At 42.4% G+C, this 105,000-nt stretch overlaps 3 protein-coding genes across 13 annotated transcripts; 2 read left to right on the top strand and 1 right to left on the bottom strand.

Annotated features, from left to right (window-relative positions):
* The first annotated feature begins 33,639 nt into the window (after positions 1–33,639).
* carm1 (coactivator-associated arginine methyltransferase 1) lies at positions 33,640–71,011 on the top strand. 4 transcript variants are annotated; one of them, XM_034221459.1, is made up of 16 exons: positions 33,640–33,922; positions 45,061–45,183; positions 49,122–49,228; positions 50,986–51,090; positions 54,087–54,197; positions 54,309–54,486; positions 56,993–57,083; positions 57,682–57,763; positions 57,914–57,999; positions 58,076–58,165; positions 58,241–58,378; positions 62,552–62,641; positions 62,755–62,864; positions 67,385–67,462; positions 68,601–68,657; positions 69,181–71,011. In XM_034221459.1, exons 1-16 carry the CDS (start codon positions 33,781–33,783, stop codon positions 69,318–69,320), a joined length of 1,728 nt encoding a protein of 575 aa, XP_034077350.1. In that variant the 5' UTR covers positions 33,640–33,780; the 3' UTR covers positions 69,321–71,011. The 4 variants fall into 4 exon arrangements, with proteins under 4 accessions (XP_034077350.1, XP_034077341.1, XP_034077338.1 ...); XM_034221450.1 differs by having other exon boundaries at positions 68,601–68,669; XM_034221447.1 differs by having other exon boundaries at positions 67,385–67,501.
* Positions 71,012–81,928: 10,917 nt separating this feature from the next.
* yipf2 (Yip1 domain family, member 2) lies at positions 81,929–92,465 on the bottom strand. Of its 8 annotated transcripts, none has more exons than XM_034221365.1 (10): positions 92,217–92,465; positions 91,943–92,008; positions 90,242–90,326; positions 89,498–89,655; positions 89,333–89,413; positions 89,098–89,185; positions 85,480–85,596; positions 85,215–85,381; positions 83,852–84,034; positions 81,929–83,761 (listed from the first exon to the last, which is right to left on the bottom strand). In XM_034221365.1, exons 2-10 carry the CDS (start codon positions 91,958–91,960, stop codon positions 83,672–83,674), a joined length of 987 nt encoding a protein of 328 aa, XP_034077256.1. In that variant the 5' UTR covers positions 91,961–92,008; positions 92,217–92,465; the 3' UTR covers positions 81,929–83,671. The 8 variants fall into 8 exon arrangements, with proteins under 8 accessions (XP_034077256.1, XP_034077278.1, XP_034077266.1 ...); XM_034221387.1 differs by having other exon boundaries at positions 90,260–90,326; XM_034221375.1 differs by having other exon boundaries at positions 92,121–92,454.
* Positions 92,466–92,620: 155 nt separating this feature from the next.
* timm29 (translocase of inner mitochondrial membrane 29) lies at positions 92,621–96,853 on the top strand. Its single transcript, XM_034221430.1, has 2 exons — positions 92,621–92,902; positions 95,902–96,853. The coding sequence occupies exons 1-2, from the start codon at positions 92,797–92,799 to the stop codon at positions 96,573–96,575; spliced, it is 780 nt and encodes a 259-aa protein (XP_034077321.1). The 5' UTR covers positions 92,621–92,796; the 3' UTR covers positions 96,576–96,853.
* The last annotated feature ends 8,147 nt before the right edge of the window (positions 96,854–105,000 follow it).

Below are 105,000 nucleotides of genomic sequence, written 5' to 3'. Positions count from 1 at the left end.
ACACACACACACACTCTCTCTCTCTCTCTCTCACACACACACACACACACACACACACACACACACACACACACACACACACACACACACACACACACACACTCTCTCTCTCTCACACACACACAGACACACACACTCACTCTCCCTCACACACACAAACACTCTCTCTCTCAAACACAGACACACACACTCTCTCTTTCACAGACACACACACACTCTCTCTCTCTCTCTCTCTCTCTCTCACACACACACACACACACACACACACACACACACACTCTCTCTCTCTCTCTCTCACAAACAGACACTCTCTCTCTCTCTCACACACATGCTCTCTCTCTCTCTCACACACACACACACACACACACACACACACACACACACACACACAGACACTCTCTCTCTCTCTCTCACACACACACACACACACACACACACAGACACTCACTCACACACACACACACACACACACACACACACACACACACACACACACACACACACTCTCTCACACAGAGACACACACACACACTCTCTCTCTCTCTCACACAAAGACACACACACATTCTCTCACACAGACACACACACACTATCTCTATCAAACACTCTCTCTCACACACACACAGACACACACACTCTCTCTCTCACACAGACACACACACATCTCTCTCTCACACAGAGACACACACACGCTCTCTCTCACACAAAGACACACACACACTCTCTCTCTCACACAGACACACACCGATGATGATGAATGATCAAGAGAAGAGAGAGAGGGCGATCGAGAGAAGAGAGAGAGAAGAGAGAGGGCGATCGAGAGAAGAGAGAGAGTAATGTAACCTCCTAATGTAATGTATAACTCCTATGAACATTTTCAAAAAGTGCTCAAACTTCACATGTGTGCTAACAGTACAGCCATGAAGACATCTACAGGACAGTTTTGAGATTTCTTCAAATGTTGTTGCCATGGCAACACAATGCTCACCATGAAACACGGTTTTCTCATAACTTCAGTGAAAATACTCAAAATGGCCCAAAACTTCACAGGTTTGGTAACGATGCAGCCATCAACACATCTAAGAGTATTATGGGATGTCATCAAATGCCGTTGGCATGGCGACAGATCATTCACCATAAAGTTAGTTCAAAAGTTTGCAGTTCAAATATTTTTGCTGCTTTCCCAAGCCTTTTTACTTTCTTTTCTCATCTTAATACAAATTCATTCACTACTACTTACATCTGATATTTAACTCCTTCAGCCTATTTTCAGCTGCAGAACCCATTCAACTATTACATTATTCAGCTATTTCAGGACATCAAGGCTATATATGTTGTTGTTTATACCTTTTTTAAAACCTTTTCTTTTAAATATTAAGCTTTTTCTGCATTTTTTTTAGCTAAAATCAGCTACCATTCAGCTAATAACACATTCAGCTTTTTCTGCATTTTCAGCTAAATTCAGCCATAAATGTTCACAGTTTACAGCATTCGCACGCATTTTCTGCAGGAAATGCATTTTCTAGTTACCCTCTCTCGTCCAGGCGGTAGGAAAGAGCCCTCAGTCAGAGCAGCAGCAGCCAACAAGCTGACTGTTGCTATCTGTATACTATGCCGCCGAAACATAATTTCAGCCAATCAGCGTCGTCAGATCTGATGCTCAAAGGGCGCCGTGTCAGCGCCCTGGCCTGTGTGTCTGTGAGTTGTTTGGATTCGTATCCAAGGTGACGCTACAGTAGTTGTCTGCAGGTGAAGACTCCGGTGCTAGTGGATCGCCGGAGCTGTAGATTAACATTTACATGCTTATTGTAGTTGTAAGGGCAATGCCTGTAGCACCATGGAGCATATGTGTGGGCTGGACCTGTATTTTACAGGAAAGGAGTGAGCAGAGGGTGGAGTTGTCGATTCTTGTTCAGTTTTCATCTTCCTCACCCTCTCAAACTTTGAATTGCGCACGCTGCTAAAGAGACGCGCTACCATGGAAACCAAACAATGGTGTAGCTGTATTAAAGTCCGAGTGGAAACAGTTGTGAGTAAATCTGATTTTGTCAGAAATCGGAAGAAATATGACTCCGGGAGGAAACTGGGAGAAGGCAATGAAATTGGGAGTCTCCCGCGAAAATCGGGAGGGTTGGCAAGTATGACACACACACACACACACACACACACACACACACACACACACACACACACACACACACACACACACACACACACACACACACACACACACACACACACACACACACACCACACACCATGTTCGTATTTAGTCTCCTGATTTTAAATGGGAATTAAATCATTTGAGTGTTCCCAAAGCACCAGTGTTCTGCAGTTTGTGTGGGCCTACTGTACTGTTGCACAGTTTTGGAAGATTCATAGCTAACCACACTGAAGATTATGGATTATCCCATATTTTTAAGCCTCAATTTGTCCCCCCCCCCCCCCCCCCCCCCCTCTAACATCACCAGATAATTTAAGGGGTAATTTTTCAAAAATTTCTTCCGGGGGAGGATCCCCCCGGACCGCCTTAGTATGGTTTGGTCCCTATTTCCATAGCCCCACCAAAAATATTTTCCACCAGCCGCCACTGTGTATAGTGTTGGTCCACAGCGCAAACGTATTAGTTTAACAAAATCCGCATCTAAAATTGCGGCATAGATATGGGGGTTATTCCCTATCTTTATTCAAGAGCGTGGTATTTAAATTTGAGAGCATACTTTTGTATTTATTTCCCTCAAACCCTGTCCTCACACTCAAATAGTGCCTGCTTGCACTTAGATGTGCTCTGCTTGTGCTCAAACTGTACGCTTGCACTCAGATATATTGCTGCTTACATATTTTTTCTGCTCTCAGATTTATTCTGTGCGCGCTCGAAACTTTTGTGCAACAATCCTGTCAAAATCCCTCAACCAATAGGAGGCCAGGTGTCCTTGCGGGTGCGTTCGCTTTACTTATTACAGCGTCCCGTAAGGGCGGTTACTCTTTGGTTTATAAACTCCCGCCCTCCACGGCTTTATAACATAGCATGTACTTCACTTGTTTGATTTACAACTTTTTTTTGGGGGGGGGGAGCACAGTTAGTATATATATACCAGCACCTTACATAATAGCTACGTTCAGTGGCGGACTGGGACTAAAAATCAGCCCGGGAACCTCGACCGGCCCTCGTTATTTCTAGTAAATTGTCAACGGGGGGATGGGGGATTGCTAGTGAATTTTCCGACCGGCCCACTTCTTCCTCCAGACTGTTGTTCTGCTCCAGCACTGTTGTGCTACGGCTTGGTTCGGCCCGACGCGAAGCGGAGTGTCGACAACCCCATATTGTATAGATATTCGTATATCACGGCCTGAAGTGAGCTATTGCATTTATAAAACGGTTACCACGTGTGGCTGACAATGTGAAAGAAAAATACACACTCCAATTTCAATAGTTTTTATTATTAAATAATGATGTTCAAAATAAAATAGTCCCTCCGTTGCCTTCTGCACAGAACATAGTGCGAGGTGGTTGCTATGCAACAACAATAACAGCTAGAGAACATATTAGACGTCGTTTAATATTACCGATATCACTAGATCATTACTAAATCCATGGCGGTAGTGTGTATTTGTCATTTAATACAGGCAACAACCGGAAGACAGAGAAGAAGAATAGACTGCGTGATATAAAAATAATGGGCATACCTCCACCCCTCGATAGTTATCGCTGACTCAGCCATGTTTATGCAGCACTGCACGTGGAGATGTGGACGCGCAAGTCGCGCAGATTACGTACATAAACCTACAAACTACTGATATAGTAAATTAAAAAATAAATGATTATTTTTGTGTAGTTGTATATTGAAAAAATAATGTATGGTTGTCACAAAATCCCACGGCACACCCGGACTTGCCTCACAGCACACCAGTGTGCCGCGCACACCGTTTGGTAACGGTGGTAACTCAGATGCTTACATGGACTTGTATGTTTTTTCCTTCATATCTAACAGAAATAAGAGAGAAAGAGAGTAAAGAGGGATAGGAAGGAGGAGAGATATTTGCGAGTTGCATACTGACTCTGAGTTTTCTCGATTAATAGCTTATATAGACAATACCATGCTTAAATAGACTCCTAAGTTATTATTTCATATGTGACAATATGTAAGAAAAGGGAGGGAAGAGTCAAATTATATTGAGCAATTGAGCAATTGATTTCATATTGGAACATTCATTTCTCAAACCTATGTTTTATGGAAGAGGAAATGTACTTCTGATAAACTAATCCTTGATCAAACGGTAAATGGTGAATTAATATAACATTTATAATCATTGAGAAAGGGTTATTCCACAGGGACTAGCTCACATTTAACTTAAAATAACATTTATCTGCTTTGGACTGATGAGTATATGATTCTTGCATGTTAAATGACTAACACAAACCTTACATTTATAATGTGCATGTCTCAGGAAGGCTCCCAAATAATTCTGAGGGGGCCTATCCTATTTTTGTAATTGAATGATAATGTGCTAATCCATTACCTTGAGTTGTCTGCACTCAGGAAAACATCCCTATCAAGTGTTAAACAGCTCTGAAGGCGAAGGGTCAGAGAGAGAAGCACACTCTGCGGCTGCAGAGAGCAACTTATCCACGGGCAAGGAGGTCGTTCGAGATGAGAGGATTCTAATCTTCAACTTTCTGATGAGATGGGATGCTTCTTCATTTTCGCTCGCAGGACGAGCGATGGCTTCAGAGGCTTCATACAAGGTTTCCATGTTTCATTGGAGGAGCAGATGTTTTCATAACCTCTCCCATCACGGGGGGCGGGGCATCTGGATGTGCCACTTGGAATAGGCAGGTGCACTGCTCTCAAGCAGATAGCAGAAGGAATGCAGGCAGATGAGCCTCTGTTTCACTGGGAGATCATAAAGCGCTCACTGAATGAGCCACAAAAGCAGAGCAATTGGGGGGGATTGAGATATGGCGCTCTGATGAAGAAGAGTTTTGAGCCAATCAGCACCTCAGTGCTAATCTACAGATAATTGAGATATGGCGCTCTGATGAAGAAGAGTTTTGAGCCAATCAGCACCTCAGTGCTAATCTACAGTATCAGGATGCCTTTACACATCAGACATTCTGTGTCATAAAGAGAGGAGGAAAACATGTCTTCTAGCTCTCGTACAAAGATAACATTTGAATTGAATGACCAGATGATTACAGATGTACAATTAATGATTGTTTTTGTATTCCCAATGAACAGATATGTGTTAAATAGTGGTGATAAATATATTTTATCAGATTACACTTTCACACTAAACTAATTAATTAATTGATATTTTCAGATTTATAAGGTATTGAACAATAAGATATTTCTAATATTATAACAGACAATGTTACTATCCTTAATCATTACCAGGTAAAACAGATGTTTTGATGTTGATTACAGTTGATGCTCTGAATAAAGAACAGATGTTTTGATTTTTTCCTTTTCAGGTCGTTATACAATAAAATGTTTGATTCTTCAGATTGTTAAACATTTTGAGAATTGTTTAGTTTTCCCTTCAGATTTTGAGATGACATAATGATTGATAGTTGAAGTCTGATTTATACCTCAATTGGATTTATTATAAATCCTAAATTCTAATTGTGTTTTAATAAGTAATTGCCTTGAAGTAAATCTTTGAGATGTAAGCTGATTTAGAATTTGTGTTTGATGAAGGAGATTAACTGAGGGATAAATGATAAAATATCTTATTTTTGAAACATATATTTTGCTATAATATTGTTGTATTTCACGTGTTTATTATTGTGCTTTTTGACAAATGATGCCAAACACTGAAGAGAGATGATTTTATTATGATTGATTGTATCTTGTCATGGTGATTGAAGTGTTTTCAATCTTGTTCTACTTTTGATGTAATTAATGTGAGTGAGCCCACACAACTCTGAAGACGCTTATTGACTTAAGTATTGACTGAAATATTCTTTAGACTAATGTTAATTGATTATCATAAATTGATAAAAGGGTGGATCTGTAAAGGAATATTTTGGTCTTGTTAAAGTATATAGAGTTTAGTGAACTGTCCTCGGGAATCTGTTTAATATGGTTGAAGTGTATTCCTGCCTGTAATGTGATCCATAGCTTCTCAGGAAGACACAGGTCAAGAGGTCATCTGATGTCTTGTCGGGGAGAAGCTTGGCTCATGTGGGTTTACAATGCAACAAGTCTTTGTCTCGACATCTGGCATGCATTAAAGGAAAACCCGCGTGTTTTAGGGCCCTCCTCTTCTTGTCTGTATAGATGGGTTCTTGGCGCTTTTAGGCTTCAGAGTTTGCTGGTATCTTGCAGGGAACTGTGATATGCTGTGAACTCTCCGGCCGCTCAGGCTCTCAATAAATATCAGTGTATTGATTGGCGAATCCAGTTTCACTCATTTCATGATTGGCTCAACATTGCTGCAAATAAGTTTTAACTTCACAGTAAGGCCACCCGGAGGTCGAAGTTATCCTTAAATGTTTCCATCTTAAGCTTTGTTAGTTAGCCTAGTTAGTTAGTTTCATAACGGACGTAATGTAACAGTTGTAACGGTTCTCAGACGCGGAGGGATACTGATTTGTGAAAAGTAACTACAATTATACTCGGGATATACGCTCATTATATCACGGCTAAGAAACATCAGATTGCTTGATTTGACTTGTCCGTTTTATAAACATATACTAAGTGTGTTTACCCCCCCCCCCCCCCCCCCCCCCCACAAAAAAAAAGTTGTACAGCGAAGTGAAGTACATGTTATGTTATAAAGCCGTGGAGGGCGGGAGTTTATAAACCAAAGAGTAACCGCCCTTACGGGACGCTGTAATAAGTAAAGCGAACGCACCCGCAAGGACACCTGGCCTCCTATTGGTTGAGGGATTTTGACAGGATTGTTGCACAAAAGTTTCGAGCGCGCACAGAATAAATCTGAGAGCAGAAAAAATATGTAAGCAGCAATATATCTGAGTGCAAGCGTACAGTTTGAGCACAAGCAGAGCACATCTAAGTGCAAGCAGGCACTATTTGAGTGTGAGGACAGGGTTTGAGGGAAATAAATACAAAAGTATGCTCTCAAATTTAAATACCACGCTCTTGAATAAAGATAGGGAATAACCTCCATACATAGATAGCCTACGTTATTTTCCCCTGTGCAATTCTCCATTTACTCAACAATAACACATAATTATCCTTGTGTTTATTTATTTGTTTGATTAATAAACACAAGTTGGAGTCCGTCAGGACCGAGGGTCGGAGCAGCTCATTTGCTTTAGAGAATATTACACCGGGAAGTAAGTATTCTCTCCGCTTCACTTGACAAACCCCGTGATAGTCCTCAAGCTCTGTGTTTGGAGAGTGTGCTCCGAGGGTTACGCCGAGCGTCAAACAGCACTTGAAATGGGATGGAACCACGGCAGACTGTCCAAAACTGGATTTGAACGGGTCCACCGCGTCCCCCCCTCCCCCACCCCGTCTCCAGAACTACACTGTAAAAAAAAACGTTGTTTTTACGGTAAAAACCTGGCAGCTTTGTTGCCAGAATAATGATGTGAAAAATACGGTAAACTGTAAACAACTTTACAGAACAACGTGTATATTTTACAGTTTAAAACTGTTGTAATTTACATTTTAAATCTGTCATTTCAACAGCCCTTTTCTGCTGAATTAGCATTATCACGTTGCTATTAAACTGATTATTTCAGTAAGATTTACATGCAGTTGTTGTATATTGTACATTGAATCCCATTCAATTTTACAGAAACATACCAAACAAATAACACTGTTTAACTGTAAAAGCATCAGTGTAATGCGGTGTTTTACGTTGAAAGCAACATCTAAATACTGCAATTTAAATTTTCTGTAAAACGTATTTATTACAATTAAAATGCAGAAAAAACTGTTCTATGAATATCAATCTCAAATATATAGTATAAAACCGCCTGTAAGGATTATTGCTCAGTGGAAAAATGTTTTCCTATACATTAGTCAGATTGAAAGATTTAATTTAAAATACACTGCCTTCGTATATATATATATGTTTGACTATTACCAGAAATGTGAAGAATGTAATCCAGAGTACACAGATTAAGCACTTAAAATAAGAAATGCAAAACTAGATAAACCTCAAGAGCCACTGTATTAAAAGTTGAACAAATTCCAACAAGAACTTGCCTTTCCAAGAATTTATTATATATATATAAAATAGCAGTGATCAAAAACATCTGTCATTTCTCAACATACATATTGGTAAAACATACAAACTAAGGCTGCACAATAAACAAACAGCTCACATTGTCCAGGAAATTCAAGCTGAACAAAGTTAAGAGGTTACTTACATCACATCAAATGATTTATGGGAAATAATGTTTTTAAATATCAATCAATCAATCAATCAATGTTTATTTATATAGCCCAATATCACAAATGTTACATTTGTCTCAGTGGACTTTACAGTTTGTACAAAATATCAGTATGACAATACGACACCCTCTGTCCTTAGACCCTCACATCGTACAAGGAAAAACTTCCGAAGAAAACCCACAGTTTAAAGGAAAAAATGGGAGAAACCTCAGGGAGAGCAACAGAGGAGGGATCCCTCTCCCAGGACGGACAGACGTGCAATAGATGCCGTGTGTAAATTGAAAAGATAATACATTTGCAACATAGGTAGTCCAAATGTTTGGAAATGCATGTGTGTATAATAGGAAGATGAATCCACGAGGATATCCATCCAGGACCTATGATCCAGGACCACAGCCACGACTCAAGATCCAGGGCTCGCGATCCAGGACACAGGACCGCAGGATCATCCATGACTCCGGATCCCGGCGTATATAGAGACCAAAAAGAAAGACATTTGGGGAAGCTGGGTTAATCGGAACATGAGAGTACACAGGTATAGACAGAGAGAAGGAAGAAGTAAGATGTCCCCCGACAAACTAAGCCTATATCAGCAAAACTAGGGGCTGAATCTAATCAGCCCTAACTATAAGCTTTATCAAAAAGGAAGGTCTTAAGCGCACTCTTAAAAACGGATAGGGTGTCTGCCGCCCGAACACAAACTGGAAGCTGATTCCACAAATGTGGAGCTTGATAAGAAAAGGCTCTGGCTTTGTTAGTACTTTATATGTCTCATCTCTTATAGTGGGCACCTATATAATATAATACTTGACTGTCACAGCCACAGACTGAGCTGTAACTTAGCCAAAATAAGGGATTGTCTTAGTTGAATACATGTTCATTGCTACAGGAAGTGTGTACGTGATGAAGCTACAGTTGCAAAACACATGTGAGTGTGTGTCTAAGTGAGATAGGTGAAGAGGTAGGGTCAGCAGAGACCCTTCACTTCAGAAGCAAAAACCCAAGTGGAAAACAAAACACGTCAAAATGTTTACACTCAACAGTAATGTCCTGAGCTTTTACATCCACATAAGCCAAATGAAGATTGTTTAAGCAACTTCACTTTGTAACAGCAAACCGCAAGAGTGGCTACAATGACCTTAAAAGAATAGTTTGACATTTTGAGAGTTACATATTGCATTTTTTTAAATTAGTTAAAAGAACATAAAAAAAAAGGCACTTCAAATTTTAACTACGAATTAAACAATCAAACAAACTGTAACTTGGGCACATCGCCACATGCCATTGATCTTACTGTCCATATTCAGACATCACGCCACTCATGGTCCGAAAGTTCCTGTATCAAGGTGAGGACTCTCGGGTTCACCTGAAGACGGGATGCGCGTGTCTTCTCCACTTTGGTGCCCTTCTCTGGGTTGATGGAGAAAAAACACCTTAAAATAAAAATACAAACAAACAACAGAATTAATAATAAAATAGCTTGCCCAACAACAAAAAACTTCACATCAATCTTATTATTTTGAAGCCAAAATGACAATTATCTTAACCCCCAATTCACTGAAGCAGCTGCTTTAGATTTGTTGCAGTTTAATAAAAGAAATTGTTGGATAAAGCCAATCCCAAAAAACACATACCTCTGGACAAACTCCAGGGTGGATGCCAGCTCTGACGGGTAGGCGATGTTGAAGCAATAATAGCTCCCAAACATCACGGACAGGGCAGAAACCAAGGAGGGGATGTTGTCCTGTACTATGTTTCGATCCACACTCAGAAATGAATCGCCTTGAAGAATAGCATGATCGTCCTAAAAAAGAAGAAAAACACAATTCAAACTAAATTAAAACAAGACTTGTCTTCCTGAAACATTTCACAAAACAATTTTAGCACACATGTTATTACATTTTAAGGTCTGTTAAATTGCTCACCATCAATACAAAAATGTATGTATGTGTTTGCAGGTTAAGGGGAGATAAATGTAATGTCAATTTGCCTTGCTTTTAGGGGATAGTTCATATTGTTTGAAGGGGGGTTGTAGGAGCTACAGTTTGGAGAAACAGAGAGGAGAACCAGCACAGCTAAGCAATGCTGTGGACATACACTGAACAAAAATATAAATGCAACACTTTTGTTTTTGCTTCCATTTTTCATGAGATGAACTCCATCCATCCATCCATCCATCTTCTCCCGCTTATCCGTGGTCGGGTCGCGGGGGTAGCAGTTCCAGCAGAGAGCCCCAAACTTTCTTTTCCCTGGCGACATCAACCAGCTCTGACTGGAGGATCCCAAGGCGCTCCCAGGCCAGCGAAGAGATATAATCCCTCCACCTGGTCCTAGGTCTACCCCTTGGTCTCTTCCCAGCTGGACGTGCCTGGAACACCTCCCTAGGGAGGCGCCCAGGTGGCATCCTAACTAGGTGCCCGAACCACCTCAACTGGCTCCTTTCGACGCGAAGGAGGAGCGGCTCAACTCCGAGTCCCTCCCTGATGACCGAACTTCTCACCTTATCCCTAAGGAAGACACCAGCCACCCTGCGGAGAAAACCCATCTCGGCCGCTTGTATCCGCGATCTCGTTCTTTCGGTCATGACCCATCCTTCATGACCATAGGTGAGGGTAGGAACGAAAATGGCCCGGTAGACAGAGAGCTTTGCCTTCTGGCTCAGCTCCCTTTTCGTCACAACGGTGCGGTAAAGCGACTGCAGTACCGCTCCGATTCTCCGGCCCATCTCACGCTCCATTGTTCCCTCACTCGAGAACAAGACCCCGAGATACTTGAACTCCTTCACTTGGGGTAAGGACTCATTCCCTACTTGGAGTGGACAGTCCATCGGTTTCCTGCTGAGAACCATGGCCTCAGATTTGGAGGTGCTGATCCTCATCCCAGCCGCTTCACACTCGGTTGCGAACCGATCCAGTGAGTGCTGAAGGTCGTAGACCGATGAATCCATTAGAACCACATAATCTGCAAAAAGCAGTGGTGCAATCCTTAGTCCACCGAACTGCAGACCCCCTCCCCCATAACTACGCCTCGAAATCCGATCCATGTATATTACAAACAGGATTGGTGACAAAGCGCAGCCCTGGCGGAGGCCAACCCTCACCGGAAATGGGTCCGACTTACTGCCGAGGACCCGGACACAGCTCTCGCTTTGGGAGTACAGAGATTGGATGGCCCTGAGTAGAGACCCCCTCACCCCATACTCCCGCAGCACCTCCCACAGTAACTCCCTGGGAACTCGGTCATACGCCTTCTCCAAGTCTACAAAACACATGTAGACCGGATAAGATGAACTCAAAGATCTAAAACATTTTCTATATACACAAAATAACCATTTCTCTCAAATATTGTTCACAAATCTGAAAAAATCTGTGATAGTGAGCACTTCTCCTTTGCCGAGATAATCCATCCCACCTCACAGGTGTGGCATATCAAGATGCTGATTAGACAGCATGAATATTGCACAGGTGTGCCTTAGGCTGGCGTTGACGGCGTTGACGTTAACATGACTGCCCGTTAAGTTTGAACCCGCTCAGATGTAGCTTCAAACCCCCCGCTCAGTAGACGTTATAACTATGACTGCAAAATGCACTCAATCACAAACAGAAGCTAGTATTGTCCTGGCAACACACCGTTGTTTGCTTGCAGTTCGCGCCAACACATTTGAAAAACACTGGGGTTCCTATGCAATGCAGAACATAACCCCTCGTCTGTAGCGTTTTGCTGCAAAATGAACTCAATCACAAACAGAAGTTAGTATTGTCCTGACAACACACCGTGTTATAATTGAAGTTTGAAGAAAATAAACGGTTAACTTACCAGTGCTACATATGTGATCCTCCGCTCATGTGCACACAGCTCCGTGGTCCGTGGCAGGCAGACTTGAGACAGACTTGGCCGCGCACTGAGCCGTAACCGTTAACCTGCAAAAACAGCAGGTAATCATTTTTAGCACGCTAACACGACTGCCCGTTAAATTTGAACCTGCTCAGATGTAGCTTCAAACCCCCCGCTTCACAACAGTATGAATTAAAAGAAAATAAAGAGTTCAGCTTTTAGCATGATACTTCAATAACGTTACCAGTGTAGTGCCAGGAAAAGGGAGTCGGAGGCGGTGTATTAAGAACAGAGTTCCAATCTTTATTAGCCATTAATAACAGAGAGGTTATCACATCAACTGCTCTGCTTGACGAGCTAGCAGGAATGGAAGCTAACGCTACCGGTGTTCCCACTAAAGGCTCCGTGTGGCAACACAATACGAGAGGTGAATTATGTCCAATAACGTGTCACCACACAAGCCCCCCCCAGAATTCACGTGTAAACAAAATCCGTATGGCGGGGAGGAACAAGAGACCTGCGCACAGGAGTCGGTACAGCGACCTTTGCCCGTGCGGCCCCTGACAGAGGAGGGACCGGAACAACAGGTCCACACTCCCTGACAGGAATCAAAGCCGGGGGTCGGCCCCGTCTCGACGGCCGAGCCAGCACCACCGGCCGGTCCACGTCCAAGTGAGCAGCCTTCACCCGGTCAACCGAGACGTGCTCAGCCTTACCGCCCATGTCGACCACCAGGTGTTTTTCACCGTGTTCCAAAACCCGGAAAGGTCCATCGTAAGGGGGCTGCAGGGGGCCTCTGTGTGCGTCGTGACGAATGAAGACGTGCCCAGCCGAGCGTAGCTCCACGGGAACTTGAGACCCTGGCGCACCGTGCTGAGTAGTCGGGACTGGAGCGAAAGCCTCCGCCGCGTCACGCAGAAAAACTCACTGGGCCGTGGCAGACCAGGGAGCTGATGCATTTGGGAGGAAATCCCCCGGAACTCTCAGCGGCTGACCGTAGACCATCTCCGCTGTAGAACACTGTAGATCTTCCTTAGGTGCGGTCCTCAGGCCCAGCATCACCAGGGCAGCTTGTCGACCCAGTTACCGTCCGTAAGGCCGGCCTTGAGGGCCGCCGGCCTTGAGGGCTCCTTCATGGAGCGATGAAAGCGCTCGCAGAGGCCGTTAGCGGTAGTCCTGTGCAGCTTAACCCCCAAACCGCCTGCCACAGCGTTCCAGAGCTCGGACGTGAACTGAGAGCCCCTGTCTGAAGAAATGTCTGACGGGGTGCCAAAACGACACACCCACGTTGCAATGAAGGCCCGGGCAACGTCTGCGGCTGATGTCGAAACGAGCGGAACCGCCTCCGGCCAACGGGTCATTCTGTCCACCATGGTGAGGAGGTAGGAAAACCCCTGAGAGGAAGGCAACGGACCAACCAGGTCAATGTTGACGTGATCAAACCTCCTCTCAGGCACCAGGAAACGCTCCAACGGGGCCTTCGTGTGGCGGTGCACTTCGGGAGCGCGTTGACAAGCCACGCACTCCCTGGCCCAAGTCCTCACGTCCCTTTTCAGTCCTTGCCAAACGAACTTCGTCGCTACCAAACGTACTGAAGGTTTAACGCCGGGGTGTGACAGGCCGTGCACAGCCTCGAACACAGGACGCCTCCCGCTGGCAGGGACGACAGGCCGCGCCAGGCCCGTAGAGACGTCACACAGGAGAGTAATGCCCGTGTCGCCGAACACCACGTCCTCCAAGCGCAGCCCCGCGCTCTCCACCTTCAGAGCCTGGACGCCGGGATCTGTGACCTGGTCCGCCGCCATGCGAGTATAGTCCAGGCCCAACTGGACGGCACCGATGACGACCCTGGAGAGGCAATCAGCAACCAGGTTCGACTTGCTAGCCACGTGCTTAATGTCCGTAGTGAACTCCGATATGTAGGACAGCTGCCGCTGCTGACGTGCCGACCAAGGCTCCGCCACTTTTGACATGGCGAAGGTGAGCGGCTTGTGGTCGACAAACGCCGTAAATTCACGGCCTTCCAGCATGAAACGGAAGTGCCGCACGGCCAAATAAAGTCCGAGGAGCTCCCGGTCAATGGCGCTGTATTTGCGTTCTCTAAGCGTTAGCTGGCGGCTGAAAAAGGCGAGCGGCTGCCAAGCGCCCTCCACCCACTGCTCGTGCACTGCGCCGACCGCGTAGTCCGACGCGTCCGTGGTGATGGAGATGGGAGCCGTAGATGATGGGTGTGCCAGCAAAGCCGCCTGAGCCAATGCGGTCTTGACCTCAGCAAAAGCGCCGTCCGGCTCTGCTGTCCAGTCCATCTCCTGGACGGGGATCTTGCCTTTCAACGCTTCATACAGCGGCCGCATGATGTGTGCGGCCCGGGCGATGAAACGGTGGTAGAAAGTCACCATCCCCAGAAACTCACGGAGCAACCGGGCTGTGAGCGGGCGAGAAAAAGCCGCAACAGCCTCCACCTTTGCTGGCAGAGGTGTCGCACCGCCCTTGGTGACGCGGTGCCCCAGGAAATCGATGTCCGACACCCCGAACTGGCACTTTGCAGGATTGATGATTAATCCGTGTTCGTTGAGCCGCGTGAAAAGGGCTCGGAGGTGGGACAGGTGCTCCTGCACTGAAGCGCTGGCGACGAGTATGTCGTCGAGGTAGACAAACACAAACGGCAGGTCCCGCAGCACCGAATCCATCAGGCGCTGGAACGTCTGAGCAGCATTCTTGAGTCCAAAAGGCATCCGCAGGAACTCAAAAAGTCCAAAAGGCGTTATCACTGCTGTCTTGGGAATGTCCAGGGGGTGCATGGGTACCTGGTGGTATCCACGCACCAGGTCCACCTTGGAAAACACCCCCGTACCGGCCAGATGCGCCGAAAAGTCCTGAATGTGCGGCACCGGATAGCGGTCAGGCGTAGTGGCGTCGTTGAGTCGGCGGTAATCCCCGCACGGGCGGAACCCGCCGTTCGGTTTGGGAACGACGTGCAGGGGGGAAGCCCAAGGACTGTCGGAGCGGCGGACAATGCCCAGGCGCTCCATGGTTGCGCACTCCGCCCTCGCTACAGCCAGCTTAGAAGGGTTCAACCGCCGGGCCCTGGCATAGACAGGAGGCCCCCCGGTAGTGACGTGGTGTTCCACGCCATGCTTAGTGGTAAGCGCAGAGAAGGTGGGTAGCGACAGGTCTGGAAACTCGGCCAACAGTCTGAGAAACGTGTCTGCCCCTGACAGCGAGCCTGACGCTGCGCTGCCAAGTGTGCACACGAGGGAAGAAAACGTTAAGGCATCAACCAAACGCCTATTCTTAACGTCCACTAAGAATCCATGAGCACACAAAAAATCCGCTCCGAGGAGGGGAAAATAAATGTCCGCTGTCACGAAATCCCAGCTGAAACGCTGTCCTCCGATGCACAGACACATAGGCCTCACGCCGTACGTGCGAATGGGACCGCCGTTAGCCGTCGTCAATCGCGGTCCGTGCCCCCCACGGGCGACGTCTTCACTCGACGCTGGAACTACGCTCCGTTGAGCGCCCGTGTCACACAGAAACAGGCTCCCCGAAACGCTGTCGCTGACGAAGAGGAGCCTGCACGTGCCGCCGACGCTCAGAGCCACTACTGAGCGTCGGCCCCTCCGTTTCCCGGGGGTTTGTAGCTGCACGGAGTGATGCATCTCTTCGCCCTTGTCCCGAAACGTGCGTGGTAAACGCACTCTCCGGCATCTCCACGCCGGCTCGCCACAGCCGTGTCCGGCCTCCGCCACGCTTTCTTGACTGCAGGTGGGCCGCTGAGCGTCGCGGCTAACGTCTCTGCACCGGGCTGTTGTGTAGCCAGGAAAAAACGATCCGCTTCCTCAGCCAAAGCACGGGGCTCCGTGACAGGCGTGTTGGCCAGCGCCGTCTGTACCCGGGGAGGCAAGTGACGCAGGAAAATCTCCGTGAATAAAATCCGGGGATCTTCCCCCCCTAGCAGATTTAGCATTTTCTCCATTAGCTGGGATGGCTTGCTGTCTCCTAGGCCTTGAATGTCAAGTATCTGGCGGGCCCTCTCCTTAGCAGATAAGCTAAATGTCTTAAGGAGAAGGGCCTTAATCGCCTCATATTTGCCATGATATGGGGGAGCTGCGATGAATCCCACCAACCTGGACGACGCAGAGCTGCCCAGCGCTGCTACCACATGGTAGTATTTCAGGTCCTCGTCACGGACCTGTCGGCAGGCGAAGTGCGCCTTCACATGTGCGAACCATGCCTCCGCGGCGTGCTCCCAGAATTCCGGCAGCTTTATGAACACATCGCGTTCAGCCATGCTCGTTAATTTCCCGGAAACTTTCTCGGAAAAGTCAAGGTCACCAGTGTAGTGCCAGGAAAAGGGAGTCGGAGGCGGTGTATTAAGAACAGAGTTCCAATCTTTATTAGCCATTAATAACAGAGAGGTTATCACATCAACTGCTCTGCTTGAGGAGCTAGCAGGAATGGAAGCTAACGCTACCGGTGTTCCCACTAAAGGGTCCGTGTGGCAACACAATACGAGAGGTGAATTATGTCCAATAACGTGTCACCACACCAGACTATTTAAATTAACTCTCTGTCAGTAGACGTTATAACTATGACTGCAAAATGCAATACATCACAAACAGAAGCTAGTATTGTCCTGACAACACACCGTGTTATAATTGAAGTTTGAAGAAAATAAACGGTTAGCTTACCAGTGCTACAGATGTGATCCTCCGCTCATGTGCACACAGCTCCGTGGTCCGTGGCAGGCAGACTTGAGACAGACTTGGCCGCGCACCGAGCCGTTAACCTGCAAAAAGTGTCTGCTCCCGGGATAATTAAATAGTCCAATGAAATAACAGAAACAAACTCTACTGCTCAGTAGGCGTGTCTCAGTTCAGCGGCCGTTTACTTCGGAGGCTGCGTTCGTTGACCGCTTGCGTCACTTCCGCCGAGAGGCTGTCCCAATTAAAAAAAAATACAAGAACGTAACGGCCCGTCCACACGTAGTGGCGCGTTCGATTACTGTTTGGGCTGTCTGTCGTGGGCTGCATTCCACTCCAAATAGCCGGGCGGCCCCAGAATCCAAACGCCAGCTGTTGTATGGATTCTCATTTAATTTCCAAGAATATCTCAGTACTGGGTTATTTCCAATTTCAAAATAAACATATGTATTAAACAAATAGAAATAAGAAGTAAGTATATTATAGTATAATCAAGAATGAAAAAATATTTTAAAAAACATGATTTTAACACTGTCATGTTGTAATTTTAACTGTATTGTATTGTTTTATGTATGACACGAAGGACTCACAAAGACTCAGATGCTCGATTCCGTTTGCTTGGTAATGTTCTTTATTGTAAAGAAACCAAGCTATCCAATAATGACTACTAGGCTCTACTAGGATTCTACATCGAATCACTAGGTTCTACTAGGTTTTGTAACATGGTTCTCTGGTAAACAGGCATGGAGATAACGACAAGACAAGACGAACCGACAAAAGACAACAGGAGAACAGGGCTACATATACACAACAGTTAATGAGGCACAGGTGCAAACAATCCAGAACAGGAGATCACAATCAAGCTCACAGACTCTAACGCTGAAACCTTACAGTACCCCCCCTCTTACGGACGGCTCCAGACGTCCCTGAAGCCTGAGACTGTTCTCTATCGAAGTCAGATATAAGGGTCTTGTCCACAATGAATCTGCCTGGGATCCAACACCTCTCTTCTAATCCATACCCTACCCAGTCGACCAAGAACTGTCTACCTCTGCCCCTCTTCCTTTCAGACAGTATTTTGTCCACAGTGTACACTTGACCTCCGTCGACAATCCGGGGAGGTGGAGGGGGCGTGGATGCGGGGACCAGTCTGCTCTCTTTGACTGGTTTCAACTTGCTGACATGAAACGTGGGGTGGACCTTGATGGACTTTGGAAGACATAAACGGACAGCAACCGGGTTAATCACTTTGGCTATGGGAAAAGGACCAACGAACCGGGGAGCCAGCTTCCTGGAGGCGACATGGAGAGGAAGATCCTTTGTAGATAGCCACACTCGTTGTCCGGCCTGGTACTTGGGGGCTGGACGTCGTTTCCGGTCGGCCAATACCTTCATGCGATCGGCACTCCTCTGCAACATATGGCGAACTCCCGCCCAGACCCGACGTCAGCGGCGAACCAGAGCATGGGCTGATGGTACGGTGACCTCCTTCTCGAGCTCCGGAAACAATGGAGGTTGGTACCCATGGACACATTGAAATGGGGAGATACCAGTGGCTGATGTGGGTAAAGTGTTGTGCGCATACTCCACCCAAATCAGATTCTTACTCCAGGTGGTAGGTTTCTCGGACGCTAGACATCTCAAACAGGTCTCCAAATCCTGATTCATCCTCTCCGCTTGTCCATTCGACTGTGGGTGGTATCCGGAGGTCAGACTAACAGTGGCTTGGATTAGGCGACAAAACTCCTTCCAAAAACGTGACACGAACTGTGGGCCTCGGTCTGAAACGACATCACTGGGAAAACCATGGATCCTGAACACATGGGACAACATGGCCTCTGCTGTTTCTTTGGCATTAGGTAACTTGGGCATGGCGACAAAGTGTGCCATTTTAGAAAAACGATCAACCACAGTGAGTATGGTGGTATTACCTGCCGATGTTGGTAATCCTGTCACAAAATCCAACGCAATGTGAGACCATGCATGGTCTGTTGCGAATGGGCAGAGGTTGGAGAAGACCTGCCGCAGCTTGCCGAGAAGTTTTGTTCCTGGCGCACACAGGGCACGCTGCCACATATTCTGCAACATCCTTCCACATCCCCGGCCACCAGAATCTGTGTCTCACCATGAAAAGGGTCCTTTTGTTTCCAGGATGACAGGTAAGTACAGACGTATGGGCCCAATGAACAACTTGAGATCGAAGTTGTTCCGGCACAAACAAGCGATTCTGAGGACACCCTCTTGGGACAGGACTTCCAACGTTTGCCTGTTTGACCTTGGCTTCAATGGGCCAGGTCACACTCCCTATCACTCGGTCTGGCCGCAGAATGGGGTCTGGACTCTTGGGGACTGGCTCAGGATCAAACATCCTGGAGAGTGCATCAGGCTTTCCATTCTGCGAACCAGGTCGATATGACAGAGTGAACCTAAATCTATTAAAGAACAAAGCCCATCTGGCCTGCCTAGAGTTCAAACGTTTGAATCCTGCTCCGCTCCCTCCAACCAGTGCCGCCACTCCTCCAAAGCAATCTTCACAGCCAACAGTTCCCGATTTCCCACGTCGTAATTCCTCTCAGCAGAAGATAGCTTACGGGAGAGATATGCACACGGATGAAGCTTGTTGTCCCCCGCTGATCTCTGGGACAGTATAGCTCCAACGCCGTCGTTGGAGGCGTCCACTTCCACCACAAACTGTCGGTGGCGATCAGGTACAGTCAGGATGGGAGCTGTGGTGAACCTCCTCTTCAGTTCCAGGAAAGATTTCTCTGCCTGTGGATTCCACACAAACTGAACATGGGGAGAGGTAAGGACATGGAGAGGAGAGGCAATAGCACTGAAATTGCGTATGAACCGTCTGTAAAAGTTAGCAAACCCCAGGAATTGCTGAACTTTCTTTCTAGAGTCTGGCGTGGGCCACATAGCCACGTCACTGACCTTAGCTGGGTCCATTTCCACCTTGTTAGGGGAAATCACAAAGCCCAAAAATGCCACAGAGTTCACATGAAACTCGCATTTTTCGGCTTTTACAAACAAATGGTTAGCAAGGAGTCTCTGAAGAACAAGGTGAACATGGTTAACATGAGTTTTCTTATCTGGAGAAAAGATGAGAATATCATCGAGATACACAAAACAGAAAACATTCAGGAAATCTCTTAACACATAGTTAATGAGGGCTTGGAAAATAGCAGGTGCATTACAAAGTCCAAAAGGCATCACCAAATATTCGTAATGTCCCGTAGGTGTATTGAAACCTGTTTTCCACTCATCCCCCTCCCGGATGCGTACAAGATGATATGCATTCCTTAAGTCAAGCTTGGTAAATATCTTGGCTCCCTCTAACAGATCGAATGCCGTAGAGATGAGTGGAAGGGGATATCTGTTCTTAACTGTGATCTGATTAAGTGGACTGTAATCAATACAGGGCCTTAATGAACCGTCCTTTTTCCCTACAAAAAAGAAACCTGCTGCTGCTGGGGATGATGATGGCCGAATCAAGCCAGATTTGAGTGATGATCCGATATACTCTTCCATGGCCTCCCTTTCAGGACCAGAAAGAGAATACAACCGTCCTTTGGGGATAGTAGAGCCCGAGAGAAGGTCTATGGGGCAATCATACGGTCTATGGGGAGGCAAGGAAGTAGCTCGTGTTTTGTTAAACACCTCCTTAATGTCAAGGTAACACTCTGGCACTTTGGATAAGTCAGGAAAGTCAGAATGTTCAGAAGAAGTGACACTGTCCCTATCTGACGCCTGTTTAAAGTTTCCAGATCTGTGCGGTCCACTCGAAACTGTATGAGAGGCTAAACATGAACGAGAGCACTCACTCCCCACCCCTTAACCTTTCCTGTAAGCCAGTCCATGTGAAGGTTATGTTTAACAAGCCAAGGGTAACCCAAAATGAGAGGCTGTTGAGCTGAGTTAAATAAATGAAAGCTAATATGCTCACGGTGCTCCTGATCTATGACAATTTCTATGGGTTCTGTGCGATGAGTAACTGTACATAAAAGGCGGCCATCCAACGCGCTAGCCTCTAATGGCTGATCTAAAAGGACAATGTTTAAGTTCAACTCTTTAGCCAGCTCCAACTCTAACAAGCTCTCATCAGCCCCAGAATCAATTAATGCATCCTGAGTCAGTCTTATCATTCAGTTTCACTTGTACCTGAGTCAGTTTTCTCGAGGAAGGGTCGAAAGAAGTCACTCGGCTCACCAGCGTCCCTCTTCCCGCTGATGAGCCTGATCTTTTGCCGGACAGGCTGCCAGAACATGACCCTGCTGGCCGCAGTAGAAACACCGCCGCTCCCGTAGGCGGCACTGACACTCCTCCGGGGGGAGTTTGGCTCTTCCGAGCTGCATCTGTTTCCTCCGGGGGCGCTAGGGGGCGCTGGTCGCTCTGGAGATGAAGTCCGGGTATTACTCCGCCAACCGTAGTGTTCGCTCTGTAACTCCCGTCCGAACAGTGGAGTGGAAGCTGCGTTCTCTCCTCTCTCCCGACGTCTCTCTGCTAGACGTTGGTCCACCCGGATAGCCATGGCGATGAGCGAGTCCAATTCTACAGGCAACTCTAATGGAGCTAACTGATCCTTTATGGGATCCGCTAATCCATGCAGAAACGCATCAAAAAGAGCCGCTGAGTTCCATCCACTCTCCGCTGCCAGGGTCCGGAATTCGATCGCGTAATCTGCCACTCTCCTCTGCCGTTGTTTGATGTTCACCAGGGCTCTCGCTGACTCTCTCCCGGGTGCTGTCTGGTCAAAAATGTTTTCCATAGAATCAATGAATAACCTTAACGACTGACAAACAGGCGAGTCTCGGGCCCATTCTGCTGTTGCCCAGGCTCCCGCTCTTTCCGTCAAGTGAGATACTAGGAAAGCTACCTTAGCTTGATCTGTGGGAAATGCTGCGGGCTGATGTTTGAAATGGAGATCGCACTGTATCAGGAATGGACGACAGTTTCCAGAATCCCCGGAGAACTTCTCCGGTCAAGCAAGGCGGAGTGAAGACGATGGCATGGGTATTTGAACGGGGATCTCAGCAAACCCGTCCTCCGCTGGACCGGAAAACTCTGCCGCAGGAACCGCAGGACGTGCCTCGAGGTGCGTAAGTATGTCACGCATTTTCTCCGCCAGGTGATTTATTTCCGTTGTCACTGTTGACTGGAAGTGGTGCTGACGGGCATTTAAGTCCTGAACCCCCTGATTCATTGTTGTCAGCTGTTCCTCATGTTGATACAGGCGTGTTACTTGCGCCTGCAAAGCCGTCTTTAACACGTGGAATCGGCTGAGTCCATCTTGTTTGGTCGGTTCGTTCTGACACGAAGGACTCACAAAGACTCAGATGCTCGATTCCGTTTGCTTGGTAATGTTCTTTATTGTAAAGAAACCAAGCTATCCAATAATGACTACTAGGCTCTACTAGGATTCTACATCGAATCACTAGGTTCTACTAGGTTTTGTAACATGGTTCTCTGGTAAACAGGCATGGAGATAACGACAAGACAAGACGAACCGACAAAAGACAACAGGAGAACAGGGCTACATATACACAACAGTTAATGAGGCACAGGTGCAAACAATCCAGAACAGGAGATCACAATAAAGCTCACAGACTCTAACGCTGAAACCTTACAATGTATTACAGTTTTTCTGTGTTCAAACCACAGTAATCTGTAAATTATACAATGAAATATCATTATTTTAACATAATTCTTAATGTGAATTTAACAGTTTTGTTTGGTTCAGTACTTTACGAAATATTACTGTAAATTAAACACTGCTTCATTGTTTCTCTATTTACAGTTTTTTGATGTCGTGATTTTACAGGTTTTCCCTGTTAATTTCACAGACTTTTTTTACAGTGTACACATGCTGGCTATTGTGTTTCACAACATGTTCTCTATCTATGGCACGTCTCTACTGGGAGTTGTAGTTTTAAAAGACGTTTTCGCATAATAAGAAGTTGCCAGTATTAAACTGTGTACATCCCTGGAGGTTTAGGGGATAGGAAACACTCAAATTTAAAACATATAATTAATAAATGGGTGAAAATTGCTTGTGCCCATAATGGGCAGCATTAATACCCACATGCCAGCTAAGGTCCGAAGAGCTTTATTTAACAGCTGGTCTTGTGTTTGTGACCCCTCCTGTTGTTAATTGATAACATTAAATTACATTACATTACATTAATTGATAAGCCTGAAACATGCACTTGTCAAGGTTCAGAGGCAAATTTAGCAAATATGGCAGTAGCCATCGATCAGCTTAAGATATACTTTATTGATCCCAAGTTGGAAACATTTGCGTTACATCAGCATGTGTAACAGTTGTAAATATGCAGTGGTGTTTATTTGTAAATCATTTAGTATAATCACACAAATTCTGTGTTTTATATTTAACAATTCTGTGTTCTTTATTTATTGATTGTTCAATACCTGACAAGGCCGGAGATGAAATATCTACATACATCTTATAAGAGTATAATACATATGTACAATATCAGTTAAGATAAGTGCTTCAACATAGTTAACATTGCTGGAGGTATACACACACATATTGATAGATGTCTTGTAATGCACTATTGAGGAACCTGCGACCCAAGTTTTTCATTACACCGTTTGTGAATATGTTTGTGTATATGTCAATAAACCTTAGAAAATCTTGAAATCTTGAAAGGGATGTGCAAAATAGTCATTATATACAGTCTTTAATTAACTATTAGTAGAGAATAACGAGTAATGAATATACTTTATAGGGATCCTATTCATATCTAATAATAAAAATAATGAAATTCAATAACATGCTTTAACCACTAGGTGTCCCTTTATATCAGCTGTGCACCTTTATGGTGTAAATACAGCCTATCTACCAATTGGATCAAATATAAAAGTCCACCGAATTAGTGTTGATACTGCAAGGAGACGTATTGTGTGAAAAGAAATGTAAGATGTTGTTTAATTACTGATATATTTATGATCCACGTCACGTTTTCAGTGTTGGCGGCAGTTCCTCATGTTTGTCTGAAATCTTCTCATCAGGGCTCTATAAATAGAGAACTACGGCAGATATGTAATATTTAATGCAGCCGAACCGTGTATTACAATACCGTTATGTGATGACTTTCAAAGAGAAAAGCAAGCACACTCGGAATAAAGTATTATTATTTTTAAAAAAATATGTTTTCGGTCTGTTTCCGGTATTTGTTAATGACGATGTGCTGTGAGATGTGAGACTGGAATTGCACAGGGGGAAATAACGTAGGTTATCTTTAGATGCGGATTTTGTTAAACTAATACGTTTGGGCTGCGGACCAACACTATACATTGACGGGGAAGGGGGTAGCAATAGAGATAACACCATTAAACAGTTACACAACATAACAGAAATAATATCGATAGCAGCGTCCCTAGCAACCACCTTGGTAACAATGAAAACGTTATATGGACGCAATTTCCTGAAGTAATCTTCGTAATAACTAGCAAACTAAAGATCATGTACATCCACTGCACACATAATCTGAAATAACAACTCATATTTCTCGCATCAAATGACATCAAAACGCATTTTAATGGCCAAACTAACTTTAAAATAGGCATTTTCCACCGAGAATAAAACGAAGTTCGGCCATGTTTTTTTTTCTGCATGGAGAAATTTGAAGATCACGTGACATAGACGCCAGCCATTGGAATGAATGGTGAAAAAAACGGGGTTTGTCAAACAGAGCACATGGTGTAGTCTTAAACGATAGCTGGGGATTCTGGGTAGTGTAGTGTCTTCTGCCATCCTTTACTCCGAAAAAATATTTGTTTCTCCGAATCGAAGGGGAAAAATACAAAAGCATTGCACACAATTTAAACCAATCAATGTTGTGTAATTAACAAGGATAATCTGGTGTTTTTTAGTCGATGAGTAGAGCCGATATCACTGTAAAATCAATCGACAGTAAGGGGAATACTTACTTCCGGGTGTACAATTCTCCGTTATCCAATGGGAATGGACTCTCACATTGCCTTTAAGGGCAGCCGACACAAACGAATGCCGTGCTTCCATGAGCGTCAAATCCCGCCGCAGATGGGAATACATTGCAATCAGTTGAAAGCTATTTGCGTCCCTTTATGAAGCTGAAGGAGCCTAGGAGCGTCACAACTGCACGCCACGGGACCCTGACCAAACGTCGCTCCTGGACGATTATGGAGTGAGAGTGTGTTGCCTGAGGGCGGGACTAAGACACGAGGATAGGAGTCGAGGAGGGGCAATTAGGGAATTGAGAAGCCTTCATTGTCATTTTAATTTGTTTATTTAACCTTTATTTAACCAGGTGAAAACATTGAGACAAAATCTCATTTACAATGCTGACCTGGCCAAGAAGGCAGCAAAGTTCCACATTATTACACATGATACAGACATATAAAATACAGAAAACACAACTAAGTAAACAAAAAGACAAAAAGCAGTCACACATTTGGGACAGTATAAGGCAGGGGTTCCCAACCCCCGGTCCGCGTACCGGTACCGGGCACACAGGAGACAACCGTACCGAGCACACAGGAGACAACCGTTTCATCGCAGACTGTTATGTTTATGTGGGGAAATGGCAGTGCATACATTATTTGAGATATATTTCGAACAGGGATTTCATTTTAAGGACATTGCGGCCAGGGGTGTAGAGTAATTTTTTTAATTGTAAAACCTCCTTCACTTCATGAAATGGCTGCAGCATCAGGAGGCAGCCTCTGAGAAGTGCAGCACCAGCGCGTACACACCGCCTTCACTGTGTTCCCCACTGCAGGCTGCTACGTTTCAACCACACACACCTCTACACACACACACACACACACACACACACACACACACACACACACACACACACACACACACACACACACACACACACACATTGAACGGCCCCGATTATTCCCCCTATTACTCGTTGTATGAAGGAAATGTCCGGTCACAAAGGCGCATGATGTGTGTGTATGTGCTCTGCTCAGCTCCGCTCTGTGTGTTCGGTGTGTTTGTGTGTGTCCAACAACGGCATTTGTTTTCAAATGACCATGAACAGTAATTTACACACATCTGGCCAACTCCATAGGTACAGTATGTGGGTGTTCCCAAAAGAAGCGACTTTAATCTTAATCTCGATGTAGTGCTAAATGCTGTCGGAGTGCACCGGAACGAACGCCCCGGTATGACGTTATTATAGCTGGCAAACAAGCCCAGGGGTCTCACTGTCATTTCAGTTATATCAATATGTGTACAGTGGTCCTAATTTGTTTTGATTGTATCCTGGTTTTAAACTTTGTTAATATGTTTTGGATGCATATTGTTATTTCTTCAGGCTGTTAAATACAATTAGCCTCTGTTGCCACCTCTGTTGCCACCTGCTGGTGAGTGAATAATGTATCTGCCGGTCCTTGGCACAATAAAGGATGGGAACCCCTGGTATAAGGTACACTTATCACTGCAAGAGCAGCTGGTGGTAAGGACTTCGGACAACTTCAATTTAAAACATGCTATAGGGACAAGTGCCTTCAGTTTGAGGCTTTATTGGAGGTCATTCCAAGACCAAGGACCATAATAAAAAAGATTCCTTTTTCCAGCCTCAGTCCGCACAGCAGGTACCTGGAACCGTATCCAGGCTCTGGATCTGAGGTTGTAAGAGTCACAAACTGGAGCAAATCTGGCACAAATATAAAGTGGAAGCTTACCTAAAATGGTTTTATACATTAATAAAAACCAATGCTGCATCCTACGCATACTAAGTGAGGACCATCCAGTTAGGCTATTCAGTTTGCAATGATGAGTCCTATAGGGTGCATTTGATATATAACGCAGTGCAGCATGGTAGAGTGGGACAAGTTTGGCCAAAACAGTGGGACAGGCAAATCTATAAAGGGTATCACCGTAATCATAAGAATAAGGCCCGTTGAGACATCGTACACACGTAATCGTACACACGTAAGTACTAGCATCCCTCCTCACATGCCCTCACTAGTCTCTCTGCTGGAAAGGGCCGGTGCTGCACAGCGTTTGGAGGCAGGACCAAACCATTACATGTAAATAGAGGGGCGTGTTCGATGCTTTGGATAATTAACTTTTGGAAGAAAACAAGTTAAATGAATCATAAGTTTAGTGATTACATTATCAATATGACGTTATATTAATGTTAATTATTGATGATTGATGAAAGGTTACTTAAACATTTTTTCTTAATGTTCTAAAATGTTTTGGCCCCCTGTCAGTCACGGGCCCTTAGAATCATCCTAACTTTTCACCCCCTTACGGCGTCCCTGTGTGTACAGTCTTAAAACCTTTCCTTAGAATATGTTATGAATTGTAAGGTGTCCTTGGGTGCTTTGAAAGGCGCCCCTAAATAGAATGAATTGTCATTATTATTTATTATTATTATCTGAAATGATGTAATAACTTTTAAAACTTTTTCCAGTCACTTGCCCCATGCATTCAGCAGTAGCAGGCCATTCACTTTGATTTTATCCCGTTATAAATGTGATCATTTCGACAATAAAGAAATGCTACATAAACGCTATCTTGCATATTTTATCTAACCATCTCCGTTTCTAACTTTCAATATATTTTAAAAGAGATCTCTCTCTCATCTGCGTGCGGGGGCGGGGCCTCACAGACACGCTGCATCTCTCTCTCGCTCACAGATATGCTGCAGCGCCGTGCAGTGTAATAATAATAATAATAATTCATTTATTTTATATAGGCGCCTTTCAAGGCTCTCAAGGTCGCCGTACAAACACATAAAAAAACAAGATACACAATACCTAACACCAGCATAAGAAACATAAACAAGACAATGCAACAAATCAAATAAATAAAACAGAGGATGTGTGATGGATAATGATCAGGGTGGATATGCGAGTGTGAAGAGATATGTTTTGAGGCGTGATTTGAAAATGGGGAGAGAGTCAGTGTTGCGGATGTCAGGTGGGAGGGAGTTCCAGAGGCGGGGTGCAGAGCGGCTGAAGGCTCTAGACCCCATGGTGGTTAAACGGAAGGGGGGTGCAGTGAGGCTGAGGGAAGCAGAAGACCTGAGAGTGCGGATGGGTGTGTTGATGTGCAGGAGGTCGGAGAGGTACAGAGGAGTGAGGTTATGGATGGCCTTAAAGGCGAGGAGCAGAATCTTATAAACGATACGGGATTTGACGGGGAGCCAGTGAAGTTGCTGAAGAACAGGAGTGATGTGGTTAATGGAGGGGGTTCTGGTGATGATGCGGGCGGCAGAGTTCTGAACCAGTTGAAGTCTGTGGATGGATTTGAGAGGGAGACCAAAGAGAAGGGAGTTGCAGTAGTCAATGCGGGAAGTGACCAGGGTGTGAACAAGAATGGCGGTGGTCTTAGGGTTAAGGGACGGCCGGAGGCGGTTGATGTTGCGTAGATGGAAATAGGCAGACCGAGTGATATTACTGATGTGAGATTTGAATGAAAGTGTGCCGTCGAGGATGACACCCAGACTCTTAACCTGAGGGGAGGGGGAGACTGAAGAGTTGTCTATAGTAATTGAAAAACTGTCAGGTTTGGTTAGGGTGGATTTTGAGCCAATGAGGAGAACCTCGGTTTTACTGTCGTTACGTTTGAGAAAGTTAGAGGAAAACCAGGATTTGATGTCCTGTAAGCAGTCAGACAGGGAGGATGGAGGGAGGATGGTGGTTGGTTTGGAGGACAAGTAGAGCTGGGTGTCATCCGCGTAACAATGAAAGTGGATGTTGTGTTTACGGAAGATATTGCCAAGAGGAAGTAAATAGATGATAAAAAGAAGAGGCCCCAGAACAGAGCCCTGGGGAACACCGGTTGTGACTGGAAGTGGCTGTGATTTGAAGGTTTTGAGTTGGATGAACTGAGTGCGGCCAGAGAGATATGATTTAAACCAGAGGAGGGGTGTGTCAGTGATCCCGATGGAGGTCAGTCTGTCAATGAGGATGCTGTGGGAAATGGTGTCAAAAGCTGCACTAAGATCAAGGAGGATGAGGATAGTTAGTAGTCCGGAGTCAGCTGCCATGAGGAGGTCGTTAGTGATTTTCACCAGTGCTGTTTCTGTGCTGTGATGGGGGCGGAAACCAGATTGAAATTGTTCATACAGGTTATTGTCAGACAAGTGGGTATGGATTTGGGATGCAACAGTACAGTGTGCACACAGTTCTGCCGGTAATGAATATTACATTTTGTAAGGAAACTTTTCCACCAATAATTCCAATAAGTATTCCAAAATGTATTCACTTCAGGTTTACGAAAGTAACTGTAATCAGATTATTCGTTTTTCAAATGTAACGCCAGCTGAATACACTTGATTTTTGTATTCTGATTATGTAGGCCTAACGCCGTTACACATGTATTCCGTTACAACCCAACCCTGTGTATATCTCTCCGGACTGTCCACCAGCAGATGAAAAACACCCACCTCTCCGCCGTGGGGAACCGTGCGGCAGAGTTTCCGTTACATTTTTTTTTCTTCTGACAGCCCAGCAGCAGGAGAGGTGGGGAGAGGGAGACGTGGGGAGAGGGAGGCGGGGCTATTTCTTCGTTATCATGAAAATGATCGTATAGATCGCTGCTAGATGAGGGCAGTGGGGGCTCTTCTTGGAGTCTGGCTTTTAAAAAAACAAACAAAGTTCATTAGTGAACTTCGAGCCATCATTTATTTTGCAGGCAGCTCTGCCTCTCTCACGTTAATATGGCGCGCCGGAACCAACAATCAGTTTTTTTTTAGTTTTTTTTACCGTAAATGAGTTTGGTTCAGAGGACAAAACACATACAACATTAATTAAACTCGATATTTGTTCACTTGAATTTCCCTTTGAATTCTTGGATATTCTCCATGGGTGAATACATTTTTTTATAATAATAATAAAATGACACCGAAGCTTTCTCAGGGTGGGCCAATGAGTAAACTGGGTGGGCCTGGGCCCAATTTACCTCTGGTAGGTAAAAGTGTTGTGTAAAATGAAAGTGAGAGGATGACATGAGGCGTCTGACCGCCAGGCGGCGCTGTTGGAGCGAAGCCTGGCCCGCTGCCTCCAGCAGAGAGCAGTGCGCGGTTGGATCAGGGTGGGGTTCATTCCTATGAGAGTTGCTCATTGGCGCATGAAGACAAAATGGCCCAACTTTTGAGAGAGCGAAACGTCAAGAAAGTATTAATTTAATCATATAATCCGTTCTTATTGTGCATCCATGGGTAAAGGTAAAACCAAGCGGCAAACTGTGGGGTAGAGCCGGGAAGCCAATACGGAAGTGCCACACATTGCAGTTCATATATTGGCCGATAGGCGATGGCTGCAGAAAGGAGCAATTTCCATAGACCCCCATGTTAAAATGCCCAACTTTACAGCAGAAAAAAACATGTTTCTACCCCTGGCTCCATACATTTTATTAGCGATATAGTTAGATTCCACCTTCATAATTATGGATCTGTGAGTGAATTGTTTTCTAACGCGACCCTTTTATTTATATTAGGTCTTAAAGTTTGTGCATAAATTAGGGCGTGGTCACATTGAGTGACGGCTCTGTCAAGTGCCTGCCGCTGTTAGCTTTTTGTCTCTCTGCTAGCTGCTCCGTGAAGCTACAGGGACTCTGCCTGCTCAGCTCATCCAGGAAACACAACTTGTAGCCGGCCGTGGTTGTTTGTTCTTCATGCTTATATATCGGACTATTGTGACTCGCTCTGCGGTTAAAACAGACGGTGCATGAATGCGGTAAGTGAAATTCGAGTGCTTTATTTATGTGTTAATGATTTTAATCGACTACGTAATGAATGGTAAGGCTTGGGTTAGTTAATGGCTAGTGGTAGCTACATCGGTGCTAACGATTGTAATCGTAGCCTCCAAGTTAAAATCATAGAAATCATAAAATCATATAAAGGTTAAAACTAAATAGACAAGTGTTAAGTGGGATAATACTGTTGAACAAACGGCTTCTGTTTGAGGTTGATAAAATAAGGTTACATCCTTGTAACTTAGAGATATTTGATTATGTAGGTAGAACTGTATGCATCTAAGGTTAATTTAAATTGGCTATGCTCAAGTATGTAGACAAGCTAATGTCGAAGTAGTGTATGTGAAATCAACCTCACAATAAGATGTGTGTATATTACAATTATTAATGTCATATTTCAAGATGATTACTTAGATATTACAATACGGTTGGTTGAGCTGGAGTTCATTATCGAGCTTACACGTTAACGTCACAGTCATCTGAAGAACGAACCCAAACCTTGTTGTTTTTATTAATTGCATTACCAAATGGGTATCAAATAAACAGTAAGCATTGGTAACACAACTTCCAAAGTTACAGTAAAAATAAAAAGGACCCTGACTCGGACAATACACAATCCAACATGTTCAACAGAAGAGAATCAGTTATATTGTTTGTACACATGGTACTTTACATATATATCTGTTTGTTTAAGGTGTCCAGGTGATGCAGACAGGCTGGACCAGAGAGTGAGAGACAGAACTGGACTCCTCACAGCAGTGAACTTCAGCTCAGGTACAAAGACTCTTTTTTCATACTGTACAAAGAATCAAGAAAGATATTGGTTTAAATGAATGAAGTATTGACTTGAATACACTGATATACATTCCATTAAACAATACTACATACTAGATCACCTACACATCAGTGAAGTTGAGGGTTTTTTCCATGCAAAAAGTTACATTTAGATATTTAGCAATATGACTTTGTCAGCTTTCTAATGTAATGTATTGAAGGCAAATATATTTAACACATAGTGAGAACTGCTACTATTTATCTCTCAATATTGTCTGTAAAAAACGTGATAAAAGTTATTCTTTCAGTGAGACAACAGAGCAAGCTTCTACAGCTGCACTACGTTTTGATAACAGTTCCATATTATTTTGATAATAACATATATTTCAATGTTGATGAACTTCATACTGTTCATTCATAATCTGATTGTCTTTGTAGCTCATTGTTGAAATAAAAAAAAACATTACAATTACAAAATAATTATATCTACAGCCCCTAAACACACAAACACACCGCTTTCATAAATAACACACTTGTTCTGCAATAATATGTTTTATGTTTCCTGTCATTTTTGTTTGGAAAGGACATGCCTGAAAGACACGACATGTTCTCCTTCTCTGAGGGTCAAGAAGAACATCCAAGAGGAACATTAAAAGCTGATGTTATGAGATTTCAAGACCAGTACAGGACATTCACTAAGAAACTACTTTTATTGTAAAAACAGTCAGCTGATCGAATGCAGCTATTTCCACATCTACACTCCATCAGCTGATTATTTATATTTGCCTCACTTTATGAGCTTCACAACATGTACCTTGTTTTGCAACGTCACAAATAAATGGGGCCAATCTTCAGTCAGATGTGAATGTGTAATCTAACATTTTCAGTAAGAATAATGGACGAAAGGAGTGCAAATACAAATACAATTTATTGAAATGTGAACCAAAAGCACATATGGACAGAAGGTGTAAACCTATTAAATGTATAAGTAAACACATTTAGTCAAATAAAGTGACAGACTAGGCCTGTTGCAGTTGGTATCAGCTTTGCCCAGCATGGGCTCCTCCATCAGCCCTGGTCCTCCTCGCAGAGGAAAGACCCTCAGTCCTCCTCGCTGAGGAAAGACCCTCAGTCCTCTCCAAACCAACAGACAGGACGTCCATCACACGGAGGTTTCTCCCTGAAGTCTCTCCTGCTCTCTGGACACCATGCTGTCTCAATCCGTCCACACTGAATATGAGAGGGGGAAAATGAAAATAATAAATGCTTTAGACAATAAGAAACATAAAGTTGACTGTTGAGTTGCTCAGTTTTTTTAGATTGTCAATACTATTACTGTATAACTAATATCTCAGGTTAAGAGGCACATTCAAATAAAGATTGGTCTTTAAATACATTTTATCTTTTGAATTGTTTGTCTAAAGTCAATTATCTAGAACTGGTACTTAGTTTTAATGATATAGTCTGGTTATTATGCTGTTTGGAGGAGGCCTCACAGGTAAGAGCACTAACTAGCTACCATCACATGTACCTTAGCTTGACTTAAATGTATTAAACGTATAGTTAAGTGATATCAAAATATAAATAACTAATGTCATGCAAACATATTAATATTTGCTTGATTCCAGTGTTGAATTTAGCACAATTGCATACAAACGTTAAGGGGTTTTAAGATTCTGAAGTATTATGCTAAAAACTCAATAACTTAGATTATTATTTATAGTTTCATGTCCGCTTACCTTAGAAACGTAAATGTTAGCTTAGCTTGGTAGCTTCAGCTAGCTCTGGAACTTTCAGCTCGGTGGCAGCAGGTCCCGCCTCGGCTCCGCCTCTTTGCCCTTATTTGGAGCAGGCTAGAGAAGGCGGGAGTTGAACTCTAACGTCACTGTCGAGCCGTTAGTGGCCGACTCCGCCTACTAAGGGCTTCACGGCAACTCTGCAGAATCCTATGGGTGACGTCACGGACACTAGGTCCATTTATATATACAGTCTATGGGTAAAACTCATACTAAACACGTCACATGAACGTGCCGGGCGGCGCGGTCCCGTGGGTTAGATCCGCCGCGTTCATAATGCCGAGGAAAATAACTCTCAGAATAACGTTATTAGCACATTTTACAACTTGAGGACCGAATGTTTTTAATAAGGGCTATACAAATGTTCATATTGGGTAGTTTATTTAGTTCAAAAAAAAGTATCCAACGATTTATAGACGTCTCCTTCTCAAAAAGTCTTTCCGGGCCCAGCGACTGATACGGAAGTGTAGTACCGCCGTTTGGCCACCACGAATATTTCCCTCAGAGTCCGGCGCACTTCCTGGAGCTTGGGTGAGCGCCACCGACCTGTCTCCACTTCCAGATCGAAGATGGCGGTCTCGGTGTTCCCCGGCGTGCGGCTCCTCTCCATCGGAGACGCGAATGGAGACATACAGCGACATTCAGAGCAGCAGCCCCTGCGGCTGGAAGTGAAGAGCACACAGGATGCTGCTCTCATCAATCTCTCCAATGGTGAGTTGACCTTTAGTGGCTTCTCGGATGTTCGGCCTGTCTTAACTGCCATTGCTAATGCTATGCAGTGCTAATGCTTATAAAGCTAATCTGGTCATACGTAGTGTTAGCCGCCAATAAGCTAACCCGTTTTGGAGAACCACGTCGCCTCCCCATGTTCATCACGAGGGAGCCCCATAAACTCCACAATTGTCTTCGTTTGATGGCGTGTTAACGCTGTTAGAGCCCCAGCTCTCTACTCCCACACAGCCGCCCGCTCCCACACCAACACAGCTAGCACCTAACCTGGGACGTGAGCGGAGTTAGTCACTCCAGTGGCGTTAAGTTGTGTTTAGCTCCATGCTAACGTTAGCTAAACAATGCCACCAACCCGGTGATGCACCAACGGTCGTCTAACGTCTTGTTATGTCTGACTAACGTTTATTTTGTCACATTCATAATAATAATTTAACATGTTTCTGGGTTCCTCTTAGAGACGTGTTCTTTGCTGTTTTAGCTTGTGTGGACCATAGGACATCCTCCTGAGTCCTGCACAGCGCGGCGTTCAGCCAGGAGCCGTAAACACATACACTTGTGAAGATTTAACTTTTTGGATATAGTGGTATTTTGGGTAGCATAGCGAGGCCGGGCCCTCATTACTTATACATTCATCTTTGTTCTCATTGGGACAATAGCCGGGTCCCTCGCTCCTGTGTGGTGGGAGGGAGGGAGGGAGGCTTTTCTTAGTCAATGGGATGTCCCGCTGAAAAGAAGCAGCAGCTGCCGGCACAGACCTCCTCCGCTCAGACGCGGTACACCCCGCATCCACTTTGAAAAGAAAACCGCCCCCACACATCTCTGGCAGCACACATAAACATATTTTTATAAAGTTTAATTTATCCCTAAGGGAATTTAGGCCCTAGAAAAAAAATCAAGTAATAGAATTGTAAATGGAAAAAGACTGATGAGATAATTATGGGTATGGTAAACACACTGTTAATCAGCCACTAAATAACATATCTGCCATCCATAAAATATTTGATCAAACTTTGACCAGATCAATGAGTAGTTGAACTGCATTTGGGCAATGGCTGCAAAAATTGGAAAAAATTACTAATTGCGATTACTATTTTTGAAGAATAACTGTCATTATAGTTAGACAAATATATTCAATAATTATTGTTTTATGTTTTTAGGAGAACATACAATGTTTTGTTAAGTCTGTAGAATACGATTTGTAGGCCCAACCATCTCTGCATCTCAACATAACTTCATTTAAAAATGACATTTGAAAACACATTTAGCCTGTAACAAACCTGCTCTACCTTGCGATTTCAATTAATTATGCATTCCCAATTTGAACGAGTGTATGTGCAGGAATACGAAAAGCTTCTCTTCTAAATATATCTAATAGTATGTTACTGAAAATGAAATCACAATATTCAATGTAAAAATGAACACATTTCCCAGTGTACTAAATATAAGTAAATGTACATATGGCCATTACGTTTCTCATTTAGTTGCTTCAGCTGTTACATTGCCTGACATTTCCGTTATAATTAATTTTAAGAGACAAAATAAGAGAAGTCAATTCCAGATGTTCAACCTCCCAGATGGTGTGCCGAACGAACAATCCACTGGATTATAAAAAGTCTATTATTAGCATAGGTAACGCCCCCTATTAAGCTGTTGTGCTGTGTGCAGAGATGCACCTGAAAAAGTGTATGAGAATAAGTAAACATGTGATTTTCTGTTGCAGGAAAATCCAAAACAGAAGTATGTTTGCCATTTAGAATAATCAGGTTTTTCAATGCAAGGCAGTGCTGTGAACTCTTTTGAGTTGCTTTAAATGCTCAGAACTAATTGAACTTCCCTCTAATAAGTAAAGCCTACTGTAGTAATCAGGCATTTATTGTGAAAGGTTAGAACCAAGCGGCAAACTCTGGGTAACAGCCGGGACGCCAATATGGAAGTGCCACACACTGCAGTTCATGCATGGGCCGCTAGGGACTGGCTGCAGAAAGGAGCAATTTCCATAGACCCCCATGTTAAAATGCCCAACTTTACAGCAGAAAAAAACATGTTTCTACCCATGGATGCAATAAATATTATTATCGATATAGTTAGATTCCACCTTCATGATTATGAATCTGTGAGTGAATTGTTTTCTAACACGACCCTTTTATTTATATTAGGTCTTAAAGTTTTTGCATAATTTGGGCGTGGTCACTTTGATGGACACGTACATGCCTCACTGTCAGCTAACAGCAACTTGTCCACTCTGCTAGGCTACAACCATGGAGGCTACACCGTTAGTTAGTCATAGTACTGTACTTGACCCTTTAGCTTTAGCCGTGTTCGTGGTGATTGTGCCTTTTAGGGAATATTGTTATAAATACCAGACAATTCAAATGTCGTGCTGTGCGCTTGAATGTACTAACAGAACTTCCAAGAAGTCTAAAATAATAATGTTATACATGTTAACCCCGTTCGCAGGTGTTTGTGTGCTTGGTAGCTTAGCTTGTTACTTATTAGCCAGCTAAGGACGTAACCCTTTATGCATACATATACATTTTAGTTTATGATTCAGCCTTGGGTAAGACTTTTATAGTCTATGGCTATGACGCCCATAATGCTAAACGGGAGCAAATGTTAATAGGAGACCCAATTATCCCAGTGGTGGCCGCCGGAGCTAACGGAGCCGCAGGGGGCTAGCTCCAGCCGGCGTCCCGGAGCTAGCCCACTGCGGCTCCGTTAGGTCCGGGCGGTGGAGTCCGTCTTTTCTCAACGTGTGAATGACAAGCATTAAGAATAACAAAATATAGCTAATTCTCTTGCAGATTGTCTCATTTGATTATGAATGTAACGTTTATATAGGGGAACTACACTGTTAGCAGTAACTTGGTATGCACGTATTTCATGTTAGCTTAGCTTCTTAGCCTGAGCTAGCTCTGTTTACTTCCAGTTCTGAGGCAGCAGGTCCCGCCTCGGCTCCGCCTCTTTGCCCTTATTTGGAGCAGGCAGGATTAGACTCTGACGTCACTGTCGAGCCGTTAGTGGCCGACTCCGCCTACTAAGGGCTTCACGGCGACTCTGCAGAATCCTATGGGTGACGTCACGGACACTACGTCCATTTATATACACAGTCTATGGTTAGAACGTAAGGGGTGAAGTTATAATGGTTTGCTTCTGCCATTGACAATAAAGCATTGATCCTCCTGTTTGAGCTGACAGAGCATCAGTGTTGTTCATGTACTCCTTCCATAAGTATTGCTGTAACTTATGGCCTTACTTTAGTGCTGTATTTCTCTGGGAGTCTCTGCTTTCTCGAGGAGCCGTGGACGGTTGGCAAGTAACAGAACTTTATTGGCTTTGATGAGCGACCAGTGGGATCTTATCATTACTATCCCTGCACTTTTTTACAACCCAGTTTAGATCTAACCAAGCTCACTTCCGCATTAACGTGGCTCAGCGTGACTGATCATGTATGTATTAAGGAAACGTGCCATCCCTAATGTTAACCATGCAGAAGTAATATCATGTCTACTCTAGCTTGAGAAAATACGTTATGGGCTGTTTATCAGTCGGCGCAAATGAAAAACGTTACAGCCATCTGCAGCAAGAGGAATATTTTGAATATTTGTTATCCTCTGACAGTGTTGGAAAGTAACAAGGTACATGTACTCAAATACTGTCCTCATGTACAAAATGTGACAAACTAAATGAGCTAGTTGTCTACTTATTGCTTTCTAGTTCATTATTTTTAAATCCAACGTGAATTAATATTACAAAAATAATAAACATTTACTTAGGCTCTGCATAATTATGCTCTTCTTTCATATTAAAAAAGGGCTATTTTCATCAATTGAATTTGATAAAGATCCTCTAGGAAGCGATTGTAGCTTATATAGCTTCATTCAAGTTCATATTTGGTGGGGTGAAAACACAAACGCTGACGCTGTGTTGATGCTTTTGGAAGTGGCCGTGCTTAAATCTAAAGATAGACGGGGTAACATCAAATAGTATAATAATATCAGTGCATGACATTAAGGATTTTGGGAGATGGCCCTGTGGGCCATCCAAGCTAATTTACAGATGGCCCTGAGCCCAATAGAGATTGCCCTGAAAAATGCGCGCGGACGACATGACGCACGCAGGGTTTAGAACATTTAGATTTGTGCAGGTCTTAGATGCTGTCTGGTGCTTTCTCTAGACTGAATTATAAGATGAACCACCACAATATTATATTGTACAATTTCAATTTTATTCTTCATTTCACTTGTTTGTTTGTTCTTGTTTGTTTGCTCGCTTGCATAGCCGGCGCGTGAGGCTCAGGTTTGGGAAGGCTGAATAACTTGTTTTACCTGACGCTGCCCGCCTCCGGCGTCTATAGAAAAGAGATCAACTCAGTGAAAGCACCGCCTGCTGACCAATCAGAGCTCAGTGTGCGGAGTTTAAATCTATCAAGTCATATTACAGGAAAAAGGAAATGCAGTTTAAACTGCCGTATGCAGAGAAGACGCCGACGTGTCGCACTTATCATTCATATCACACTGACATCACATCATCAATCAGATCATCGATCATATAATATCATAATATAGCCTATCATATATTTCCTTATCTGAGTCAGCTTCTCGAGCCGCATCTGGCCGTGCAACACTCACATTGTCACATAGCCTACTGTATGCAGAAGTATTATTTTTAAGCAACACATTAAGTTGACGAAACACTCAACTCAAATGTAATAAAGTCAGATCCCCTCGTGTTTTAGATGGGGCAGTATCATAAAACTGTTGTACGCTTTCAAACACTCGATAGTTATTTTATAACCAGTTGTTATATATTCACCTTGCAGCAGGTGCAACTATGTGGCTTGTATCCTGGATTATATGTTTAAGTCATGGATGTTTAAAGTTCATATTTGTCTAATATTAGTTTACTTTTAATTAATGACGTATGACGCTGCGCTGTCGGTACACTTGTCCCTGTTTGTGATTGGTCAAATGTTGCTAACGCCGCCCCTTTCACGTGAACGCCCTCTCAGCTGGAGAGAGAAACCCTGGCTTGATTTACCAGCGTCGTAGGACCGCTTAGCGAGATCTCGTTTGTTAGGGTTAGTTAAGATAACTTAAACATATCCAGGGTATGTTGAACTGGCTTCGTGGTACAGTGCACAGGTGGCTGCATAGCAGCGCTAGCCTTCCCTAGCCTACAGTAGCCTACCCGCTGCCCCTGCTCGCTTGCATGCCCTGCACAGCTATAAGAAATACTTAATTTGTTGGTCAAGACAGGTAGTCCTATCATTAGCTAGAACTAGCTAGATCTGATCGATATGGACATAAACGCAAGTGAAGTCTAATCTGACGGGAGAGAGAGATCAGCTGCTGCTGACGAGTCGACACGCAGCTCTGCATGATCACATGCAGCGGTGAGCGGACAAAACACACACTTCAGGTTAGAATATCACACGTAGCTATTTTAATTACCTCTCAAACTACCTAAACTAGTTATAGATATGTTTAGTTTTACTGTCGGGTCTCTCATTATTGGATCCGCGATCTGCATGATACTGGCATAATAGATTGCCCGATCGGGCAACCAGCAGGTGAGGCTTCATTGCCCGAGCTAAATACTAGATGGCCATCGGGCAGTCGTTAATGTCGAGCCCTGAATATTGCGTTACTCAAGTGTATCAACATATCTTCTTACATCACTAGCAGTGTTGTGTATAATTAACCAGACTGGCTGACTGGAGGAGTTTAAAGAAGCAAATATAGTTTTCCTGTCAGCTCCATGGGATGGAGAAAGTTCCCTGCCTTTTCCAGTGAGTTAGGGGATCCTGTAGTGAAACCGACTGGGATCCTTATCAATCAATGCAGATACAGTTAATACATTCAAAAGAACACATTTACAGCAGGATACTTGTATGATTTGAACCGTAAACAAACACTGTTCTTGTCTTCATCACACTACATTTGAGTACAAATTATTATTAAAAAAAACACTTGTAACTGAAAATGTAGTTCCAATTTAAAAAGTACCAGGACGAAAGTAAGAGGGCGCAGCGCCAAAACCTTATTTACTTATATCAAATTGCCAATAATTAAATGTAAATGTTTAACAAAAATGCAGATGTACAGGTTCATCTCTGTATACCTGTACTTCTCTCACTTTATAATCAAGTAGTCAACCGTGACAAAGAAAAGTGTTCCTACATTTTGCCACCTTATGTGGGCGACTATGTCTCAGGGGTAACTGTGTGTACCAATCAGAGGGTCAGGGGTTTGATCCCTAACCCCTGCAGTCGACATGTCCTCGGGAAACATTCAGTGTCTTGTCTCTTGTTCACCGGTGTTAGTGGTCGGCTTGTGGAAGGAGAGCCGTGCTGCGTGGCTGCTGGCTTCTCTCCCAGAGGATGCATCTCTCTTAATCTGCAGGGCTGCTCTTAATCCTTCCGGAGGTTTCAGATGATCTCAGGCTGCTAACTGAGTCTGTGAGCCTGCTGCACCACCTGGAGGCTTCTCCCGCTACACAAGTGTTTGACGGGGCAGAACAGTAGCTAGATGTAGTCACTTTCCAGCTTTATATCTCATCCTCAGAGGTGGGAAAAGTACTCAGATGTTGAACTTATAAAAGTGCCAGAGTGTAAGAATACTCTGTTACAAGTAAATGTCCTGCATTCAAAATGGTACTCAAGTAAAATTCTAAATGATTAGCATTAAATATATTTAAAGAACTCATGTCCACTTCAAAACAATATATACGATATGTTTTATAATTATTGATTATTACGATACGATAATGCTTTATTGGTCAGATCAAGTCTGAAATTGGACTTGCATCACAGCAGCTCTTCGTAAAAGTCTTATACAATCATATCATCTATTGTCATGTAAATGTGTGGTTATCACAGGCACAGTTAGAGACGGACCATTGCCCATGTGTTATAAATTCCCCTTGTATGCCAGGGGAACCAAAAATCTTTGTTATAAACAATTATGAACTACCTTTCAGGTCTTCATCACACTACATTTGAATGACTCCATATTCCTAAAATCATCAACTTAAAAACGGAACATTTAACAGTCAATGTTGACTTACTAATTGTCCCTCCATGTTTGTATGATAATAAAACATGGTACATCTATTACCGTGTCTTCTTTATTAAGCAGGTCACCGTTTAAATAAATAGTAAGTTATTTATCTTAAAAAAACAAGTGGGTATATGATGAAATGTTTCAAACTTTAAACAGGCAGACCTTTAACTAAATGCTTAGTTGGGGAGTTTCACTCAAAAATAATATCCCATAAGAATTCCATAGTAATACCAGTTATGAATGTATGATGAAGACGAGCCACAGCGTACACACACAGTGGTGGTGATAATGCTTCCCTCACACGTCTCTCTCCTAAAGTGGAAAGATAGCTTTGGCTCGGTTCACCCATTACCATAAACACACACTCTGGTTTATTTATACAACACACACCCTCTTGCAGCCACAAATACTCACAAGAGCACTTCATGTGAATGAGTCCGCCGCTGAAAATAGTCCCGACACACGCACTTCTGTTAGTTTGATAAACAGTACAGTGACCAGCTGCAAGTAACTCATGAAACTATATATTTGTGTTTTTAAATCTGCAGTAGGAACCCTCACACTCAGGGACAGGAGACGGACTCACACACAGTTGGTTGATAATTGTCAGGTTTTTTGGCAATAAAACATATCAGGGCTGGGCGGAATGAAGAAATAGTATACCAAAACTAAATGTCAATATTCATGTGGTGACAATATTATAGGGTTGACCATTGGTTCTTTAACAATATATTTACACAATACGTTAATACAAAATAAATAAAAAAACACAATTTATGTGGATTAGTTCAGTCACTACAGCAAAAAAAAGAGAGCAGTAAAAAAAGTATTTTTGCAAATTAAATCAAATCCCTGCAATGCAGCTTTTTAAAAATAGGAAGAAAATACAGTTATGATATTACTATGTCGAACATCGAGATCGATATTGATATATTGTATTTACAGGGTTCTTACTAGGGCTGTACCCGAATATTCGTTCGTTGGAGTACTATTCGGGTTTCAATTTCATTATTCGGATATTCGTTTAGTTTGTTTCTCCGTTTTTTTTTCCATATTGAAATCTCCAATATCAACGTAAGAGCTTGTGCCTCTTCGGGGGGTGCTAACACTTAACCATAAACGTTACCGTTTACTTTCTCCGTCTTTATATGTAGATATTACTTTTCTCTCCGTTAATCTCCGTCACGTTGTTTCCATAGCAACAACAACTTCCTGTCAATAGCACTAACTCTCCTTCAAAATAAAAGCATGTCCATAAATAGGAAGCCAAGCCAAATTACACTTAAGACATACAACTGCAACGAAAGTAACACACACAATGCGATATCCTTTTCAATTTCAAAGAACACAAATTGGGTTACATTAATAAATAACTATAAAACAACAATACTGTAGAATAACAAAAATGAATGCCGTGAATACACCGAAATACACGTGTTGAAGCGGTTCGCTGCGGGCCGAATATTCGCTGTTGATTACTACCGAATATCCGGAGCCCGAAAAATGGTATTCGGGACAGCCCTAGTTCTTACGGTCATTAAAAACCTGGAAAAGTCATGGAAATTCAAAATGCTAATTCCAGGCCCTGGAAAAGGTAGGGAAGACAATATTTCCCCAAAGTTTGGGAAAAGTCATGGAAATGTAACCAAAGTTGCATCAAATATAATTTATATTTTATCTAATCGCCAAAATAGTAATACTATAATGATAATAAATACTGTATTGTATAGTAATGAAACGTAAAATGGCATTTAACTGACGAGGTGTTTTGCTGGTGAGAGATTTTAGTTGCTTTAGCGTGTAGAAGCTAGTAAGCCTACTATTTGATTTGTTTTAGATAGGCACAACATGTTTCATATGCAGACCTTATTTTCCTGTTCCATGTTAAAATAAACCATTTTCAGTGGTACCGTTGAGAAAGAATAATTTCTTTGGTCATGGAAAATTAGGTAAAGGTCATGGAGAAGTCACTGAAAATCATTGGTGAAAAAGTGTATGAACCCTGTATTTACTTTTGTCTATAACGTCTTGCGTAGACATTGAGTTGGATCTTCATGTAACAATGAACACTGATATCATCAGTACGTCTGGGATAGATTTTTATTTCACAGGACATACTATAAAAAATACTACCAAAGTCTATTAGGTAAAAATGTATCTCTGTTACTTTTCAAGATCTAAAAAAAAAAGGTAAACATATTTTTGAGCATTTGTGGATAATGGTCCACAGTGTGAGCAGGCAGGGGAAGAAGAGGCTCTCCCACACAGGAGCAGCTTGTGTGCGATCTGAAATTGAAATGTCAGGCCGAACATGTGCCTGCAGCAAGAAGAAACACTCTGTGGCTGTCGTAATCAGTGCTCGTTATTATGACCAAATGTCACCTCCAGACCCCGGATTTTAAAAGTGCAGCTTTTAGCAAACCAATGTTTTATTGCAATTTCTGCAGCTTTATCGTTTTATTAAATCCTTCATAGGTAGGTAGTCACATTAAGGCGAGACACCCCAGATGAATAGGGTAATTTTTTTAACTTAAAGATATCAGCTAGAAATTTCTCCAGTTAATGACTTACAATAAGGCAATTGTTCTTTGTATTACAAGTTTTCTGAAATAGCATGTTTAAATGGGCAAATGAGCAATTATCTCATTAAATATGCGCATATTTTAACACATTTCAGGAACCGAAATCTGAACTTTGGATAAAGCCATGTTCAAAATTCTTGTTTCATTTTGTAGTCATTTTAGTATCTAAGGCTTTTACAGAAGGGATTTTGGATATCTCTTTGTATCATTCCATAAATCAGAAAATATTGTCAACAGCCCTAAAATATCCATTTTCACCATGTTTTTAGGTATACAATGTTATATAATTCAGGCTATGAATGATTTATGAACAAACCCTTCTGTAAAAGCCTTCATAATATTGATAGGAATATAACTGGAAGGTTTGGTGTATGTAAGTGCTACTGAAGTGGACATTTCAAACTCAGTAGGAGAAAAAACTCATTTTGAGAAAACGACCTTTAAAGATTGCAGTGAGGCGCTAGCTAAACCCTCCTGTTCTTTGGATGACAGCTTGCGCATCGACGCACTCCGTGAAGGTATTTCATGTTCGGGCTCATTTGTTTTTTGTATAACCTTGCTTCGTGCAAGTGACAATTGTTCTCGTCTTCTCTGTGAACGTTTTTTTCGCCGTTCTTTTGCCATTCCGAGATATAGATTTCTAGCGGAAAGCTAACCATGAAGTGTTTTAGCACACCACGTGACGCATCTGAACGAATCACGGTGTCAGAAATTGACACCAGCCAATGAGATTTTGTTTCTTGGTTTAAGACCCCTTTGTGCTTTCACGATTGGTTGCTGATACAAAGGAAATGACCATATTTGGATCCGATGAGATTGTGCAGGAGAGACGGAGCTTTCCAACGATACTTCTGACTACATGGTGCAAACAGCTGTCGCGGTACTTTACGTTACGTTAGAATGCTAACTTTTTGTGAATTTAGGAGAATTCTACAGACAAACTATAGTAAAATAAACACTTACATGTGTATTTTGTACATTTTCCTTCCAAAAGCCTGAAAAAAAACATGTTATGGAATCAAAATAGCACAAAATCGACCATGAAAAACAATGTTTTTGCCTGCCGTGTCTCGCCTTAAGATCAACATCTCTTTTTCATTGAGACCCATGTTAAAAAAAATATGCGTGTGTGAATGCAAATACAGAAATACAGCCTTTTTACTTTTTGAGGATGTAATCTCATATTTTTTGGCACTCAGTATTTGCAGCCACTTCTTCCAAATTCAAAGTGAAAAAGAGTTGCATCTAATGTTAAAATGTCCTCTGATCTCAAAATGAGAGCACAGAGTAGTGCTATCTAGGTAGTAAATGATAATAAAATGAATAAATACACTTCAGATTCTTGTAAGATACGTTGGTGAGTAAGACATTTATCACCTGTGATAATACAGAGTCCAGAGGTTTTGAGGTGGAGGGATACACGTGTTGAAGCCGTGTTGCACACATGTCTCATGCTGTCATAACTTTTTTGTTTCAGGAGAGGAGAGTGTGTTCAAGTGTTCGGTTTCCAGGGAGACTGAGTGCAGCCGTGTTGGGAAGCAGTCTTTCATCATCACACTGGGCTGCAACAGCGTCCTGCTGCAGTTCTCCTCACCTGCAGGTACACACACACACACACACACACACACACACACACACGGCCAACACAACAAGGCTGGGAGATGTACGAGAGCCTCTATAGAGCGGTGCAGTGACGATGTCTTTTTATAGGCCGACTTGGAAGTTAGCATCACAAGGGCTCCCTCGACAAAAAGCAATGGAATTTATCATCTGGGTTTTTCAATGTTCCAGAAAATAATCTCTGTGGCAAATACATGTTTATGATACTAACACGTTTTGTTCAGCAGGATAATCTCCACATATAAACAGCACTTTAATAATAGTTTAAGAACAAATGCAATCACCAAAAGTAAGTGTAGGCGATAAACAAACTATATTGCGGTCACACAACTGCATGTCAATATCGCTAAGCTAACGGCGGCTAGCAGTCAGTTTGATGACGTTTAGTAATCTCATTTAGTCACCTGTTAACAGTAGCTGTTTTTATGGCCCATAGAAACTTCAGACGTTCACCAGTGGGGTGTTTACTGATTTTTTTTAATGTTGCAGAACAAAACATGAACATCTCGTAACCTTGTATTAACCAACCACAGATCTTATTTTAGGCTGCTAACCAATAATTTAGTCAAAAAAACCTTTACTTTACAACGTTGGAGCCCAGAAGTGCTTAGATGCCAACACATTTCTAGGTTTAGGACTCGTTCCTGCACCTCTCTATGTATGGTCTTATTCTTATATTTGCTCTTAATACTGAATGAAATAACCAAATATAACAACCAAAATAATCAGAAAACGATGGTACAAAGGTTCAGGAATAATGCTAGCAACATTACGGAACTATGCAAAAGCACAAATTATGTTACAGAACAAAACATTTAAAATGTCCTCAGCTTGTGTTATTGTATCATTTCAGGCTTCTAACCAAAAACACTTAATAAAAAAAAGTTGACTTCCAGACGAGGAACAGGAAGTGCTAAAATGCTGACTCATTTCCTGGATTAGTACATAACCCTGCACCACTCCATGGGCTCCGGTTTAGAAGAACTTGTTACCCAACATTGGAATAATTAATTATTAAAGCAGCGATCTTCATTGCAATACCCTAAAGAAGTGTAATCTTCTCATTAAATATTCCACTTTATACTTTCATTTAAATGTCCATCTAGCTCCTGCCATTTTCAGCACTATTCTGCCTCCGGTATATCAGAAGCAGCTTTTCCGCCAGGGGGGCATCTTGCCGTCATTTTGATATTTATGAAAAATATTAATAAGAAGATCGAGAGTTTTTATCGCTTGAAATAACGAAAAGGACAAGGACATCCCTCTGATGGAGAGACAAAGGAGTCTGGTGGGATTATTTTCGGAGTATTGAGGATCGTTTCCCCGACATCGGCGGTGCCTGCCACAGGACAACACGGAACGTGCAAGATTTGGACGCGATGAGCGGTGCTAGTGGAGCACGTGCGTGAACTGCGAGCACCGGAGCCTCGCAGCCACGAAACTGAGGCTCCGTGGTAAACTGTGGTAACATGAAGAGCCGTTTGGGAGCCGAAACAGCCGGCGCTTCTTAGAGCAGGGGTTCCCAAAGTGGGGGTCGTGAGATGATTACAAATACAAAGGGATTATATTTGTAAGGGCACCGCACCCCCCCCCCCCCCCCCCATGCAAATGAGCCATAATATCATTAAATATGCGCATATTTTTTACATTTCAGGAACACAATTCTTGTTTCATTTTGTAGTCATATTAGAATCTAAAGTTTTTACAGAAGGGATTTTGGATATCTCTTTATCACTCCATAAATCAGAAAATACTGTCAACAGCCTAAAATATATAGTATAAAATGTTATATAATTCAGGCTATGAATGATATATGACCAAACCCTTCTGTAAAAGCCTTCATAATATTGATAGGAATTTAACTGGAAGGTTTGGTGTATATAAGTGCTGCTGAAGTGGACATTTCAAACTCAGAGTAGGAGAAAAAAACTAATTTTGAGAAAACGACCTGATTGCTGTGTGGTGCTAGCTAAACCCTCCCGTTCTTTGGATGACAGCTTGCGCATCGACGCACTCCGTGAAGGTATTTCATGGTCAGGGTCATTTGTTTTTTGTATAACCTTGCTTCGTGCAAGTGACAATTGTTGTCGTCTTCTCTGTGAACGTTTTTTTCGCTGTTCTTTTGTCATTTTGAGATTGAAATTTCCAGCGTAAGCTAAACCAAGAAGTGTTTTAGCACACCACGTGACGCATCTGAACGAATTACGTTGTCAGAAATTGACACCAGCCAATGAGATGTCGTTTTTTGGTTGAGACCCCTTTGTACTTTCACGATTGGTTGCTGATACAAAGGAAATTACCATATTTGGATCCGATGAGATTGTGCAGGAGAGACGGAGCTTTCCAACGATACTTCTGATTACATGGTGCAAACAGCGGTCGCGGTACTTTATGTTAAGTTGGAATGCTAACTTTTGGTGAATTTAGGAGAAACCTACAGATACAAATAGACAAAGTATAGTAAAAATAAACACTTAAATGTGTATTTTGTACATTTTCCTTCCAAAAGCCTGAAAGAAAACATCTTATGGAATCAAAATAGCACAACATCTCCTATAAAACCATTTTAACCTCTTAAGCCCCACGGACCCGGTTCCGGGGCAGAAATCGCGTCATTTGCAGGAAACAACGTCTAAGGAACCTTAACATTTAATAAACTATGAATATTTTATATCCATATAACGGGACTCATTTAACTGATCTTTTTCATTTTTTTTTCAAAAGAAACACACAATGCTAACAGTGAGCCTCTGAATTAGCCCCGAGCTAAAAATGCTAACCTATTACTGCACCGAAAATCACTCATAGCTCCCTTATTACTTATCCTAGCTGCACAACCAACACATCGTTTATGATCGTGAAGACACAGAATCTCACGGTGCCCACCTCAACACTGAAAGATACAAACTCGCGACGTTATCAACAAAAACGTACATCAAAACATGTCGCGCTATGTAGCCTAAAACGCTAACATGGCTTACACGTCTTTGTCTGGTCAAAACTGGTCTTCAATGACATTAAAACGATGCTGTAGTTAATCCATAGGTTAATATCCAATGTGACTGTATCCCCTTTGAAATGTTCTGATCTATAAGCAATACAACTGCAATTCCGTTTTCAAATATCAGAGCAGGGATATTCCTACGCTCTGCAGAAAGATTGCATGCGCAAAGACGCAACCTTTTTTTTTAACATGAGTGTGTGCGGGACAATTTCCCTTCGATTCTATTGGCTCTAACGGTCAGAAAGAGATGTCACATGTCAAAAACGAGCAAGGGGGGCCAGAGATATGGAAAATCCACCCAAATGGCCCCAGAAGAGGTTTTCTTTTGCTAAATCTGTCTAAAAAGGTCAAATATCACTTGTTTTGCATCAATCTTGATACAGGGCACTTATTACATGTTGTACTTTGGATTCCTAAAGCTTTTAGTCTACTAACCCATCATCCAAGGTTAGTTTTCACTATAAGTAAAAAAGAATATTTGGACGGACACTATAATTTACTGTTTTTTACCATGTTCAATCTGAATTTTCTTTAAAATAAACAACATCTATATTGATTCTGACTTTTCTACATCCAATTCACAGGTTTATCATTACTTTGAGAAAAAAGATTATTAATTTAACCCTTTTAGAAGGGAAGATATGGTCATTTGTTCTGGGAATGTCATTTTCGAGCCTGAAACCTGAAAAACAGACTTGGGGCTTAACAGGTTAAAGACTGTTGCAACAAATAAAAAATAAAGACACTATTTACACAATATAAATATGTAAAAACATAACACATGTGTTTAACCGTCTTTGACACACGAGCGTACAAACTGTTTGGCGTAGTTAAATTCATAATTCTAAATACTCACCATAACTTTTTCTGATGGTGTAATGTAGTATGAATTGTAATTGTTTGTGTGTGTTTAGACTTCCAGTCCTTTTATAACCTGCTGAAGAACAGTCGCGGACACGTCAATGAGCGCTCCGTCTTCAGCGACAGAACAGAGGACTCCTCTGCTGTACAGTACTTCCAGGTGAGCGGCTCTCAAACAGTGAACACATCACACTGCAGACATGACACTGAACACTGCAGACATGACACTGAACACTGCAGACATGACCCTGAACACATCACACTGCAGACATGACACTGGACTCACTCTGTTCTTAGAGGACTATCTATAGTTTCACAACGCTCATTGCATTCATTCATTTTTAAAAGGTTGGTTTTGGAACCTGTTTGAATGACTTTACAAGTCAATACAATTCAGAGGTGGGAAGTAACTAAGTACATTTACTCAAGTACTGTAATTGAGTAAAATGTTGAGATAGATGTACTTTACTTGAGTATTTCCATGTTATGGTACTTTGTACTTCTACTCCACTTCAATTCAGAGGTAAATGGTGACTTCTGTGTATATAGCTTCCGGTTCCGGGGCATTCTCGCTATGCATCACTCATTCACCAAAATGGGTAATGTTTCGATGGATTTTAGGAACTTCCCCTCGATTCTATTGGCTCTAACGGTTAAAAAGAGATGTCAATCATCAAAATTGACCGAGGGGGGCCAAAGATTTGGAAAATGTACCAAAATGACCCCAGAAGTGTTTTTTTTCTTTCTAAATCTCTCTATAAAGGTCAAATGTCACTTGTTTTGCATCAATCTTGATACAGGGTACTTATTATGTTATAGTTTGGATTCCTAAAGCTTTTAGTCTCCGATCCCATCATTCAAGGGTGGTTTTCACTATAAGTAATGTTTTCTTTTTGGACGGACACTTTCATTTACATTTTTTTTTACTATGTTCAATCTGAATTTACTTTAAAATTAAAATAAATCTATATTGATTCTGACTTTTCTACATCCAACTCACAGGTTTATCATTGCTTTGAGAAAAAAAGATTATTAATTTACCCCTTTTTAGAAGGGAAGTTATTGTCATTTGTTCTGTCATTTTCGAGCCTGAGGCCTGAAAAACAGGCTCGGGGCTCAACTGGTTAATACCTTTAGTTACTTTACAGATTTGCATTAATGATGTGAAATATAATCAAACATTTAAATAAGACTTTAGTTACACCTGGAGTAAATTCACAATGATGCTAATACTTTAGTTTTTTACTTGAGTACCATTTTGAATGTAGGATTTTAATTTGAAACAGAGTATTCCTACTCTCTTATTCTACTTTTACTCAAATACAAGATGTGAGTACCTTTCCCACCTCTGCATACATTTTATTGATATAGACCAATATCACAAAGATCACCAATTTGTCTCGTGGCTGTACGGTGGCAATATTTTGAAATCCCTTGCCATACCACAGCAGTTTTTAGACGTGTAGGGCTATTCATAATGCCCAGGTCTAACCCCGCCACTCCTTTTTTATCTCAATCAAATAAAAAGATTACACTAAACTTGGATACATTTACTTCTCACAATATTGAGATATTATACACATATCGTTGCAAATATTTATCTAATAATAAAACTAAAACAGGATCTGCTCAGAAGGGAACACAAGACATGTTATTTACTGAGGGATAGAAGTAAGATCTGTGAAGGAAGAAATGTGTATTTAATGTCAGTCCCATGAAGCCTCACTCTTAGCATTCAATAAACACTGACACGTTGTGTCCCACACCCGGGTTAACCTAGGCTTTTGACTGCAATACATTATGACTTTTTTCAACTTATTGAAATGTGAGGATATGTTTTGTTTGTCCTCCCTGAGGCTGCTTGCACAATATTGATTTATTTAGATAAAAAATGCATTAATGTTTTTGTCTCTGCAGTTTTATGGCTACCTCTCTCAGCAACAGAACATGATGCAGGACTACGTTCGGACAGGGACTTACCAACGGGCTATTCTCCAGAACCACACCGACTTCAAGGATAAGGTAAACTTCAACTGCTGTATAGCTTATAAATGACACTTACAAAAAATAAGACTGCAGCCATAATATTCAGTAGCTCTACAGATAAATAAAAAAAGGGGTAGTTAATGAGTTTTTTTATTTTTTTTCAAACTTCGGGGCTGCCGGTTTTTCTTTTCACGAAACTGTGTCTCAGAGCTTCTTAACATTTAAAAACCTATTGTGTCATACCCACTTAACGGGAAGAAACTCAGCGAACTGACGATAAAAAACATTTTTACCGAAACAAAACGTAAGTCTCACAAGAAGCGTCTAAATGAGCCCTGAGCGAAAAAATGCTACCGCACGTAGCACAGAACTTACGGTATAAATACTTAACTTACTAATTACTTATCGGATCTGCACAAACAAGATATCAGCTAGCAAGCTGAGATTCCACAGATTCTAGGGGTATTAGTATCATCACTGAGCGATCAAAACTTGCGGCAGGGGAAGCAAACCCAGACATCACACAACGTAGCTTTACGGAGCAAACATGGGACATTGTCTTACCTTTGCTGTTGTTCTGATCAAAAGTTGTTCAATGGCATTAAAACGATAAAAACGCTGCTGAAGGTTAATCCAATGTGTCTGTCACTTTGAAATGATTACTGATAATCCATCGTCATATTTATGGCAAAAACTGAGTTTTCATATATAGCTATTATGATCGCTACGAGAGTGTATGACAGCTTCCGGTTTTGGGCATTCTGGCTGCGCATCACTCTATTCACCAATGAGTAATGTTTAAATGGATTTTAGGAACTTCCCGTCGATTCTATTGGCTCTAACGGTTAAAAAGAGATGTCAATCAGCAAAATCGACCGATGGGTTCCAGAGATATGGAAAATGTTCCCAAATGACCCCAGAAGTGGGTTCTTTTTTCTAAATCTCTCTAAAAAGGTCAAATGTCACTTGTTTTGCATCAATCTTGATACAGGGTACTTATTATATGTTATAGTTTGGATTCCTAAAGCTTTTAGTTCCATCATTCAAGGGTGGTTTTCACTATAAGTAATGTTTTCTTTTTGGACGGACACAATAATTTACATTTGTTTACTATGTTCAATCTGAATTTACTTTAAAATAAAACAATTCTATATTGATTCTGACTTTTCTACATCCAACTCACAGGTTTATCATTGCTTTGAGAAAAAAGATTATTAATTTACCCCTTTTTAGAAGTGAAGATCAGGGGTGCCCGACCGGTCGATCGCGGGGAGATTCCCAGTCGATCGCGGGGAGATTCCCAGTCGATCGCGGGGAGATTCCCAGTCGATCGCGGGGAGATTCCCAGTCGATCGCGAGATGTGTCTAAAAATAGAACAACAATATTCTGTTTTATCGTTAATGTCCTATAACTTAATCTTCCTGTGCCAGAATAATGCACTTGAACGCATCAAAGCTTTGTGATTGGCCGGCATGACCCCATGTGTCGGGGCGTGGCTGGTGGGCAGTGGGCACTATTTCGCTGACGTTGTCCATGTCAACGTGGTGTCAACAGGAGTGACAGTCCGCACACACACAAGACAGAAGCAAAAAAGCCCAAAATATATCCTTTTCACTCCGAGTGGGAGGATAATTATTTTTGTATCTATTCCAATTCAAAGTCCATCTGTCTCATCTGCAATGCGAGCGTGGCTTTATCGAAGAAGGGTAATTTAGGAGCGGCATTTCAAAACAGTCCACAAATGCTACGAGACGGAATTCCCTCCTAATTCTGCCCTACGCTCCAAAAGGGGAGGGGCCTGAGAGCACAGCTAAATGCACAGCAGTCCATTTTCACCAGGCCCAACAACAAGAGCAAGGCTGATACCATAGCATCTTATCGTGTCAGTCACGTTCTTGCGAAACACATGAAGTCTTTCGAAGACGGCGAAGTTGTGAAAGAAGCTTTCCTGGATGCTGCCGATGCGCTTTTGGGGGACAGTAAAAAATAACTAGCATTTCAACAGGTTTTTGATATAATAAAAACTCAAGTTAGATACAGTTATTAATCAGCTGTTAGTTTGAGTTTGTTTGAACTTATTTATAATTATTGTACAAAATGGTATAAGAATGCAAACATTAAGATATGTTCTGTTTAAATTGATTATAGTCTATTATCGATTCAGGTTAAGAAACTAGTGTTGCTGGCATCCTATTTTAAAGGCATTTCTTTTTATAATCTACTAAAATGCAACAAAAAAAAGGGTTTGATTCTATTAATTTTGTCTTTTTTATTGCACTTTGGCAGCAGATTCCTGTGTAGCTTCAGATCTGAGTTGTCTTATTAGTAAGCCTAATTTATACTTTTGTAGCAACACTATTTTTATATAATGGCAAAGAAAGGGTTCAGAGTATTTTCTTGTTTCCCTGTGTCATATGTGGCAGCACTGTTCAATGTTTCTTGAACATTACCCACTGTAGTAAGTGACGTGTGAATAAACTCCAACTCCGTATCAACAACACTGTTGTGTAACTTCAGTTAAATACTTGTATGTGTGTAGATTAGAAAGAGGTAAGATAAAGGATCTGCAGTATTTCATGAAGTATTAATCGTACAAAGGTCAGTTTTATACAAGTAGAAGTGTGTATTTACCTGGTAGGCTGTCAGTAATGGCTACGCCTCTCTATTTGGACTGGTAGATCTCGGCAGACTGGCAACTTTAAAAGTAGCTCTCGGTTCAAAAAAGGTTGGGCACCCCTGATATAGATACAGAGCCAGAGACGTGAAAAACAGACTCAGGGCTTAACAGGTTGAGACTTAATCCTGCACCACTCTATAGATCTATCAGTGTGGGAGAGTTATTGAAGTGTATGTAAATCGCTTTGGATTAAAGCTTCAGCTTAAAACATGTACTTAAATGAACATGTTATTAACCTAAAGCCATGGACTTGCTGAGCCTTGCTATTATTCAGATATGCACACACTTTAAAAATGATTGACAGATTGATGGTGCTGCACAGACCTGTAATAAACCCCGCTCTCTTCCCTCTAGGTGGTGCTAGATGTGGGCTGCGGCTCGGGGATCCTCTCTTTCTTTGCAGCCCAGGCTGGAGCCAGGAAGGTGTACGCAGTGGAGGCCAGCACCATGGCACAGCACGCAGAGGTCCATCCATTATTAATATGCTATTATCAGCTGCCTGACTGATATGTTCTGATACCATATCACTCCGCTGATAAATTCTTACTTTAACATTGATGTGTGGTGTGCCTCCAGGTGCTCGTGAACAGTAACCGCCTCGGGGACCGGGTGGTCGTCATCCCGGGGAAGGTGGAGGAGGTGACGCTGCCGGAGCAGGTGGACATCATCATCTCAGAGCCCATGGGCTACATGTTGTTCAATGAGCGCATGCTGGAGAGCTACCTGCACGCCAAGAAGTTCCTCAAGCCCAACGGTGAGGACGTTTGGGGCTCATGGGAAAACATTTTTAAAAGGACATATCGTGCTCATTCTTTGAAGTTCATATTAATAATCAGTCTCTACTGTGACGTGTCTCCATGCTTTAATGTTCAAAAAGCTCTTTATTTTTCTCATACTGCCTGTGTTGCAGCACCTCTTTTCACCCTCTGTCTGAAACCAGAGCCCAGTCTGCTCTGATTGGTTAGCTGGTCGGCTTTGTTGTGATTGGTCAACTGCTTACCACACCTCTTAGCCCAGTGGTTCCCAACCTGGTGGGCGCAGCGCTATTGCACGTGAAGCTTGGGAAGAAATTGCAAACAAACATTGTTTGCTTGTAAAATTGACACATTTTTAACACAACCGGCAGTTAAAAAGAAAGTGGCCTTTCATGCCCAAATCAACAAAGTATGATGAGGCATACATCTCCCTTGACATCTAATGGCGCGTTTCCACTGCAGGCCTCGCTCGGTTTGGTTAGGCCTTATTAGGCCCGGCTCACTTTAATGCTGTGCTTCCATTACAGTTTAGGAACTGGGGCAGTTACTATAGTAACGCAGTGTAGGCGGAGCCGTGACGGCATCTTCAATGAGAGCCCCAGAAAAACAACACAGTCGTTAGCTCTTGCACTCAGAGCTCACAGCTCCTCATATCTGTTCAGAAACTAGACAAAAGTTAAACAAGTACAAACCACAGACTGTCTGTGTCATGGCGAATACAGTCGCTGGTTTATTTATGTCTGTATAGGCCGTTGTTGTGAGTGTGGACGGTCGGAGCAAATATAACGTTAGCTTAGCCAAGCTCCATTTAGAAAAGGGTTTTTCACCTGCCGTCTGTCTGCAGACTTGTCAAAGCATTAATTCATGGTTTTTACTAACCGGTATCAGTATGTTGTTACTTCGGCATCATTTTGAAACGTGTATTACAATTTAATCACGGTCCAATATGTTCATCTTGTTGTAGTTGTAGCCCCCTTGCCAGCGATTCTCTCTCTAGTTTAGCATGCTCAGCCCGACTCAGCCTGGTTGGGCGGGGCGGGGCGGGGCGGGGCGGGGCGGGGCGGGGCGGGGCGGGGCGGGGCGGGACGTGTAGCACAGTGGCAGGGTTGGGAAGCAAAACTCGTTTCCGAGTAGGAACAAATAACAATTGTCCGGTCCCGGGATTAATAAGAGTTGTGAGGACAGGAGGCGGAGCCCCGCGGACCGCAGCTCTCTCTCTCTATGCTCCGTATCAGCTGCACGGTGCAGCTCAGCGTCTCTCTCTCTCTTTCTACACACTGCGGATCCGCTGCCCGTTTAACAGCCTCATCTTTGTCAAACTTTCTTATGTTCTTTCTCTAACACATAATGAAGGTTATTAAGTGTTTTAGCTCCTATGTTGACCGCCATTTCCTTTATGAAGTGAAGCAGCCTCCCTGTCTGTGTCCTCGCGCTGTCCTCACATCCCCGGACCCCCAGACTCGGAGGAGCACAGGGATGTCAGTATTGTTTATGAAGCAGGGTATAGAAAGTACATTATTGAAATGAAAATATTATTTATTGTCTTTTACAAACAGTGAGCAGCTGGGCAGCTGCAGCATGTGTATTGCAGGACATGTGTAAGCGTGCAAGCATCTTTGAGTTGTAGAAAAGCACTAGGCCTATAGGCTATAAATATAATGTATCATTATTATTATTAGGCCTATGTGTTGGACATGTGTGGTTGGACTCTGTCTCACAGGCAGGTTGCAGTGTAACATCAGGAGACTGGGCCAATTGTACATTCTCAAACTGCACCACTTAGAACTAACTAAACAATGCAGAGATTATTTTTATATTTCTATTCAATAACCGTAAGAAATTAAACAGTATGAAGTGATTTGTAAATAGGAATACAGATTTGACTTAATGTTTTCATAAATATATTTTTCTCCCAGTTTGTCATGGGACTTATTTTTACCCTCTCAAAGAACCGGAATCGAGAACCGAAAATAACCGGAATCGAAAAGCAGAACCGGAATCGTTAAAATCTAAACGATACCCAACCCTATGTGTGATGCAGTAAAATCTTACCGCTCACTTACGTTAGCGCTGTCGTAAAAACCGTGGGAAAATGTAAAATATGATGGCGAAGAAGAAGATTCCAGTGGCCCCGATTTTTGTCCATTCTGGACAAGTGAAAAATGTATTCGGACAAGTAAATCGGCTCGAAAATATTTCCAATTACCCAAGGGGGGCCTCAGTGAAAAAGGTTGGGAATCACTGTCTTAGCCTATCACGTACAATGTGTTGGAGTGCTAGCCAATATAATAGAAGCGCTAGTGTTACGTGACAACACTGTAGAGGCGTTTCAGGCAGAGAGAAACGATATAGAACTACACTACAGGAAAGGTAAAACCCCAATAATAATAATAATAATAATAGGGCCTCTTTAAATGTTAAGATGGAGGGTGGAAGGCGCAGCAGCGTTTGTTGTAAATTGTCGCCTGTATATTAATATTGTTTTTCTGTGTTTGTGCGTTTCAGGCAAAATGTTCCCAACTATCGGTGACGTCCACCTGGCCCCCTTCACAGATGAGCAGCTCTACATGGAGCAGTTCACCAAGGCCAACTTCTGGTGAGGAAGGGGCGGCCACAGTTTAAGGGACAATCGTCAGTTTTAGTTGAAATCAGTGTCTTTTGTGTTTTAAGTTAATGGTCGAGCACAGTGTCAAGATGCTTCAAATGATCACTGCAGTTTATTTGACCCTAAACTCCTAAAGACAGTCAATGTTCTAAAGGTTCCATACGTTGCATTGGTGTTTTCAGTGAATTTGGCTGATTAGACTGTGGTCATGTTTACACTGTTTTTGAATATCTCTGGTTACCTTTTTTGTACAAGTACACCTTCATCATCAAGTGGTACAGGTCAAGGTGACCTTGAAGTTAGCATTTCAAGGACTCCCTATAAATGAAATGCATCATGGTCGCATGAAATAAGGTCACTCACTTTTTAGCACTCATTCCTGCAACACTCTATTATTATGAGTAGATAAAGATTTGTCACCTCATAATTTCCATGTAAAGCTCCGACACACCTTTTAACCTTAGCAGAGGTTTAATCAGCCAGAATAGCTGAAGCTTTAGAAGCTTTTTTCATAATCGAGCCTTCATTGTCTTAGGGTTAGCACCAATGAAAAGGTCCCATACTGATCGAACTGATGTGTCTCTTTCAGGTACCAGCCCTCCTTCCACGGTGTAGACCTCTCTGCCCTGCGGGCGGCAGCAGTGGATGAGTATTTCCGCCAGCCAATTGTGGTACGTAATCCAACACATACACACACACACACACACACACACACACACACACACACACACACACACACACACACACACACACACAGATGTTTTTACACAATATCACAGTTGTGTGAAACAGGAGTTGTTGTTGTTGTGTTTCCTCCACAGGACACATTTGATATCCGTATCCTGATGGCCAAGTCAGTCAAATACACAGTCAACTTCCTGGAGGCCAAAGAAGAGGATCTTTACAGGTGTGTGTCTGTACTCTGTATGTGTACTGTGTGTGTTTGTGTGGTGTGTCATTAACCTGCCTCTCTCTGCTCTCAGGATAGAGATTCCCTTTAAGTTCCACATGATGCACTCTGGCCTGGTGCACGGTCTGGCCTTCTGGTTTGACGTTGCGTTTGTGGGCTCATCGTAAGTCACAGTTCCACTCATGCTGCATGTGTGTTGAATAATTCCCCCCACTGACCTGCCCTCATGTCTGTGCAGGATGACGGTTTGGCTGTCCACGGCCCCCACAGAGCCCCTCACCCACTGGTACCAGGTGCGCTGTCTGCTGCAGTCCCCCCTCTTCACCAAGGCCGGAGACACGCTGTCCGGCACCGCCGTGCTGATGGCCAACAAGAGGTACAATGCTAAACGCTATGTTCTCTAGCATGTTGGTCCATATGGCCTGTAAATAATCTCTCAAAGTACTCATTGGCACATATAGAAAAAGAGCTAACAAAACAAATCATTCAAAGTTATCGGAATCATTGCATTGATGAGTGTCGTGGTGTTTTTGTCCTGCCATATATAGACCTGCATGTCATATCCTGCCTCACAGCGCACATTTATTGTCAGCAAAGAGAGACCTAAACCAAACGTATTATCTAAATTAGCATGTTTTAAATCCAAGTGTAATTCATAAAATAAATAATTAAGTTAGTTTCATCTAAAGCAGGGGTGGGGAACCTTTTTCCTCTCAAGGGCCATTTCAATTTTTACAACATCCTCCGAGGGCCGTACAAATGATTGACCTCTGCTTAAAAATACTAAAATCACAGCCCATTCATTTGGCCTTTCTTTCATGCTGCGCAAAGAAAAATCAACCTCTTAATCCAGATATCTCACCATGACTCGCGCACGCATGCACGTGCAGTGTGGCATGACCACCCAAACAGAAAGATATGGACACAAGATGTGTGCAAATGCATTTAGTTTCCTATCCATGTGGACAAGATTTAAGTGGGGGGGGCACCTAACCTCCTCTAGGGCAGGGGTTCTCAAACTTTTTGTTTATGCGGACCACTATTTATTATCAAGGATTTTCGCGGACCACCTCATATGCAAACCGTAAAAATAAGTACATATATAAACGTAGTATTAAAACACAGATATTTTTTTTTAGTTAATTATAGACAATCAAAAGTAAATTGAATCCTATCTGATACTTTTGTCGCACGTGTGACCGGTGTCTGTCTGCGTTGTGTATGTTTCTCAAAGAGGACGGCGGATGGTATTTTAATTAGGTCATCCCAAACAATGCCACAAGTGCACTCACAAAAGACAGACAGGTCTACAAAAAAACTACCGGTATGCTTAGTCCTACTTTAGTTACTGTACTGCAAAAAGCAGACGGCGCTGCACTCAACACACACAGACTCAAAACCATGGACACACTGGCACATAAGTTACATAAACAATTTATAGGCCTAAGTTGCATAAATGCTTGAGCTACAGTATTGCAACTAAGCAGACAGCGCTGCTTCTCTCTCTCTCTCTCTCCACTTTCAAAATCTATTTAAATCTCAAAACAAACAAACTAAATTCCCAAAGTTGTCCTGAAATTAACTTAATGAAAAATATAGCCTACTCAGGGGTGGATCTAGAAAAATATTCATGGGGTGGCAGGAGATTTTGAGGGGTGGCATCCCCTGGCAGAAGTATATGCTGATTTAATCGCCGTCATATCTATCAATGTTAACTTGGAAAGCCAAAATATTAATATTTTAACTCAATAACATTAGGTGACATTATTGTGGCACATCAGTAAAGCCTTAAATAGAAATATATAAGATGGCAGACATAATTGAATGCATTTTAACTGAACAATAACTGAATGAGTTTGTTTCACTCTTAGACCAGGGGAACCAAATCTATGCAGACTGCTGCAATAAGTACATTAATTAACTGTCTCTTCGATGTTTATCTGAATGAATATGATAATATTAACAATCATATTATTCCTATCAGCTGTCAATCACTGTTATGATGCGGCGATTACCATTCTGTTCAGCCAAACGCCTCACAAACTGATTAAGATCAACAGCTTTAGTGCGTTTTGATTCAATGCTGAGTACAGCCAAACTTGACAGTCTCTTCTCTTTCATTGTAGACCGCAAATATCTCGTTCATTCCGTCTACAGTACTTGGGTCCGGAAGCTTCTCGTTTTGCGCCGTCCCGTTCAAATGCAATCGCCGCCAATCATATTTCCACGCTCGCGCCGGGGGAGGGGTTACAAGGCTCGCGTCTTGCACTCGGACATTAGAGATTTTCTATCATAAATGTCCGATGACCACTACCCCACTGCCTGATATCATTAGAACGCTAGGAATCTCCTCTTTCCAACAGTGTATCCAACTCAAAATGTGTCTTCGGGGCAATGCGACTGATTTCGATAGAGCAATAAAAAGTGGATTTTATTTAGCTTTTTTCCACGAGCCACCTGCAGTACCCGGACCACAGTTTGAGAACCGCTGCTCTAGGGGGGTCCGGGGGGCATGCTCCCCCGGGAAGATTTGTTATAAATATTGACGTTAAAAGCATCAATCTGGTGCACTTTGAGAGCAACATTAGGAGATCTATGGATACATCTCTCAACACCCAGATGAAACACAACTGTAAACAGATTTTCTTTTTCTTTATGGATATTTTACAAATCACTCCCCTCTCAAACTGTGTTCTTGTTTATTAATAACAACTTTTTTTTTACTGTCATATAGTATTTTATACCAGTTTACTTTATTCTCTTATTTTTTTATAACTAATGATCTCACTGAGCTGAGGTTATTTGAGCCTCTCACGGTACGTCCACACAGCAGCTTTTCAAAAATCTTGAAAATCTTGGAGCTGGGCGTGTCTGAAAGCTTGGGGATTTCGCGACCAACAACCAATCACATGAATCTCCCGCCCCCGACATACAAAGCAAAAAACCCCGGTTCTTCTCCACTATTTCTTTAAACATTTATGAGATTAATGTCTATGGTGCTATTTTATGCTACATTCCATGCTGGCTAATGATACTGTCTATGCTTGCTAGCAACGAAGTTAACTAGCAACGAAGTAAACTGGATATAAAATCCCCAAACAAGCGAAAACCTACCAGTTTCACCCACTGCCTCGGCCACCTCCCTCCATGCCTGGTTCCTCCGGTTTGTATCCCGGTAAGTAAATAGGGACTGGTCATAAAGAACCGGGTGATTTGCTACCGCAATAACTAAGTTCTCCTCCATTTTTGTGGAATATAGAAATGAACTGCGGGTCTGGTTCTCCCAGCTTGCACGCGGTTTGATTGGCTAGTGCTTGAACTGTCAGATTTGCATAAACGGATCTGATTGGCTGTCGCTTCCAGCTCAGCCTCAAAAGTTGAACATTGTTCAACTTTGGAATCCTGAACATCCTGGAAATCCTGGAAATCTTCGCCTCGCCCCCCCACAATGCAGTTCGTCGACAAGCGAGGGAAAGTGACGTCATCCCCATTCAAAGTCAATGGGCGGAGACGCGCTGGAAGCGGTGGACAAATCGCCAAAAGCTGCTGTGTGTACGGGCCGTCAGGCTGTCAGGAGAGAGCTCTCTTCCACCTGGTTGTAGAAAAAGCTCCTTATATTCGTTGGCATCTAATCAGATGCTAATAACAACTTCAAACACAATACGCTCGTGACACACACACACACACACACACACACACACACACACACACACACACACACACACACACACACAGCCGAGCTTGAATGACACACAAAGACCCAGAAGTAGTTGTGCTGTATCATATTATTTTCGATGGCGTTATTGACTGTATGATCAGTATGACAGATGAACAGATCACCACTGGGCTTACAACTAAAGACACAGCCACGCAAAAACTGCATGTGTACAGCTCCTTATGGGTACTGCAATTTGTGAAGTGCCGGAGCGCTCCGTCAGCACTACACCCCTGCCAGACGAGACATATACCACGCGATGACACGTTAGGCTCGTGTTGTGTTCACGGAATCCAGGAAAAACAGACACTCGCTTGTTTAATTCTTTTGCGGTCTAGATTTTTTAAATTATTTATTTTTTGCATGTGTTTATAAATCAAATGGTCTCGCGGACCGTATACGGACCGGGGGCCGGAGATTCCCCACCCCTGATCTAAAGCATTTAAACAATATTCCAACCATACTAATCTTGTTAAAGTAAAATGGCTCTAACGATGAGTTTAAGGATGTTCTAAGCTTCTTCTTCAATTTGTATCCATTAACATTGAAGTTTGAGCTCCAGGCCTCACTGATGTACACAGCACCCCCCTCCTCTTTTCCAGTTGTAATTTTGTCATTTCTAAGTAATCATGGATTCTCCGATACATTGGTAAAATTGGTTAGGAAAATATTTATAATAATATATATATTATAATATATATTTTGACTATTGGACCGCAGCTCGAATGGATGATGGATCCATGTTTCTCTGGAGGTTTTTTGTTGTCATGCATTGAAATAACAATGGTATTATACTAATATGCTAACTTAATGTGATTGGATCCCTCTCCACAGACAAAGCTACGACATCAGTATTGTTGCCCAGGTGGACCAGACGGGATCAAAGTCCAGCAACCTCCTGGACTTGAAGAATCCCTTTTTCAGGTGAGGGGGTCTCCTGAGCTCAGAAACACTCCTGGATCTCAGCTCCATGAATCATGTGAGAGGGGAGCGCTGTCCGTCTCGCCCATGTTAAACGTGTGTGTATGTATCTGCAGGTACACAGGCACTACCCCCAACCCCCCTCCCGGCTCACACTACACCTCCCCGTCTGAGAACATGTGGAACACGGGGGCCTACAGCATGGGGCAGGGCATGGCTGTATCAGGTGAACACACACAGACACTGCTGGAAGTCCATGTGTTCACAGGGGGCACAGCTTCACCACTTCACGCTTATCGTGGAGAATAGTCTAGTTGCCAGCTCATATTCCTGTAGTGAACCTGGAAATATTGAATTCAAAAATGGCTTGGCTGATTTGGACAGTTTTGGAGTGGTTTTGGCGGCTTATTGAGAATTCTTTGTCTATTTCTGGCCAAGAAAGTGGCCATATTTGTACCCTCTGATTTTAATACATTTTGGGTCCATTTTGAAGGTTTAGGAGGCTCTGGATCATTTGGATTGAACAAATTGCTTATTTATTTGAAAGATAATTGTCCACAGTAGAGGTAATAATTTCATTTTGTGCTCTATTTCCAATGCTTGCATGGTAGTAAATATCAGCCCAGCCGGGAGTACAAATATGGCCACTTTCTATTTAAAACGGCAATTGTTGATCCTGAAAATGTCAGAAATAACCCCCAAAACCACCTCAACATTTTCCAAATCGGCCAAGTCTTTGTTTTACTATTGTTTACATTGGCATTATAGCCTTTCATTTGAATAAACGCAACTAATGCTTAGTGTGCAAATTGCCCAACATAGGCATGTTAGCATCCGGCAGTTTCTATGTTCTGGGGACCCGTACTATAATTTCTAACAGTAACATTTGGGGTAGTCAACATTTCCATGTTCACTATGTTGGCAACCAGACTATAAGTGGATCATATTTTAATAGTAATACGCTTTCAGCCGCTCTCATTGATTTCAAAAGCGCACAACGAGATGCCATCACTGTGAGAACACTCCAGGACGCGTCTATCATGTTTCCAACCCAATTTCGATTTAACCACGCCCACTTCAGCATCGACGTAGCTCAGCGTGATTGCTTATGGACGTATACCGAGAACATGCTGTGCCCATGTTAACAACACTGAAGTATTATCACGTCTGCTCTAGATTGTGAATAAAAACTGATATGGGCCGCTACATTTAATCAATTTAGTGTCAAGAGGAATATTTAATATTCTCTGACCGTGTTGGAAAGTAACAAATTACATATACTCAAATACTGGACTAATGTAAAAAATGTGACAAACAAGGCAATAGGCTACAGATTGTTTGCTTGTTTATTCTTCTTAAATCCAGGGTGAATTAATATTAAAAGATGAACTAACATTTATTCAGCTCTGCATAACTGTCATCGTCAGTCATATATATATTTTTTTAAAGCGCTATTTTTGATCAATTTTCTTTGTAAAAGATGCTCTATGAAGCGACTAGAAGACAAATTCATATTTCGTGGGATGAAAATCCAAGGCTGACTGAGTTGATGCTTTCATAATGCAGCAGTGGGCGTGGCTAAATCTAAATTGGGTGGGGAAATAATAATTGATGCCTTCAGGACTTAATATTCCGAGCATAAATAATATTTACAGTTTGCATAAGTGGCCGTACCAATGCCGCCTTTTGCGCGCTCAAATCCACCGCACACACACTTATTTTTCAGCGCGACCTGGCGCATCATTTTACTTTTCTAATGTTCTCTAAAGAACACACATCCCACAAGACAGATGAAGGACGATTTAACATCAGGAAGTTAATATTATAATGATATAAATAATCCAATTAGTTTGGTGAAGAAGTTTATGTATATCTAATTGGCTGTACTATTAGCTGTTGTCTGCTAAATGGTCACTCAGTTATACAAGATCTATCACTTCGGGGTTCCTTCGTCTCAAAGTTAACGTTTTTTCATATGTTTTTGGTTAGAAGCCTGAAATAGGACCTGTGCTTTATACAAGCTGAAGAGATTTTCACATTTATCCTACGACATAAAAGATGTTGATAAATATACCACTGGTGAATGTCTTTTGTCAAGGCAGTTGCAAACAAGTGACTGAATAGAACTGAACATCATCGCACTTAACATTAGCTGCCTTTAGCTTAGCAGTGTTGATGTGAAATTATGCGACCATCATGTAGTTTGTTTATAGCCTAACTTTAGCTAGTTATTCTGGAGATTGTAATATTGCTTCAACTACATAAAAGTGGTGTTATATGTATGTGAGGACAATATATGTCCTGTTAAAGCACTAGCTTTAATGCGCCCCTGTGAGCGGACGTTTACTGACTCTCCTGTTTTGCTGATTCTGGCTGGAGATAGTTTATTGACAATGGTTGTATAAACTTCAAAACGAGCCATAACCGTGCACGTTATTGATGCACTGCGGTAGAGACAGAGCTCTGCAGTCATGCAAGCTTTCATTTCACAATTTGAATAAAATATAAATGTACATGCCTGTAGTATGTCATTTTTTACAAAGCACTCCATTTTTTTCAAGCTCAATAATAAATACAGATTATATTTGATGGACATTTCCCATTTGTTCTGTAAATTATTTGTTTTTTCTTATGGAAACACTGACTCGCTATAACTACAGAAAAGTACACAAACTCACTATAACTACACAAAAGTGGTAATAATAGGCAGGCTACTAATACAAACATGGAGTTATTTAAAATCTCATGTTAGCTCACCCATAACTTTAATGTCAGGTGCCGTTTGTATGCCTGTATGAAGATAAAAGATGTTGGATTTGAACCTTTGTTATCCAATGAAGCGCCAGCACAGTGCTGCTCAAGCCAAAAAATCCCCATCAGCTCTCTATTATTTCAGCGTTTGTCTCCATTCTTCTTTATTTTCTTCTTTTTTATTATTGCCAGTTGCAACCATTATTAACGAGATAACATACTGCCACCTGCTGGACCGGAGAGTGTAGCACAAGATCTTGTCCATAGACCTTTATTCATCTGTCTTTATCCTGTCCATGTCTTTGAACAACTTCTGTGAGTAAAGGGTGCAGTGATACTGTTGTAGTGTGGTCACAGCTGTATGTCTACAGATAGTGTCTCGGCCAATCGTTTTAAAGGACCAGACGTGCCTATTTTATAATCTTGAATTAAATCCCACAGTCCAACGATAGTTTAGCAAAAAGTTGACACAGTCTCTGGATTGCAGGAATATCAAACCTCCTTTTATGTGGCCTGCGAGAGTTTGCAAAAACAAAATGTACCCATCAATTATATGCCGCTTTACATAAGTACAGTGTCCATAAACTACATGTCCCACGATGCATCTCGTTTTGTGACTACTGAAGATTTTCAGGCATTTTCTAGCAGCAGCACTCCAGGCAGTGTGCTGCTACACAGCACTTTTTAAATGATTACTTTAACAAAAAATCGTCTACACTGTAAAGCAAATATGTAATTTTATAAAGAGTAGATATATTTCTTATAGTCTTGAAGTTACCACCAGCCCTTTGAGGGTAACCATCATTGAACTTGGAATTGTACTGTGCTATAGTCACTTTTATGTAAAAGCATACATTTTTACAAGAGTCTCGACATTTCATTTTTATAGGGTCTTAATACTTGAATATGTTATATGTCACTTCATGTTTTTAAATTGCGGCTACTCATTGTTAAGCCACAGTTGTGTACTTATTTGTCTTTTTATTGTATTACTAATGTGTTTTTAATTTTTTTTTTTATTATTGCATGCCTTTCTTACCGGCTATGCCACTTTAGCTGTAGCACTGTAACTTTGTGTGTTTGCTGTGGGACTTAAAACAATTCTGATTCTAATGCTACTGTGGCCTGCCATGCAGTTTGAGTTGGCCCCCCCCTGCTCCAATATCATAATAAATCCACCAGTGGCGAACCGTGTCTATCACAACTGGACCTTCTGTAGACACACACCCCCCGCCCCACCCCCCCCGCGGCATTATAATGTCCGTCTTTTCACTGAATTGTCGTCTTGAAAAGGGTACTCACAACAATTCCGCAACAACTTCATCTTCACCTGTTGCACTTTTCATTTCAACGTTAAAAACAATAGAACGGCATGAATTGCTTCGTCGCATTCTAGATCCTCTGTCTCGAGCCAGTTAACTAGCGAGCCTTCTGGAGTACCCTGGAACCGAGGGGAACTCTGAAGAATACGCCCATTGGCTACAAATCAATATATGATTGGTTGATGAAACTGTCAGTCCAAACGTACGCTCTCATTCAGTGCAACGGCCAGGGCATTCTATCAAGGATGTAGAATACCTTGGTTGAAGGATATTCTACCCAGAGACCCAGAACAAGATCTGATTGGTTGCTTTCTTTTCTAACACAAAACCACTGAAATGCGTAGTGCATGGTCCGAGAAGGACAAACAAATCAACGTAACACTGTAATATTGCAGATCAACACAGATACGATTCTCATTTATTCATTTTATTTATATAATTAAATCGATGTTTTGTTTGTTTTATCTGAGTGTTCCAGGGTATTCTCTGAATACCTTGAAGGCCCTGACGGTTCGCCACTGAAATCCACCTATTATGCAACAGCTATCATGTTTTGCGTGATGTTTGCCCTGAATCCCCCCTCCTCGTAGCTTCCCATGTGGCCGAGTTATACCGCTGTCTGTCAGGATGTGTCTGTATGAAGTGTTGATGGGTGTGTCTGTGTCTCCTCCAGGGATGCCTGCAGCTTATGACCTCAGCACAGTCATTGGCAGCGGCCCATCAGTGTCTCACAACAACCTCATCCCCCTGGGTACGAACCGCACTCCTCCTGACTTCTCTACATCTAATGGTACTTACAGCGGTGCGGAACACGCGTCTCCAGTGAGCACTGTTCACACGGGGAGGGTCTCATCATATTCTCACTGTGCTCACATGTTGGGAGATGTTGTTTAGAGGGATTATTGAATGTGAAAAATGCGGTGTGTTACTAATCACAAAGCCTTTGTGGAGGATGGTGTCTTAATTTGATGTCTATATTGTATACCTTATGCATGTCTTTTTATTACATATACTTCAAATCACAAACTTCCTTTTAACTTTTACTGCCATATCATTACAGCTTACCCCATCTTTAGTTTATGCTTTTAATCTAGCACTGTTTTCTTTTAGGACTTCCCACTCAATGTAACACCTTCACTTTAACTGCTTTCAGAGCTTCGGTTCCAACTGAAATTAAAACTTTACCACACTAGGACCTAAGCATTGTCTAATGTCTCGGCTGTTAAGTGTTAGCAGGGGGCAAACTAGCATGTGAAAGTGTTTTTAACATGTTTTCTGACAGTTATAAGAAATACGTTAGCATTTAGCATATTTGGGCTCCCCCGTCTTTAAGTCTGTCATTTTGAACATATTTTTAGTTAGATGCCTGAAATAAGATATGTGTTTTATACTAGCTGAAGAGATGTTCACTTGTTGTTTTATGACACAAAATGTTTATGAATACTCCACTGGTGAATTTTTGAAGCTTTACTTGTCTTAAAAAAGGTGGTTGCAAACCAGTGACTGAATAGGACTACAAAATTAATTGGGGCCAACATTAGCCGCCTTTAGCTTAGCGGTGGTAACGTGAAGTTATGCGACCAACATGTAGTTGGTTTATAGCCTAATGTGAGCTTTTTAATTCTGAATATTGTAAGCTTCAACCATTACAAAAGTGGTGTTATATTTATGTGCGGACAATGTATGTCCTCCTAAACTTAGCACTAAAGTATCATAAACCTGTGAACCAAAAACCAATGGGAAAAATCTCTCAAAAAGCTTTTTGTTAATGGAAACAAGGACATGCCATCTTTGCGCCTTTCGCTCAGAACAGGAAGCTACATGCATAAATGTCTGTTTTGATCCTGCACACATCATTAATGTCTGCTTTCCTCTCCGATTGGTCACAGTGAACACCGGCATTGTAAACCACACCCACTCCAGGATGGGCTCCATCATGAGCACAGGTATTGTTCAGGGTACGTCTCCCTCGTCACTTTCTCAAAAACCCTTCATTCTTGTTTGCAATACATAGATAAATCGATAGACACTTTATTTATCCTAAATTGGGAAACTATTTTGTCCCAGCAGCAGTGTTTTCAAGCATTACTTGAGTTAAAAATATTTAAAAGATAAAATAGGTTACAGATATATTAAAGGTATGTATATATTAAAAAAAATTAACAATGTATATTAACGTATATACAAATTCACAATAGAAAGGACATGTATCACGAGAGAGATCTAAATAATACACAATATAATGAAAATACTGAATAAATTGAGTACTGTACAATCTCACTAAGCTACAGGAATATATATAAATACTACAGATGCATATTGGCATCAGATGATATATACATAACAATTGTGCAAAGAAGCTGTTTTTGCAAATGGTGGGGAGTTATATAAAAAAGGAGACCCTTTACAAGAGGGCACGTTTAATTAAATGCTTTCTTTGCCCCCCCCCCCCCCCCCCCCCCCCCCCAGGAGCCACCACAGGCCAATCCGGTCCCAGCAGCAGCGGTTCGTACTACCCTGTCACCAACCAGTTCACCTTGGGGGGCGCCGCCATTTCCATGGCCTCCCCCATGGTCATCCCCAGCAACACCATGCATTATGGCAGTTAAGAACTCACCAAGACCTCTTCGACCCCCCCTCCCCCGCATGACAAGAGACCCCCGACCTCCCCCGGTGGAGACTGATGCAGCCAAAAGCAGTGCTGTGCTGGCACTGCACCCCCCCCCTCCCAGTGTCGTCCTGCTCACTCTTCTGTGTTCAGTCCATCCCCATATCAGCGTATCCGTCCACACTGAGACCCTCCTCCCCCCCTCGTGGATCCACTGGGACTTGATTTGCTGAGATGCACAGCTCCTCCCTCTACGTGTTTCTCAGCCCCCCCTTCTCGGTTTTTTTTTATGTGTCATAATGAACCCCAAAGTGTTTCCTTTCCGGCTGCCTGTTAGCAGCTGAGGCTTTCATGTGTACAGGACACTATTATCCTCTTAACACTCTTTGGACGTTTCATATCTCATCCGGTCTTTTCTACGGAGACTCATGCAACACATATTTGCTCTGCATATGCAGATAGTTTTGGTTTTAGGCAGATGTATCAAAAAAACTGAAGCCATCTATATGTGAAGGCACCCTAAGGAGTATGGGAAATATGCTTTCTTTGTGACTTGGACACCTTTATATGTGTAGTTTTACTTAAAAGCAGCAGTGTTGATGGACATCAGGATTAGGAAGAATGGCACACCTTTAGCAGAGAAATACACTGCTATCACTATTGTTAAAATACAAAAATATGGATTAGTGCAGCTTTAAATACCATCCTACCCATACCTGGGATGTGGTTAGCCTAGCGTTATCTTAGACTAGAAGTAGGAAGAAACTCCCTTAAATCAAAAACACACCTACCCTAATTCTATTTTTAAATGTAAGACTAGTGAGCAGTCATAGTGCAACGGCTGGTTTGAGCACCGTCCAAAGTGAACTAACAGCCAGGAGACACTTTTTATCTTCTCGATAAGCCAAATCAGGAAATAGAGGGTTTGGAAGACGTATTTTAGACGGATATCTGTCGAAGAAATTGAAATATTAAGGCAGCATATTTCCTGAAACGCTGCTAAAGGTTTTAATGTAGTCACTGGGGTGGATTTAGAGCTTCAGGATGGTCACAAGTGTTCACTAAACCTCCATCACCCCCCCGAGCCTGATCCCTCCAACATCTCCTGAAAAAACATTTTGTTAAGTTGTACACACAGTATAAGTTGTGGGAACGAGAGAGGAGTTATACACGGAAGGTGACCAATGAGAGTCTTCTGAAGGTTTGTGTGCACCTGCTGCTTCCATCGCCCCCCCAGAGCCCGATGCTCCAGCAGAAGGATTGTAAAGGGGGCAAAAGGACCCAGGCGGAATGAGAATAGCTGTGCTGGGTGCGCGGCGTCCTAGTTTATATCCTGCTTCTCCTCGGAATCTCCTGAGACTGTCGCAAAGAGACTTCAATGTGTGGTGGGGGGGCCAGTCCCCCCGCCTCCCTCCGGCTCACTATGTACAACCTCCAACATATCACCCCCATCATCAGTCACGCAGAGAAGGACTGACACGTGTACGCACCGCTTCCAGTGTCACAACTATCGGACTTTGGAATTTACAAGTTAGCAAGTTTTAAGAAAGCTGAGAAAAAATTTCTCTTTGTAGGATTAACCTTTTTGTTATCTTTATTTTATTTTTTTCTTTCACAAAAAACAACAAAAGATATAAAAAAAGAGAGCAAATTAAATGTGGTGGAGATGTTCCGAAACCATTCTGGAATCAAGTGTTGTAGTGCTTTACTTTGTTGTGTAGCATGTGGCAGCTTAGCACTACTATCACGGAACAGTGTGGAGCAGAGTGTGTGTACTCAACAGCCAGTAATTGACCTCTGATCCAGACACAGTGCCTGCACTCAGGTTGCTCAAACAAACTATATATAATAATAAGACATAGATAATGCAGTAATAAGCAAAAATCCGCAATAGATAAAGATCCACTGGTTACTGAGTAGAGCAGGAATTAGTCGTCAGGATTTAAGCACTTCCTGTTCGCTCGCTTAAAGGGGACCTATCATGTCTTTTATACATGAATATGTGTCCCCGGTGTGTCAGGGAACTCGCCAAGTGTCAGAAAACACAACCCTCTCTATTTTCCTCCATACCCAAATCTCTAAAAAAGGGGCTGCAACGGATCTGATACAGACTGATCCAGATTTGAACACTTTACTGACGTCAGTAAAGTAGCGCTACGGCTATTGGTCAATTCTCCACCTATCAGGGGAATGTGGGGTTGGGCCACGGCCGGCCATTGCCGCTCGAAAGCGCTGGAGACGCTGTAGTACATATGCCAGGCCTGTAAGTGGCGCTGTAGTCTGCCACAAAAGCAGCGAAGAAGACTTCCCTTGCATGGTTGCCATGGTTGCCCTTCTGTTTATTCTCCGCTGTGGCTCTTTTTCTCCCTCCCCGAGGCAAGCGTTTGCACCTCCTGCTTTAAAACAAATGAATAATGACTCTATATAATCATATGTAAGGAATAATGTGCAGCGGCGCGGTCATTATGGGGAAAAGAACACCGACAGGCTGATCAGGAGCCCGACGCGAAGCGGAGGGATCTAGATCGGCATGAAGGCACATTATGCAGTGTGCACATTATCCCGCTTATTACATGGCCACATTCTCAACAAAGTAACGACATGACTCCCAATATTAATTGAAATGCTTTTATGGATTTCGAAAATGTTTTTATTGATTTAGAAAATAGTTGTATGTATTGATTTAAATTGACATGCGTCCGCTAAGAAAAATAGTCCGTTTTTACTGTTTGAACTGTGTTTGAACTAACGTAGCAACGGCAGGAACTGCTTCGATAGTGTTTTTGAGGAGCTTTTTGATTACAGATTTGAAAACATCGTTGCTTGCTTTAAAAGTAGCACCATTCATTATGTCAAACCTTGGAAAGTATCTAGATATCCCTGCCCCAATGCCAAAGTAACTGCCAACTGAATATGTGTCGCCGTTTGATGTCTATGTCTGGACCGCTGCGTAAAAAGGAGGGTTTCTGCCCCATTACTTCTCTTCTTACTTCTATAAGAATAAAACACGGAGGGCGGAGATCTCTTTTTCTCCCCCTCTTCTCCCCGCTGCAGCCTAGCAGCTAATCTCAGAGCACGCTCCCCTCTCCTGCAGGGGGGCGTGGTCACCTGCAGCTCACAGAATCAGCCCCCTACAAAAACAGCACTGGAAAGAGCAAATAGAGCGAAATGAGGCATGGCTAAAATGCAGGATCTTTTTGGTATTTTGAAAAGAAAACTATATTTATATACTTTATATAGGTATGGCCCTACAATATATAGTTCAAATATAGCATGATAGGTGTCCTTTAAGGGATTTTTAAGTTTCGTCCCATCCCACTGGTGAATGGCAGAAACACTCTTAAATGCCGGTCGCTAAATATGACTACAAACTTAATTAGACGCCTTTAACTAAGCGACATGAAGACATGTGACCGTGTTGTAGATTGTTTATAGCCTAACGTTAACTTGTGCATTTGTGCTTCAACTATTATTAAAAAAGGTTATTGTGTGGGTTATCCAGTTGAAAAAAACTTGTTAAGAGTTATAAACATAAAATATCTTATTTTCTGCAACATTCTAAAATCCAGTGGAAAAATCCCATTGGCTTTTTGTGGAGGGAACCAGGGGGATGCTAACTTCAGGCTCGGACTACAGAAATGTGTTATTACTGCACCAAGCAGGGGGTCAGCATGAAAACGTTTCCTGTGCTAAGTGTAGTTCAAGCACTTTTATATTCTATTCAGAAAGAAAATAAGACTGAGAACCAGGGGCGTCGCCTGGACCTGAAAACATTCAGGGCTTAGCCCACAGTGGCCGCGGCGCTACAGTGGAATTTTCTACTGCAACACTCCCCACACGCACACACAGTACACCCGCGACTGTTACAACGAAGGCTCGATAATCAGCTCACGTCATATAGGCAGGGGTAACGTGCTATTTTTTATGAGTGGGGGGCGGACCTCACCTCCTCTAGGAGGCACCTCACCTCCTCTAGGGGGGTCCGGGAGGATGCTCCCCCGGGAAGATTTTTTTTTAAATATTGAAGTTAAAAGCATCAATCTGGTGCACTTTGAGAGCAACATGAAGAGATCTATGGATACATCTCTCAACACCCAAATGAAAAAGAACTGTAAACAGATTTTCTTTTTCTCTATGGATATTTTACAAATCACTCCCCTTTTAAACTCTATTCAAGTTTTACTGCCATATAGTAGGCTACTTCATAACTGTTTTTCCTTTATTCTCTTATTTTTTTAATAAATATATAGCTCCTTATGTCCGTTAGTGCAGCTAGCTAACCAGATGCTAACAACACGGTCCCTGCTGGCACCTCTCTCTCTCTCTCTCTCGCTCGCTCGCTCGCTCGCTCTCTCGCTCTCTCGCTCTCTCTCTCTCACACACACACACGTTTATTTCCATGTGACTCTGATTGGTCTGGTGTCTTGCCTCTGTTGCATTCACTGAACACGGGAAATTACAGTCCTGCCGTCCTCTCTAGTGTCTTGATGAGGTTCACGTAAAGCACGGTTAATGTATTATATTATTGAGGGAGAATTGTCCGGGGCTACAGAAAAAACATTCGGGGATAAATCCCCGAATGCCCATGCCAGGCGACGCCACTGGTGAGAACACCAGTGTCCCATCTGCACTGCAGGAGCACAGCGTGCCCCCCACCACAGGTAGTGCTTCTCTTTCTCCTGAAGGTGGTGCTTAGGAAGTGAAACAAAAATTATTCTCAGGTAGGTCAGGGGTGCTGGCAGTGCGGTCAAACCTTCAATGTCTACACGGAGCCAATGAGTGAAGGCCACAAGCCATGTCTGTTAAGTTGATCTGTACACAGGTGATGAGTTTTTTCTTCACACATATTCCTTCTTCACCTCAGGGGTAAAGTTGTGCTGGACATCTTTACTCTACTTCTACACTGCCGAGGATCATGGCTGTCCAAGCCCGACTACACCAAACACAACAAGAACGAGTCTGCAGCCTCTTGAGTATTTATTCCAAATCCTTGATATCAGACCGCAGTTTCTACCACTAGTTGTACCGTAAGCCAAACTGCTCGCTAGTTAACTAATAGGAGAGTGTTTTGACTTTACCGGTCTACTAGTTTAACACACACTAAAAAAGTCAACTAGTTAAGGCAAACATCTTTACTAGTCTAAGCATGTTCGGTCCGTGTACGTTTTGTCAGTTTGATTTTTCGTTTAAACCAAAAGCCAAAACGAAAATACCAGCCCTTTTTCGTTTTTGATTTAAAACGAAAAAACGGGCAACCAAAGCCATTTTTCCGTTTATGTTGTCTGAAAAAAACGGTCAGATTTTGGTTTTTCCGTTTTGAAGAATGAAGAAAAGCAGTCCGGTGGACCGGAAGTTAAACAACATATTTCAAAAATAAAAGACACGAGGATATAATGACAATGCTCTAAAAGTTCAATCCTGGAACCCAGAAGTTTATTTCTACATTCACATCCAGATATGCGTTTCAATCAATCAATGTTTATTTATATAGCCCAATATCACAAATGTTACATTTGTCTCAGTGGACTTCACAGTTTGTACAGAATATCAGTATGACAATACACACGACACCCTCTGTCCTTAGACCCTCACATCGTATAAGGAAACACTTCCGGAGAAAACCCACAGGTCCCGTCTCAGGCAAGCCCCCAGGAAGTGCGCCGGACTCAGATGAAAATATTCGTGCTGGCCAAACGGCGGTACTACACTTCCGTTTGGTTGCCAGGCCCGGAAACACTTTTTCCCATTGACTTACATGGGGAAAGAGTGGTCTGTAACTCGTTGGATATTTTTTTTTTAAACTAAATAAACTACCCAGTATGAACACTTGTATAGCCCTTATTAAAAACATTCGTTCCTCAAGTTGTAAAAATGAGCTAATAACGTTATTCTGAGAGTTATTTCCCTCTGCATTATGAACGCGCATCTAACCGCCCGGCACGTTCATGTTACGTGTCCCGACCAATCCGAGCACACTGTGCTCACAGGGAGGGTGGGGCTGGAGCTATTGGAGCTACAACGAGCCGTTAAAGGCAGAGTGAAATTCAGTGAATACACGTAGTTTACAGAGATGCTGTATGAGAAACCAATGTGAGTTGCGTTTATCTTTACCCATGGATGCACAATAAGAACGGATCCATATCGTCTTACTGCCATCCCACGGAGCTGTAATAATGGATATATTGCACATGTTTGCTGTAATTCATTATCATACTACATGGGCTGTATGATTAAATCTTGTACCGTAAATGTTGTATTAAATAAAGTTAATATTACCGACATTATTAACGTCCCTGTAGCTTCGTATTGCACTAAGAAGCTTATTGCACTGTATATAAATATATATATATACAGTGCAATACTAATTTCATGCTAAATGAAGCTCTGTTGGATCCTGTTACAGCGTAATATAAGTACATAACGATTGATGTGTACATTAGCATCATTACTAGCTAGCTGCTAACTGCCGCCTCGTTCATATCAAATCCATGATAACAACAAACCATTACCATGCTGTCATGAACGCACGGTGCTATTACGTGTACGCAAATTGACGTGCTTGATGTGAACGAGCATTTTGGTTAAAGTTGCGCATGCTCTATGAGTGCACATACGGGTACCTCTCAGGCATGCTGGGTAATCTGTGACGTTTCACTCTCTCAAAAGTTGGGCCATTTTGGCCCATTCCCAAACCGCCCCCTACACCCTACCCCTCCGTTTGCGCGTTCACGCGGAGGGTCCGCCATATTGAGGGCTGTTCCAAAGCAACGAGTGTGGAGGGGGAGTGGGCTATCAAGCCCTCAAACAGCGAGTCTGCAGCGGTGCTGACTTGAGACCGGTCTCTACCTGACCGGAGTCACGCTGTGTGTGTCCGTCAGGAAACAAGTAGTTCCAGCAAACATCCACTGATAAATTGCGATGTTAACAACCTCATGATAACCTCATATGTTTTTAACTTATGATCATACCTGTGTTTAGTCTAGAAAAAGGTAAATGTGTGCATTTTATTATAAAGTTGTGTATATTTACAGACCGTTGCAAAAACTAAGAAGCTTATAAACATCAGGTTTAAAACGAAAAGAGCTTTGAAACACAATGAAAGATGTTTGGAGTTTTATTTGAGTTATTCATTTAAACTTTTTGTCTAAGAGATGCTGATTTGAAACCGTTGTTACATACAGTTACGGCATTTCCTGTTTCTGCCAGAGAGAGGGGAGGCCGTCCCAAAGCTTGCTGCTGTATTTACTCCCTCCGTCTGACAGGAGGGAGCCTCGTTGAGCTGCGAGTGTGGCTACAGACGGAGTTCACTCCATCACGGAGGGGTAGGGTCGAGGGAGTGGTTTGGGATTGGGCCTGTATCATCATGCGCTAATGAGTAGCTCTCATAGGAATGAATGAGGCCCCGCCTCCCACGCTGTATCCAGTTCTTATTATACATCCATGGGCTGCTTCTCAGGTCGATTAAAATAAATCCTTGCTTCCCTCACTTGCGTCGTTTCCCTGCGTTTAGTCCCTCCCACCAGGGAAGCATGGAGGGACGCAAGGAAACCACGAGAAGCAGGGAAATGAGTTTTAAGAGCAATGGGACGTCCTTTCCTCCGGAGCGTCACGTGAAGCGACGTCCGTTTGTGATGACGCTGCACAGCTGATCGTCTGACAGCAGCTCTGTCCCCGTTATTTCCACACACACCCCCGCCTCTGTTAGTACACATTTACTGACACAAACATTTGTATCATCTGTTGCAGACCCCAATAAATAAAATAAAATAAGAACTCATTCTCAAAAAAGATAAACGCCATTCTTAAAATTTATAAACGAACAATAGTTTGATTAATATTGATTAGAGTGCACAATAGAAATAAAATAATTGAGAGAAGAAAAAGAGATATGTTATCTATCAAAACCCAGTTAGATTAACATTCATTGGATTGCACACTTTGTTTGTTTGTTTGGATATGTAGCACATTAACATTTTAATAGCACTTAATGACTGACTGAATGGAAATGACAATAAATGAAAATGTAAAACGAAAAAAGCGATCATGAAAATGTTTCCAATAAATGAATTAAATGATTTTTGACCACTTTGTTGTTCAGATATATCACATATTTGTAACTAAATGATACATTAATTGAAACAAAACACGGTATAAACTGAGGAGTGACTCCCGTGAGGTTCATGTATTTTCTTCACTCTGCTCTCATGTCAAGAAGCATCAGATCAGTGCATGCACTGCCTCGTCCAATCAGTGAGCGATACACAGTAAGGGGGCGGGGTGAGTATCTGAGGATTTCATCGGAGGATGGTCTGGTGGTTCCTCGGTTATCGCTCCTCCATGATCGCTCCTCGATCCTCGGTCCTCCGGCAGAAATAAGAGCCATGGGACGGTACTCAAGATGGCGCGGGCAAATCAACTTCCGGTGAGACCGAGGAGCGAGGAAATGAAAATAGTCGACCTGAGAAGCAGACCTAGTTGCATAGTTTCCCCACAGCAGCAGACGCACATTCATGACGTCCGCTGGCGCATCATAAACACGTCGGATAGTGAAAGTGCATTCGGATTCTCTAAAGTACCGCAGTCTCTTCTCCTAAGTCCTTTTGAATTCTCCTATCCACTATCCCTTAACCCCGTGACGTTTCACTCAGAGGTCAAGGATAGGAGATAGGGTTAGAATGTAGGAGCTGATTTTTGGATTATCGGAACGCAACCCTCAACTCCTCGGTCCTCCGGTAGTGACCCGGAAATGAATTTTAGCGCGCCATGTTGAAGGACATCTCATTTCTCTAAATGCACGTCGAGGACCGAGCATCGAGCGTCGAGGAGGCTCTCTGGAGGAGCTCTAACCGAGGATACACTGATGGGTCCTTCACGGCTCCTTCGTGGATGCATTTCCGGGAACAGAGATGTTTCAAAGAGTCGTGACGCACGTTTTTTACAGTGCGTAGATGCAGCGGACAGACCGGTCTCAGTTGGTTTGGTGTCCTCTGCTTACTTTTAATACTTGAAAATAAAACGTTTGGCCCGTAATTTATTTTCCTCATTGTAGCGACCAGAGAGGGGGGGGGGATATATCCAGTCTCTGATAGTGTTACGTTATTATGAGAGTGCTCTGTTTGATTCTGAAATTGTATATATTTATATAAATATATATGTGTGTGTGTGTGTGTGTGTGTGTGTGTGTGTGTGTGTGTGTGTGTGTGTGTGTGTGTGTGTGTGTGTGTGTGTGTGTGTGTGTGTGTGTGTGTGTGTGTGTGTGTGTGTGTGTGTGTGTGTGTGTGTGTGTGTGTGTGTGTGTGTGTGTGTGTGTGTGTGTGTGTGTGTGTGTGTGTGTGTGTGTGTGTGTGTGTGTGTGTGTGTGTGTGTGTGTGTGTGTGTGTGTGTGTGTGTGTGTGTGTGTGTGTGTGTGTGTGTGTGTGTGTGTGTGTGTGTGTGTGTGTGTGTGTGTGTGTGTGTGTGTGTAGCCTGTTATTGTCTCATTATCCTCCGCTCGCATCTCCTGTGGGCGGGACTAAGTCTCGAGGATAGGAGTCGAGGAGGGGAGTTCGAGAAATGAGAAAGGGCCTTTGAAACATCTCTGTTCCCGGAAATGCATCCACGAAGGAGCCGTGGAGGACCCATCAGTGTATCCTCGGTTATAGCTCTTCCAGAGAGCCTCCTCGAAGTGCATTTAGAGAAATGAGATCTCCTTCAACATGGCGCGCTAAAATAAATTTCCGGGTCACTACCGGAGGACCGAGGAGTCGAGGAGGGGGATTTGTTGAAATGAGAAAGTGCCAATATTTACCTGTGACCGTGTATGTTTTGGTCATTGGATTTTCTTTTCACAAATGGATATTCAAAAACAAAAAATGACAGGATATTTGATTTTCGTTTTAAAATTGAAATGCAAGGCGTTTTTCTTTATCATGGTCAAAAATGGATTTACTAAACTTAAAAAATGGGATGATTTTCAAAAAATAAAATCACTAGACACTAAACAAAAAAACTAAAAAAAATTCATATTCTGCTACCGGAAGTTGTCTTTCAAAATAAGAGCGCAGATGACGGTCAATCCGTGTATCCATTTGTTTTCACAACGAAAACAGCCAAGACACATATTGAGCCCAGAAAATGAATGTTATTAATGGCTGTAAATATAATAGGCCTATGTCTAAAATGGACAACATTGTTAGGACAGAGTATTTTAAGAGGACATGATATCAACAATGGCCTACTTCCAGTCAGTCGGCAGCAGCATTTTTACCTCTTGGAAAGTCTTGCCCGCTATTTAAATTGACTTTGATTGAAGTTAATAACAATATTGATATGATATAGATATATAGCATATCATTGATGCAGTCTTTCTGAACACTTTTAAAATAAAATACTGCAAATTAAGAATATTTGTAATGTTTTGCACAGATAGTGCCTTAACTTGAATTTGAAAACACATGGCACTGGCAACTTTATTAATACAGCAGATGAAAAGATTTGTGGAAGGATACATTCTTCATGGGCTTCAATGGCTCTCTAGATAAAGAGCCTTTTATGGTTGCTTGTATTATCCTCATAGTGGTTTGTTTAAATAACTAATACATATTACAAAAAAGGGCTCCAAAAAAGACATATATATCCTGGCCGGCTTAACCAGTCTGTATTTATTCAAGCACCACAAGATTCAGAGTTTAAAGCACAATTCTGAGCCATTGATTGTGTCATTTCTCCAAACACATACAGTAAAAATGGCTGTTTTTGAAGCCTTAAAATGGTGCAGAACTTTACATTGTATTATGTATCTTCCTGGTCGAATGTACTTATTGTAAGTCGCTTTGGACAAAAGCGTCAGCTAAATGCAATGTAATGTAATGTAATGTAATATTACACTTAAAGACAGGACTATTCAGTTAAGAGAAGAGAAAAAAGGAAAGAAAAATTGTTATAATGGATGATGTAACATTAATGACAGACATAATGAGGTCCTTGGCACTCAGACTCTAGAGGGGTCATTTTGTGATCATGGGGCATCACCCTTACAGCATCAGGACAATATCATAGGAGTCAGACACTGGAAGTGTGCTGGAGGCGTTGACTGGGACTGATGGAAGGAGGAGGCTGATGAGACTGAAGAATCTGCGAGGAACGAACTAGCGGCTGAGAAATAATCATATATTAAAAGACAGCAGCATCATAAGAGGCCAACAAGAGTTACAAAGTGTGTCACTTTGGTGAAGGATATTTGTGACCAGCTATCCAGGCCAGTCTCTAAAGACTTTCCAAGGTGTAAAATGCTGCTGCCGGAGTACTGACTGGAAGTATTGCTGATATCATGTGCACCATCCTCTTAAAAATACTCTTTCCAACAATATAAGTCTCAGGAAGAAAGGTTTTTTAACGCTTATTCAAAATAGCTCAGGAGCGGACATTGACAGAGGATTACTGGAAAAGTACACAGTAAGTACTTCATATACTTGTGGGGGTAGTTTCAGTAGTACTGAGTCCAACAGGATCAATCTTACGAAGAACTAATGGCAACAAAAAATAATTCCCTCATCAAACTTAGCAAAGTGGCTTGATTTTGTTCTCAGCAGGGGACTTTGACAGAGGATTTCTCACAAAGTACACAGTCAAATTACTTCAATGTATCATTAGTAGTAGGCTAACTAATACAAAGTCAAACATGATCAATTTCATTAAGAACAAATGGTAACATTTTATTTGTATCAAATACAAATACTATGGAGGGGACTTAGAGGATTACTAACAAAGTACACAGTAAAAGTACTTCATTTTATTTCTGGTAGAAGTCAAACTAGTACCGAGTCCAACAGTGTCAGTTTTCTTAAGAAGTTGTGGTAAAAAATGAAGAGCAGATTTGAAAAAACAAACTCGAGAGACGGCTGAGTGACCACAGTGCAGAATCGCTGTATAGTTTAAATCTCCTAACAATGTTGTCCATTTTAGACACAGGCTTATTATATTTACAGGCAGCCCTTAATAACATTCGTTTTCGGGGCTCAAAGTGTGTCTTGGCCGTTTTCGTTGTGATCGCTAAATGTCCCTTGTTTATAATAATCACCGTTCCTTCAACATGAGTGATTACAAGTGTGATTTCAGCATACGAGTGCTTTTGTTTTGTAATCACTTCCGTGAGTTTCGTCTGCGCTCTTATTTTGTAAGGTAACTTCCGGTAGCAGAATATGAAAAAACGGTAGTTTTTCTGTTGATTTTATTTTTTGTTTTGAGAAGTAGAAAATGAAAATCATCCCGTTTTTTAAGTTTAGTAAATCCCTTTTTGACCATGATAAAGAAAAACGCCTTGTATTTCAATTTTGGTTTTTCTATTTTAAAACGAAATCAAATATCCAGTCGTTTTTTGTTTTTGAATATCCTTTTGTGAAAAGAAAATCCAATGACCAAAACATACACTGACCACGGACCATGTTCTTAGTTAACTTGTGAGGCTTACAACGTGCACTTTTACGTTAAACTAGTTTGATGAAATGCTGATGTAGGTGGAAACATGTGTTATTTGAGACTTCCCATTGGCTCTCCAGTACAAAAGGAAACGTACTAACCAATCAGAACTCAGGATTGTCTTATTGTCAAATTAATTAAATTAAGATGAAATACTGGATAAAGCACAACGTTTATTAACAACAAAAATCCCTAAACAGCATCACAGTAGGGAATAAATAGTTCTGCAAACATAAACACATTTCTCAATTTACAATTAATCCTAACTGCAATAACATCACAAAAACTCATTTTGTAAGTGAAGGTTCCTTACAGGTTGGAGAGGGGTGCATCACTCTTAGATAATTGAAACGTTCTTAACCCTGCACCATCTGATTATTTATTAGATAGAAACTATTAACAGGACATGTCATTTATTCACTAAGAGAGAATAGTTTTCAGCCCTGCTAGTAGGTTTGTGGCTAACTGAGCTAATGTCAAAGTCAGCAGCCATGCTAGTAGCTCTGTGACTAACTGAGTTAGCTCAAATAATGTTAGCAGCAGCTTACCATAAATGAAAAAGGCTAACTTACTATGTTGCTATGTTCATCTTAATTAGCATGCTAACATTGGCTAATTAGCAATTAACACAAAATACAGCTGAAGCTAATGCACTAAGTAGTTTTAAAGGTATTTGGTCAGAAAAACAAATTATTTTAAATAATTGCTTTTGGCTGGGTTTACTTTCATGGGTTTACCCAAGTATACAGCAGCGCAAAAAAAACGTAGCGTTCAGGCATAGCTTCTAGCCTTGCAGTCTCATCATTTAACTAGCCCGGATTGGCGGATTATCTAATTTGCTCAGTTAAAATGTGTCGAATTGATTGGATGTAAATGCCATTGTTGGTTGTCTTGCAGCCATTTGTTTTTTTTAACACTTTTTTTTATACACGAGGGAGGTGGCAATAATGTCAGAAACTCCTGGTATCTAAAACTCAAAATTACTTGGTAGCCTATAGTTACAGTTTGAATGATATGTGTATAAAGTTTCAATAGGGAAATTAATGATAGCTGAATTCCATTTAGCTACTTTAGCTTTAGGCTTCTGGATCGATAGAACAAAGCTATCATTAATGTTATCAGAAAAACCTGTGTATTTCCTAGTATGATAATACCCCCTAGTATTGTTTTCACAATATTCTCGGATTTATCCAGCAAATAATATTTCAGACCTCCTACTACAAAATCATAATTTTGGGCTTGGAAAATGTTGAACGAGCCTTTTCTCAAATTATTTGTAATCCTTTGTAAACTAAACCACTACAAAAATAAATGTGTAATCCCCTGCTTCATGAAATGATCAAATAATCATGGTGGCAGTTCTCTGTCCTCACCAATGTTAGTTTCAACAGCTTTGGTGACATTTTTTGTAAAACTGGGTTCTTTATCATAGCTTTTTTTTACGAGATCCTATTGTTGCCAACAATAATAATATTAACACGTACTGATGGATACCTTGTTGTCTCTTTGATAACTCGTAAGAAGTAATGATTGCTGGCTGCATGGTTTTCTGATTGTAACTGGTTTGGATATTTTTCCCTTCTGCTGATGAGTAATTCTAACTAATTCTTCTAAATAATAACTTTGTGTGAATCTTCGGGGAAATCACAATGTTATGTGGACTAATACGTTGCACCACATCCTGAAACATCACAGTAAAAATGTAGAAATATTGCAGTGTCCCAGTAGACCCAACTCAGGATAAATGAGACAAACAACCACACTCCTGTCCCAGCGCTTAATCACGCTACTATAGAACATATCACTTAACCCTCCTGCTTCTACATATTTTATAGCTGCATGTGATTCCAAACAACAGGCACTTCCTTAATTTCCTCGCTGCCAGCACCCTTTTGGTTAGTGGGCTTTCGTGGCAATTGTCATGTTAATCGTGGGGGTAATAGGCGCCGCTGATGGAACATGGACTTCGGTCTGAAAGAAGTACATCTGAAAGAAAACATAAACATTTATTGTTATCATTATGTAATATTATTCTGTCTAGGTTAAATGTGTAAGCCGTATAAAGCCGTCACTCACCTTACAGCCGACAGCCAGCAGCGTATGCAAAACCACTATGGTCACCACTGTAGCCACTGCCATCACCTTGGTGTCCTCGCGCACAACCGGCCAGAAAGTGAGGACCAGAACTGAGCCAGAGATCACCATGGCAATTAGGATCAGTGTCCAGCGCAACCATTCAAAGGGAATGATCCACAGAACCTGGAGAAGACAGCACATTGCAATCATCCTGTGACTGAGTTTTGATTATCTCGCCAGCTTTTGGACTGATCTACTTCACGTTTGGCATGTGTGTTGTTGAGGACTCGTGGTAATGCAGTTACCTCGCCTGCCTGGCCAACAGAAAGCCTGGCTATGTTCGCTAACGTTTGCTCTTGGTCAAAATGGCCTAGAGACTTTGTTTTTCAGGTTAACTTATATAGGTCAAAATATTCACTACTTTGGTTAATTTTGCCTTTACTTGATAACTAGTTGCATACACTTTGTTACATGTTTATTAGTCAAGGCACAGATGTTGACTCGTTAACTTGAGTTAAGCACTTATGTGCACTAAATAAATATTGACAAGTGAGTTTTGGTCACTAGTTTAACTGGTTGAACATACATGTCAACTAGCAGGTAATTTTGTTGTTAGAAAGCTGAACACCACAATTAGTCACACACAAATAAAATAGGCCAATAATATTGAACCGGTGTTCTACAGCCGCTCACTAGTACTGGGCAACACTTAACTAGTTAAAGGAAAAACCCAACATGTTGGAGCCAGACGAGTGAGACAAAAATGTATTTTGCTAGTCAACTAGTGAGAAAAATATCATGGTCACTATTTAACTAGTGACAATCTTTTTTACTTTACTTGCTATCTAGTAAGATACAGTTTGTGTAACCAGTAGGGTACAACAACTAGTGTACAACCCAGTTTGAAAAAGGAAAATAACACTGCTCACCTAATGTACTGATAAAATAATTCATATTTTTCTTAATCTGTCCAAGCATTTCCTGAGATTCTGCACATCATTATTTTTAATTCTACCCAGGTATCCAGCCCTCTTGTCTTTGTGTTTCTCATGAACGTCAAACAATGGAGCAGATCAGACAGTTGAGTGACACTCTTTTCAATATCACTTCGACACGATACAGTACATTACATTACATTTAGCTGACGCTTTTATCCAAAGCGACTTACAATAAGTGCATTCGACCAAGAATATACAAACTTGAAGAAAACAGAATCATATAAGTACATCAGGTTTCATAGAGGTTTTCACTACTTTCTACAGTTGCTGTGGTGCATTCTACACTACATTCTACAGTAAACCAAGAAGTAATCCTGAACAAGCACTGAACCTGCTAGTAAAACTTTAAAAGGTAATAGACTTACCGAGGTCGGGATGTAAATGAAGAGGGAGTAGCCGTAGACACACACAGTCTCCAGGAATGAATAGCCTCCGATCTGCCTCTCAGCCCCTTGCCGCCAGGTCAGGAAACCCCATAAACCAACGGGCACCAACCAGGCATACATGAAGATCACGAGTGCAGCTATCGTCACTGTTAGCAAAAATCAGGGCAAAGACTCCAGGCTCAGCATGACTGAATACAAGAAGGCAAAAACTACTGAGGTCAATGTAAGCTTGTTGAGGACTGACCTCTGTGGAACTGAGGTCTGTAGTGGTACGAAGGGTTCCCCTTCTCACTGAGGAAGCTGGACAGGTTTCCGCCGATCGCTACTGAGAACACGAGGGTCACACAAATCCAGAACGGACCTATAAACAAACACAACTGTTCATGAAGATTTTCTGTAATATTGTAAATCTCATCAAACAATCTTCCTCCAGCCTAAATCTGAGTCCCGAACTTGGCCCTTTAAAGCTGTAAGAAACAAAAAGATGTTTGGAAGATGTTCTGTGCCTTTTGATTTTTATTAGCATATAAGGTTGTTGTTGTGTTTTGTCCAAAATAAAAAAGCCACTGGGTTGTACTCTTTGCCTCAGTATATTTCCCAACAAATGCGGAGATCTTAATTACGTTGCATCACTTCATATTTATTTGCGATCCAGGGTTTGAGCAGCAGGCTAATGGTAAACTGCACAGTGTCATCTTTGAGCTGTATGCTAACGGCGACTAAACCGGCTCCCCCACCTGGCCTCGGTATTGTGTGGCAGGTGATGGAGACACCCAGCAGGACTAAATACAAAACCTGTCAAAGAGCGGATGAGCTCCTCGTGAGCCAACGGCCATCTCCTGCAGCCGATGCTGGCGCCAACGTATTGACCTCTGTCTTTCCTTGGAGTCCTGCCAGCGGAGGCCAAGTGTGGTTCCTGCAGCTTGGGCAACGCTGGAGCCCTCATTCCAAGTGCAATGGAGAGGACACTTCATCGCGGTGTCGTAAAGGCGCCGGGGAAACAACACGGCAGAGCGACAGTCTACGAGTTATAAGCTCCAGTCAGATTGGCGTAACACGGAGCGCCACGGGTCCTCTGCGTCAGTGGGAGAGGTCATCGTGCCCCAATGGTCATCTACCACCCCGCCTCAAGCCAGGCAGCCCCTGGCCAGTTAGGTTCTGACCCGCCACGTCTATTGCTTCGATGGGGTGGTCGCAGCAAGCATGGACGTTACAATCTCACCTACCAATCAAAGAAAAACTCTAAACCAGGGATGGGGAACCTTTTTCCTCTCAAGGGCTATTTGCATTTTTTCAACATCCTCCGAGGGCTATACAAATTATTTACCTCTGACGGGCAACACAGAGTTCTCTCACTGCACTCAAGGATGTGCAGCGTGAACTTCAGAGGACAGCTCGATCCTGTGCTAACCAGTACTGGAACAAGCTCTGCGATGACATGACAGGCTTCAGACACTGGTAACCTGCGGGAACTGTACAGGGGCCTAAACAAGGCTATTGGGCCGAGAGCAAAGAAGGTGTGTCCGCTGAAGTCTGCAGAAGGAGCACTGATCACTGACACAGGGCAGCAGATGTCACCATGGGTTGAGCACTACTCGGAGCTCTATGGCAAACCAAGGAGCATCAGCCACGTGGCTTTGGCCTCAACCCCCAGCTTTGACGTCAATGCTGAGCTGGACAACTTGCCAACCAAGGCAGAGCTAGTGAACGCGCTGAAGCACACTGCTAAGGGCAAAGCTGCGGGCACGGACGGCATCCCGGCTGACCTGCTCATTTGTGACAGCTGCTTACTGCCACACATGCACAAGCTGCTCCGTCAATGCTGGCAAGCGGGCGCTTTCCCATCAGACGCCAAGATAATCACGCTTTACAAGAACAAAAGCGACAAAAGGGGACTGTAACAACTACCGTGGCATTTCGCTACTGAGCATGCTTGGCAAGGTCTTCTCCAGAATTCTGCAGGTGCGGAAAAGAAACTGGCCGCTCGCGTATACCCAGAGTCACAGTGCGGGTTTCGAAGTGGCCGATCAACAACAGACATGGTCTTCATGGTGCGCCAGGTGCAAGAAAAGTGCAGAGAGCAAAACAAACAACTGCACATGGCGTTTGTCGACCTGACGAAGGAGTTCAACATGGTGAGTCGGGAAGGACTGTTCGCCACCTTGCAGAAACTGGGCTGCCCACCGACACTGCTCGGGCTGGTCAAATTGCTTCACGAGGACATGTCAGCAACGGTTTTCTTTGAAGGATCTACTTCAGACAGCTTCGCCGTTCACAGTGGAGTCAAGCAAGACTGCGTGTTAGCGCCCATGCTCTTCGGCATCTTCCCGCACCAAGCGGGAAGCGCAGCGTCACCGGTAATGGTGAACGAGCATGTGCTGGAGACTGTTGACCAGTTCACGTATCTTGGTTCAACAATCAGCAGTGACCTGTCGTTAGTTAAGGAGATCCAGACTCGTATCGGCAAAGCCGCAATGTCTTTCAGTCGTTTGCGCGCAAGAGCCTGGAGCAACAAATACCTCACCGAGCGCACTAAGACACGTATCTACCAATGTTGCGTGGTCAGCGTCCTGCTGTATGGTTCCGAGGCGTGGTCAACTTACGCGCAGCACGAAAGAGAGCTAAATGCTTTTCACATGCGGTGCCTGCGCAACATCCTCGGGATCACATAGCGGGACAAGGTCACGAACGAGGCGGTGCTGGCGCGCACGGGCAGCAAGTCAATATTCCAAACACTGAAGGTCAGGAGGCTGCGGTGGCTCGGTCACCTTCGCAGAATGCCAGATGGCCGCCTGCCAAAGGACATCGTATACAGCGAGCTGAGCGCTGGTTCCAGAGGCAGAGGACGACCACTGTTGCGCTTCAAGGATGTCGTAAAGCGTGACATGAAGGCCCTGGACATTGCGACGGACAACTGGGAGAGGCTGGCGGAGGACCGGACGAAGTGGCGCCAGCAGCTGCGCGAAGGTGGTGACAGACTTGACAAAGACTGGATTTGTGGACTTGCTCAAAAACGTGGACATACTGGATCTCTCGGATTGCACTGTCCAATTTCTTGTAGATTTTCTTGCCAATATATAATATATGCTAACGATAAACTGTTATGTTGTCTCTGAGTTGTATGCTAACGGTAAACTACACCGTTTCATCTTTGAGCTATATGCTAACGGTAAACTGAAGTGTTGTCTTTGAGGTGTATGCTAACGGTAGGCTATACTACATATGATTGTGCTTGAGCAATATGCTAATGGTAAACTACACTATGGTTTCTTTGAGCTGTATGCTAATGGTAAACTACACTATATGGTCTTTGAGCTGTATGCCAACAGAAAACTACACTGTGTGGTCTTTGAGCTGTATGCTAACGGTAAACTACAGTGTTGACTTTTAGGTGTATGCTAACGGTATACTACACATGGTTGTGCTTGAGCAGTATGCTAATGGTAAACTACATTGTGTTGTACTTCAGCTATTTGCTAAATGGTACACTACACTATGGTTTCTTTGAGCTGTATGCTAACGATAAACTACAAGTGTTTTTTCTGAGCTGTATGCTAACAGTAAACTACACTGTGTTGTTTTTGAGCTGTATGCTAACGGTAAACTACACTGTGTTGTCTTTGAGCTGCAGCAACTATGCAGTGTCGTGGTCAGTGTTTTCTTCCTGCAACAGTAGAGAGTCATTCCAAGGTTCAAAATCCAAACTAACTTTGATCCATTTTTTATTTGAAATAGTGTCACTCCTAACCTCAATCATTGTAGCCTATGACTATTAAAATAGCAAAAAAACATCTAAAACAGGGCCTTCATAGTCCAGACATCTTAAAGAATTATAAAAGAGAAATATAAAATAACACATTACCATACAGATCTGGGTTGCTCCTAAGGTTGTGTTTGATAAAGTTTCTTCCAGGTAATGGCATCAGTGACCCCTTCACTCTGTCCAGGACCTACATCACATGATAGGGCGTAAAGCAAAAACAAAAGTAATTTTTATGACAGAATATGTACATGTTTTAGTTAATCTTGGTTTACCTTGACAAAATCACCATAATCATAGACATGTAAGTGTTTTTGCAGAGAGGTGGGTCTCATACCTGCACTGTGTCAACATTGAAGAAGGACTGATAGTACTCAAAGGTCCAGAAGCCACCCGTTGGTTTCTGTCCTCCTAACAGCTGGAAGCACATCAAGACATCGAACATCAAATATCTGCAGCAGCCCATGTCATCGTGTCATGACTCAACGGAAACTTTACTCACCTCTGAACTCTCCTCCTCACCCTCCTCCTCTGAGAGGTCTAGCTTCACATCCTCCCCTCCTCCCCCTCCTGCTGCTGTAGTGCTGGTGTTTGAGGCAGACATACTGAGGGTGGAGGCCCCGGGGTCTGCAGACAACAGCTCTGCTGCTTCGTCAAACTCTACAAACATGCATCAACACACAGGTATTGAGTGATACTTGTGAGGGTACACATTACTAATCTAATTTAAAAAATAGTCCAAACTATTTGGAAAATGGATAATGTAAATTGGAGTTCTTAAGCAGTCAAATAAATGTTAGATATGACCAATGTGCCACTAGAGTTCACTATAACTGATTCGATTGGATTACATGTTACATTAAGGAGCATTTTAAGTGTGTTTAAGGTATAACACACAAGTTAAAGATATGACAAAACATTTAAAATGGGAAAACATATATATATATATATACACATATTAACAGTAGAACATATTTATATCTATGGAGTATCTAAATAATACTCACATAAAATACACATACTTATTTAGAGTACTCTTCAATCTACTAAATCTACTAAAAATGTATATATTTATAAACAAACATGTGCAAATAAGTTGCTGTATTTTTTTTAATAAAGAATTGAATGGCAGTGAAGCGGTTTGAGCACACTATGCGCAAATTGTGCAGGGTAAAAAACAAAAAAAGGGTGACAATAAATCTACTGCAGAACTGAGGTGCTTCTAATTCAAATCATGTGTCCTTGCTTCTCGTGTATGTCTCACTGCGCCCCTGACTGTTCAGAGGAGACGACCCCCCCTTAGCCGGAGTCTTTTTACATCCAGAGAGAGCCTATAGTAAGAAACACATTGTCAACTCATTTCAATTCAGTCATATGATGACACTGTTCTTTGTGCATTTGGTACAAGATTTGTTTTCATTTAAGAAATGCATACTTTTACACTTAACAAAATTGCCCCCAAACATTCCTTAACATGTTGGGAGGCAAGCTTGGTTTAAAGGTTGCATTAGGAAGGATTATAATAGCAAAGCCATACATGCAGGCACGTGCACACATAGACATCAAAGTGGGCTTGAGCCCTTGCCCTTTTTCTTCCTCCAGAGAAAGTGCCCTTTTTATGGGGTGCTTTTTTTTTTCTCCAATAAATGAATATATATCTAGCCTACTGCTGTTTGCGCACAGTTTCCCTTCCAAAAAGATATTGATTGAATACAAAATAAAAATATCAGGTCAGGAGATTAGACTGTGAAGTTTCGATGCTCTCTCTACCCTCCTTCCCTCCCTCCCTCCACGTCTCGCGCACAGCGGTGCGGACATCGGCAGTCACTTCAGACAGACAGGTAGCAGCACCTCCACCCTAACTGTCACTTCAGACAGACAGGTAGCAGCACCTCCCACTTTACTGTGCCATGTTATGCCGGCTTTTCTTGGCTTGTTTGAAGGTGAGTGGTGATGAACAAATGACTAAACTGCCAGTGCCTCGAGTTTACAGCTAATTAGCCAAAAGACAAAAATAGTTAACTAAGGTAGGCTACTAGCTAATGGATAAGCTAGCTCAAGGTTTAGCTAAGGCAATGTATCATGACATTCAGGCTAATGTAGCCAACTGTACTTAAGAGGAGACACTACAGGTGAATACAGTAAAATGTGTATCTAATAACGTCATCACAATCGCCACATTGATATGCAAATTAGGTGTTAACTAGTACACTAGTAATAAAGTAGTCTACTATCTTATCTCTTATCTTAATTAAAATGCGCTAATTTTCATGCAGTTACCAAGGCATTGCAGGTGAAAAGGATAAAAAACAAAAACAAATCACCTCACAACTTCCCCAGATAGTTACTTACATCAAGTCAGTATTTTCCCCTGAAATGTTATTTTAGTTTAAATATGCAGATTAGCTTTAAATCTAGGCTATAGATGAATTCAGACATGGTAGTAAAGCAAACACTATTTATATGTGTTTTTTGGAACTTTTCTTTCCATTAGAGTGAAAGAAAACATGGAACCAAAATAGACCAAAATAACAAAATGTACAAGTACATGAAAACACGATCTTTTTGCCTGTAATGTCCTTAAACAGTAACTTCATAATTTTGATTGTTGGCTGCTCATTTAATAACTATTAATTGTACTAGTTTGTTGTCTGCTCTTGTGCGTAGTGAATACTAAAGAAGGCCATTGTCTCTGTGTTAGCTGATTATTTAGTAGAATTCTGTTGAGTATTAAACAATTGCGTGAGTGTGAGGGTATTAGAATAAATTGGTCAGTAAGTCAGAGATGTGCAACTATATTTAACCTTTTGATTTAAAACATTTTTTTATAAATTATGATGGGAAGTGCCCTTTTTCCCACTTGAGCTCCCGCCCCCCAAAATGTCTATGCACGTCCCTGCATACATGTGCCAATCTGAGTAAGATTAATTTACATTTCAGCCTTTACCTTGGAATTGCAGATCATTAGGACTGGCCATTGCTTCAGTGATCAAACAGCAACCTCATACAAGACCTAGGAGAAGACACAGGTAAGACACGTTTACATACTAGGGATTCCTTTCCGTCAGTCAAACATAAGGTATTATACATCAATCATCTGTCCATTAGCCAATATTCAACCTTACCAAGCAATCTCTTTAAAGTATAGATTCGAATGTTAAGAAATAATGTTTACATTATAGTTGTTCCTTGGCTTTGTGCTGAGAACAGGTGAAACCCACCTGTGCTCCTCGGCAGCAGGATGTCCTGTGTGACAGCTGATCTGGGCTAACGCTCGGCTACATTCACACAACACTGATGTTTCTCATTTGTTTGAATATTTTACAGAAGCCAGATTAAATATATCAACCCCAGTACACGTAGGTTAAATAAACGGATAGAAAATAATCACACACTGCTAGCGTCTGTCTTTGTAGCGAGTTCACAGTCAGTCTGTTAGCTTCCGGTACACGTCACCACGTAAACAAAGCTGTCACGTGACCCATTTGAGTCTTTCTAAAAGGAGGTTTGTTGATTTAAATGTATAATACTGTGTAATATGTAGTTGAGTGATATATTAGATTCAATAAAATATCAATAAACGTTTGTTTCTAACACAATTACACGATCTATTAAAAATATGAAAGCCTATGGTGACAGAAAGCGGAACGTTTGCGAGGTAGAGTTTTCTGTCGGAAGATGAAAATGATTCACCTTGAGGGGCGCCATTTTGGCTCCGGCATGTGAGCTGTCTTCCTGAGTATCAGCATGTTTGCTCTGCCTGAAGGTGACTGACTGCACTCGGGACTGAATTACTCTAGAATGGCTTCGTGGCGTGTATTGAGGAGGACGCTGTGCACGGCGGCGGAGGCAGCAGCGGCTCCGGTCCCCGGCAGCAGATGGGAGAGACTGAAGAAGAGTAAAGTTGGTGAGAAACTCAATATGCTAATGCTAGCTATTGGAACGTTAGCTAGTGTAATGTAAGCTTAAGGTTAATTCAACGTTCAGGTGATGGGGACACCACTATGTATCTCTCGATTTACAGGTTAAAGTTATATTCCATACTACACAGTTCACTTGTCATGTGTTTTGAGAAGCGACACACCACAAGACAGGTTTTGTCATGTGTTTTAGATGCCATTGTAACTAGCACATATAAACTAACATCTGCAGATGCTAGCTGAAATATGTTTGACATAGTGTCGCTTTTCCTAGTCATGCCTTGGCTGTTTTCACACCACACATTAGCTGATAGTGTTTGCATAGCTTCGGTCCACTGAACAATCATTACATCTTGCCTTATCAAATATAAAATATATTTTAGTTGTTAATGATTAGCTCCTCCATCACAGAGGATGCTGAGAAACCTTTTGTGGGACACGGCATCCTTGTTGAAAACGTGACATTATTAATAAACATAGGCAGTCATAAATACAGCCATATATAAAATATATATATATATATATATATATATATATATATATATGACTTGTAATCCTGGGGGAAACAGTTATTGTTGAGCACTGACACCTAAAGTCTATTTTTGTAATATACTGTGCATTGGATTTAAAGGACAATCCTGAATGTTATACTTTATACTTTTCCATGAAGTAATTAGTACTTAAAATACAAAGCGCTGATGCTACCCAATCCCCTATTGTGATGTGTGTGTTGAGGACACCAAGGCTCTTCTTATTTCACTATTTAGTGCGGTCAAAAAAACTAAGCGAATTACCTCAAAGTTAGAGATGAACAAATAATACAGTCACAACAAAGTTGTCATATTATTTATATTTTTAAACCCATAGACAAAAGCAAGTATAACAGAATTACACAATCTTCAGCTGAAGAGGGCTGAGTCCAGGCGTCAGAAAAAAAGGGTGCAAGAAACCAATACTGCATACAATACACACACACTAAAACAGGAGCAGGGGGTGAGAAAGAAGTGTACTTTTACATTTGTCTCAGGGGTGCTTTACAGTTTGTACAGCATCAGCACACTCTATCCTTAGACCCTTGCAAAGCACAAGGAAGAACTCCCAAAGAAACCCCACAATGTATGGGGAACATTGGCACATTTGTCTCGCAACATAATCTTGCACTACTTTATTCTACTCTGTTTCTTCTTGCACTATTTTTTATTTAAACATTTGTATTGTTGTATGTATTTTATATATATTATGTTGCATTAGGGCTGCACGGTATTGAAAAAAATCATCGCGATTTCCCCCCCCCCCTGCGGTATATATTGCGTTTTTTTTAACCTGTTAAACCCCAAAGTCCCGACGGGTACTTTACTTTTTTTTTTTTCACGACAGTGTCTCAGGGGATCTTAATATTTAAGAACCTATTAATGTGTTATACCAGATTAACGGAAATAATCTCAGCTAACTGACGATACAAACAATCTTTACCAAAACAAAACACAAGTCTCATAAGAAGCATCTAAATGACCCCTGAGCGAAAAATGCTAACGCACTTTGGCACAGAACTCAAGATAAAAGTACCCTTATTACTTATCGTAGCTGCACTTACAAGATATCCGATTAAAGCTGAGGTTCCACAGATTATTTAGGTATATAGTATCATCACTGAGTGATCTGAACTCGGACAGGGGAAGCAAACACAGACATCACAACACGTACCTTTACGGAGCTTCTAGGGAGATGTCTCACCATAGCTGTCAATCTGATCAAAAGACGTGTTCAATGGCATTAAAACGAGAAAGAAAAAACGCGGCTGAATCGGTTAATCCATAGGTTTTTAACGTCTCTGTATAAAAAAAATGATTTAATTTATAATCCATAATTCCATTTGTATGTAAATATCGCAGAGCAAAAGTTTGCTGCTAATGGTAGCCACCAGAGTGGCTGCTGCTTCCGGTCTTGGCTATGCGGAAGTCTCACACACACATTACCAAATAAGGACTGTGTGATTTCCCCTCGATTCCATTGGCTCTGACGGTCAGAAAGAGATGTCACATGTCAAAATCCAGCAAGGTGGGCCAGAGATATGGAAAATCCACCCAAATGGCCCCAAAAGAGGTTTTCTTTTGTGCTAAATCTGTCTAAAAAGGTCAAATATCAGGGAAAGTTCTACACACACCAACACATGAACAAATAAGGAGTGAGAGTGACGACGCGTAGCCAAATCCGGAAGCTGCATACCACCAAGGTGGCTACCATTAGCAGCTAACTTTTGTGCTCCGATTTTTACATAAAAATGGAATTATGGATTATAAACAATTGCTTCAAAGCCACAGATACATTATCAACCTATGGATCAACCGATTCAGCCGCGTTTTTTCTTTCTCGTTTTAATGCCATTGAACACGTCTTTTGATCAGATTGACAGCTACGGTGAGACGATCTCCCGTAAAAGCTCCGTAAAAGGTACGTGTTGTGATGTCTGTGTTTGCTTCCCCTGTTGCGAGATCGGATCGCTTAGATACTATACTTAAATAATCTGTGGAGTCTCAGCTTTAATCGGATATATTGTATGTGCAGTTTCGATAAGTAATAAGGGTATCTTTATTTTGAATTCTGTGCTAAAGTGCGTTAGCATTTTTAAAAAAAATGAATAAAACCGCACGTCCCTGCGGTGTGAATACTGCGCATACCGCGGTTATCGCCATGACACGGTATATCGTTCAGCCCTATGTTGCATTGTTGGAGAAGCTTGGTATTTAAGATTTACATTGCCATAACTACACTATAGCTACGGTGCATACGACAATAAAACCTTTGAATCTTTGAATTTGAAATCCCTCTCCCAGGACGGACAGACATGCAATAGATGTTGTGTGTACAGTGTAAACAAGGATAATAAAATAACAGCATCCAAATGACAAAAATAATTATGTAAATGACAAAATACTTCCTGGTGCTGACAACAAATATTAAAAGTGCTGGTTCCTTCCCTCTGTAGGTATGTGGTGCCGCGGCCTTTTCACTGACTACAAGGAGGCGTGTCGGGAAGTGGTGGTGGGATCGTGGGAGCGACCAATCAAAGCCTCCATATACGCCTCTCTGCTGGGCGGGACCTGGGCCTGTTTCTACACCCGACCCGACCAGCAGGCCTTCGAAGCCACCCTTCTGGATTGCTCTGGCCAGCTGGGCCTGCTGTCGCCCTGGATCCGCAACGGGACCTCGGACGGACACGTACAGAGTCTGGGGAAGCTCCGTAACGAGGGCCGGCTCCGTGTCCTCAGCCTGGGGATCCTCGCTCTGGCTTACCAAGCCGACTACGACCCCGACGCCACACTGTACGAAGCCCAGTGCTCCAATCTGTCCGTCCCCTGGAGGGAGCTCCATGAACGCGTGCTCGATGTGGGCTTCGTGGGCAGGTGGTGGGTGCTGCAATCAAAGATGAAGGACTATGATGTGAACGAGGAACAGTTCAAAGACCTGCCAGCAGACATGCAGGCGACATCTGCACCCAGTGTACAGGAGGTGGAGACGAGCGAGAGGCTGCACAAAGAGTCGTGGTTGCCACTGACAGTGGAGGAGGAGGAGGAGGAGGAGACGGAGACAAATGTAACGGACAGAAAAGAGGAGGAGAGCCAAATACAAGCCCTGAAAGAGGAACAGATTGAAGCATGAGTGCTGGAAACAGAACTGTACCACGGTAGTTATTCTCATTTTTTGTCAAAAAACCCTTTTTAGTTTGCTCCTTTCATCTACGGACTCTCCAAGCTGTTTACTGCAACTACAAACGACCAAGGAAAAGGAAACATCCACAGCTTGTTCCCGTCAAAGTAAAAGCACCCCTTCCACATCCTCAGTTTTTTTGTATTTATTCCCAACAATTTATTTTATCATAAAAAGTTATGGAAGTCCTTTTTACCATGTGTCAATAAATCAAGTCAGTTATCACCTCATTTCTTATCCTTTTTATCCGACTTGTATCACAACTCCAATAACACATTTAAAGAGACTTCGTACTAAGATATAAATAACATATAATGCCTATTGGTCCATGTTGGGGAATAATTTCCAAGGCCCATAACTTTGACCCAGTGTATCAGTTCAAACTGTCCTGACTGAGCACACGCACCTGTAACCTTGGCTGCTGTGCTCTGTGTTCTGTCTCCCTGTTCCTGCCTGTTGGCGTCAGCTGATAGAGGTGTTATGGTTCTATGTTCCTGCCTGTTGGCGTCAGCTGATAGAGGTGTTATGGTTCTATGTTAGTGTCTGTTGGATCAGCTGATAGATGTGTTATCATTCTATCTTGTTGAGATCAATGTTGATTATTCTCTCTGAACTAGCTAAATACACGGGTCTTGAGGGGCTCGACGCTTGTGAACTGTCAACAGGAGGGCGGGGGGAGCCTCGCTGCGGGGAAGCAGTGTGTGGACCTGTCAGCGCAACTCACATGATGCCGAATTTAACAAACAAATTTAAATAATTGGTTTGAACGGCGAAAGAACGAGATCGCGGATACAAGCGGCCGAGATGGGTTTTCTCCGCAGGGTGGCTGGTGTCTCCCTTAGGGATAAGGTGAGAAGTTCGGTCATCAGGGAGGGACTCGGAGTTGAGCCGCTCCTCCTTCGCGTCGAAAGGAGCCAGTTGAGGTGGTTCGGGCACCTAGTTAGGATGCTACCTGGGCGCCTCCCTAGGGAGGTGTTCCAGGCACGTCCAGCTGGGAAGAGACCAAGGGGTAGACCTAGGACCAGGTGGAGGGATTATATCTCTTCGCTGGCCTGGGAGCGCCTTGGGATCCCCCAGTCAGAGCTGGTTGATGTCGCCAGGGAAAAGAAAGTTTGGGGCTCTCTGCTGGAACTGCTACCCCCGCGACCCGACCACGGATAAGCGGGAGAAGATGGATGGATGGATGGATGGATGGTTTGAACGGCATAATAATAAGGACGATCGCCAGTTCTGTGATTCTCCAGAGCACACATGTTATGATATGAGGGTCTTTCCTCCGTGGTGAAAACGATCAGCACCACGGACGAAAGCGGCAGAAAGTCACCTGGAGTTAAAGAGAGCGGGGCTGCGCTGCGTGCATGGCTTCCTTCTGCAGGTAACGGGGAGACGCGCTCTGGCGGCGGTCTCGTTCAGGATCCGAAAATAAAATTTAAATATTTTTCACACTTAATCCACTAATTCCTAGTGTGCCACTGGTTACGGTGCAGCGTGCCAATGGTGGCACGCGTGCCAGGGGAATGCCGACCCCTGGTCTATTGTGATTCATATAACTATCCTTTTATCACCACTGGCCTACGCTCATGTATGTGTATCATATCTTGTAATCTGAAAAGAGCAAAGCTTTCATAGTGACATAGAACCAAGTATAATAAAATACCATATAAGTTATAAACCTTTATTTGATACTAAGAAAAAACAAGTACACTAACAGAGTATGTACATAACTAGCTATGTGCAGTAATAACATGTTATATTTTTGGTTCATCTTAATTATGTAAACTTGTTGTGCCGCAACACACAACAGAAGTAAGCGTTGTAATTTCAGGTACAGTATGTCACTTTTGTAGATTCACATCCCGCAGGACTACTTCCACAGAAACTAACCCTTCCCTTGCACATAGAATCTCAACTGGGTCAAAGATGACTCATGATGTCACTAATCTGGCTCATCGGGCTATCACATGATGTGATTTGAAGGAAGTCAGGTCAGGGGCCAGCCTGCGGGTGATTTTCTATGGTGATAGCCAGTGGATGGAGTGGAGAGTGTGGTTTCAGGACTTAACCACCAGAGGGTGCTCTAGTGCAAAACATTTCTGAGCCCAGCACTGTTCATCAGAATCAGGATTATTGCCAGGTACGTTTACACATGGAAGGAATATGCTTTGGTGTATGATGGGGCAAACACCAACAACATAAAAAAACAAGTTGTAAGAGAAGGTAAAAAATATAACAATTATATAAAAAAAGTATTTGTACTGGATGCTGATTATAAACCACAATTTAAATGATAATTATTTCTATTTTCGGGGCTGCCCGGACAATTCTCCCTATATAATGGAAATCTACTGAATCTGAGTTCTGGACTTCGAGTCGTGGCTGAACCTGTCTCTGCGGTCCTGCCAGACTCTCACCATACTACTTCCCTGATGGCTCCCTCAGGATTGCTGACATACTCGTGGATTCATCTTCTTATTATAGACACATGCATTTCCTAACATTTGGACTACCTATGTTGTAAAATGTATTATCTCTTCAATTTACACACAGCATCTATTGCACGTCTGTCCGTCCTGGGAGAGGGATCCCTCCTCTGTTGCTCTCCCTGAGGTTTCTCCCATGTTCCCTTTAAACTGTGGGTTTCTCCGGAAGTTTTTCCTTGTACGATGTGAGGGTCTAAGGACAGAGGGTGTCGTATTGTCATACTGATATTCTGTACACACTGTGACGACCACTGAGACAAATGTAACATTTGTGATATTGGGCTATATAAATAAACATTGATTGATTGATTGAATAATATATAATACATTAACCATGCTTTACCTGAACCTCATCATGACACTAGAGAGGATGGCAGGATTTCCCGTGTTCAGTGAATGCAATTATGTAAAAGATTATTTCCAAGGCACAACTTCATGTGATCATTACAGTTATAAAAAATAAGAGAATAAATGATAAACAGGTATGAAATACTATGTGACAGCACCAAAAGAAAATCTCTGGCGCCGCCACTGTGGGCTAAGCCCCTAATGTTTCCAGGTCCAGGAAACGCCCCTGGTGTTACGTTAATTGGCCATGGTGCAGTGGAACAGTCCGTGACAGAAGATGCTCCTCATGGTGACCAACTTGCATGTCAAATATAAACAATTAAAACACTTTTTACTTTATTTGCTAACATTGTGTTGATTATATTATTTCTCTTGTAATGGTCAAAGCAATTTGTAAAATCATAAACTGTTCTAAATAACAGTCATTTAACACTCAAGGCGTGTCCTTCAACATGCAAGCAACCCTTTACTGAAACCTATTAAGCTTGGCAGAGGAAGTGAAAAATCAAATGGCAGGATACGACATCATCAAGCCATGTGCTACTGCCATATGTAGACCAAAAGGTATGTCCTCTCTGCAATTTTCTTTCAAGCCAAGGGTTGTTAACAGTCAACGGCCTGTTATATGATAACAATTAGACAAATTAATTTCAAAGATATCTTTAGTTAAATATCTATGCTTCTTTCTTGCCTTGAAAGTAGCATTACATTCTGCAGCTAGCATTCATTATTGATGTAAAAGCTAATATTAGCATTGATTTGCAACCCTGTTACTGTAGAGGAAACTTCTGTGTAGCAATGCATGAGAGTCACCGACTCAGGAAGGAGACACGGTAGAGCAGGAGCTTTGATGTCAAACCACTGATGATTTATTTGGAGTTTCGGCCGGAGCATTCACATCACAATCACAGCAGTCAACGGTGAGACTGCACGGGTGGGTTGCCACGTCAATTCTGGAGCGCCTCTCTCTTGCTAGCCCATTTAACTGGTTTCACAGAGAGTAATCAACATATTTTGATAAGATAGCTTTAGACAGTTGGGCACACTGAGTTACCTGCTTCCGCCACTTATGGCCTCGAATATGTCATACCCTGGAGTCCACAAACAATAAAGAAGGAAGTGTCCCAGTGCACCCACAACAAAGACCATCTGTGACCTAGTGTTGACCGGTCACAGAATGGGAACAATAACATTATGGCTGAAGCAGCCTATGTCCTTAAAGGAGATAAACAGACGTCAGGGTTGGTCCTGTACGTCATATCTAGGAGTCTAGGACAATTATTTCCCTAACAGTTACTATATTCAGGGTAGTTTCAGTTTGAGGTGTTGCATTCCCTGCGGTACAATGAAAATGTTTTAAATGTATAACTGTATTTTCCCAGCATATGAATGACCTTTTCTGTTATTGGCACCAGGTAGCCTATGCATGTCAAGGTTGCAACAATTAACCCTTTTTCTTAAGTAGAAATTAAAAGGTTCATTTTTCAAAAGTTTTGATGTCTAAATGTCCTCCAATTCTGGAATGACCCAAATATAGTTAGGGATAGTTTATTCCTGCTCACCTTTCGTGCTGCGGCTCTTTCTCCTAGGATGGCAGGACGGTGTCGTGCAGGAAACACAGTGAACCCAGTCAGCTGAGAGCTAAGACTTCAGGATTTTGTTGTGCCAGTGGGAACTTCTTCAAGATTCTGCAAGGTAAATCAGAAGCTGTACTTTTAAAAGTGAATCATTGCTACTCTTCTTGCAAAAACTATGTTCTTGAAGAACACTCCTTTGGTAAAGTAGCAAGCGCTGTCCACCTTCCTGCATCCCCAGAGGAAGCAACTTCTTGAGCTGACTATTGGTGTTTAGAAATCCACTGTAGATTTCCTCATGGGGCTGAAGAGCCATCTGTTGTTCAGAGCTTCAGACAGTGGATGGACTGTTGTGAGACTGAGTCTGTCAGCTCTGCTCAGTAGGGATCATGAGGCAGCCATGACTACTGTTGGATTCTCCAGGTGAGTAGCACTTGTTTTTAAGAAAAGTTGACCATCACAGTCAAGCACATTGTCTACATACGTTGGCACCTCTTACATTAACCATGAATTACAACAGCTGTAGTTCTTTGACTATTACAAATATTTGGTGTTCACCTGCACTTCTATGCCACTTTCCTGTAGACAAAACAAACACACACTCAGAATATTTTGTGAATATTATAAATCTTTTATGTTTAAATTCTTTTTTTTTATGTTGGCATGACAGATTACATAGCTATTGCAAATAATTTAAATGAATACTACTGTTTTTGTATAGTTTTGCATATATTAATATTCGTGGGCCTATGCTGTGATATGACTGGTGATAGTGCCGTAATGCACCTTTCAATGTGTATGACTGAAAAGAGTTTAACTACGGCTACGCTATGCTAGTAGGATGCTAGAAGTCTGCAGGCTTGGATCAGAACTAGTTTTTTTGCCGTTTAGTCATATCATTTGCAGTGTTAAGGTATAAAAACGTACTTTTGAATAATCAAGCCGGTAGTGTATAGTGTCCGACAGGAGAGAACGCGTTACAGCAGCCCAAAACACTTCCATTACGAGAAATGCACTGACATTTGAGAAAACGATCCAAATATAAAAACAAAAATGTGCCAAAACACATGCAGGTAAAGAAACATCTTCACCAACTTGAAAAAACATGCGCACCAAACATCACCATCGACGGCTTCCGCATACCATTCGCTGCCCAAGTGAAAAGCCTCGGTGTCATTCTGGACGGCTCCCTCTCATTCGCACCACACATAAAAAACATCACCCGTACCGCCTTCTTTCATCTTCGGAACATCTCCAGACTCCGCTCATCTCTGTCCCAACCCAGCACTGAAATCCTGGTCCACTCATTCGTCACATCCCGGATTGATTAATGCAATGCACTTCTGACTGGCCTTCCCATCAAGCTCCTCAATAGACTGCAAATAATCCAGAACTCTGCTGCCCGGATCATCACCCGCACCAACTCATCCGACCACATCACCCCCATTCTCACTCAGCTACACTGGCTTCCTGTACGCTACCGTATTGACTACAAAAAACTTCTACTCACTTATAAAGCTCTCCATAACCTTGCCCCCATCTACATCACCGACCTCCTTCAGGAGTACACCCCCTCCCGCACCCTCAGCTCTTCGTCCGTTGGACGTCTCACCGTCCCAAGCTCTCGCCTCAAAACCATGGGTGCTCGAGCTTTCAGCTGCTCGGCTCCCAGACTCTGGAACTCCCTGCCACTACATATCCGACAGTCTGATTCCATAACAACATTCAAAACCCAACTCAAAACCCACCTGTTCAAACTGGCATTTTCTTTATAAACTGTACCCTGTGTCCTTTTGTGTCCTTTTGTAGTCAATTTCCTGTTGTTTGTCTTGTCTTACCCCGGCTGATACTTCACTAAATCCACTGTTTTAATTGTTCCCTATATTGCCCCTATGTCCTGTAAGGTGTCCTTGGGTGTTATGAAAGGCGTCCACCAAAATAAAGGTATTATTATTATTATTATTATAAACAAAATGCTGCACCCAGACACCAGGGGACAGTAGAGAGTGACGCACACAGCTGAGACTGAAGTGTTTGATGACGTTCGAGGATCATAAAGTTGGCCAACTGTCACTGTTGGGACTGTTAGCCTTTTTCATATTTGTGTTTTTTTCAGGCATATTTCAAATTAGTATGTTAGCTACGTTAGCTAGCTTGCTTACAGCAGATCTGCAATAATATCGGAAGGATACAAATAAGCCAAGAAAACATTTAAGGCACGTTTCCAGTGACAGTTGGCCTACTCTAAAATCCCATAACGTCAACAGTTGCTCCAGTCCCAGCTGCATGTGCATCACTTTTTAGTGTCCCTGTTTCCTGTTGAGCTTCTTGCAGCATTTTGGTATTTGGCAGCGTTTAGTTAATGCAACGCTTTTAGTAAAAAGCTGCGCTTGCTTAATCAAGTTGCTGAAGATGTTTCGTCATTCACATTTGTTTTGGCACATTTGTGTTTTTATATTTGCATCGTTTGGAAATGTGTAAAGTGTTTGCACCTGTCGGCCACCGTAGTAAGATGTCCTTTGGATGGAATCACCTACTGCGAGCTATAATTTACTTTGAATAGACACTCTTTCGTGTTTTACCTGCCTGGCTTCATAAAAGATTCAGAATTCTATGGAACAGTCAAAGCTGAGATATACTTGCAAACTAAGTAGCCTAGGAACTTGGAACATTTTTAAGACTGCCACTATACATCAACACACACACAAAGTGCAAGGGTCAATTGTTTTTGTCGGCTATTGCTTTTCTTTCTTATAAATTGAACCTTACTCTCCTTATTTGCAGTTGAGATTAAAATGAATGGTGCAATGGAAGATGGGTGTGATAAGGGCCCTGGAAGTAGGGGGTAGAAAGTGATGCAGGGACAATTGCTCCCCCCCCCACCTTACAGCCTAAAAAGCATTATGACCTCAACTTAGCTATTCGTTGCTGTCAAACATACTATTAACATAAATAATTAATGTCTTAAACATAAAAGAAAACATTTTTCTCAGATTACGTCCTCTGCTTCAATGGAATGATAAACTAAAATTCATATTTAGCTTATGCTTTGCTATGTTACCACAGCTATTTTCAGAGTAAGTATGTGAAAATGTCCAAACGGCTGAATACATGCTGCTTTGTCTCTGTCGCATCCCTCTTGTGATGCATCCTTTCAAGCTTCCTCTGTGTGCATCTCCCTCAATCTTTGCTCTATGACCTCTATCGACCCCTGCGCTCCCATCCATCCTGCCCCCTCCTCCACTCAGACAGAGAGTCTGTCGTCCAGCGGGGTCAGCGAGGGCGCTCACTGTCAGGTGGTGTTTTTAAAACGTTGGAATGGACAGGGGAAGGGACATCACCTGGTCATCTTCAGAGAATAATCTCCTACATTTTCACATTCCTATTCATCTTTAAAGGTCCTGCAATTTCCTCTGACTGGAATCTAAACTCTTGTATCCTGTATGGAAATCTGGATGTTTTTGGACAAAATAAGGGAACGTATATATATATATGACATATCTCGGTTACTTGCACTTGAACACAGCAAGCTTGTGATGTGACACTTTGCAAGAGAGGGCACCCACTTTCTGCCAGCTGCTATCAAGTGAGATGTTAGGAGAGCTGGTGAAGTACACTGACGCTGTCGTTCAATGCTTCTTAACCTCCACTACGCACACTAAACCCGGGAAGGAGGTGATGGAGGAGTCTGAAAAAAAAAAGGAAGGGGGTAGGGATGTCTGTCTGGCCACCATGCTGACCTCATTGACCACAGCAGGACCAGGCTCGTATGCACACACACACACACACACACACACACACACACACACACACACACACACACTACACACACACACCCACACACACACACCACAGCACACACGCACACACACAACACACACACCACACACACACACACCACACACATCACACACACACACACACACACACACACACACACACACAACACACACACACACACACACACACCCACAC

Source organism: Gymnodraco acuticeps, unplaced genomic scaffold (genome assembly GCF_902827175.1).
Source record: "Gymnodraco acuticeps unplaced genomic scaffold, fGymAcu1.1, whole genome shotgun sequence".
NCBI lineage: Eukaryota > Metazoa > Chordata > Actinopteri > Perciformes > Bathydraconidae > Gymnodraco > Gymnodraco acuticeps.
This window is presented reverse-complemented; position numbering and strand designations above follow the sequence as displayed.

What these genes read in the sequence shown, in the direction of transcription:
- carm1 (XM_034221444.1), top strand. Translation starts at nt 33,781, where the DNA reads ATGGCGGTCTCGGTGTTCCCCGGCGTGCGGCTCCTCTCCATCGGAGAC. An exon ending in GCAGTTCTCCTCACCTGCAG is followed by an intron (nt 45,184 to 49,121) that starts GTACACACACAC and finishes GTGTGTGTTTAG; the next exon opens with ACTTCCAGTCCTTTTATAAC. An exon ending in TTCACCAAGGCCAACTTCTG is followed by an intron (nt 57,084 to 57,681) that starts GTGAGGAAGGGG and finishes TGTCTCTTTCAG; the next exon opens with GTACCAGCCCTCCTTCCACG.
- yipf2 (XM_034221365.1), bottom strand. An exon ending in GAGCAACCCAGATCTGTATG is followed by an intron (nt 85,597 to 89,097) that starts GTAATGTGTTAT and finishes GTTTGTTTATAG; the next exon opens with GTCCGTTCTGGATTTGTGTG. An exon ending in CAGACCTCAGTTCCACAGAG is followed by an intron (nt 85,382 to 85,479) that starts GTCAGTCCTCAA and finishes TTTTGCTAACAG; the next exon opens with TGACGATAGCTGCACTCGTG.
- timm29 (XM_034221430.1), top strand. Translation starts at nt 92,797, where the DNA reads ATGGCTTCGTGGCGTGTATTGAGGAGGACGCTGTGCACGGCGGCGGAG. An exon ending in ACTGAAGAAGAGTAAAGTTG is followed by an intron (nt 92,903 to 95,901) that starts GTGAGAAACTCA and finishes TTCCCTCTGTAG; the next exon opens with GTATGTGGTGCCGCGGCCTT.